At 41.7% G+C, this 144,179-nt stretch overlaps 2 protein-coding genes and 1 long non-coding RNA gene across 9 annotated transcripts; 2 read left to right on the top strand and 1 right to left on the bottom strand.

Moving 5' to 3' along the window:
* Positions 1–32,108: 32,108 nt before the first annotated feature.
* LCP2 (lymphocyte cytosolic protein 2) lies at positions 32,109–84,349 on the top strand. Of its 2 annotated transcripts, none has more exons than XM_077137622.1 (21): positions 32,109–32,456; positions 36,954–37,016; positions 41,986–42,032; positions 54,486–54,551; positions 55,047–55,078; positions 55,715–55,752; positions 58,391–58,580; positions 61,201–61,298; positions 62,912–62,978; positions 63,066–63,149; positions 66,182–66,207; positions 66,296–66,315; positions 66,422–66,529; positions 67,918–67,948; positions 70,022–70,034; positions 70,744–70,873; positions 72,322–72,371; positions 75,971–76,071; positions 76,669–76,746; positions 78,443–78,598; positions 81,323–84,349. In XM_077137622.1, the coding sequence occupies exons 1-21, from the start codon at positions 32,379–32,381 to the stop codon at positions 81,443–81,445; spliced, it is 1,599 nt and encodes a 532-aa protein (XP_076993737.1). In that variant the 5' UTR covers positions 32,109–32,378; the 3' UTR covers positions 81,446–84,349. The 2 variants fall into 2 exon arrangements, with proteins under 2 accessions (XP_076993737.1, XP_076993736.1); XM_077137621.1 differs by having other exon boundaries at positions 62,909–62,978.
* C20H5orf58 (chromosome 20 C5orf58 homolog) lies at positions 83,802–90,856 on the bottom strand. Of its 6 annotated transcripts, none has more exons than XM_077137625.1 (4): positions 90,742–90,856; positions 89,834–89,924; positions 88,385–88,478; positions 83,802–84,085 (listed from the first exon to the last, which is right to left on the bottom strand). In XM_077137625.1, exons 3-4 carry the CDS (start codon positions 88,476–88,478, stop codon positions 83,937–83,939), a joined length of 243 nt encoding a protein of 80 aa, XP_076993740.1. In that variant the 5' UTR covers positions 89,834–89,924; positions 90,742–90,856; the 3' UTR covers positions 83,802–83,936. The 6 variants fall into 6 exon arrangements, with proteins under 6 accessions (XP_076993740.1, XP_076993738.1, XP_076993739.1 ...); XM_077137623.1 differs by having other exon boundaries at positions 90,707–90,841; XM_077137624.1 differs by lacking the exon at positions 90,742–90,856 and adding an exon at positions 90,464–90,649.
* Positions 90,857–90,889: 33 nt separating this feature from the next.
* On the top strand, positions 90,890–96,798 carry LOC143664095 (uncharacterized). The gene is made up of 4 exons (XR_013166315.1): positions 90,890–91,004; positions 91,433–91,528; positions 94,625–94,710; positions 95,973–96,798. It is a non-coding gene; the product is annotated as an uncharacterized LOC143664095 (long non-coding RNA).
* The last annotated feature ends 47,381 nt before the right edge of the window (positions 96,799–144,179 follow it).

The raw sequence follows: 144,179 nt of genomic DNA, 5'->3' as shown, positions 1-144,179 counted from the left end.
GCTCTTCATCATCTTGGTTTTTAAAACCTTGAAGAGGAGCCAGAAATGCTTCAGCAGAGACTCTGCCTCTTGCTTTAAGACATGACTCTGGCTGGATCTGGAGGGGATGAGAAGTGAAGCTATTTCAGTTTGCAGTAAGCATTTTTTTTTATTGTCGCACAAGGGAAATATCAACTTGGATATATACAAAATGGGGAACTGAGATTCACTGCATTATTTTTGCCATTTTTTTTTCACTCTGGTGGCACAAAAGATTGAAGAACAAGTTGCTTTCTAATGGTCCAGCCTAACTTTTAGTCAACATGGTCATTGTTTCTTTAAAGCAAGAAAATAAAAAGAGGAAATAATGTTTGTTGGAGCCCATTATGTGCCAGTCATTAATCAAACTGCTTTATTTAATCCTCCCCCAAACCCAATGACGCAGTACTATTGACCCCAGTTCACAGAGGAGAAACAGGCTGAAAAAGGTTAAGTGACTTGTCCATGGTCGCACAGCAAGTCAATCCTAGAGAAAGGATTCACGATCTGGTCTATGACCAGATTTCCTGCATTTTCCAAGCTCTCACACTGTCCCCAGCTCTGCAGCCCTCACCCCCTTGCTGTGGCCTCACTCTTCACCCAGGAGCTCTGAGGAATTGCAAGAGAATCATCATTCTGAGAGAAGGAAGTAGGGAGTGCCCTGGGACTATTTCCTGCCAAAGCAGCACTCAGTCCCTCTGCTCTGATTCTGAGATGGAGGCTGGAGCCCCGGTGACCAACCTCAGCAGGTCTGGAACTCAGGACAATGTGTTCTCACCTAAAACTAGGCCGTCAGAGAACAGGACCAGGTAAAGCTGCTGACCGCGCTGAAAGCAGAGACACAGCACAGAAAACTTAAATTCAGAGAGAGTGTACATCCATAGTATTTACATAGTCACGCACTCATTCATTCAACATTTATTTGTGTCTTTCATCTCTCATTCACTTAAAATAAAATCCAAACTCCTTCCTATGATGCCTAAACCCTGCATGGTACCATCCCTGAGGATGTCACAAACCTTACCTCTGGCCCCTATCCTTTTGGTGTGTACTCAGCTCTTTAAATTCTTCCAACACACATAACTCAGTTTTATCTTGGGAATTTCCATCTTTCTTACTTAATTCCCTCCATTCTCACCATTGGATCTCATCATGAATGGCTATTCCTTCTAATGACATCCTCTACAATATTGCTGTTTAATGTACTTCATGGCACATCTCATTCACCTCTCACTTATTTGTTTTATTTCTATTGTCCATCCCTTCCCACACTACAAGGAAGGGTTATCGAGCTTAGGGGCCTCGTCTGCATTGTTCTCTCACAGCCTGGAGAAGCTGCAGGTACACTGTAGACATTCAGAAATATCTGTTGGATGAATGAATGGATTAATGGGTGACTGGTGTCTAAGATGTACCAGGTCTCACTGGATGTTTTAGCTTGAAGTTATTATGTACCCCAGAAAAGGCCATTTAAAAAAAAATTTTATTTCTTTTTTAATGAAATATATATACAAAAAAGCAGTAAATTTCAAAGAACATTATAATGAGTAGTTATAAAACAGATTTCAGAGTTTGAAGTGGGTTGCAGTTCCGTAATTTTAGGTTTTTACTTCTAACTGCTTCAATACACTGGAGACTAAAAGATATATCAATGTAATGATTCAGCAGTCATACTCATTTATTAATTCCTATCTTCTCTGTTATAACTACCCCTTCTCCTCTGATCTTTTTCCCAATCTTTAGGGGTATTTGGACTATGCCCATTCTAACTTTTTCATGTTGGAAAGGGCTGTCAATAATTTGGGATAGGGGGATGGAATTAGTTGCTGTTCTTGGAGAGGCTGGCCCCTCTGGGTTTCAGTACTTATCTGGCCTAGGAGCCCATCTGGAAGTTGTATGTTTCTGGAAAGTAATCATAGCACATTGAACTTTTGTAGAATCTCAGATAGAGCCCTAGCTGTTCTTTAGGGTTGACAGCCATGGTTTTGATTGGAGTGTGGCAAGCCATGATAAATAGCAATATCTAGCTGAAGTTGTATAAGAGTAACCTCCAGAATAGCCTCTCAATTCTATCTGAACTCTTTTAGCCGCTGATACCTTACTTTGTTATAATTCCTTTCCCCATTTTGTCAGGCAGGCATTGTCGATCCCACAGTGCCAGGGCTAGGCTCATCCCTGGAATTCACATCCTATGTTACCAGGAAGAATTTCACCCCTGGATCTCATGTCCCACGTTGGGGGTGGGTAATGATTTTACTTGCAGAGTTGGGCATAGATAGAAAGAGGCCACATCTGACCCTCTGGAAGTAACTCTTAGTCATACCTATAAGTAGGCTAAGTTTTTCCACTACCCACATAAGCCTCATGAGAGTAAACCTCAAGATTAAGGGCGTAAGGCCATGTTCTTTTAATCCATTACTGGTACACATCTATTGCAGGCAGGACCTTTTGATTAGGTTATTTCACTTGAGAAGTGACCCACTTCATTCAAGGGGGATCTTAATACTATCACTGGAGTCCTTTATGAAAGGATAAAATGCATACAGAAGCCAAGAGATAAAATTAAGAGAAGCTTACCAAGAAGAGCCCTGAAGAAGCTAAGAGAAGACCCACAGAAGTTCAGAAAGGAAGCCACTGAAGCCAGACGCTAAAAGCAATGGAACCAGGGAACATAGGACCAGCAGATGCCATGTGCCTTTCCATGTGCAGAGGAGTCCCGGATGCCAGCAGCCTGTCTTCGGAGTCCAAGTATCATCCTGTTGATGCCTTGAGTTGGACATTTTCATGCCTAAGAACTGTAAATTGTAGGTTAACAAATCCCCATTGTAGAAGCCAACCCATTTCTGGTATATTTCACTCTGGCAGCTTTAGCAAACAAAGATACTGGAGATGTAGAGATGACTAAAATACTATTTCTTTGCTCAAGATTTCACTGTGAAGTGGAGAAAAACTGCTCATAATCAGGTAGATGTGTTAAGGTATTGCAGATGCTCTGAGAGGAAAGCAGCGAAAGGGAGAAAGATCAGGAAATACTCCAAAGGGCAGATGCTGCTTGGAGCCATGAAGCGTAAATGGTGATTAGTCGGATAATCAATGAATTTAAGAGCCTTTCCTTCAGCCCGACAAAAGGCAGAGGCTGAACACAATCTTGCATAATCTGGAAACTGCAAGCTGTTTGGTGTGGCTGGGACCTGCAGTATAAAAGAGCTTGTCTTGTTTGCTGCTGCATCTCCAGTGTTTAGCATGTAGTTACTCTATTATTGGCACCAAAGATTGGGTTCTCAAGACTTGTTTGGCAAAGAAGGGAATAAAAGGAGAGCACAGTAAGTAGTAAAGCTGGTGAAGTTGACCTGAGACGTGTAACGCTAAGTTGAGGAATTTCAACTTTATCTAGGGAACAATGGGGAGTCAAAGAAGGGTTGGTAAAATATATATTTCAGATAGCTGCCCTGCTACACAGGGAGTGTATTGGGGAGTGTATTAGTTAGGGTTCTTTAGAGAAACAGAATCAATAGGAAATATCCATAAATACAAAATTTATAAAAGTGTCTCACATAACCATGGGAACGTAGAGTCCAAAATCCACAGAGCAGGCTGTGAAGCTGACGATTCTGACGGAGGGTCTGGACGAACTCCACAGGAGAGGCTCATCGGCCGAAGCAGAAAGAGAGAGACTGTCTCTTCTGAATCCTCCTTAAAAGGTTTCCAGTGATTAGATTAAATCTCACTCATTACAGAAGATGCTCCCCTTGGCTGATGCAGCCAACATGATCATGATTTAATTCTATGAAATGTTTTCATAACAACAGACAGGCCAGCACTTGCCCAACCAGACAAATGGGTACCACCACCTGGCCAAGTTGACACATGGACCTGACCATGACAAGGAAAGTCCAGGATGACGAGGGAAAGTAGCCAGCCTATGGCAACACTCCAAGCAATGATGAGAACCTGGACCATGACAGGATGGTTTATTCAAAGAAGTGGAGAGCAGTACCAGAGAGAAGATAGACATGACAGGATGGTATCCTTGATTCCATATGTAGTGGAAAGAGAGGAAGCTCCCAGGTCTCCAGCTAGAGTGATTAGATGCTAGTCACTGAAATACGGACTGTATAGAGGGGACTCACTGTGACGCTGCTGCATCAGAACTCCTCACTTTCATGAGTTTCTTTCAAGGCCCTGAACTGAATTTTGTATTCACTATTTTCTTCTCATTTTTATTTCTTAAGAAGAAATAAACCCTGCCAGTTACAGAAGCTTTAGGCCCCACCTGTCCTGGTTCCTCCCCTAGAAACTCAAAGGGAACAGTTTGGAGGAAAAGGATCATGAGTTCCATTTGGAATACGATGAGTTTGAGGCAGTTGAAGTCCCTCCAGGTGGAGGTGTTCTGCAAGCAGGATGAGCATGGTGGTTGGAGAACAGTTCTGGATGTGAATGCTGACTTCAAGTGGTACAAACACAGGCAAGTGTTCAGTAAAATGGGATAATAATAACAATAGTACCTCCCTCATAGGGTTGTTGCAAAGTTCTAATTTGACAATGTATGTAGAGTACTTAGAACACAGTAGTTCTCCCCAAGAAGTTGCATGTTAGTTCTTGGTATTATGTGGGGAGTGTAGATCTGGGAGTCATGACAGTAATGCAGGCCATGGGGTAGCTGCACTGTGCAGGAAGAGTATGTTAAAGGGTGATAAGAAAACCATGGACAGAGCTGCGATGTTTATCAGGGTGAGCAGAGGAAGAAGAACCAGCAAGCAAGGCTGACAAGGATCACTCAAAGGGGTGGGAGAAGAGTGGGGTCCTGGGAGGCAGGGGAGGGGAGAAGATCAAGCAGGCACTTGATTATGACTGTCACCAGCTTCTGAAAGTCTAGCAAAGAGGGGACCACAAACGGCTGCTAGCCTGGGCCTCTGGGGAGACAAATGTGATATTGTCAGAGTGTTTTTAGGGGAAAGTTGATCACTCAGGACTGGCTATACTATGCAGATGACAAGTGTAGATGGAAAGTGTAGACAGCAAGTGTAGACTGTGGTCTGGCGGACCTGATTCGGGGGAAAGAACATGAAGTAGGAGTTAGAGTAGAAGAAAAGTCAGAAAGACGTTTGTGATGGTGGGCTTGTTTTGTTCCGGAAGATGGTTCCTTGTTTTAAAGTGAGAGTCACAGGCTCTGTGGGCTGTGAAGGAGAATTAGTATGGTGGGTTTGATGATTTGGAAGAGAAATGGAATATTTGATGGGAAACTGGGACTGTCCCAGAAGTATTAGGAAGGAGAGATTCAAAAGACAGAACTCTCATCCTCTCTGAACCTGGAAGAGGGGGTGAGAGTGGGAAGATTATATGTTTTAAGGATGGAGGACAGGAGATATGGAGTTATGCCTGATGACCTCAGTTTTTTTCTGTGAAAGATAATAGGTCATCTTCAAAAGTATGTAAGTACATAACTTCTTCCCAACTGTGGGGCATTTATGAGAGATTGTGATTAAGAAACTTAAAATCTCAAGAGGGGAAACAGGGTTAGGGGAACCAAAGTTGATGGCAAAGCTGTTAATATCCTCATAAATTATTTTTACATTGGGCAATGCAAAGCAGTGAACACAGCATGCCAAATGAGGGCACCCTAGAAGGGGATTTGCACATCTTTATTAGTATTCTGCTGTTCATTTAATTTGTGATCCCTTGTTAGCTTGCTAGCTGGCTTAGGACATTTCAGGACCTTCCTACCTTTCCATTTAAACAAAACCCTCGCATATTTGTTTTTTAATTATAAGACTGTTCAAACATTCAACAAAGTTGAAAGAATTTTGTAGTACGCATTTTATATTCACCACATTGGTTCTACCACTAACTTTTTACTAAACTTTTTAAAATAAACTATTATTTTTAGAACATGTTTTAGAATATAGAAGAATGAGGAAAATAGTGTAAAGAGCTCCCATATACACCATAATTCAGGGTCCCCTGGTTTAACATCTTACATCGGTCTGGTACATTTGTCACATTTAAGGAACTGACATTGATAGATTGTTACTGACTATGCTTTATTCAGATTTCTGTAGTTTTTATCTAATATCCTTTTTCTGTTCCAGGACCCCATTTAGGATACCGCAATACATTTATTTAGCAGTCCTGTCTCTTTAGGCTCTTCTTGATTGTGCCAGTTTCTCAGAATTGTTTTCGATGACCTTGATACTTTTGAGAAGTGCTGGTCAGACCTATTGAAGAATGTTTCTTCTTTGGGTTTTTTCAGATTTTTTTTCATGATTAGTCTGAGTTATGGAAGGTAAAGAGGTAAAGAGCCATTTTCATCACATCACAGCAAGGCTACACGCTTTCCACATGTCTTATCATGGTTGATGTTGACCTTACCCCCCGGCTAAGGCAGTATTGGTCAGGTTTCTCCACTGTGGAGTTACTCTTTCTTCCCCCTTTGGAAGGAGGTCACTCTGCACAGCTCACATTTAAGGAATGGGGAATTAGGCTCTACCTCCTCTAGGCCCTAAATTTATTTTGATCGCATGTCAATCCTCTGTATTGCCATCCCACTATCCCTCTATCCCTCCTCAATCCATCTTATTTTTTGACATATTTCAAAATAAATTTGAAAATTTATTCTATTTCGTTGCCAGTGACACACATGCTAAGGAAAGTTTTTATACATTGTCTGGTTTTCACCCCAGATTGAGATTCCATTCAGCTGCTGTGAAACTCCTGGATTCTGACCGCACCGGATCCCAGAATCACACACACGTGCAAAAAAATACCTAGACAAAAACAAGGAAATAGCACGGAGTATTTAATCCATTTGTCTGCCCATCAAGTAAGCATTCCTAAGGACTCTTGGCCAGTCTCTAAAGTTACAGGCCTTGGCTATGCCATGATGACGTCCCAACCAATCTATAAGGCCAGCATCCCCACACCCGCAGCCTGAGGACCAGCTTCTCTCCCCCATTTCTCTATGTCTTCTGGGGCTTTAATGCAATAAGTAAAAATAAATAAGTAAAAACAAACAAACAAATAAAACCACCTTTATTCTCCTCTTCCTCTACTTCCCTCCCATTTCCATTTCCAGTTACCAGTTCCCTCCTTTGTTAATTGTCTGCATCAAGAGCGATGCTCGATTTACACATTGAAACTGAAATTCTCAGTTTCCCGATACATATGCATACACCAGAGTTGCAAGTATTTCACATAAAGTGAACTCAGAAGTGAACACATATCAGAGTCGTATGTTATAAGCTATATACAAAATAACAGAAATATTTCAAGCTTTGAAAAGATGCCAAATTAGATATTTTTTTGCCAATGTGCGAATAGTTGCATGGGTAAAGCCTAATGGGAAGAATAATTAGAGGCTGTTGAATTTTATAGAAGCCTGGAAAATTCTTCCCTAAGTAGAAATGCTCCAGAAATTTTTCGGTCTTTCAGGCATCAACATACTTTTTTTTTGTTGACGCTCATCACTCTTTAACATTTTTTCCATGTTTTTCTTCCACATCTTATTATGTGTTCTACGGAAATGTACTGGTTAGGGACAACCCATTATGAATGGCTGGTGGATGGATGCCTGGATGGAGGGATAAATGTAAGTTCTAGAGGTTTTATAAGAAATATCTATTCTTTGCTTTTATCATTTAGTCTTCTTTCTTCAATTTAGTGGTACTAGTAGTGATGGCTGACTACCTTCAAAGTACTTTGTCACTTCCAGGATTTTTTCAAATTTTTCTTATAAATTAACATACAGTAAAGTTGACTTTTTTGGTGTGTACAATTCTCTGAATTTTAATATACAGCCCCATGTAACGATTACCACATTAAAGATACAGAACAGTTTCTATCACCCCAGAAAGCTTCCTGGTGCTTTCATTTATTGAGCTATTCTGAATGGTATATTCATATCAGTTTCCTACTGTTCATTTCTAGAATATGGAAATACAATTGAGTTTTACATATTAACCTTGTATCCTGGGGCCTCTACTAAATTCATCTATCATTTCTAAAATGTTTTAATGGCATCCTTGAGATTCTCTATGTAGACAATCTTGTCTGTGAATAAGGAAAGCTTTATTTCTTCTTTTTCAGTCTAGATGTCTTTCTACTTCATTGTCCTACTGCACTGGCTAGGACTCCTAGTCTAATGTTGAATAGGAGTGGTATGTCAACATCCTTGCTTATTCCCAGTATTTGAAGGAAAGTGTTAAGTCTTTCACTAGTAAGTACGATATTCTTAGTTGACTGGGAATTTTTCAAATGCTTTTCATGCACCATGATAGTGTGGTTTTTCTTCTTTAGACTGTTAACATGGTGGATTTTCAAATATTGAACTAGCTTTGCATTCTCAGGATCAATTTTGCTTGGTTATTGTGTATCACTCTTTTAATATATTTCTGGGTTTGATATGCTAATATTTTGTTGAGAATTTTTGCATTAATTTTTATGTGTTGTTTTATGTGCTGTCTTTCCTTCCTTTTTTTTTTTTCTTCCTTTGGTTTTGGCATTAAGGTAATGCCATCCTCATACAAGGAATTGGGAAGTGTTCCCTTGTCTCCTATTTTCAGGAAATGATTGTGTAAAACTGGTGTTCTTTTTGTCTTTAAGTGATTAGTAGAATTCTCCAGTGCTACCTTCAAACCAAGTAGCAATGAAGTTGCACACCTGGCTCACGTTCCAATGATGAATACTTCGATTGATTTCCTGTCCTTTCCTTCACTGAGCTCTAAATTCTTGATAGCAGAGATTGTGTCCTGTTTGACTTTGTATTATCAGCACATGGTTATTCCTACCCTGAAATGAGACTGAAAATATCTCTTGCTCTGCAGTCACATACTCAAGAAGTGAAGAATGGATCAGTTGGCAGCAAAAAGCAAGTGAGTTCCCCTACTCAATTTTGGGTATTGTAATATACTCTCATCTTCTCCAAGGGCATCCACTCCTTTCTATCCTCCATCCCCAACAAGAAGGAGCAGAATTTAAGTCTATACTTTGCAAGAGTTTCAGGGTCTCCTGGTCTGTTACAAGTTCAGGGATTCCTTAATGTTTGCCAGGTTCTTGAGAGAAAGACCAGAATAAGTCGGTTCTTTTCCAATAAGCCTAGGGCACATGAGCAGCTACATGTAAGATGCCTGTGGCTGTCTGTGTACAAAATTCCAGAAGCTGCCTAAGTTCCCAACATATGTAATGGCCACAGAGGTCAGGATTTGGGAGTTAGTTTCAGGAAATAGGGCACCTATTCCCCAGTTTTAGGTTCAGAGGAAAATATTCACAAACCAAATAACCCAAGCCTTTCCCATGAAAATTATTTCAATTCCTTCCCTTTTGGTAGAGCAAATTCCTAGCCAAAATGGCTGCAGCCCTTGGGTATAAAGCAATCTCCTGTCCCATCTTGAGAGTAAGGCTGCAGAGAGCCTGAGAGAGGATGAACTGGACCAATGTGGGTATAAGCACTGGGCCAGTGTGTGACAGAGCCTAGGAACAGAGTGGGAGCAGGTTACAGAAGATTGCTTTAGGACAGTGGAGGTTGCACCATGTTAGTCAGGGTTCTCTAGAGCAACAGAGCCAACAGAAAAAGATCTGTAAATATGAGACTTATAAAGGTGCCTCATGCAACCGTGGGCATGGAAGACTCCAAAATCTGTAGGGCAGGATGTGAAGCTGGAGGAGCCAATGAAGGGTCTGGATGAACTCCACAGGAGAGGCTTGCTGGCTGAAGAAGCAGTGAGTCTCTCTTCTTCCTTAAAAACCTTTAATTGACTAGATTATCTCATTGTAAGAGATACTTCTTAGTTGATCACAGATGTAATCTGCCATAGATGCAGTCAACTGACTGATGACTTAATACACCAGCCTTCCGATTTATCAACCAGCCGTGAAATATCCTTGCAGCAATGGTCAGGCCAGTTCTTGTCTGACCAGACAGCTGGACATAATCATTTGGCTGATTTGACACCAGAACCTAACCATCACACCACCTCACATGGAAGGGCAGATTCCCATAGGGGGAGACTGTTCATGTCAAAGCTGCCCTTGAGGGATGTAGTGTTGGGTGCCACCCTCTGCTTCAGCAGGGTCTCCTTCTCTCACTCATGTTCTGGGAAACGGCTAGAGCTCTCAATGACTGCTCTTTGAATTCAGATCCAGCCACCTCCTAGCTGACCCTGAAGCTTTGGGATGGGGTTATTTATATAATTTGCCACCTCACAGACTGGGAACCAATGCTTTCTTTGCTTCCCTTTTCATGCAAAGAATAGGACAGTTTCTCTTAAAACTTTCAAATTACAAAAAAAAATCTTGCCTCTCCCCTCTCACTCAATCAAAGTAACTGTTCTCTACCTTCTTTTCCAAGGCAGCCTTATAGCCTTCTCTAATTCCCCTCCCTCGCCTTCACCTTCCCACAACCCCCACAACACACACAGAGGTCAGCAGCCTCCTCCTTTGCTCCTTCATCCTGTTTGCTAACCCATATCATTGCACTAACCTGAGTGAACCATAAGGAACTGGTTACCTGTCTGCTTTGCTCAGGGAGACATGACTGAGGAATATTCCGTTTTGGATTGCCAGGATTCAGCACACTGCCTGGCATCTGGTTGGTGGGCAATAGAAGAGTTTTCAAGAAATGTTTTAAAAAACAGTGAACAGATGGAACGTAACTCAGATCTGAACTTCCCCAACCCATGTAAGCATTGCATAGGTATATGTTATAAAAACACATATTGTTGGGTGGGCAATGGTGGTGCAGTGGCAGAGTTCTTGCCTGCCATGCCAGAGAGACTTGGGTTTGATTCCAGTGCCTGCCCATGCAAAAAAAAAAAAAAGAGGAAATATGTATTGTTCCTGGAAACACATTTTTGCCCTTGTTCCCTGGTTAACACCAGTCAGAACTCTTGATTTTACAATCAATAGGCTGCCCGGAATTTCTCTGTTCATAATCAGAAAAAAACGACAGCTTACCCTTATCACTTGCTCATTAGACACTGGGCAATGAAAGTCTATCTCTTTTGCCAGGTCATGTTTTATACTTACAGATAAAGGATAGTTGGCCAATGGCAAGCAGAAGCTTAGAGATCATCCATCTGTACTGAAGAGATGGACCAAGAAAATTGGTTCCTCATGTTAACACATCTGGGACCAAAATATGGTGTGAGACTCTCCCCACAATGCTTTTCCATTCTGCTGTAGTTTCTCAAATTTCAGACTTTCATGCACCATCATGAGCTGGTTTAGTTTCCTTGAGTGCTCAAACAAATATGATGCAATGAGTCGGCTTAAACAATGACAATGTATTGGCTCATGGTTTTGAGGTGAGGAGAAGTCCAAAATCAAGGTGTCATCAAGACGATGCTTTCTCCCAGAAGAGGGTGGTTTTCTGGGGCTGACTGCTGGTGATCCGTGGTCCTCAGCATTTCTATCAAATGGCAATGCACATGGCCTCTCCTGGCTTCTCCCTTCTCTTCCAGGTTCTGTTGACTTTTAGTTTCTGGCTTCTCCCTCTGAGGCTCTCTCTCTGTCTGAATTTCATCCTGATTATAAAAGACTCCAGTGATAAAATTAAGACCCCTGATCGAGTCGGTCCATACCTGAACTGAAATAACCTCATCAGAAGGTCCTACTTAACAATGGGTTCACACCCACAGCAATGGATTAAGTTTAAGAAATGTTATTCTTGGGTACAAACCTCCAAACTATCACATGGGTTTTGACTTTCATAAGTTTAAGAGCTACTTCTGTTTATTTAATATTTTATTTTAATTCATTTTACATTAACTTAAAAAAGTCTTTCCCCCTTTCTGAGCAGTAAATAACATGAAATAATGACTTAGATAAGCTAATTTCATTTTTCTAACATATAGCTATATATATATATGAATATATATATATGTATGAATATATACTCACATTTTTAAAAATATCCATATTTTTATGGATATTGATCAGTATTCTAGCTCAAATTTCTTCATATAGTACACCCAGTGGAACTCTGCATAACACCAAGCTGCCATTCAGTGTTGACCTGGATTTGTCCACATTTAATACAAAACTCAGAAAAGACACTGGTGTGTAGGTGGCAGTGAGGAAATCAAAGCAAAGGAGTTATTGTTTTGGATAGCAGAGTTCCAGATTGAGCCCTGCCCAATCTGGACTAAGTGCTCCTCAATATATGAATTCCCTAGAAGAGGAGATCTGTGCTCAAAAGCTTTAACCTGGAGCTCAACTTTCTGACCTGTAAACTGGGGTCAATAATCCCTAGACATCAGACCAGGTTCTTGATTACAGGCAGCTAGAAATGAAAGGTACTGGACAGCTTCAGGGGCTGGCAGCTCACAGAGTTGATGGGAATGCGAACAGGCTTGGAAAATGGGCAGGGCAGGAACCACCCAGCAGGTTCACACCTCAAGAGCCATGTGATAGGTACACAATGCTCCAGCAGAGCCCTTGAGTTTCTTTACATTTTCTAGGTGAAGCTCAAGGTTCTAGTGGGCAGGACGGTGGTAATGCTGGACTGACAAAAATGACAACCAACCCCTACACTGATCTTTTCAAGTTGTTTTGAGAATCTGAGCTAATTTGTATGAAGCAACTGATAAGAGTACTTGTCACGCACATAACGAATTCTATGATCCAGGCAGATCTGTGGTGACTTTTCAGGAGAGGGAAAGATAGTAGCTCTAACTCAAGATAAAGTAATAAAATAGCAACTATGTTCTTGATAAGCTAAAAAACTCTCTCATTTCCCAACCAAGCCACTGATTATGAATAAAGTGGTTTCTAACATGTGATTTCCTCAGACAAAGCCAGCCCAGTGGGCTGCTACTAGCAGTGACACTTTCATTGCCAAAGGACATTTTTTTTTCCTGCATGGGCAGGCACCAGGAATTGAACCCGGGTCTCAGGGATGGCAGATGAAAACTCTGCCACTGAGCCACTGTGGCCTGCCTTCCAAAGGGCATTTTAATAGAAAATAACAAACAGAAAACAGTTTATCCATGAGAATAACTGTGCTCTCAGGGAAGGAAGTAGAACTCTGGGGCTATCCTGCCCAGACAAACATGAGTGAACCAAAAGGTTGAGCTCAAGGTCCCTCAAAGGGTCAGTCTACTGTGAAAGAAAAAATAAAGTGATTGCAAAAGGTTTCAAACTAAGTGCTAACTCTGTTAAAGGATCCAAGACCATATCCCCTACTGGATATAGTAGAAACGATGCCTCAGGTAGCATTTGCAGCTGAATGAAACAAAAACGCCATCCTTCTTTCAAGACATTCACAAATATCCGAAGTACGTTTACACTCTAGCATCTCCAATGGACACCTTGAAGTCTGGGGCCCAGCCAGCTCTGTAACTGTGACCTAGGAGGTTTTCTAAAGCTACATATGCCTGGGAACTGCTCTAGAGATCTGATCCAGGGGGACTCAGTAAGGTCCAAGGATCTACTTCTCTACCAAGCTGTCTGGTCAGGAAGCCCCTGACCAGTGGTCACCCTTGAGTTTGCTTTTCCCTTGACATGAAAGAAAAGGCTTACTAGGTTAAGCATTAAGAAATAAAAGGGACTATAAGGAGGGCCACAGTGGCTCAGCAGGCAGAGTTCTCACCTGTCACACCGGAGACCCAGGTTTGATTCCCAGTGCCTGTCCATGCAAAAAAAAAAAAAAAAAGGGCCTGTAAAGCCCAATAAAACGTCACAGGCAATGCTGAGAAACATTGAGTTACTAAACTTACAATATAGCAAGTATTTAAGGAAATTCGCTCCTTTGGCATCTCTTCCCATAAGAGTAGTGGTTATAGTAGATGGAAATCATTTTTAGCTGCTTAAAGGGTCCCTGAAGGAATTATGTTGGCTGACATTATTGTTCCTATTTGATCAAAATGCTAGCTGCCACGCACCAAGGACCCACTCTGTACCTGGCCCCATGTTTTGTTTTGTTTTTTTAATATTTTTATTGATAAAATTTAATGTACAAACATTCATACATGGTTTACAGTCAATGGCTCACAATGTATCACATAGTTGTGTATTTATCACTAAGATCATTTTTTGAACATTTGCATCACTCGAAAAAAAGAAAGAAAAAAGAAAAAACTCATACATACCATACCTCTTCCCTTCCCCCTTATTGACAACTAGTATTTCCATCTACCCAATTTATTTTAACCTTTGTGCTCCCTATTATTTGCTTATTTTTTGCCGTCTTTTTTTTTTTATTTTTTACTCATCTGTCCATACCCTGGATAAAAGGGCATCAGACATAAGGTTTTCACAATCACACAGTCACATTGTAAAATCTATATCATTATACAATCATCTTCAAGAAACAAGACTACTGGAATACAGCTTTACAGTTTCAGGTACTTCCCTTTAACCACTCTAATACACCATAAACTAAAAAGGGATAGCTATATAATAAATAAGAATAACCTCCAGGGTAATCTTTTGACTGCTTGAAATCTCTTAGCCACTGACACTTTGTTTTTTCTCATTTCTCTCTTTCCACTTTTGAGCCAGAAGGTTTTCTCAAGCCCTTGATACTGGGTCCCGGCTCATCCCCGTACTTCTGTCCCATGTTGCCAGAGAAATTTACAACCCTAGGAGTCCCGTTCCATGTAGGGAGGATGGGCAGTGAGTTGACTTGCTATGTTAGCTTCAGGAGACCACATCTGAGCAACAAAAGAGGTTCTCTGGGGGTAACTCTTTGGCCTAATTTTAAGTAGACTTAGCCTATTCTTTCTCAGGAATAAGTTTCATAGGGGCAAACTCCAAGATCAAGGACTCGGCCTATTGATTTGGTTGTCCCCTCTGCTTGTGAAAATAACAGAAATTCTCCAAATGGGGAAGCTGAATATTACTCCCTTTCTCCCCACTCCCCCCTAAGGGGACTTTGCAAATATTTCTTTATTCACTGTCCAAAATACTTTGGGATTTATCGGAGCTTCACACTAACCTGGACAAACCAACAAAATCTCATGCCATATTCGAGATTCCATGTACTTATGATATTCAGCTAATCTGACCATAAAAGTTAAACTAGGAAACCATGCTTTGGGTTTTACATACCCGATTTCATTTAACTCCCAGCAAACCCCCTCAGAATGTGATGTGATGATTCTATTCCACACTGAAAAAACTGAGGCTCAGAGCGGTATTACCCAAATGCTTGCCAAGATTCAAATCAGGGTCTGTCAGAGGCCAGAGTCTGTACAATTAGTCTCTATGCTATGTTTGCTTTTCTTCAATTATTTATTGAAGTATTTAATTACTACATTAATTAATAAATAATTGTTTATTTATCATAGCATTCCTTTAATTATTTACTGCTCCACTTGACTGATCTGCACCTTGGACATTGTTTTTGTTTGCTAGGCTACTGAAAGAGATACCATAAAATGGTTGGCTTTACCAGTAGGAATTTGTTAGCCTACAAGTTTACAGTTTTGAGGCCATGAGAATGTCCAAATTAAGGCATCATCAAGGTGATGCTTTCTTCCTTAAGACTGGCTGCCAGCAATCCTTGGTTCCTCTGACACATAGTAAGGCACATGGCCGTGTCTGCCGGTCCCACTCTTCTCTTTGTTGCTTCCAGCTTCTTGCTTCTGTGGGTTCTCTTTCTTTGTCTACGTTGCATTCTCTTTTAAAGGACTCCAGTGAGAGGATTAAGACCCACACTAGGATACACCTTAACTGATGTAACCTCATGAAACCTACTTACAATAGGTTTACAGCCACCAGAATGGATTAGCTTTAAGAACATGATTTTCTGGGGTACACACAGCTTCAAACCACCATACACCTTTGGTAGAAGGCTTATTGAGGTTTCTGTGGAGCTTTTCCTAGGTGGGTACAGGAATCTACTGCATGGGCCACCATCCATCTGAAACCAGATTAAATGGACATCAAAATCACTCCTGACAAGAGAAAATGTCACAAAACAACACAACATAACTTCATGTCCTCCTGGCAGGAACCAAAACGAAGATACTTTTCTCTCTCTCTCTCTCTCTCTTTTTTGTAGAGAGCAGTGGAGCAAGACATAGCAAAATATTTTTTGCTCTAACAAGTCTACATCTAGCAATCTTCAAGAAATAATCATGATTGTGTGCAGCAGTTTAGCTAAAAAGGATACTCATTCCTGGATTGCTTGGTTTTTTTTTTTTTTTTTTTGTATGCTGTATGGAAGGGTCACATTTCATTATTTTTCCATGTGAGTAGCCTGTTATTGCAGCACCATTTGTTGAATTTTTGTTTGCTTGTTTTTTTATTGTTTGTTTTTTGGGGAAGCATGGCAGGCGATAATTCTACCACTGAATTACTTCTGCACCCTTTCCTGGATTGTTTTCAATACTGATATTTGGAAACAACCTAAATATCCAACTTTAGGGAATTATTTAAATAAATTGCAACACATGCATACATCAGGACTCTCTGCAGCCATATAACAAGTTGCTTGGGGTGACATTCAACCACTTGGAAAGCTGTTCACAATGTACTGTACAAAAAAGCAAAGAGTTTAAAGAACTGTTTGAAGAATGTGATCCCATTTTGACAGAGAAAAAGATTTAAAAAGAAGGAAACATTTCCAAAGAAGGAAATATACCAAAATAAAAAGAGGGTGGGTAGAAGAAGTATGCCAAGTGTTAACAGTGTTTAATTTTTATTATTCTTTTTTCTTGCCTATATTTTATTAGTGTTTCCATAATGACCATGTTTTACTTTTGTAGATAGTGAAAATCATAACTTTGTTCAAATTAAATAAAACATAAAGGAAACACAGAATATGAAGGGATCTGGGTGGAGCATAAATATGAAGGCATTTTTGTCCCTGCCCAGCCCCTTTGGCTGTCTTCCAGAACCTCTGCCTTTCTACCAGCTCATAGCCCCAGGCAGCGCAGGAGATTCACTACATTCTAAAATCTAAAAGCAGGTATCTCAGACTCTTTCTGGAAACACAGAACTCCCCATTGAAGGGTGGGCTACGTCATAGAAAGTCTGGTCTTTCTGCTTGCCACTAGAGCAGTTGGAACAGGGAACACTCAACACATGTGCTTCTTGCTGGGTCTATAGATCCCCAGATTACATTTCTATAAAGTGGCTTAAGAAAGCAACATTCAATTATTTCTCATGTTTGTATTGATTTATAGCTACATAGTTCTTCTGCTGGTCACACTTGTGGTCAGTCAGAGACTGGGGTCAATAGTGGCCAGGGCTAGAACATCCAAGATGGTGTCACTAGGGTTTCTAGCTCCTTGGCAGGGATGGCTGGACGGGTGAGATGACATAATGGATGGGTCAAGTCCTCACTTACCCTTTCTTCATGGCCTTTCCACACATTCTCTCTCCATAGTCTCTCTCCATCAGGTTAGCTGGATTTCCTACATGATGGCTCAAAATCTCCTCAGCGAGAAGAAGCTGCCAAGCCTTCTTAAAGTGTAGGCTCAAAACTGGAATGGTGTTACTCCTTCCACATTCTATTTACTGAAGTCAGTTGCAAACTCCCTTTTTAGGAGAAACCAAAGAAGAAGGTGATTCCCACATCCTAAAAGGGTTCTCATACCCCAGACAATCAGAAATAGAAATGAACATGTGCTCTCCAAGATTCCATAACTGTATGGTGGCAGCAGCCTCCTGCTTAGGCCAGTTAGGGCCAATTGGTCCAAGAACCCAGCTTGATAAAACCCAGGATCGCTCCTCAGATGGAAAGGAGGCACCTGGAGCCCAGAGGGGGCAGCCTGATTCATTCATTGGTGTGAGGCATAGAGACACTGTGTTGACAACCCAGACATGGGGCCTGCCCTCCAGGAGGCCACATTCCAGTGGGAAAGGAGAGTGGTCAGGTGACCATCTGTGGTTGGTGCTCCAGGAGGGGTGAAAACACCACATACCCTAGAAGCCCTGAGGAGGGATTTAAAGGTTCATGGAAGGTTTCCCAAAGGAGATATTCCACATTGAAGGGGGAAAACATTAGGTAGGGGGCCATTGGCATATTCTCATAAAAGGGACAGGATCATGCTAGAAGATGTCTTTGCCCATTCAACGGTCATCTGCGGTCACTCTGTAGCCACTTTTCAGATAAGTGAGTCCGGGTGCTCTAAGCACCCCACTTTCCTGATTAGGGGACCAGACAAGACTGAAGTGAACTGGGAGGGATACAGCAGTGTGGGAGAGGTGAGGAAACAAAATCAAAACCAGGCAGAGGGTCTGATCAAGATTTCAATTTGTAGGGGACTGGACAGAATGGGGAGCAGAGGAGAACCAGCAGCCCAGGCAGCAGGAGGTTGAGGGTGTCATCACGCAAAATTACCCCAACTGGAGCTGCTGCTCCTATGATTGCTGAGATGGTTATTTGAAGGCTCCATAGCCTTTGGTGTGGACAAGAAAGTAAAAAAAAAAAAATGAATCAACCCATTAGGAGATCCAACCAAACAGAGAGAGTAAAAAGGACACGGGTAGAGGCAAAGATAGAGGAAGAGCTGTTTGGTATTAAACATAGCAGAGGAATTGGTTGGTATATAATGACACAATAAAGAAAGGCTGAAAATGAAGAAATGGCTAGTGATTAACGAGATATGCACCCTCCCTGTGGTTTTTTCCAAGGTAAACTGCACAGCGCCCCACCCTCCTGATGGCCCGGCTCAGCCCAGGACTGCCTGCCTGACCTGGACCACCTGCCTCCATGTGAAGAGTTTCCTTCCAGCTGTACTTGGCAATCATCTGTACTTAGTGACTTTCCCCAACCACCCAACTGGAAGGCCCCACCCTCCACTGAGCTCATGCTCTCACATTAGCTTGTTTAAATTTGTTCACAGCATTATTTCTATCTGACGTAGTCTTGTTTGTAAGCTTATTTCTTGCTCATTGTTTTACCTTTTACTTGCTCGAATGGAATGTTAGCTCTTTGAGGGCAGGGACCTTGTCTGCCTTGTTCACCCAAAGCACAGCCTTAGAACAGTGCCTGTTACAGATAATGGCTTGATAAATAACTGCTGAATGAATGGATGGTTGAATGCTGGTAGAATGATGATTGCATGTAGGAGAAAGTAATCAAGGTTCAGAATCAGATAGACTATAGGACTGAACCCCAATTTGACCACTTACACATGGGGTAACCTTTGAGTCCAGTGTCCTGATTTGTAAAATGGGACATGCAGGATCGTGGATTTGCAAACTGTCTGGTATAAAGCATTGTTAAAGTTAGCTATTTGATTTTAGTATTATTATAAAGAATGGGGAGGAGAACTTTGCTGTTATCCCCCAGGTAAGATGGAGGAAGATTCCAGAATGGTCAGCAGGTAAGTTATAGAGGCCAAGCAGGGGGAGAGGGGTAAGAAAAGGCTGGAATGGTCAGCACTGATGACCTCATGGAGGGAAGGAGAGACTGTGCCATGGGTCTGTCTGCTCTCACTGAAAGTTAGTGAATTTTCTCAGTGCAGTCCCTGGGTGGGCAGCAGAATAAGCTGCATGGCCCACCACATTGTTAAGTAGCATCTATGCTTGATGGGAACGGGTTTGAATGATCATTTCAGCTCACCTCTGCTCTCTGCTTCCCCCACCGGCCCTTAGCCCCCAGTCCTGTGTCTTTGCATCTTACTGTGCATACTGCCCTGGTAAAGAAACCTGTTTGACGTCTTGGCTTCCTGTTCCTTTCCTTTCACGTGATGTAGATAACTATCCGAATATTGCAATTGGGCCAGGCCTAAAGTAAAAGGGAAAGTTCAGCCAAACAGAAGAATGCATTCTGGAGGAAATGGGGAAGAGAATCAAGACATAGCTGGCTCAAGGGAAAGGCAACAGCAGAGCATAAAGAAAAAATGTTCATTGAGGGCTTTGAGAATAAAGAAAAGCCTTACACCCATGGTGTGGAGCGGAGAAGCTACAGGAGCAGGGTTGGGAGGCCTGGGTTCTGCTATGTGGCTTTAGACCAGTGGCTTTCCCCTCTTCGAGCTTTGGTTTTCTCAATTATCATCTGTTCTCCTGCCTTCTCTATTTTCAATCATTCACTGAATCATTCACTGATTCCGAAGTATTTCTTGAGAACCTACTTTGTGCCAGGAACTGTTGTGGGTGCTGGGGATTCAGCAGTGAACAAGCCAACAAATTTATTCCTTACCATGCCATTACTGCCCACGGTAAACAAAACCAGTCTGATAAATTGTATTTCTGTGAGATGTTCCAACAAGAAAAAAAAGTAAAGCAGGAAAGTAGGATAGGGAAACTTCTCTGAAAGGATAAAGACTGAAAGAATACCTGAAGGAGGTGAGAGAGCCAGGAGGATATCTGGCGGGAAGAATGTTCCAGACAGAAGGAACAGCCAATGCGAAGCGCTGCTCCATGTATGAGCCCTTCTCGCCTCCATCTCCTGGTTTCTCCCTCTCTTCTGGTTCCCTTGGTCTCCAGTTTCTCGTGGCCTTCTTTCTCTGTCTCTGAATTTTACAAGGACTCCGGTAATAGGGTGAAGACCCACTCTGTTGAGGTAGACTATGCCTTATCTGAAGTAGCCTCATCAAAAGTTCCTACTTATAACAGCTTCACACTCACAGGAATGGATTAGGTTTAGAACGTGTTTCTGGGATACCTTACAACTTCAAACCACCATAGATGCAAAGGGTGTAGAATATAACCTGACACAGAGTGAACAGTGAATGCTTGTTAGTCATAAACATTATCACCATCAGGCTCCATGAGACCAAGGACTTCGTCTCTTGTTCACTGGTGAATTTCTACTGCCTAAAAGAGTTCTTGGCACAGAATACATGCTCAGTAAATATTTGTTAAATGATTAAAGAGATGAATTGAATATGAGAATTGGATGAGAATAAGTTGCTACAGAAGCAAACTCTTTCAGAGTTTTGACAGGGAATATAAATGAGTGAAGGAGGATTGTACATGATAATGGAGAAAGTTGAGGACTGTGACAGATTGAAGAGAACACATCCCAGCCAGAGAAAATTTCAAAATCATTTTCTGGGAGCATCATGTTCCCGGACAGAAGGTCCATAACTAAGTGAGGCCCTTGGACTGCCAGTTTGGATCTAAATCCCTTTGAGAGCTCTTAGCACTGTACGATCACAGGTGTCTGGTTCCATTTCCCAGAGGCTCAGCTCTCGACACGCCACAGGTGTGATAAGCATCCTTTGTAGTACAGCACTCGAAGACCCAGAGCTTGGAAAACCAGTGCACAGCTCGTGTGGCAGGGAGGCACACGTGTGCATTTTCCCACCTGGCGCAGACCTTCCCGAGGAAACTGAAGGACGCCTCAAAAATCACATGTGCCAATACAGTGTGTCTGGCTTGAGAAACAGAAACTTCCTATCTGGGAACTGGGAGGTAGGACAGTCGATAGCAGAGCTAGAAGTGAATCTAGAAGAGAGGCTTCTTGGGCAGCGTTTATGTTCTGAAGACAATGCCGAGGTTTGCTTTCTTGATCCAGACTGGGCATTCATGGAGCCTCTTGAATGCAACAGGAAGCAAAACGACCCACGCTGCTGCCGTTGCTGTTTCTTCTTCCTCTCTTACTCCCCGCCACGCCCAGGTGTGTTCGTGTAAGTTAGAAGCGTGGGTGATGGAACCGCCACATTGTCAGGGACTTAGCCAGGACTAGCTCACCTACATTTGCCACCTGCTGACGCCTGGATGTCAATGAGAATACTGTCTTAAGAGCCAGCAATCCTTGGTGCGGGGTCACAGCAGTGTGGCCTCTGGTACCTGCTTCCACTGGTCAGGTCATGGAGTAGAAGGAAGGGACCTTCAGATCCTTCCAACCTGACAACCGGAATCAGTCACTGATTCTCCACAAGTGGCTCATGGGCTCCACACGGGCAACAGTGACTGTTTTGTGGTGTGTGATGGGATGGGATTTGTTTGACACCTGCGTTGCTTTTGTTTTTAAATTAATGTATTCGTTTTCTGCCTTTTTCAAAAATTAGTTAGTGTATTCATTTTCTATCGCAGCTGTAAAAGCAAATGACAATAAACACGAATTTATGATCTTAGAGTTGTGGAGGTCAGAAATTCCCCATGGGTCTCATGGGGCTGAAATCAAGTATCAGCTGGGCTGCTTTCCTTTCTGGAGTTCTAGAGGAGAGTCCATTTTCTTGCTTTTTCCAGGTTCTGAAGGCCCCTATTCTCCATTTCAAAACCAGGGTAGGTTGCGATTGATCATCCCATTTAATTTTTGCTTTGCCTCCCAGGCCTTGTGCACTTATCATCTCCTGCTCTGGCCTTGTCAGCTTTGAGCAGCAAGCCTGTCCTTAATCTCTAGGAAAGCCCGACTCCACACATATGCTGTCTGTCTACATTAGATATATCGCAGAGCAGCGTGACCACTGGTCCCCACCCACACATGCCATGGGAAAAGGGACTTCCATGTTATATGCAATCCCGGGAACCCCTGGCAATGGAGGACAGACTGTTGCTCTGGGCTGATTACTGGGAGGTCTGAATGAGTCAGATGAAGTCACTTCAAGGAAAATGTCGGCACTGACCACCAGCCACCATGTGCCAGGCGCTCTGCCCTGGGCTTCCGTTTTATTCCACTGAAACCACACAACCACTCAGGGAAGTCACTGCTGTTATTTAGCTTTCCCCATCCCTCTGAGGGAAGTATAGCACAGAGAAGTTAAATAAGTTGCTCAAGGTCACACAGCCAGGAGTGTAACAGAACCCCCAACGCGTGTCGCTTTGCCTCCAGGGTCCACACTCTCACTCCTGTCAGTTCTGTCTGTAGAAAGAAGAGATTGGCTTCAATCTCTTGATTGTGGTTTCAACTGTTGGAAGAATTAGACTTGGAGAGCAAAGTGGAACCAGGTCTCCATAATGGACTCAAGTCCCTCTGAGATTCCAAGTTCACACAGGAAACCACCTAAATAGGAACTAAGTCCCTCTGTTGGAGGAAGCCACAGCTCCGGGAAACTCTAACCTTGAACCTGTCTCAGCAGGACTTCCTAAATCACAACTCTCCCAGCCGGGGAGCCCACGATGCTTGCGGGAGGGCTTGAGAGTCTACTGCAGACAACAAGAAGCACTGGGAGCAGGGGATGGGAAAGGGGGAACAGGAAGAAAGACCCGAAAGGGAAGCTTGTTTATGAGAACCTGGCAGTCCTGTTGGCCTTTCACACATTCAGTTTAGAGCTCTGTGCACCTGTGTAGTCTCCCTGGTTGAAAGGTAAACACATGTTCCAGTCCCAGTAAGGACAGGGTAAGGCAGAGCTCTGAGGGGGTCCCTTGTGGCAGCTGGGAAGTAACAGCCACTGGGGTTAGGTGGCATCAGCAGTTGCCACCTGCTTGAATAAGCTCCTGCCTGTCGCAAATAGGACCCTGTGTCCTTGCAAAATGCAAACAGAGTCGCTATTTGTCAGGACAAGTAAGGAATAGGGAATTCTACTTAATGGGACCACAGGAGACATTGCGGGAGAAGGGCTCACCAGGGCATCAGTATAAGCGGGTGACAATCCATGTGATTTGAGTGCCCATATAGCCCCATTTGCAAGGAATAGGCCTATAGCCTTGCTCATTATTATTTTTTAAATTTTTTACTGTGGAAAATAACATATATACAAAAAAGCAATAAATTCCAAAGCATACTGCAACAATTAGGTAGAGAACAGAATTTAGAGTCCAGTATGGGTTACAGTTCCACAATTTTAGAGTTTTCCTTTTAGCTACTCCAAAACACTGGAGACTAAAAGAAACAGCAGTATAATGATTCCACAGTCGTACTCAGTGGTTAAATCCTATCTTCTCGGTTATAACTCCTCCTTCTTCTTTGATCTTTCTCCCAAACTTTAGGGGTATTTGGGCTATGCCCATCCTAACTTTTTATGTTGGAAAGGGCTGTCGATAAGCTGGGATAGGAAGATGGAACTAGCTGATGTTCTTGGAGAGGCCGGCCTCTCTGGGCCTTAAGACTTCTGGCCTAGGAACCCATCTGGAGGTTGTAGGTTTCTAGAAAGTAATCGTAGGCATGGAATTTTTGTAGAATCTCAGATAGAGCCCTGGGGTTCTTTAGGGTTGGCAGGAATGGTTTTGATTTGGGTTTGGCAATATCTAGCTAATTAGCAATATCTAGCTGAAGATTGCATAAGAGCAACCTCCAGAGTAGCCTCTCAACTCCATTTGAACTCTCTCAGTCACTGATACCTAATTTGTTACAATTATTTTTCCCTTTTGCTCAGGAAGGCATTTGTCAATGCCCTGGTGACAGGGCCAGGCTCATCCCTGGGATGCATGTCCCACACATTGCCAGGGAGATGTTCACCCCTTGATGTCATGTCCCACATAGTGGGGAGGGTAATGATTTTACTTGCAGAGTTGGGCTTAGAGAGGGAGAGACCTTAGAGACCCGCCTGTTATTAATTGTACCCCTTCCATGCTCAAAACGTCCTGGGTTGGCTGATAAAGTATATTGTCATCTTCCCATGATACTCAGGGAAAGCTTTCCAGAATAAATCTTTGGCATCAGGCTGTCTGTGTCTCTTTTATTTCAGTCCCTAAAGATCTATGGCTGGCAGATTAATCAGCTACTGAGAGGACTACAGAAAGTTAGAGCTCAAGGGAAGCTCTACTAATTGTCTAAGTAGACACCTAAGATGTGAAAATTCATTTGTCACACAAGCTCCAAGAAAGATGTTCAGTATTATTAGACCCTTTTAAAGAACAGGAAACTTTAATGGGGACCTAAGGTCAGACATCAGTTGGTGGCCCTCCTAGGACTAGAACCCAAGCCTGGAACCCCCAGTCCACAGTTTTCTTCCATACTCCAGTCTACCTCCTTTTATTTTTCCCCTTGACATTTTTGGATGGATTTATAGGGAGATAGTCTCTGTCTTAAAATGTAACCTGTATAACCTAGAACATTCAGGAAATTTTGGGTGCAAACAACAGACTTTAACCCTGTCTAACCTGAGCAAAAATGTATCTTATAGGGAGGATATGAGGGCATTCACATATTCAAAAGGAAGGTTTTTAGAACCAGGCTCGGTTCTTAAACATGAAGAAACCAGGCAGCTCCTGCAGTCTCAGCAGCAGGACAATTCAGTCCTCACCAGGGCACTCAGGCTGGAATGAAGGAGGGCCCATCATCGTCCACCCTTGTTCTATTCGTCCCTCCATCCTCCCCCACCTCCCATCCTGGCCCAGACAAGCCCCATCACCCTAAGTGGCTCTCCCTAGCTGCACAAGACAGTCAAGGATCTAAGTGGACCCATGTAATGCAAAGTATTAGAATTACCAAGACTGTTTCTTTTTTTTTGACGTGGGTAGGCTCTGGGAAACCAACCCGGGTCTCTGGCATGGCAGGCAAGAACTCTGCCACTGAGTCACTGTTGCCCTCTTTCTTTTTAATTAGAGAAAAATATTTGCAACTGGGGATCATTGTAAGTATCCTGTCTTTCATAACCTAATAAACCTCCCTCGACCTGATCTGTTCTAGGTGAACATTTGTTATGTTGCTCTTCACACAACGAGAACAAAATTTCCATCCTTGGAAACTTTCCACTGAAACAATCTGTCTTAGAGTGAGCTAGATCTGGTTTCAAATTCTGCGTTCTGCCTCTTATCATCTGTGAGGGCTTGAACAAGCATTTGTTCCCCTCAAGCCTTTCTCTTCGATCTGTAAGACAGGTATCATTCCATCCCCCTTTCACTGAGAGCAATCATTAGGGTTCCTTGGCATAATACATGTAAGACCCTCACATCCTTTTCCTCTGAACACTCAAGTCTTCAAGAAAGGGTGGGTTCCAAAAAACTCATGCATTTTGATGCATCCTCTTCTCCCCAGATCTACCCTCCTCCCCACCCTCTCCTTCTAAGGGACCCACTATGTTAGTTCCCATTCCAAGCTGCCAAGAGCATGCTCTGACACATTCGTGCATTTTATGGTTAAGGTATTGATAAGACCTAGAAGGGTCCCCCTCTCTGGAGAGTGTATTGGGAGATGGCTCTGTTTGTGCCAAAAATCTGGAAAGTCAGATGTGAACTGGTGACCAGGGCAGGTGACACGGAGCTCCACAAACAGCAGTGAGGCCACAAGGGCCTCGGACCCAGGTGAGGGAGCAAAGTCCCGACCAAAATTCATCAGCTAAGGGACATGCCATGGCTGAAGGGACAAGTCATAAAAATAGAAGGGCATATGGAAAGCCACACATCCCTGATGAGTTTGCATCCCTGCACCATGATTTACCTGCTGCAGGTACCTGGACAAGTGAGTTGTCTTCTTTCAGCATCTGTAAAATGTGGACAGTATCTTCAACTCATGGGACAGTTGATAGCACAAAGCTTGATATTGACGAAGGGCTTTGCACAATGCTGGGCTGCTGTTCTTGTTTGGAACAAACCTTTGCTTTGTCGTAGGAGTATGCACACAATTCCTGTGCCCAGAGATGTTCCTTAGAGAGAAGCACCTGGAGTAGGTCACATTTGTCTTTGCCAGGCTGTGGGTAAAAAGGACTTTTGTTTTTCTTGCATCTACCTCTCCCTCAACTCTGCCCTCTCCAGCTTGGCCAAGGAGGAGAAGGTTCTTTCTCCTCTATCATTCTGAGAAGCCTGCCTTTCCCCTCTCCCATCCCGTGCCCACATCCTACCCACTCTTGCTAATGCTTGGGGAGTTTCCCTTTGCAACAGAGCGATCTGGGGACTGCCAAAGTCAAAAATAGGGCAGGAAAGGAAGGGATGTTTGATAGGAAGTCCAAATAAGCACTTCCTCCTACCCACCTTTTATCTTCTTAGGTACTGCGGCTAAAACAGCAGAGAGAGAGACAGAGCGAGAGAGAAGATGAAAAAATACATATGTATACGTTTTAAAAGAATGAAATTGTTGGCTATGAGGAAGTGGAAAATATTGCACCTCATGGCCTCTCACTCAGCAGCTGTTTCATGCTTTCCTCATGAAGATTCCTGGATGGGGGAGGTGAGAACCACGTCCTGGCGGTGGTGGGGAGGCGGTGGTGCTGTGGGAAAATGGAGGTGGCTGCTGGGACTGGTCAAGACAGAGCCTGGTCTGGAGATGGGCTTCTGTGGGTTTCATGTTACCCCACTTCTCACCACTTCCACCCCACTGCCTCTGCGAGCACTGCCAGCTATGACCCTCCACATGGGGTGGCCCGATGAAAGAAGGGATGCCTGCTGCCTTCCAGCACATTCGTTCTGATATAGGTCACTGAACTCTATGCCCCATGTAAGAGGGTCTGACCTGTCTAGAGGAGAGGCCAGGATACCTTCCTGTGTGGGTGGGGTATTTTACCACCCAGAAAGATCCTACACTGATGGTGCTTCCACTGCTGGCCTCTAAGAATGGAGGGGGAAATGATCCTTCTCCCTGTGAGGTTAGGCTTCAGCCCCTCTTCCTTATAGACCCTAAAGAATATTCCAGTGGCAGTTTACCTCAGCTTCAGATGATCGATCCAAGCCATCAAAATTTGTGGACAATATCAAAACTTATTACCAAGCTACGAAATAGTGTGGTACTGACACAAGAACAGACTTATCAAACAGGGGAATAGAATTGAATGTTCAAAAATAAACCATCACATTATAGCCACATGATTTTTTTGTGAGATTGCTAAGTCCACTCATAGGGAAAGAATAGTCTTCAGCAAATGGTGCTGGGAAAACTAAAAATCCATGTGGAAAAGAATGAAAGCAGACCCCTATTTCACAACATATACAAAAATTAACCAAAAATAGCTCAAAGACCTAAATATAAGAACCAAAACTCTAAAAATTCTAGAGAAAAGCATAGGACAAAATCTTCAGGACCCTGTGTTAGATAACAGATTCTTATACTTTACACTAGAAGCATACACAACAAAAGAAAAAAGTAGATAAATTGGAACTCATCAAAATTAAAAAGTTTTATGCATGAAAGGAAATTATCAAGAAAATAAAGACACAAACTACAGAATGGGAGAAAATATTTGGAAATCATTTATCTGATAAGGGTTTAATATCCAAAATATATAAAGAACTGCTACAACTCAATAACAAAAAGACAGACAACCCAATTAAAAATTGGGCCAAGAACTTGAATAGATACTTCTCCAAAGAAGAAATACAAATGGCTAATAAGTGTATGAAAAGATGCTCAACATCATTAGCCATTAGGGAAGTGCAAATCAAAATTCCAATGAGATACCACCTCACATTCACAAGAATGGCTACTCTCAAATAAGTAGAAAATAAAAAGTTTTGGCAAGGAATCAGAGAAATAGAAACCTTGGTACGTTGGTGGTGGGAATGTAAAATGGTGCAGCCACTGTGGAAAACAGTTTGGTGGTTCCTCAGAAACTTAAGTATAGAACTACTATATGACCCAGCAACTCCACTTTAGCTGCATACTCAAAAGAACTGAAAACAACTGAAACTACAGACTTGAACATATATTTGTACATCAGTGTTCATAGTATCATTATTCACAACAGCCAAAATATGGAAGCAACCTAAGTATTTATTAACAGATGAATGGATAATCAAAAATGTAGCATATACATAAGGGAATATTATTCTGCTGTAAAAAGGAATGAAGTGCTGATATCCTGCTACAACATAGATGAATCTTGAAGATATCACATTGAGCAAAATAAGCCAGACACAAAAGGACAAATATTGTATGACCTCGTTTATATGAAATAACTAGAATATGCAAATTTATAGAGACACAAAGTAGAATACAAGTTACTGGGGATGGTGTGAGGAATGAGTAGTTAATGCTGAATGGATTCAGAGCTTCCATTTGGGGTGATGGGAAAATTTTGGTAATGGATAGTGTTGAGGGTAACACAACGTTGAGAATGTAATGAACATTGCTGAACTATATACTTGAAAGTGGTAAAAGTGGGAAATTTTATGTCATAGATAACTTAGCACAATAAAAATTTGCAAAGAAATAAAAAGTCAATGGAGGAAAAACTGGACGAATACTCTCTCGATCAGCTGAGGGTCCCAATTGGGCACCCCTGGGTTCCATATGCCACCATATTTTCCTCTCTCCCCCAGCCACAGCCCTCTGAACTGTAAAGAAAGTCTACTCTATAAAGTTCCTGCTTTCCATTCTCCCCTGGTCCCCAAGTGACAACTCCCTGATTCCCCAACATGCACACAGAAGCTACAGTGTCTTAATAAATCTCTTCTGATGCATTGTATATGTTTCCCACCTCTAATCTTAGCTGGGAGGAAAGGCAGTTATCTCCCCCATCTTCAAGTCTGAAGGTCATGGGGTGGTGGGAGAAGACTCTCACCTCTGGGCTGTGCTTTGCTCCCACATACATGTGCCACCCCCTGCAGGGACTGCGTTCTTGCCCATAGCCTCCATTGGATGCATATTTGAGATTCCTCTCCCACAAGTCTCCATCTCTAGGTACCACCATAACATTGTTCTCATGCTCAGAGTTTGCCCCCCTCCTAGCATTGAGGTATAGATTGGTGAGCTTGAGAAAGTATCTCCTAACCTTTTAAATTGCTTCTTCACAAGTTCTGGGTTTCCCCCCTGGTTGGATGGGGAAAGAAATAGGAGAGGGTATTCCCACAACAAGCCATGACAGTAAAGTATTGTGTTTTATCTGCTCCCCAGCCCTGCTTCATGCTGGATGCCCACAGACCTCTGCTTCAACCCACACTGTGAGTTGGCCGAGGCGTGGCACCCCCGCTTTGGGGATTGGACCTATTGTGGCTATTATGACTAGCCCCCTTACCGGAGAGATACCTGAGGCCCTGCAAGGTGAACTGCCTTGCACAGGCTATCCCTGGCTTTCCTTCTGTCCTGAGCCTCTATGGGGGACAACATGGTATTGCCCTGGAGTTTCTGGAGCCCTCCAGCCAGATGCTGGAGATGTGAAACTCGAGAGCATTGGGAAATCACTGGGGACTGGGGAAGAGGAAAGGCTCCAGGCTTGAAGCAACAGGCTTCCCCTTCACCATCTGCTCATGCCTGCCAGCTGCCTTCCTGGGGAGTGGGTCTGTAATTCTATGGGGTGGGGGCACCAAATGCCCATAGAAAATGCTGCATCCTTTTTAGAATTTTTTGATACAGGGAACTTCACTTGCTCCTCAAGGTGTTGGGGAGCAGAGTGATCAGGAGGAAACCACGCAGGCTCTGGAGACAGACCCTCTCCACAGTGGGCAAGTTATTCAATGTCTTAGAGTGTCCAGCTGGCGAAGTAGTAAAGAACAGGAGCCCTGGACTTATATAAACTCTGGACGAGACCCAGCTGCACAAGTTGCTTGCTGAGTGCAAGAGGGCAAGTTCCTTCCTCTCTCTGAGCTTCAGTTTTCTCTTCCGTAAAGTAGAGGTAATACTAATGTCAAGAATTAAATAAGATCATTAGTACCAAATAATTAGCTCATTGCCTGGCACATATGAAGGGCTCGGTGCATTGGATCTGTTATGATTCTAATTGTCACCATTATTATTATCCAGGCTTCTTACCTGCAGTATCTAGGTCCTAAATGCCCACCTTGATCACATTCATTGGATAATTCTTCTAAAGGAGCCTGATATTAGGCTACATCTGAATTCCAAGTTCTTTTCTGCAGGTTTTTCTTCTCAGTGGTGGTGAACATTCGTTTTTTAAAAATTGCTTGCATTTTTAAGAATGATCTTGAAGGCTCCTTCCCATAAGAGTCGTGTGTTTTGTTTGCTCATCAGGCACAGATACGAGTACACATATGCACACACATACATACAAGCACACACACACGTCCAAAATGCCCTCTCCTATACTCCATTCTCCAAGGCGCTGCTTAATTACCGGAGCTAATATCTTAAAATCTTCTCTCATTGCCCTACACGGAAGTGATTGCTCTCTCTATCTTATAGATTTGAGAAAAGCTCCACCAGGAGAGGAGTTTTCAAATAGTAGGGTGGTGTTCTTTAGAGCATGATCACTGACTGAGCAGGTTCTAGGCGTTAAGCCCTGTGAGGGCCACTTGGCCTGAGTCACCTTGAATGATGCTTCCAAGGCCCTCCAAGGAGAGGATAACTCCAGCTCATGTTCATGAATCACTTCCTATGTGCTGGGCCTGAGACAAAACACTTATCCCATTCACTGCTCCTAACTAGCTAGTGAGGCAGGTGCAAATACAATGACATGGGTCACCTTAGACTCCTTAGGGCATAGGACAGGAACTGTGCATGACCAAATCTACTCTTCCAAAAGCCATGGGAAGTCACCATTTCAGGACAAATATAGCATCTCTCAGTAAGTGCAAGGGAGCATGTGTTTTTTTCCAAGTGGTGGAACAGATAGCTATTTGCTTGTGGTCATGGAACATCAGATGAAGTAGCTAACTTGGGTTTAGAGGCTGCCATGTTGCAAAAGTATGTTTGTCTTTGAATGCTGGATTCACATTCTGCTGACAAGGGGTCAGAGCCTGAGACTGACAAAGAAAGCATTCCCATTTCCTCTCTCAAGGTCACTCTAGGGAAAGTGCTCTTTGAGTAGGATATATGGTAGAATCGATGGAAAAGAGAATATATGTAAGAATCCATATGATTATTCTTTTTCTTTTTGTGTTTTGTTCCTTTAGTTTGACTGCTTAAATACATCCAACTTATGTGGGCATAGGAGACAATTCCTCTGTCTTCCTATTTTATGGTTATGGAAACTGAGATCCCCAGAGATCAAATCGTTGCCCAAAGTTGCCCGGCATGGAAGCAGTCACATCAGAAATCAAGCCTGAGTCTGTCCAGTGCAACAACTTGCATAATGCTGGGTGCACTGCTTCCACACCTAGGAGCCATTGGTGATAACTATAAAGAGGTGGCTAGAGGAACCCACTCCGCACCTGAGCAGTTACTGAAAATGAGAGGGGCAGGTGGTTGGAAGGCATTAGAAGACCATGTTCCTTCCCCCCAGGATTTCAAGAAAGTGGGAAATTGTCTATACTTCAGGTCAGCCATCAAAATAGATTTTCATCTGCAAAGACCCAGACAAGCAGGAATGTGGCACAGACAAATGGGTGCCAGGAGTTTTAGTAGAAAAGCACTAGGATGCCACACTGGAGCTTAAGTCCCCTTCATCGTCCCTCCCACTGCGCTGGGGTGGCTGGGGCCAATGGGGAATTACCAGCCCTGTTGCTCTCTCTGCATCTCAAGTCCCCAGGGCTGGGCTTCCTTGTTTACTTATTTAGAGCTTCAGCAGAGGAAGTGGTAAAGGAAACTAGCTGAGTCGTTTTCTGAGAAGAGACCATATTTGTTCGCAGAGGAAGCTGTTGCTTTCTGGGATCTGGCTAAGGCAGAAAAGACATTTGCTCCAACAAACGTGTTCCAGAGGTCCCCGCTGGAAGTTCAAAGAGCCAAGGACGTGTCAAAGTTCTAGACCTGGGGCTCACGGTCCATGGACGCAGCATCCACACTCGGCCTGTGAGCTTCTTTCCACGAGAGAGCAGCCATGGCCTTGAGAAACGTGCCTTTTCGCTCCGAGGTCCTGGCCTGGGACCCCAACAGTCTTGCAGATTATTTCAAGAAGGTGAGCCTTGCTCTTTGGCTGATGGTAGGGCTGGAAGTGCCCTTGGTGGGCTGAGTGGAGGCTTGAAGATGGAGTCTCGGCAGAACGTGGGAGGTGTAAAAGCTAGCAATGGAACTGCCAACTCCCCGGCAAGCATGTCCTTCCTTGTTGCTTGCGTGGTTGCCATGTAGATAGACCTGCACCACCTAGTTTCCTTGGGCGTGAGTTCTGGGGAAGATTTAAGGAAGGGAGGGCTAAAGTGAGCACGTACTTACTATTTGCCAGAGCCTGGCTTTGGTGCTCTGCTGGTATTGGCCCATTAATGCTCAACATACCGTGGAGGTCAATGTTGTCCCCTCAACTCAGCTGCAAAATAAGCTCAGGGAGGTGGCCCAAAGCCCCCGAGACTGCATGTGATAGAGGCAGGACCTGAGGCTCACTTGTCTGGTTGTGAAGTCTGCGCTCTGAGATGCAGGGAATTGCCGCAAATGCTAATGAGAGCAAGGCTGCTTACTAGAGAGGGGAGAAATGGGATTTGGCGGGTAGGAGAAAGAGAAGGTAGGCTGGGAGGAGGGAGGGCTCTGGTGCTCCATGCAAGACATGGTGCTTTCACATTCATTGCTCAGGACTGTGGGGGTTGTCATCAAGCTGTGACATGGCACAGTCTCATTGGAGTTTTGGAAGAGCTTTGTGAGACAGCAGAGAAAACCAGCATGAGTCACAGTTAACAGGTAGGGAAACTGAGGCCACAGAGGGGAAGAGACTTATCCAGGAAGAACCAGAGGTTATGCTTGAGGCAGAGCTGGGCCCAGAGTATTGCTGTCTTGCCTTCTGGTCTTGGAAGAGATGCTCGCTGATCCTGGTGCTTGGTCATCTTCAGGCAGGGATCACGTCTGCTTGGGCAGACCCCAGGCTGAATTAAGGACCCTCTGTCCCCATCCAAAGGAGAAGATATCTTGTGAGGGACATTTGAGCTTCTAACTCTCCTATGCTTGGAGAATGGTATTAAATTCAATCAATATTCCAGACAGTCATAAAGATCGGGCTTTTTCATCTAAAACTTAGAAGTCATGGAAATCAATACTCTGTTTTTCCTGGGAAAACTAAGACCTGAGGGTTAGAATAGTCTCCCCAGGATTGAGAACCTAACCTGGGGGCTACATAGTATCTAGAAATTTAGAGTCACAACCATTCTTCCCTAAACTACAAGAAGAAAGCTGAAAAAACTATGGAATTGGGTGCAATGGCTTTTGTGCATCTCTTTTATGCTATTTTCCTTCAAAAGGTCATGACACAGTTATCTTTCAGCATTGCAGGCAAAAAGAGGGCTGGGCATTTAACTTTTGAGGGAGGTTTTTAAATGCTTTGCCTAAAGGTAGACCAAATAAGTTAGGGCAGCAAGGTGCAATTTGTTCAAGATGGAGTAAAACTTTACTCCATCTCAATACCTCACTCATTACCTCAATAAAGAAAGGAGAAAAGAATTAGAGAGGGGACAGCTTTAGAGGTACAGATAGGTCCCATATTCAGCTATGAGAAGGGTAACTACATGGGCCAGTCTAACAATAGAAGAATCCACAGGTAAAGTTCTCCTTAGTTCAGGGAGATGGAATGTGGGTCAAGGATGATTCGGGAAGACGTCTCTCTGCCTGAGTTGGGGAAAGGAGAGTTCGGGTTCTTGGAAACCCCAGACTATATGTCAAATCTACAATATGGGAACAGGTTTCCCCTCCCAGCATAGGCGGACCAGTGGCCAGGATGATGAGATGGAGGGGAGTCTGAGATCTGGAAAGGCCCCACCTATCCCAGGCTCAGATAGAGAGCTTCAAACCCTGGGAACTTCAATCTCCCAGAGAGAGAACACCCAGTGAAACTGACCACTTAGTCATTTCGGCATGGATCATGGTGATCGGACTAGCCATTTAAATGATCATTGGGCAAGTGCAATTTCTAACAAAGCAGTGGGGTCGGCCCGCTTCAGAGACACCCCACCTAGCTCAGAGGTTCAGACACTCCTTGGGTTGAATCCCAGCTTTGCCACCTGCCACCTTCCCATAGTTACTTCACCTCTCTGTGCCTCAACTTCCTCTTCAGTAAAACAACTACTCACAGTAAGGAATCTCACAGAGCTGTGAGGAAATAATGGGTATGAGACATTAGCAGAAAGAAGGGGCCCCAGTTAATGCTGGACCCTTCCCTTCCCCCCATCCCATTATGCAGACTGGGGGCCTTTGCATCTTATTGTCCAAGATGAACATCTGTCACCCCATCTGAAATGTAAGACCCTCAGGGCAGAGACCAGGCTTTGGGTTTCTTTTCCCTCTTCAATGGCTTTTTTTTTTTAACACTTTTTTTATTGTGAAATATAACATATAAACAAAAAAGCAATACAATGTACATTGTATCAAGTAGTTATAGAACATATTTCAGAGTTTGGTGTGGGTTACAGTTCTGCAATCTTAGGTTTATCCTTCTAGCTACCCCAAATCTCTGAAACTAAAAGAAATATCAATATAATGATTTAGCAGTCATACTCATTTGTTAAATCCTATCTTCTCTGTTATAACTCATTCTCCTTTGACCGTCTCCTGATCTCTAGGGGTATTTGTGCTATGCCCATTCTAACTTCTTCATGTTGGTAAGGGCTGTCGATAATGTTCTCTAATGGCTTTTGACACTGCCAGTAAGCATCATACCCACAGTGAAGAGGCAGGAGCTAGGAGCCAGGTGTTCTAATCTCAGCTGTGCTCCCAATGAGCTTGGGAGCCTTAGGCAAGTTCCCTCCTTTCTCATGGTCTCGGTCATTCCATCTAAATGGCAGCCAACTGCCCTAGATGGGTGTCTACCAAAGCTGGGTGCTCAAAGAGTCATCCAGGGCGCTTGCTGAAAATACAGATTCCAGACCCAGAAATTCCAGGATTGGAATCAAACTTTGAGGCCCCAGCCTGCAGGACTTCTGTCTGTCAAGAGCCTTGCCCAGTACTGTACATAACCAGGGATTCGTCTGATAACAATGGCAGTCAAAATGATGACTTCTCGGCAGTAGAGAAGCCCAAGGACTGTCTATACACCACTGCCTGCAGATATAAAGGAAACCCATGGCTGCAGAGGTTGCTTGCCTTTAACACTGACCTCTAAATCAGCTTTCTGAGTGTGATACTCATCCTACCCTTTCAAGCCAAGAAGTTACAACTAGCGCATTTGCTTTTTTGGATTTGTTGGCCATTAGAAAAGAGCATGAGTTTAATCTTGCCTGCCACAAACTATGGGGCCCACACTTGTGGGGAGAACCTTGAATCTTGGAGAACAAATATTTGACCTTAAATATTCTGCCTAAAATATCAAATGTAGAGAGATTTAACAAGTGAGTGCTTTTAAACTGCTTCGGAGGACAACGCAAATTGGGTGTGGCATATGATCCTCAACTTGGTATGACCCTCTAGGAAGCCAACAAAGTTGCTCAAAATGCTCAAGCTTGTTCATCCCTTGACCTTATGCTGAGAATCTGACTTAAACTATCTTAAATACAGAAACAATCAAACAAGCAAAAAAAAAATCTATGTAAGAGAACATCTGTGCTGCTCTTAAATCTTGAATTGGATGGTATATTGAGCCAAACACTTAAATTTGTATACTTTATTTACTGTTTGCAAGTTATACCAATGTTTTTTAAAAAGAACATTCTGGACAGAGACCTTAAAGCCTTGTCCTGAAGCCGAATTGTCCCATCTCCCACTTACTTCCCATGGAACCTCATGCAAATTATGTAACTGTCTATGCCTCTGATTTCGTATCTGTAAAATGTGAAGAGTAAATGACTTAAGATTGATTTAAATACAACAGCGCCTGCTACATAGTAAGTGCTCAATAATTACTAGCAGCTTTTATTGCCATTATGGGAACAGCAGTTTGGGAAATAATCTAAATGCTCGGCAACAAAGGAGTATCTAAATAATGCTGTAGCCATTAAAATAATGTTTAAAATAAGTTTGTAATAATATGAAGCAATGCTTATATGATTGTTTTAAAGTAAATTTAAGAGGGAAAAGTCCAGATAACAAGATGAAACATAAATTATACCTCAATTATGTTTAGAAATACGCTTAGAAAAAGGATTGAAGGAAACACACTGCAAAGTTCACTAGAGGGTGATGAGACAATGGATGACATTCATTTTCTTCTTTCAGCCTCTATTTCCCTAGGGAGCATAGGGCCATTATATAACTAGAAAGGATCTCCTTAAGCAGCTCTCTGTGCACCTTGAAAGCTGCCTCTTTTTGTTGGGGTTGGCCCCAGCGCTTTAGAGTGAGACAATTTCTCCATTTCGGAGAGCCCCAAGGGGGTAGTGAAAGCAAGGCTGAGGTGGGGATAGGGCCTCTCTGTTAGACAGAGGAGGAAAGGGGGGAGTCTGGCTAGCCACAAGTACCACAAATTGCTAAGCTTCTGGGCAAACAAGGCAGGGGAACCAATGGCCTCAGCCTGCCAGCTACTCATAGTACCTTCCCCTCCTCTTTGCAGCTGAACTACAAGGACTGTGAAAAGGCAGTAAAGAAGCACCTCATTGATGGCCCACGGTTTTTGGTAAGCTCTGGCCAGAACACTTCCTGTAGCTGCAGAGCCCATTGGTCCTTCCTGTCTCTGGGGACTCATGGTCGATGCTTGTCTTTGGGTTTCCCACACAGCCCTTTGTCCTCCCTCATCACTGGGGAGGGTCATCTTATTCAGAACCCCTCTCATTTCCTTCGCTGACCCCGAGGTGTACTTTTATGTCAAAGTAGAAAGACGACCTAAGTATTGTTAAAGCAAAAATACCCTTGGAGATCTATTCAAATGCCACCCATGCTTTTAGAGAGCCAAGTGGGTGGGAAATAGAGTGAGTGGAGGAACAGAACTTCTCTCCTCCCCTCTCTCATCTTAGGCTACATACTCACAGAGCAGAATAAAAGGTGGAATCATCCCCAAGATTTCAATGACTTTCTTCTTTCTCTCTACTAAATTCACAGAGGTGATTTTGTGCCAATTAAACGCAAATGATATATGGCTTTTTCTGCTTTATTTTTACAAGTTTTGAATGTAAGGACAAGTTACAACTGTACACTAAGGGCCAAGCCACTAACGGGAAAGGGGCGTGGCTGGAATGGTGGGGACAAAGGTGTTGGATAGTAGTCAGGGAGGTGATGTGAACTCTTCCCTGAAATGATGCCTTTGTTTAGGGAAAGAGCCGTCCTGATTGCACAAATCCATTCCTTCTGGGTGTTTGCTTTACCCTTTGAAAAAGAAGTAGAAACAAAACTTCAAGGGTCCCATGGAGTAGACATTCCCAATTCGGATTCAGAAGGAGAGCTAGCTAAAGCTGTATCTCCCTACAATGCCGGGTCAGTAAGGAAACTCAGAAGGAGATTTCAGGATTAGAAGGACCAGAACTGTCAAACGTGCTCCAACTTGCTATTCAGCACACCAATCTATTACCTGGACTGCCATCAACCTCTACTTGAATTTCTTCAGTGTTGTTGAGCTCACTCTTACCCCTTATCACCTGCCCCTTGTTGGACAGTGCTGGAGGTTCACACTGAGACCAAATCTATGCTCTTCTTGGTCTTCCAAGTGTCAGCCATGTTTCCATTTAAGTCATTCATTCATTCATTCATTTTCCAACCATCCACTTGAAAAGCATTTATCTGAGCTCCCTTTATACAGTGGGTCACGCCACATGCTGGGGCTAGACAGGTGATCAAGATGTGGTTCCTGTCTCCCAGAAGCTTGTATGGCACAAAGGTATCTTCAGGAAGGCCTCCTACCACCTCACATGCAGCACAGGAAACTGAGGCACAGAGGTGTGAGGTGATTCGTTCTAAGCCCCATAACTCATAACTGGACTAAAGAGTATATTTAATATAGTCTAATACTGGAGGAGTCCTTAACAATGTCATTTATGCTCCTTGAGTTTTTGAGCCAATAGAATTCCTATATTACCGTGGTTCTCAAAAATTGCTGCTAAGCCAGATTTTGCTAACCCCGAACCCCCAACAACAGTGATGTAGCATGGAGAATAGAGTTTTATCATGATTGAGTGGAAAGGGAGTGAGACATCTTTAAGGCCTAACCTGGTTGCAGCCCTGGTGCTCTGACTCACATGGAAAGAGCACTCACCCGCCCCGAGTCTCCCCTTATTCCCTCCCTGGGCACTGGCATAGGCAGACCTTTCTGGCTCAGATTCCCCCATACACTCTCCTGTGTGAGTTTCAAGCCTGCTAAGGCAAAGCCATTTCTTTGGTTGAAAGATGGGATCTGAGCAGCTATGTCTCCTCTGCACCCATCTCAGGGACCTGTCAGCCCTTCAGAGAATGGGTACATTCTGCTCATTGCATATGGAGCAGGAAGATGGAAAGAGGGGCTGTAGGTGAAAAGAAAACAGGGAGTGGAACTAGTCCATGTCCCAGCTGCTGAGGTAGGTATCTAAAAGGCAGTATCTGCTGAGATGCCCTCCACCCAACCAAGTGTCTGGTCATAATTTGGGACTCCTGCTTTGAGCTCTAATTTCTCACCTGTCATTCCTTCCAATTCTATGGTACCTAGGTCCACCCTGCTATTGAAGGCAGAAGGGGACAACCCTAATCAGTTTTCTCTTCCTCCCTCCTCTTGTTCCCTCCCTCGTTCTCTTTTTCTCTCCTTCTTTCTCTATTTTCTTCACAGTAGGAGCTGGTAGGTCCCTTTTAAGAGGTAGGAATCTGTTTTGCTGCCATTTTTGTTTTCCAGCAAGCAGGCTGGGTGCTTGCCTTTGGGGGTTGAGGGTGCTATGCTTCCAGAGGGTGAAAGAAGGAGAGGATATATGTTTTGAACTTGTGTCATTTAGGAAGGCACATGGCTTCATATAGCAGAAACCAACTTCAACAGCTTAACCAAACAGGGGTTTATCTTCCTCAAACACTGAAAAATCCTTAGGCGGGAGCTCAGGGCTGTTGAGCTGCTAGAGGACAACCTCCATATCTCAGACTTTATCCAGCTTCCTGTTCCACTGAAAGGCCTGTGGCTTCTGTCCTTATGTTTGCAAGCTGGCTACTCCACCTCCAGGAAGGAAGAGGGCGTGGAGAGGAAGGTAAGGAGAAAAAGGTGCATGATGAGTCTCTCCCTGCTCTTTTTCATTGGAAAGTAGCAACTTTTCCAGAAGCTCCATCTAGTAGACTTCAGGTTATAGCTCATTACTCCCAACAAAGTCACATGACCTTTACCAGCTGCAAGGGAGTCTGGGGAGTCAGGGTTTTTTTGTTTTATTTTGTTTTGTTTTCAGTTCAGTTTTTAACCTGGGACCTTTACTGTCCCCAACAAAATCCAGATCCTGCTGGTAAGGAAGAAAAAGAGAGTGGATATTGAATAGGCAAGTGACCGTGTCTGGCAGGCTGCTTGTCTGGACTGAGCTCAATTTGCAGTTTTTTTCCTCTCTTTGTGCACCCGTTCAGGACACCTTTAACACATCAGTGTGACCATATCCTGGCCAAACTTCATATCTAACTCAAAATCATCATACTAGTTTGGAGTTTCCTGAAGGTTTTTCAAAGAGGGATAGGGGTTGCATCACACAGCAAAATTCTCAAAAAATGCTGTTTAAAAATTTCTCATGTTTCCTCCAAGTCCCTATTCTAATGGTGTTTCTCCTTCTTAACACCCAGCTGTTTGTTTCCCCAGTCTTGTTCACCTCCACTTTCTCTTTCACACTCTTTCCAAAATCCCCTCAGTTTCCATCTTTCATTCAGCAAAACAGAAGCCAGTGGCCAGCTGAAAATAGGAGGCTTGGCTATTGTTCCTCTGGTGTACCCAGTGAGCCCTCAGTGTACCCTGCCACATCCTGAGCATGAGTCTTAGCACTCTCCCCGAGATGTGGATAGTTCTGGAGCATGGAGATGCTGTTGCTTAGTGTTTTTAAAAAAGAATAGTTAAGAAGCTTGACCACCAAGCCTGATTCTCTCAGGACTTGGCAGACTCCCTTTACCCACCCCAATCCTGACTCGGTGGTCTGACAGGGACTGCACCAGAAAGCTCTCCTAAAGGCTGGAGGGATGAGTCCAATGGGCACATTGCTAAGATGCTCTGGCTCCAGCCCCCATGCCAGCTGACTGCCAAAGGGTGGAGTGCCCAGTTCTTCCCAGGGAGAACAAACAACCTGATGGGCTGCTCCCAGCCTAGAGAGGTAGAAGAATTAAGAACACCTGACCCCAGTGGACCACCATCCCTAACCAGCCAGACCTTCAGGGGTAGTAACTACTCACCAAAGTCCCCCATGTCTCAGTCATATAGTATACGTTCAGCCCTGTGCTAAACACGATAAATGTATCATCTCATTCAGACCTCACAACTTCTGAAAGCAGGTATTATTAGTAAAATGATTCCCATCTACAGATGAGGAAACTGAGGCTCAGAGTGTTTAAGTGTACACCCAAATCAGGATTTAAACCCAGTTTGTCCGATTCCAGAGCTCCTACCCTCATCCCCAGCCCTCTGGCCTTAAGTAGGATGTAAGTGGAGCCACGAGGCCAGCTCTTTCTTTGCCTGAGTCTTGGTCCCTTTTGGAGGCTCATCGTTGGTTCTATGGAGAGCATACCTGTCCTCTGCTCTGTCCCAATATCAGAGCCCCGCAATCTCCTCCTCCCTTCAATGTGCCTTTTCCTTTTACCCTGCATGCCCTCCTTGCCCTATAATGTAGACCATTAGGAACCGCCCCCCGTCCCCCTGAAGGGCTGCCACCTGGAAGGAGGGAGCCTTGTAGGAAGGAAAGAGACGTGGATGCCACAGAGTAAGGTTCCAGTCCAGGCTCCATCACCTACAAGCTGCAATTCCCTGACTATCCTTATATTTCAACTTTCTTACCTATGAAATGGAAATGCTGACAGTTCCTCTACCACAGGGTTTCTGGGAGGATTAAACAAGGTGCTATATATAAGGCAGAGGCACTGTATCAGTTTTTTACTAATGAGTTTCTTTTGCCTCCCCCTCTGGGTTGTCTCGGGAAAGCCTCTTTTATTGCTTCCCCCAACTGGAGAATTCTATCAATAAACCTGGTGATATTAGCTTTCAACGTGCGAGGAAAGGATAAGAGCCGTGGATTTCATCTCCAGGCTGGTCTCTCTCCAGCTGGCCCATTTAGAGACTGAAGGGGGCCTTGAAGTTTGGGGCAAGAGGCTAGGAAAGAGTTAACAACATGGCCAAAGTCATCTCACAAAAAATGATCTCTTTGGTCACCCATAGATTTGGCTTTCACAGTGCTTATTGAAATTGAAATTATTTGCCAGCATTTAGAACTCAGGAAATTCCACATAAAACTCAAGATTTCAGAACTCCCTTTGAAAAAGTAGATCCAGCAATGTTAGGCCTAGAGGCACATATGCCATAGCTAGAACCTGCCCTCTTGGGTGGGTGGGTGGGTGGGAAGGGTGTACACTTTCCAGTTTTCCGCAGCCCCTTCCTCACCATTCCCTATTGCATCATACTCTACTCATCTGGTCCCAAGTCCTTCCCGTGAGTTGTAACCTGATTGTTGCCTGTGTCTTGATTTCAGAATCTCACAGAAAATGACATCCAGAAGTTCCCTAAGCTCCGGGTGCCGTAAGTAGTCCCCTTTACCGCTTGGGTTGGTTTGAGAAACAGAGGCTAGAATGAGGCAAACAGTCTAAATGGTAGGGAAGGAGCTGAGTCAGTTATCTAGCACTGTTGATTTGAAATGAGACAGTGAATAGAAAGTGTGTATGCAAGGGAAAGCTATGGGAAAGGGACATTACATGGCCACTTAGAGAAAGGAAGTAACTGATCCATCCCAACTGAAGTGTTAGCTGCTCTTGCCAAAGACAAACCCAACTATTGACCAAGTTTTCATTTCCTCTCTTTCCAATGGAGTTGCTGAAGTCTGTGAAAATAGCGCCAAAGTCAAGAAACCTGAGGTTTCCTTATGGTGTCATTACTTATTCAGTGATTGCTTGAGTTATCTGGGTCTCAGTTTCTGGCTCAGTAAAATGGTAGTTGGACCAGATGAAGGATGAAAATTGCCATTATTTTATCTTGCAATACTGAATGTCTTGGGATGGCTGTCGGGAGTGCTGTGTTGACAAGAATCCTGAGGGAAGGGAGGCATTGATCAATCAGGAGCTGAAATGGGAAGTTACAGATGTACATTGTGCCACGTGGCTTTTCCTCCATCTAGTAAAGGTCCCACATACTCAAATGCAGGTGGTTTCATTGTGATATCAATGAACCAGGAAGGTGTTATCAATGTGTAAATTGGGCCAAGTTGAAAAGACAAAGCCCCTTTGATTTATCTTTCATTTTTGCACTTTTGAATAAAGCATGAGTATGGAGAAACAGTTTTCCACTGTAAGTAAAACAAAAGCACAAGTATGATGATAAAAAGGTAACCGACACAAAGCTGTGCTGTTGTTGAACAATATGGAATGGTGAGGATTGTGGGAAAACAGAAATTGCATGTTCATTGTTCTATCCAAAAAGAGTAGCGGCTACTCAGTTCCAGCAAATACGGTCCCAATGATGCCAGATCTTCAAATTTATAAAGAGTTAAAGAAAGTCCTTTAGGTAGAAGGAACATAATACCAGATGTCAATCTGGATCTATGCAAAGGAATAAAGGGCACCAGAAATGGTAACTATGTGCGTAAATATATTTATATCACATACCTGGCTCCTGAGTACATTGGAATTTTCCTCTCCTAGTCCCCAGACAAGATTCATTCAGAGAACTGCTATTGGGTACCTACAATGTGTCAGATCTTTAGTGGTTGCTCAGGATAGAGAAATAACGGACGTAACTTCCACCTTCAGGTCACTTCCTTTTTCATGGGATGGTCAGACATATAACAGAGTATTTATGCTAAAATTACAGCAGTGCAATGACACATGCATGCACAAGTTCAATGAGGGCAAAAAGCAGGAGAACCTAACTTTGCCCTAAGGAATTCAGAGGCAACTTCTGGGAGAAGGGAACCATAAGCTGAATTTTGTAATATATGAGGAGTGGTCAGATGAAAAATAGATTGAAGGGGATTCTATAAATGGAGCATATTGCAAAGGCACAGGGCATCTGTGTGTTTGGAGGACTAGAAGTGAATCAGAGTGGCAGGATCATATATGTGGGAGACTGGAAAGCAAAGAGACTAGAACATTTGATGGGTGGAGTCAATAAAGTTCCTTGTGTGCTGCTCTAAGGAGGCAGAGTGTAGGCAAAATGAGTCCAACAAGAAGACTATCAGAATAAAACTTCTTGGGTCTCTCCACTGCAGTGTAAAAGATGATTTAGCAGAAAGCCAAGTTAGAAGATGACGGAAATGATCTCATTAGCAGAAGATGGGAGCCTTATGAAGAGCCATGGTTGAGCGTATGATCACTAAGTGGAGGGGATTTAATCAGAGCAGTAGAATAATAGAAATAGGGAAGGTAATTTCAGCTTAAAAGGTCCTTTTTAATCTTAAGAGCTATGTTTGTGTGCCTGGAGAAGGAGGTGGGGTGAGAAGTGGCTTCCAGTTAAGATATAATAAATATTCACATTGTGGGTGGGGTAGAGCAATGTGATATTTCCTTAGTTCTTTGGAAGCTGAAGTGAACAAGTGACTGGTGGCACAAGTCCCCTCCAATATAGTTGAGCATGGACTCCAGATAAACCATGAGGCCTTCCCATGTAGCACAACAGATGAGTATGGGGAATGATGGAGGAGACATCCAAGGAAGTTCCAGTCTGCCCTGATAGGGGAACTCCAAGAGTTATCTTGTCTCTTGGTAGGAATGTGAAATAGATGCCAATTCCAGATCTAATAGGCGTGAGCTACATGACCGGGACAAGTCCCTAGACCACCCTGTTTTCTAATCTATAAAATAAAGGAATGGGTTATGTGGACTGTGTGTGCTTATCCAGTTTTAAAGACTATTAATATTTTCAATATGACCAGGCAGACATGAGAGCTTACCAAGAAGATGTTCTGCATCAGGCTGCTTGAAACCTAATTTTTCCATTGGCTAGCTGTGAGACTGTGGACAGGTGATTTCAGCTCTCTGAGCCTCAGTTTCCACCTCTGTGAAATGGGAACATCAATAAAACCCATCTCTTATGGTTAATGGAAGTATTAGAAGAAATAAAGGGGAAATAACAATATGCACCAAATCAGTGTTGGCTATCATTATTTTATACAAAATCCTGATCAGCACAATTTCAAATTGTTTCTAATTGTTCGATCCTGCTAAAGAAGGTTAAAGAATAGAAAAAACATGAGCTGTAGAGTCAGGGAAATCTGCACTCTAAAGCTGGGTCTGCCTCTTACCAGCTATAGGGCCTTGGGGAAGCCACTTCAACCATTTGAGCTCTAGTTTTTCCAACTATAGAAGGGAAAAGAATGAACTCCAAGGTTGTGCTGGGCATTAAATGAGCAGTGCACATCTATCATCTGGTGTAGCCCTCAATTTGTGAAGTTATCCAATATTCATTTGTGCCAGTCCCTTATTATACATAGGTATATTTGTCTTGATCATTATACTAAAGGGCTAATGAAAAGAAATTGTGTTTATGTACAGCAAACCAAGACAAGATTATACTTCTCTGAAAATCTTTGGTGTCTGCCCCAATTTTTTAAAAATCAGTATTAAATAGATTTTGTATGAAGCCAGATTCTGGAGAGGAAAGCTTTCTCTCTCTGCAGTTGCAATTGCTCTCTCAGTACACAATGTAACCCAGATACATCCCCAATACTGCAATGGGGGAGGATTTTTAAATTAAAAAGAAAAAAAAAGAAGGCTCCCTTGACAGGACCAAGCATCAGACTCATAATCTGGTTAAATTGGCAGAAGACATTCTAAAGTCAGTTGATGCCTATTTGGAGTTTATTAAAGAAGAACTTGTTAAATATCTTCCTCTGTTTAAATCCACAGTAACTTGGAAAAAATAAGAAGAGAATTTTGTAGGTGGTGGTAAAGCCACAGGTAGATATTGGTTTATTCTTTTTATGTTATTAATTCTCATTGCAACCATTACCAACAGTTAATTAGATTGGGAAAATCTAAGATCCAAATGTATAAGTAATGCACTAATAGCTCTTTTTTGTCTGCCTTCCTCATAAGGCTTTCAGTTTCCAATAGTGGAGACAGCCTCCAATTTCATCTACTTAGTACCTACTTCAATTCCTGAAACAGAGAATACAGGGAATGAAGGAGAGAGGGAGAAAAAGGGCAGGAGGGATCCAGAGGTGAGCAGAACAGCCATGGCCTTTTTAGTTTGTAAGCTGCCAGAATGCAATACACCAGAAATAGAATGGCTTTTTATAAGGGGATTTATTAAGTTGCAAGTTTATAGTTCTAAGGCCATGAAAATGTCCAAACTAAGGCATCCAAAGAAAGATACCTTGATTCAAGAAAAGCTGATGGGTCCAGAATACCACTGTCAGCTAGAAAGGCACATGGTGATGTCTACTAGCTTTCTCTCCTGGCTTCTCATCTCATAAGGATTCCCCAGGGGTGCTCTCCTTCTGCATCTTCAAAGGTCTCTGGTTGTGTGGGCTCTCTCAACTCTGTTGGTTCTCAGCTTTTTCCAAAATGGTTCCTTCTTAAAGGGCTCTAGTAAGTAATTCCACCTTGAATGGGTGGAGACACATCTCTATGGAAACCATCTAATCAAAATATACCACCCACAATTGGATGGGTCACATCTCCATGGAAACCATCTAATCAAAATATACCACCCACAATTGGATGGGTCACATCTCCATGGAAACAATAAAAAAAAAAAACCCACCCAGCAATATTGAATGAGGATCAAAGGACATGGCTTTTCTGGGACACATAACGGCTTCAAACTGGCACATTCCAGCTTTTGGACCCCAAAGAGACATGGTCTTTCTAAATGCAGCAAACATTCATTCCATCACAATATCACAAAGCCTTAAACCGTTTCAATAAAAATATAATGCAAAATCAGAAACGGTACAAAATCTCAACAAAGTTAGTTACAGGCATGGTCTGTCATAAGGGAAAATTCTCCTCTGGCTCTGGAGCTGAAAAACTCAGAAAAAAGTTATCTGCTGCCTACATACACAGGAGGAACAGTCATAGGATACATGTTTTCATTGCCTGCCATAGGGAGAAATTAGAAGGAATGCAGGGGTCACCAGATTCAAACAGTTCCGAAAACCTGCAAGGCAAACTCCATTCGATTTCAGTCTGAGAGTCATTTATTCTTAGGGCTTTAGAAAGTGGCAGTCCCACCCCTTCCAAGGGCTTACTCAGTGGCTGTTCTCTCTCCAAATGCCGGTGTGGAGTTTGCGACCTTGATGAACACTGGGGAGACCAATTTTTTCTCAGCTCCAACCTCTCTAAGCATCAGCCAGCACCCAGGCTCTCTGCCATCTCTGGGGCACAGGCTCAACCCCTCCACAACAATGAGGTGGCAGCCAGACTCCCCCCAGTACCCAAGGAATGTGCCTCACCCTCTCCAAGGCCCGGGGCACAACTCTTCCAGAACATGGAGATGGAAGGACCACCCTCTGCCTTCAGGGCAAGTGCTTTTGTGGGTCTGCTCTCCTGGCTTGAGGTTTCCTGGCTTCAGACCTTAGCTTCCATGGTTCTACTTTTGAAGTTATTGTTCCTTCAATTTGTCCCTTTTCTGTCCATTTTAGTCCAGCCTGGCAGTAGTTCTACTTGTACAGATCCCACAGCACTCTTGCTGGTCATTTATGCAGTATGCTGGGATCCTAACCATCAGATAACAGGACCTTCCACAAATCCTTCCTGATAACTCTATCTCCAATGCTGGTGTTTTCTGAAATGGCTGACTAGTTCCATATTTGGTTAAATCATCACGTAGGGCTCTATTCTCTGGGGTCTCCTTTGCTGGAAGCCCAGAATTTTCCAGACTATCAATTTTTGGTTTCTTTGTGCCCAAGAGTTCATTTGCAGCTTCTCTCTTTCACGTCACATTTCACTAGAAGCTGCAAGGAGAATCCAGGCCACACTTTCCACATTTAATTTGAAAATCTCTTCTGCTAAATATCTGAGTTTATGGCTTTTAAAATCTGCCTTCCACCTAAAACCAGTAGTCAATTTTGCTAAATTTTGTGCCACTTTAAAACAAGGATCAACTTCCTTCCAGTGTGCAATAATACACACATCATTTATGACTCTAAAGTCTTATCAGAGGTATTCTTAGAGTCCATCTTTCTACCAACAACCTCTTCAAAGCATTCTAGGCTTTCTCTGTCAAGATCCTCACAACTCTTCCAGAATCTTCCCCTTGTCCATTTAAAAAGCCATTACAACATGTTTGATATTTGCAAACAGCAGCACCTCACTCTCAGTACCAAAATCTGTTTTAGTTTGTAAGCTACCAGAATGTACTATGCCAGAAACAGAATGGCTTTTTAAAAGGGAAATTTATTAATAAAGCAAGCTTATAGTTGTAAGGCCATGAAAATGTCCAAACTAAGCCATCCAAGGAAAGATGGCTTGACTCAAGAAAGGCTGCTGAGTCCAGAATACCTCCGTCAGGTAGAAAGCCATATAGTGATTTCTTCTAGCTTTTTCTTCTGGCTTCTCATTTCATAAGGATTCCCTAGGGGTGTTCTCCTTCTGCATCTCCAAAGAGCTCTGGCTATGTGGTCTCTCTCGTCTCTGTTGGCGCTGAGCTTTTTCCAAAGTGGTTCCTTCTTAAAGGGCTCCAGTAAGTAACCCCACCTTGAATGTGTGGAGACATATCTCCATGGAAATCATCTAATCAAATCTACCTCCCACAATTGGGTAGGTCACATCTCCATAGAAACAATAAAATAGACCCCACCCAGCAATAATGAATAAGGATCAAAGGACATGGCTTTTCTGGGGTACATAATAGCTTCAAACTGGCACAACCCATTGAAGAATATGACCAACCCTTAGCAAAATGGAAATGGTAGCAGAGTCTGTCTCCCAACATCCTCCTTCCCTCTCCCATTCACTGGCTAATCTTTGTCCAGGTACCCAGTCCTTCCTCAACCTTCAATAGTATTTCCCACACAAAGAGGATCCTTCTCTCCCTATGCAAGCCATGAGAAACTTAACTTCCAGACTCAGCACTTCGTTAATCATGTCAGGTAGCTTTTGACAAGTACCTCTCTCAGGGCCTTACTTTCTTATTGGTACAAATGAGAATAAATGCAGTTGTATAAGCCACACAATGATTTGCAAAGCACACATGAAAGAATGCATGTAAAAAGAATAAATGTGGGGGAGAAGTAGCCTCTACTGTTCACCTTTCTTTTCTTTGACTTTTCCTCTCTAGCAGCACAGAATACTGAGTAAGAATTTGAGATTATGCTAATCAGGATTTGGCATAAAATAATAATAGCTGACGCTCATTCAGCATATATTGCTGCTTCCCCATTGTTTCCTCTAATTTTCACATTGACCCTAGGAGGTAGACTCTATTATTATCCCCATTTTACAGATGAGGTACTGAGGCTCAGAGAATTCTCAACTTTACCTAAAGTTACCTCATTGATTCTGTGAACCAGTTATGATGATCCCTCTTTTACAGGCTCTGCAGGGTTAGTTGCTCCTCCAAAGTCACATCATTAGCAAGTGACAGGAAAGATCTACACCAGGTTTACAAAACTCCTAAGGCTTCCCATGATAGCAAGTGAAGGAGTTTTATCGAAGGCCAGGTGTGACATGGGAGGCTGAGAAGGATTATAAGCGATCATTGACTGAGGCTGATAATAATGGATTCCTGGGTCACACCTCAAAGGGGTAGAGGCCCAAGACATAAAGTTTGATTTACTGGTGAAAAGTCAATGGGAGGGGGACACAGGGTAAGAAGTGGGGAGACCACACCTTGCCGTCAGTATATTTCTCACCTACACGTGGTTCTTTTCTGAGGTCTTAAGATGATGGTGAAAGGCTGCTTCCTACTTGCTAAGGCAATATTGTGGCTACTTCCTGGCTTCTTACTTGACAAGCACAGAACTCTGGAAGGTTTAGTTCTTGATTCATTGAGGTTGATCTTCAAAGGAAGAAAACTTGGTTCCTTTAAAGAATGATACAGAAAGAGAGAGAGAGAGAATGTGTGTGTGTGTGAGAGAATGTGTGTAGAGAGAAGGGCTTGAGGGAGGTGGTTTCAGAGGAGAGAGAGGCAGGGAGACAGGAGAGAGTCAATGTGAGAGCAGAGGGTTGAGGCAAAAGCGAACTTTTGCTTGGAAGCCTGGGGACAGTGCTATTTCTGGAGGGACCAGCCTTTGGTTTGAAGTCTGAGTCAAGGGAGGGAGAGGAGGCAAGCAAGTCTAAATCTACTACCATGCATGCCATGGTAAGAAATAGGTTTTATATTGCAAGCCAGTACACAGCTACATGTACAGATGTATAGACAATGGAAACAGAGTTTGCATGAAAACATGAAACACATGATATATGCTTGGATATTTTCTATGCTGTTCGGTTTCTATCTTTTCTTATTCTTTCCCTCTCCTCCCTTCCTCCCTCCCTCCCTCCATTCTTTCATTTTTTGCTTCTTATTACTTTTTTCCTTCTCAGTTCTAGAATTGACAGGCAAAGTTAATTTCAAGACCCACATGTGGGTTTCCACTTTGTTAAGCACAGGTCTAGAGGATGGATCACTAAGAGGGAGACCAAGCTTTCCTGGGAGAATGCTAGGGCATACATCAAAGATAGATTTAGACCCCTCACCCTGGTCACTCTCCTTGCTTCCTTTCATCACAGTAGAGTTACTCCAACTCCTCCCCTGCTATCTTTTCCTCCTCCTCCTCCAACTCTTCCTTCTCCTCCTTCATCTTCTCTTTCTCTTTGTCATCTTCTCATTCTTCTCCTTCTCCTTCTTAACAGTTTCCCCAGTGTCAGAGAGTGACAGAATTTATTTTACAAACTCTTCAGATCATAAGAATAACCCTGGGTACTGGTTGATGGTTCTTATTTTTAGGCTCCTCCCTTAACGATTCTTCTCAGTTAAATCTAGGGAGCACTTGGCCATCTGTGTCTATAAGAGGAGCACCTGTGTAATCCTAACAGTCAGGCCCACCCTCCCTTATTTTGCTGATGAGGAAGCTGGGGCCCAGGCCCATTTGTACAAGACCAATGCCTTGTTTGAGGCTTCACAGTGAGCACCATCCTTGGGGCAGATTTGGGACAAGGACTCACTCTCTGTAACTGCATGTCCCATGCCTTCTACATCACCAGGGTGTCTTAGACTGAGAAGTCGAAGACTGGCCCCAATCATGCAGCAAATTAGGTTGTTATTGAGCTGGAACCCAAGTCATCTTTGGATTCCACCTTCCTGCCAATGGCCTAACTTTGTTAGAGGAGTCACATTTCTGAAAGATGTCTTCTCCTTAAAAAGAAGGAAAGCCAAGAAACTACTATCTCCCTGCTACCCAGCCCCCTTCACTCTCCCCCTGGTCACAGTGAGGCCAGGGGGAGGGGGAGGGTCATGGGATGAGGGGAAATGAGTCATCTCCGGCCACTCACTGTCACTTGGTCCTCTGTGTGTGTTGGCGGGTAGGTAGATTTTGGATGGTTTGCACATAGACAGAGCAACCACCTCCCTGGATCAACCCAACAGTATCACCACCCTATCTCCTAAATCCAGCTGTGGCCCTGGCTAGCTTAGAAGGGTCTTTTTGAGGTCCACCAAAGCAGGAGGATCTTGGAAGCCCAAATTTTTGCTGCAAGTCACACCGCTGGGGCCCGCTTTGTTCTCTTTCAGCTCTTTGCTACTCCTGTGGTAGGACCTGCGGTTTTGCATTTCCTTCCTTGAATAGTTAGAGCCCCAGCAGCCTCCAGCCTGGCTGTTAAAGATATTGGCAAGAAAAGGCACCACACAGAAGGTGTGCTTCTGTGGAGCAGAAGGCCTTTTCAGGATTCAAAGCAACATTGCAAGCAAGTCAGAACACAACTCAGCATTGTAGAATTGGTGGATAAAGGTGAGGTGACTCTTTGAAGTCATTGCTGAAATGTCACTCTCTCGTTGAGCCCTACCCTGATCATCTTAAATTGCAACCACACCACACCCATGCATCCCCAACCCCTCTCACCCAGCTCCTCCCACTATTGCATGCATATAGAAGTACCTATAATTTTACTTCTTTCAGGGTTCATTGTTTATTGTCTGTCCTTCTTCACTAGCATGCAAGCTCTTCAAGGGCAGGGGTCTTTGCCTGTTGTTTGTTGATGGATCCCAAGAACCAGTAATTTCCTGAGACTTAGAAGGTCCATAATGCATATTTGTTGGATAAACAAGTGACAGGAGGCAGCTGTATTAACTAGACTCACGGAGCTCCCTGAGCAGCTATGCAGCAGACCCTCAATCTCATAAGTCTTAGGGAAGGAGAAGGTTTCTGTATCATCTTCTCAAAAACATGTGTTTAAAGGAAACCTTGTCCTGAGCAATAGGATGGTATGACCAGGAGGCTACTGGGAAACTGGCATGCCTGCTTCAAAGTATTTCCCCTCTGGTCAGTCACTGAAGATTGAACTCTCTACAGTGGAGTTATTATAGAGATTAAACATTGCCCTCTCCTTCTCTGTCTTCTTAAATCCCTAATATGCTTATCAGAATTCATTTATCTATCATTCTCGTGAAATAGGGGGCTTTTGAGCATGTTTCCTGGGAGCATGAAAAAATGGGGTTTGGGGGCTTGGGGGAGGAAAGAGGGAAGTGGAGGCTGCTAAGGACTCTTTTTGCTAACTTAGCAATTTGTTTTAGAACAAGCTTGTTACCTTGAGGTACTCACTTAAGATGAAGGAATGTAGATTGCGGTCATTCTCATAGAGGGCCAGGGCTCAACGCATCTGCTCCCTAGGAGTTTGCAGCATAAAGGGAATGAATACAAGGGTGTGCTGTGTTGAAAGTGTGCTGGCTTAGAAACTAGGGAGACTGGCTTCTGGGACTGGTATGTATTACAAGGAGTGGGGAGGACCTCTGTCACCTCATCACTAAAATGAGGTTGGACTAGATAATCTGTTAGGCTCCTTCCAGCTGCCCCAAATCTATGGGCACACTGAGCCTTCTTGTTAAGGAGGGTCTGTTTGGTCATAGCAATGGGTGTTAAGGGAGGCTGGAATCTTCTATCCTGGAGGTTTGAAAGACAAGAATGGATGCTGGTTGCACGGGCATGCTTGAGGTACAGTCCTGGTCTCGGGGCCCTGCAATGGTTCTGGGACAGGGGGTTTTGCTAGATAAGACCTGGCAGTGGCCAAAGGCCAAGAGAATCTCCAAAGTCTCCTGGCCAAGGTGGGTCTCAGGGGATGGATGGTCTCAGGGGATGGATGGTCCATGGAGTCTCCTACTCTGCAGACTCTATAGGGAACACTTCTTCAAGTTTTTATAAGAATCCACATCACTGAGTAGGAAGCAGGGAGGAGAGGATGGAAGGAGATAACAGTCCAAAGACAGTTATGCAACAAGGAGTGATTCATCCAGGTCTAAGAGATGGTGTAAAAGTTTCTAGAAGCAAGATACCGCCTCAAAGGTGTGAGACAAAGAGTCAGTGGACTTCATCCCTTGGGGGAATGGAGAGAAAGGGGAAAAATTCAACTTCCCCATTTGGAGAATTCTTGATATCTCACAAGCAGTGGGGACAACCAAATCAATAGGCCAAGCCCTCAATCTTGGGATTTGTTTCCATGAAACTTACCCCTGCAAAGGATAGGCTAAGCCTACTAAAATTAGGCCTGAGTCATCCCCAGAGAACCTCTTTTATTGCTTAGATGTGGCCTATCTCTCTGCGAGCCAACAGGTCAAGTAAACTTATTGCCCTCCCTCTTTCTACGAGGGACAGGACTCTCAGGCAACATGGTACAGAAATCCTAGAATGAGCTGGGACTCAGCATCAAGGGATTGAGAAAACCTTCTCTACTGAAAGGGGGAAGAAAGAAATGAGACAAAATGTCAGTCGCTGAGAGATTTCAAACAGAGTCAAGAGTTATCCTGGAGGTTATTCTTGTGCATTAGATAGATATCCCATTTTCAGTTTAAGGTGTATTTGAGAGGTTAGAGGAAAGTGCCTAAAACTAGAGCTGTGTTCCAGTAGCCATATTTCCTGAAGATGATTGTATAATGATATAGCTTTAGCAATGTGACTGTGTGATTGTGAAAACCTTGTGTCTGATGCTCCTTTTATCTGTGGTATGGACAGATGAGTAAAACATATGGATTAAAAATAAATAAATAACAGGGGAACAAATGTTAAAATAAATTGAGTAGATTAAAATACTAGTGATTAATGAAAGGGAGTGGTAAGGAGTAAAGAAAAAAATAGGGGGAACAAAGGTTAAAATATATTGGGTAGATGGAAATACTAGTGGTCAATGAGAGGGAGGGGTAAGGGATATGGTATGTATGAGTTTTTTCTTTTTTCTTTTTATTTCTTTTTCTGGAGTATCACAAAGGTTCTAAGAAATGATCATGGTGATGAATATACAACTAGGTGATGATATTGTGAGTCATTAATTATATACCAAGAATGGAATGTTCATATGTTAAGTCGTTCGTGTTTGTATGTCATTATGCTTTAATAAAATTATAAAAAAAATAACCAGGGAATTTCAGCCTTAGGAAGACCCCAATAGCACACAGAGCTGTAGCAGCCAGACCATAGGGTTGCAGGATTTCTGAGAACGGGGAAGCCAGGTGTGGAGTGACAAGGCTTCGTGGAAGAGATCTCAACTAGACTGTGAAGGCTGAGCCAGAGACTAACCAGCAAAGGGGAAAGAGGACTTCCATGGTAGGAACACGGGGTCTGGCAAGAGCAAGGAAAATATGGGTGACAAGTTATGGGAGGAAATGGGGAGCAGAGGGCATTCCCGGGAGGCGAAGGAGATAGGGCTGGCCTCAGGCTTCAGGAGGAGGTAGGCCAAGGTTTGCCTAGGTGCTAAACCAAACATCCTGCCATGCCTTAGGTTGTACAGATGAAGGAAACTCAGGGCTCAGAGGGAAGGCTGAGGTAGAAGAGGAGAGCATGGTTTTATCTCTTCATCTGGGGTGTCTTCTGGTCTTCCGGGTGCTTGATAAGCTTTTTTTTTTATCTTATAGGATTCTCAGTAAGTTGAGTCAAGAAATCAATAAGAATGAAGAGAGGAGAAGCATTTTCACACGCAAGTAAGTGAGGTGGCCCAGGGCCCAGGTGTGGCTGTAATGAAACTCAATTTTCAAACCCAAATGGAATCTTAAATGGGAGGCATAGGGCAGGTTTTGTCCTGATTTTGACCTGCAATGGTCCTCTCAGTTCCAGGAGGGGTAGGGGTCAGGGGGACGAAAAGGGGTATCTTTAACCTGGTGCTCAACAAGGTGTGTGCGTGGGAGTGGGGGGGCGTCCCTCTCCCTGCAAAGCCTCCTGCCCCAGGGTCCAGGACACTGTGGAACTTCCCCAGGAGTGCCAGGCAGTCATGAGCTCCCAGTCTCCACCAATGTGGTTTTTGTGGTTTCCAGGCTTCCTGGGCAGCCTGGGCCCTGTTGCACAGCAACAAGGACACAAGTCCTGGGCCATGAGACACACCCTCTACCAGAGGTCCTCTTGCAGGCCTAGATTGAGAAAGAAGAGATTCCCTCTTTAAATAAATAGGTCCATTAATGGTATGCTGTTTGCCTTCACAGACCCCAGGTCCAGAGGTTCCCTGAAGAGACAGGTAAAGGTCTCACATTTGAGAAGTGATTACTTTAGAAGGTGACAGCTCCTTCGATACTAGGGCTACTTGGGTATCATGCAAGTGGCCTTACTCATTTGTTATTAGCAATTCTAACCTAGGGAAAGGTCTGGACCCAGAGGGAGTAGAAGAGAGATGCCCCTTTGCAGGGCACCTGGCTTATAGCCCTGCTCAGCTAGGACCCCTGCAGAATCACCCTGAGGAGCTCTGGGAGCCCCTGAGCTGAGCCAGCCCCAATGCTTTAGAGTCTTTAAAACAGTTTTTCAACTGGTGAATAGCACATAGCGTTAAAAATGCATAATCCTGGGCCCCACCCAGTCCTGCTGAATCAGAAGCTCTAGGAACAGGGCCCGAGGTAGCTGCATAATTTAGATGCCTTCAGGTGTCTTTTATGCACGTGAAAGGTTGAGGACCACTGCCACCCTCTAGTAGAAAGAGCTCCTCAAGTAGAAATTCTAGAGCAGCTAGTGTATGACTGTGTAGAAGTTAGGATGGAGGGCTGGGATGGGGTGGGTGGGTGTGGGTGGGCATTAGATGGAGGTGTGATCATGGAACTGCTTTGACTTTCCTTCCACTGGCTTCCGCGGGTACTGATGATAGTGTGATCTCCTTCCACAGAAAGCCACGAAGAAGACAACGGGGGCTGGTCATCCTTTGTGAGTATGGCATGGGGTGGGGTTGCTCTTCTACCTTTATAGCAGTTTCCACTTTGACTTTTTTTATAAGGAACAAGCAATGTCAAAAAGTACAAGGCCTCTACCAAGATGCCAGCACCCCCAGCCAGGGGTGGGAAAATGTTTTCTATAAGGGGCCAGATAGTAAATATTTTCAACTACGTGAGCCATACAGTCCTTAGACAATGTGGAAAGGAAGAGGAGTGACCCCCTGCTGATAAAACTTCATTCCTAAAAGCACAGAGTGGGCTGGACTTAGCTGTGGGCTGTAGTTTGCTGACCCCACCCATGCCAGCCATTACCACACCTACTACTGGGCCTTTTTACAATCCTTACCTGTCTCCAAAAGAGGGGACCTCCCCTAGGAATCTACTGCAAAGATGTTTTTCTTGTGGACTTAAATCCTCATTGGAGGAACAGAAGGAAAGGGATTTCAGAATAGACAAGTACCCTGAAAAGACCACAGGAAAAGTCCATTCTGATTGATATTTTCATGTGAGGGGTCACAGTGACCCACTGGAGATTTTGATGAGTGCTATATATTTTGTTGCCAGAAAACATCTGCAGCCACTATGTGCGATGCTAGACACAGGCTAAGACTTATATGGATGAGAGTCCAATCTGTTCATTTTCCAGATGAAGCAGCCAGCCCACTGGAGAATGGGCCTTATGTAGAACCATACAACTAGGTAGAGGCAGGCTAGGAGCAAGGTCGACCTCAAACAAGTGCTCTTTTTTTTACAAAAGAAAGTCGTGCCTTTACAAAGCAGGTACAAGTCCTTCGTTTTTTGGATTCTGGTAAAAAGAAAGCATCAAATTTGCAAAAATGTTAGCAAAGTTTGTACTTTCTACATGGAAACAAAAGAATATGACAGATTTACTGAGCATACATGAGAAAAACAGACCAGAGTTCCCCCCAAATTGTTTGCATTTTTGCCCAGAAGCTGCCTCTTTGCCACCCAATGTGGCCCAGGGCAAGTCTCTTCAATCATGTCTATGAACCAAAGGGATCCATTAGTTTGTGGCTGTAAAACCCTGCAATTCCATCATGTGCCCAGCACTACGCCAGTGTTCAAGGAGGAGGGGGCAGAGATACAAAACCCGATCCTGTGAGCATTTTCTAGAAGAGATAACACATATCTATGAGAGAATATGATCAGGAACAAAAATTTAGGAGCCAAATGACTGAGAGAAATGAATTGTTCTAGCAGCAGAGAGGAAAATCTCCAGAGAGAAAGGCTTAATGGGGTAAAGACCTGGGGTAAAATCAGGAACAGTGGGTCCTGGGTGGGGTGGGCTGAGGCAGGGGACATCAGCATCCTAAGAGGAGATTTGGTGAGGCCATTGAAGGGCCACTTCTGGAGACCCCAAGCTCCATTCCTCAGAGGTTCATGCTTGCGATTCTCCCGTTCCAGAAACACTATTGGGCAGGAATAAGTCTTTTTTTCTTAGTTCAGGAAGATACTCAATTCTCACTTTGACTTCCAAGTTGTTTCTGTTTTTTTTTTTTTTGTATTTAATATTCTTCCAGTCAAAGATAAACTAAGAAAATCTTTCAGTTGAACAATGCAAAGGCAATTGTCCTTCAGCTACCCAACAGGACTTCTAGGATATCAGAACATGCCACTCCTCTCAAAGTGGCAACTTCCTCTTCCTGCTTCCAACGCTGCTCTTTGTTTTTACTTCAGAGAAATGCCCTGGGCTCATTTATTTACTCACTTAACTTTGGCATGAGGGCCCCGTGCAAGTCATCGGTGGGGGGCCAATGGTGTCACCCCTGCTTGAGAAAGCATTGCTGGGACAGTCCACTGTCACAAGACTGCTTTAAAGGCAGTCAGTCACCCAGCACCTAGGGCTTGCTTCCTCTGATATCCGCGGAGAAGCAAACATTAAATTAAAATTTAAAAATCTGAATGTAGAGCTAGACTCTCTTGCAACATGGGAGCTTCAATCTCAGCGTCAGATGCCCTGAATAATAGCTGTCATCTCTGTATATTCAACTCCTACCTAAAAAAAAATTGCATAAGGCCAGGGCATCTCCTCTCAAATCCAACTGACTCAGCCTAATTCATAGGCTTCCTTCTCTGATTTCTCCCACTAGCCTGGCCCTCAACGCCATTAGACTGAGAAGAAAAGTTCTAAGCGCAGTCACACTAAAGACAGAACTGTAAATTAACTAGAGTCATCACAAATGCCCCAGATCTTACATTCACTCTTGATGATGTCTACGATTAAAAAAATGTGTTGATTTAAGACAGAGCTGGTTCTCCCACACCTCCCACCCCCAACCCAGCCTTCTCCTCATTTCTTCTGCTATTCTCTGTTGTGCAACATGGTGTAAAGGACAAAGGTACCTGCCTAAGGGTCGGCATGCCTCGGTGGTGGAGTTGCTAGACTCACTGGCCCTGAGGGACTCTGGGCTCCCGGATCTCGGCTGCCCCGCCCTCAAAGTGGGAGGGGCCTGGATCTCGGCTGCCCCACCCTCAAAGTGGGAGGGACCTGCACCCGGGGCCTGCCTGGAGTACCCCGGAGGCCTTGAATAGACAGCGCGGAGGGACAGCGTGTCGAGGCCTGCGGAGCCTCCACGGGCTTCACTGTCCCTGATGCTCTATATTGGCAGGAAGATGACTACGAAAGCCCTATTGAAGATGAGGGGGGAGAAGATGACGGCGACTACGAGTCCCCAAACGAGGACGGAGAAGCGCCCCCCGAGGATGACCCTGATTATGAGCCGCCGCCCTCCAACGATGAGGAGGCCCTGCAGAACTCCATCCTACCTGCCAAGCCCTTCCCCAACTCCATATATGCCGGTAAGGGCCCCTCCCTGAGCCCCGCTTCCCACTGCTGCAAAGAGGTCCCACTTGCCCATGGCAGAAAACTCGGGGTCGCTGATGCCAGCTCAGCTTACAGGCTGCGTGGCTTTGGGCAAGGGATGCCACCTACCTGGGCCTCTATTTTCCCACCTGTGAAATGGGGACAGTAATCCTACAGACCAGCTAGATTTCTGCAGTCACCGTTGACAGTGCAAGTAATTCATGACCCATGGGGCTTTTGTCAGCATTAAACTGCCACGCCAGTGTTTTCAGCCCTTAGACTCGTTCTTTGGGTTACTCAGATACTCCAGAGTACTTTTCTGGTCCTCCCCCATCTGTGGCCAATTCCTAGTCATATGGCACTACTAGCCAAGAGCAGCCAGAATAAACAGAGGTATTGATGTGGGGTTTGACTACAACTTTTAAAAACTTTAGACTCCATCCAAAGATGTCTACCATTGATCTGTCCCTGTTCGCCCATTTCTCCCTCATTCGTTCATTCGACCAAACTTATCTAACTCCTACTAAGGGCCAAGCACTGTTCTAAATCTCGGGAGGTCATTGAGATAGAAGACCCAGCCGTGGCTTGTGGGACTCACATTGTAGTAGTAGTGATGACAGAAAATGAACACATACCTTCCTGCACAATATAATATCAGATCATGAGCTGGAAGGTTGATGACCGAGAGCACAAAACACAAATACCATCTAATCCTCTTTGATTGTATAATTTTAAAGTGCTTTCACACGCACTATCTCAGTATCTCATTTTGTATTTTTAAGCACCCTGTGTGAAAAGGGCAAAAAAATGTCAAGCCTTTTCCATATATAGGAAAACTAGGTCCAGAGAAGAATGGGTAACTAGTTGTTGAGCACCAGAAGGTTCTAGTCATAAGAATACAAATTGAACAAACAGTCCTCCCCTAAGGAATTCTGAATCCAGTGGGTGAGGCAGCATCAAACAACTGAATCACAAAATTATTTAAATGGTGATATGTACTCAAGAAGACAAGTGTAGGAGTTGAGGCTGGGGAATAGGCCTGGTCTAGGCTTGTTTCCTGAGGACAGGGTCTTTAAGTTGAAACATGCAGGATGAGTAGGAGTTGGCTAAGTGAGGGTGGATGTGGGAAGGGAGGAGCATTCAAGGTAGTGGAAAGAGCCATGCAAAGGCCCTGAGGCTCAAGGGAGCATGTCATGTTGGAACAGCTGAGATGACCAGTGTGGATAGAGTGGCCTCAATGAGATTAGGCCAAGTTTCCCTGAGTCCTGAAGCCCATTCTCTGGGGAAAAATGTTGCTTCTTTGGGGTCAGAACTTGGGTGGGACAAAGAAAGCTTCTAGGGTGTATAATGTAAGAAGCCACTCATTCACTTGCCTTTCTTGCCTCATTTTACTGTCCTGTCCTTTCCCTGTGAAATTGGTAGGAAACTGTCCTGTTGATCTGGCCTAGGAATGCTTTTCCAGTGATCAGAATAATGTGAGTCTCTGCCCAAGGCGAGTATGTGAACCAGTTAAGAGTCTGTGATTTGGTGATGGAGTTGGTGGCCAGATCCCCCGCCCAGTTCCTCCCTTTAAGGGGGGAATGACCAAACAGATAAAGTAGGAGTGGGGAGGACAATCCAGGGGATTTGTGATGGGAAAAAAGGAGACTCAGAATAGGATCCCCTTGAGCGGGAACAGCTGAATCCATCCTGTTCCAGCAGCTAGGTGTGTGTGTGTGTGTGTGTGTGTGTGTGCCAATGTGCCTGTGTTTGTGTGTGCATATGCATGTCTCAGTGTGCATGTGAGCGTGCCTGCATGTGCATGTGTGCACACATGTGTGCATGTGTAGGCATATGTGTGGGCTGTATGCACAGGTGTCTTTATGCATATGTGTGTGTGTGCATGCATGTAAAAATTTACTTCTTTACAACTTTGTCTGAAATCTCATCTTCCTGGTTCTGGCTGAGCTAATACAAAGGGGCCTTTCTTTCACACTCCAAGGAGAGTAAAAGGAACTGGGACAGAAACAAATACCATACAATGAGTTGGCTAAACAACAGAAATGTATTGGCTCATAGTTTCAGAGGCTAGAAGGTTCTCCCAGCCTTCTAGGTCAGTATCTTCTGCCTGTCCGGCAATCTTTGGGATTCCTTGACTTTTCCGTTACTTGGCAATGCACGTGATGTTCCCTTTTCCTTTCTCTTCCGGCCTCTATTGGCTTCCAACTTCTGGCAGCTCCCAGTGGCTGACTTTCCCGCTGCTTGTAAAGGATCCCAGTGATCAGATTAAAGTCCCACCTAATCCTATTCCGCTGCATCTTAACCGAAGTAGCATCTTGAAGTGGTCTTAGCTATAATGGTCCTGTACCCATAGGGGTGGAGTAAGATTAAGAACATGTTTTTTTCTGGGGTACATAACTCCAAGTCGCCACACCAGGTTTGGGGCAAATCTCTCCCATTGCTGGGGTTCCTGCTCGCCCTTGTAGGAGTCTGTGGGATGAAAGCCAGGTGCCCCAAGTTCCCCTGCCTGCGCAGAGCCAGGCACAGGACCTGTTCACGCAGAGCGCAGAAGCTGGGCTGACGTTCCCCTTGGTTTGCCATTTCTCCTTTCATCTTCACATCCTTGCATTTCCACAGACAGGTCCCCCTCTGGGAAGGGCCCCCAGCAGCCTCCAGCACCCCCGCAGAGACCGATGGCCGCCCTCCCTCCCCCACCAGCGTCCCGGAACCTCACGGTAGGCTTTCTCACCTTCTGTTACAACTTTTCATGTTTGCTTTCCTTATTCCCCTGCCTAGAGAAAGAAAACTATAAACATCTTTATCTAATTCTAATTCTGGAAGAAAAGATCATACAAGGTGGGGAAATGCATACTCAAGTACTCACATTGTTTTTTGGGTGAATTACTGGTGATTTTTAAAATTTACGTCGTAGTGCTTATCGTTATTTTTTTGTCATATAAATACATGTACCATGTAAATACAATATAAATACTACATATCTACTTGTATAATTAAAAGTCCCCTTATAGTATTCATTTTGCTATTCTATATAAGGGATAACTTTAAAATAAACTCTAAAAAAAAAAACCCAAATAAATGGCACCTACTGTCATCTCATGGAGATCGAGTCTTCCTCTCTCCTACAAAAAGACCTCTGCCACCTACTGGTCGGTGCCTGAAATTCCAGAGATAAATGCCTTCAGACCACTGGGCATATAATGAATCAATGAGCCCAGGGAGAAATACTCAGCAAATCCCCTTTCGTCTTTCCTCAAGCATACAGTACTGGTCTTGTGGGCCTAATTATGTACCCAGAGAAACCTGGAGAAGCTCAGGCTAAGGAGTTATTAGCCAGGAATGTGTATTATCTGAGCAATTGAACAGCTGAGGTTAATGCCAAGGCATCAGGCTAAAGGACGATGTTGAAGTATTTTCCTAAAGTTCAAAATCCAGATCACCCCACGTTGGAGACCTCCCATTTAAGAATAATGTAGAAAAGCAGTTAAGAACTGCCTTGGCAGTTCCATTGCCAAGGAGGCTGTTGGACTTTATCTACAAATGCGCTTTGTTTTTGAAATCTGAAGGCCTTCAGCTGCACTGTTGGGATGCTGAATTTACTCATCCTCATTCTCATTACCAAATATTGACAGGTATTTATCAGCACCTGCTGTGTGTCAAGTGATGATTTAGGTGCTGAGAATATAGTGTGAGCAAGACAAGTAAGGTTCCCCGCTATCATAAAGTTAAGATTTTGATTAAGGGGACGACAGATAATAAACAGATAGACAGATGTAAAAACAAGTAACTTGCTTAGGAGACCGGAGAGCAGGTAACATGATGTTGGGGAGGTAACATTGAGCTGGGACAGAAAGAACAGTGATAGGAAGAGCTGGGATAAGTGCATTCCAGTTAGAGGGAAAGGCATGTTACGAGATGCCAAGAGGACATGAGCTTAAGCTATTCCAGGACCTGCAAAAGACACCGATAGTGGGAGCCCAGTAAGCACTGGAGAGAGGACAAGAAGGGCTTGGCACAGGGGACAGGGACCAGCTCACGCAGGCCTCGCTGGCCACGGCAAGAGTTTATTCTGTTCTGAATGTGATAGAAGCCACTAGAAGGTTTAGCAAGGGAGTAGCCTGCTCACTCGGGCTGCCATGAAGAGAATACCTTGGATGAGAGCATGTAGAAACAGGGAGCTCACACAGGAGGCTGTCACCATAGTTCAGGTGAGAAACGAAGGAGAGGTCGAGAAAATTAAACAGATCCAGACACATTTTTGGGGATAAAGCCACCAGGAATTGCTGATATGCTGCAAATGTTTCCTAACATTTGGATCTTTTTTAAGCAGCCACTACTCCCACCTCAACCCAGCCATGAAGACCCTAGTAGAAGTAAAAACCACAAGACAGCAAAGCGTAAGTACAGGGGTTATCTTGCCTGCCAGCCCATCCTCAGTCAACTGCTTCCTTCTTTTAATTGACTTTGGTTCTTTTCCCTTCCAGTTCCTGCACCTTCCATAGACAGAAGCACAAAACCTCCGCTCGATCGTTCATTAGCTCCATTTGACAGAGAGCCCTTCCCACTAGGTTGGTATACTTCGTATTTGATAGATAATAATAGCACGTAGAGATTGCTTACTGCATGCTTTTCCCATGCAAATCTCTTTTAACCATTGTCACAATCCAATGAAGTGGAAACCTCATTTTACAGGAAAGGAAACTGAGGCATGCAAAGGTATTTCCCAAGATTACTCACCTATCAGGTAATAGAGTAGAGACCCAAGCCTCAGTGAGTCTGATTGCAGAGCTCATATTCCTAGCTCGTGGGCTGTGACAACTTCTCCATGGACGTGATCTGTGTACGCACATCTCATATTTTCACGACATCACAGGCAACAACAGGAAGCAGAAAGGACTGGGCTAAGAGACAAGAGAGCTGGATTGTCCATTATCTTGGCTGCTATCTAGTGCTCACTGACCTCCAGTGAAATCTGTGTTTTCAGTGCTCAGTCTCCTTATTTATAAAATGGGTTTTCTTATAAAAGAAAATGCTTCATAAAACTATAGAGTGCTATTTGAAAGATGAGGTTGGTTTGGATATGTGTGTGGAGCCAACAAAATAGTGGGTATACTACAGTCCTTTCCCCTCGGAATTTGCATAAAATATTCTTGGATTGCAGCTACTTCCACACTGAATTGAATTCACTTCTGAAACTTAGCAAGCAACCACTATGGAGTAGGTGCTTTAGCTACTGTACATAATTTACCTACAGCATCTGTAATCCTCACACCAATCTGACAAAGGGGGTATATTATTAGCCCCACTTTTCAGATGATGGAACTGAAATGTGGAGAGGTTGAATAATTTGCCCAAACCTGCATACCAAAATGCAGACCTAGGATCTGAGCCCATGTCTCTCTGACTTCCAAGTGAGTGTTCTTTTCCATCACTTCATGCTGCCACCGGGGACGCGGATTTTCACTTGCTGTGAAATAGGGGGATCTGGTGAAGGAGCCCCGAACCTGGCGAAATGAGAAGACCAGAATACCAGCCCCTCCCCAGCCCTTCACAGCATATTCTGAACAAGGCGTTTAGCCCTTTGTGGCCTCTGTCTCCTAGTCTGGCGGTAAAGTGTTGTTCCACCCTTGCTTTCTCCCCTGCACTGCATCACATCTCACCTGAATTGTACAGAGCTGGGTCGATTATTTTAGTTTAGGATTCACTGCACAGAGCTGTACATGAAAATGAAAGTAGATAGATTAGACTTCAGACTTCATCCTGCTTATTACCGTGAGCCAAGACATCAAAAAAGTGAAATACTGATGCCAAATCCATCAGAATCATCTCCCTGCACAAAAAGTTACCCTTTTAAAAGATTCTTTTTCTTTTTCTTTTTTTTTAAGCTTTTTAAAGACACCCTTTCCTGGCAATAGTGGCTCCTTTCTTGAATTGCTCCTTGTCTATGATGTTTTGGGAGTACTAACCTCTCTTTAGAAAGCCTAGACTCTTAAAATGAGAGGATATAAGGATATAAATCTAAGTTGCCTGAATACTCCTGGGAAGTAGGGGTTCCACTCAAAATAAAATTTGACAGTCATCATCTTTTATATCTTCAAAACATGCTCCCAATAGTGGATTCTTTAAGAAGGGGACAATACTCCTAGCATATATTCAAACCTTAAGGAAGAAATCATGCTGTGAAAATGCAACTCTAGTCAGAACATATCCACTCACCTTAGGCCACCAAACGTGCCTAGGGGTGGGAGGAAGAGAAAATAGCTAAATTTAATAACTGTTCAATACCCACCCATGATGTACATATGAGTTATCATGTATGCTTGTAGCCAACCTATCCAATCTTAACCCATAATTCCCATTTTACAGATGAGGAAACTGAGACTCAAAAACCTTAAATAAATTGTTGAAGGTCATATAGGATTTGCTTCTAGACCTGATTGAACAGTTAGTAACATTTATCACATTGAAAACAAAGGGCATAGCTATTCTAGAGAACGTCAGACAGAATAAAAATTCAATTGCTTTGAGTAACTTTGCAACATAGAGCTCTCAGTCTTCCCAGCATCTCTTTAGGGAACCTGCATGTCATCTTTTCCAAGAGAAAAGTAAAAGAAACAAAACCCAACAGAAAACACCAGGAAAATCTCCGGACATCCTCTGCCCCAAGTTAAAAGCTTTTCTGGTAATACTTGAATAAGAACTAAGGAGACTACTTTATTTAATGTCAAGTGTACCATGGGATTGGAGGAAAATTAATTCCTCCATGTCAATCGGGTTTATTTCAGATGTGGGAATAAGCTTAGGCTGTACAAAGAACACTTTGGCCAATAAAAGAGGCATAAAAGCCCAAGAAGACATTAATCCTTTTTATTATCACTTATATAAAATAAAATATTGCAAAGAAGCACAGAACCAACTGTCTTAGTTCTGTCTTAGTTTCCTAGGGCTGCTGAAACAAATTACCACAATCTGGGTGACTTAAAACAAGAGAAATTTATTGTCTCAGTTCTGCTAGCAGTCCGAATTCAAGATGTTGGCAGGGCCACGCTCCATCTGTAAACTGTAGGAGAGACTCCTTCCTTGCCTCTACTAGTTTCTGGTGTTTGCTCACAATCCTTGGCATTCCTTGGTGTTAGATTTAATAATCTGCCTCCTCCATCTTCATGTGGCCTTCTCCCTGTATCTGTGTCCAAAATTCTTCCTTTTATAAGGACATCAGTCACATTGGATTAGGGCCAACCCTAATCCAACTTGACCTCATTTGAACTAATCACATCTCCTAAGACCCTATTCCAAACAAGATCATTTCCACAAGGCCAAGGATAGGACTTGAACATGTCTTTTGGGGACACACAATTCAAACCACATCACCCACTGTACAGTTTGTGTATACACCAAGCTGAGTGACCTTAGGCAATTCACTTAATTTCTCTGAGCCTGTAAAACGAGGTACTCCAGGTTTAAAGTCTACAATTCTTCAATGCCCAAACCCAATCAGCTTCCTAAAGCCTTCAGAAACTCATGATTTCATCAAACTATGTTTTTAAACCTCATGCTCATAAAGTCCTGAGTTCAAGCACCACCTGTGTTTTATTTGCAGGAAAGAAACCAGCATTTTCTGACAAGGTAAGCTGTTTCTCTGTTCTTTTGCATCTTGTTGTTATTCTTTGAAAAGGATGAGGGATACTCACATTCCTGCCTTACTGTTTTGCAGCCCTCCACTCCAGCAGGAAGGTAAGAGGCTCTGTTGCACCAGCTAGAAGCTTCACAGTGTATGCTGTAGAACTCTGCCGGAGCAGTTACGTTGGTTTCTTACACATCCTTTCTCTGAACTGTGCAGGCCTCTTGGGGAGCATTTGCCCAAGACATCAAAGCCGCCATTACCACCAACCACTGAAAAACATGAAAGAAGTAGTCCCCTGCCAGGGAAGAAGCCGCCTGTGCCAAAGTAATTGTCTTCTCTTGCTTGAGTCTGTCATTCAAACAGATGGCATGTAGTGTTAGCTGTACCTTGAGGACCTAAAAGGATGGGCTATCTGGTGAGAGTTAACCCTCTCAGCCGCCGTGGCTTGAGGGATGCCTGGGCTTCTCAAGTTGGATGTAAGTACCAGGGTCTGTCTGGAGAAAATGGGAATCAAGTAGAGAAGTGAAAAGAGAGATGCTTACTAGGAAGTATGAGAATTAGTGCTGTTTGTAGAAACGTGGTTCTCAGATGGCCAAATTTTGGGTAGTTTTCTTATCTGCTTATGGCAAAGCTTACACAGTGCAAAGAAACTTTGCCCACCAAGGGAAAAGTTTTTAAATTTTTCTATTTTTTGTTTTATTTTTCTATTGAGGTAGCAGAAGGGGAAGGCTCTTAGGTCATATAAATATCTTCCTTATTGCTGAAACACATTTTATAATTGCAGAATCTTGAGGTCTGCTCTTATTATTTCTAACCTTACTGTAAAGTCATTCAGAGCCTCTTTGCCAAACGACATGAATATATTTGGGCTTAGGCCCACCTGCACTACTTACAAAGCCTATAACCAAGGCTCCCATTCATTTCATCTGTGAAATCAAAATTCATACTTATCACCTTTGCTTGGTTCTCATGAAGATTGAATTAGAGCCAGGGCTAGGGTATGCTAACAACCTCAGCAATCAAATTAAATATATTTCAATGCAATATTTTTAAAAATTCAAAAAATTTCACAATAAACAAAATATCCACATTTTAAATAAAGACAAGATGAGATGATGACATGTGAAGCATCTGATGCATAAAAGGTGTTCAGCAAGTTTTACTACTCTTAACCCTCTCCCAAAAGAGAACAAGAAGGTCCAGGCATTACAGGTGCCTGCCATAGCCCTAAGACTGGCCTGTTCATCTGAGTCAGTTGCACAAAGCCCATTTTGGAAAAGTCCCAAAGCAGCAACATTTTGCAACTCTTTTCTCTTCCCATGGAGAGTGAAGCCCTGAGATGGTTGCTTTAAAAAGGGCCAGCAAAGGAGAACATTGCCTAAAATGTTTTCATTTGCTTTGAGAAACATCTACTCAGTGAAATTTAATAGCTACTAAAGAATTAGTTTGCTGACTAAACCTTTTCTTATACAGTGTATATAATTATTTGCTGTAGTAGCTAAAGGGAATAAAAGTTTGCCTAGCTCAGCTCCCTATGGTGACAGAACATGAGTAACCAAACCTCCCTGGGAGGGATTTCTGCTTCCTGCCTTACCATGGCTCAGTGGGATTGATTTCTCATTATTAGATTAAATGAAACTATCGATATCGTGAGACAAGCCCTTGCAAACTCCTTATGCTCAGTTCTTTTTCTCTGCCCTCATTCATATCAGGCACAGCTGGGCACCAGACCGAAGAGAGAATGTAAGTACAGAACGCTATTTCGTAAATGCTTTGCACTGGGAAAATCAGTTTAGGCTCCATGGAAGTTGCCTCTCTCTTAGCCCTTACTGAATTCCAGCACCTGGAGCCAAGCCAGCACACATTAGACTCTTGGATTTCCCTCATGTCCTGTGCTGCGTAGCTCCTGTCCCTCTGGGAGCTCCTGGGATGGCTGAGTTAACTACAGCCCATTGCCACTTGGTAAATAGCAAGGTGAGGGAGCAGGTGTGTCAGGGAGGATCTAGTGAGTTATACCTGAGTCTGGGCCTCCTGCTAAAGTTTCCAAGTACCTCCACAACCTGAAAAAGAAGATAAATGATCATTTGCTGAATACCTTATTATGTGTATGTTGTCATGCTAGCAACGTTAGAACTTACTGTCTTGGTTTGCCTCTGAAAGTCCCTCATCCCAGGCAAGCCAAGAAGGTTGGTCACCCTAGCTTTGCACATGTTTTGCATAACATCCCTATGTGAAATCATCCTTTCTCTGTTACCGAGAGGAAACTGAGGCTCAGAAGGGCTGAGCTACTCACCCCAAGTTGCACAGCTTGTAAATCTGAATCCAGGTTTGTCAGATTCTCTCTATACTTAGCACTCTGAAGGCCATCAACCCCCAATTCCAGTTCCAGCGCTCAGCCCCACATGCCTGCTATGCCCGTAGCTCTGTTTAGATGGTGTACTTGTTTAGATGAAGTGCTAAGATATGATGGAGATAAGCAATCCCCCGGCAAAAATACAAGATAGCAAACATGGAAAATATGGCACAGAATGATCTGCGGAGGTTGGGGGAGAAAATGACTCATGCAGGTTAAGGAACCAGAAATAACTACTTAGATGAGATTTATGATGGTCATTGAATGATGGCGAGAACACAAAACAGAATCCCCTTAAGAGATAAGGCAAGTGCATCCTAGCCCAGAAACATTGTGAGCAAAGGCGGGTGGGTGACAATGCCTATATAGCCTGCAGGAGTAGCAAGGACAGCAGCTTGGCTCCAGAGTCATCTGGACAAAGAGAAGGTGAGGTGGGACAGCAAAGGTGATCCCAATTTCTTGCGGTCCCCAATCCCTACAAAGATTGACATTGGCAGTTATAAGGAGCAGAGAGTCATATATTCCGAATCAGAGAGGGTATGTTTGCAGCCATGTTGAAGAGTGGGGAGTTTGAGAGCCCGTGAGCCTTTATGCAGCCCTTTGCTGGAACTCACAGTTGGCCCATTGGGATTAGTGATCTTGGCCATGGCCTCAATACATGGTACGATGAATGATAACTCACTTTTACTGAGCATACATCATGTGCCAGACGCATGTATTAACTAATCTTCACAACAGCCTTTGAAGAAGGTGCTCTTTTATCACCGCTGAGCTGGCTGAACGTACAACCCCAGATTTGCATTTTGGGTCTGCTAGTGAATGGCAGAATCGTTCAGCCTCACTGAACCACATTTTTTGTTTGAGGACATGGAAAATAACCCTTCCGCTGCCAATTTCACTAGATTGCTGTGAAGATAAATAAGCTGAGTGGTGTGGATGTGCCTAGCAGGCCACTCTGTAAACATGTGAGGTTGTATTGCTTTTAAGAAGGGTGGCCATTACAGAGCAGAGACAAAAAGAAGGCTGAGCTTGGCGTCAGAACTGTTTGAAGTGGAATCCATTTTTTTGCAACCATTGGTCAGTTAAGAACCCTTCCATGATGATGCCTCCATCTGTAAAATGGGGACGTTTATCCTTGAAGGATAAGTAGGAGAATTGAATGAAAAATTGTGACTCTTTTGGGCACATAGTAGATTTTGCCGTTATTAGTTGAGCTGCCATTTTTTAGGGTCTTCAGTTTAAGAGGAGATTCTCAGATCAGAGTGTCCTTAGATGATCATTTGCATCATGGAAATTTAAGCCAGTTAGCAAGTCTACTATTCATTATAATATATTTATTAGGGAGAAGAATAACTACTAAAGAAAGAAACAGAGACACTTATATTATTGAGGAATGTAGTTCTTTTAGGAATTGTGTTTTGACACTAAATTAATATCTTGTTTTTTTTTCTCCCCTTCACAAGGATGAAGATGATGGTATGTTCAGGAAAACCTTCTGATTATTTGTGGTTCATTCCTTTACTTTTTGTCTCAGGCATTCAGATTGAATTATTTAGTACAGGAGCTCCATAAAATCAATTAAAATTGTTCAATTAATATTAAGTTTATATATGTCAGTTGGTATTCTGTATAGCTATAATTAAATTGAATTATTTGGCTGAATAACTGAAAAGAACTGTTAAAACTTTTTGTGTAATAACACAGATTACTTCATTGACAACAAAATTAAAAATTGCATGCATGGTTTGATAGAAAAATGTCTAACATTTATGTTCTCTAACACAGTGAGTAAATAATCACTAACTGAAGATCAATGAGATAGCATAGACTTTGGCTTTCATGAAACAAAACAACACAAAGCTTGTGAATTATTTCAGAAATTCACAAGGTTTCCAGGTGACAATTTTCTGCCTAGTTGGCCTCTCAAAACTTAAAAAATAAGATAGATGTGCAGTATAAAGAACGATACAGAATGGCAGTATTTTTAAATAAATTGTAAGGTGATAAGTCATCTAGAAAAACCTTGGGTGTGGGGTTCCAGCCAACCACTTCATAATTACATCTGATCTTTTGCATTTTTATATCTCCCTTTAGGTTAGCCTTTCCTTGGGGGGAAGTTCTGGAATATTCTTTGGAGATACTTGAGGTAGTGGACCCTGAAATCCCCTTTTTCTCTTCTCCACAGTGCATCAGAGATCTTTACCCCAGCCAGGGCTGCCCTCCATGAGTTCCAATACTTTCCCTTCAAGATCTGCCAAGCCAAATCCCAAGCATTCCCTTCCATCACCTCACATGCTGGGAGCATTCTCAGAAAGGTTTGTGTCAATCTTAAATTCTAACTTAATGGCCTGTCGGTGGTTGGGTCTACCCTACACTAAGCTAATGACAGATCATTTGAGGAAGAAGGAAATGAGCCAGTGGGTGGCAGGTCAGAACCTTTGGGGCTTTAAGAAACAAAACCATGCTGACCATTGAGAATGTCTTGTGTTAATCCACAGCTGTCCTCCATGTTTCTGTGCTCAGGGTAGGGGGGTTGCAGAATTGATTGCCGCTATCACCCCCATACAAATTGGATCCTTTGGAAAGAAACGGAGACTATTTTTACTTTATGAGTTAATAATTTAAAAGAAAAAAAAGCAAATGAGCAGATCACCCCTTAAAAAACCCAGTTAATGAAAGTACTTGGCATACATCCTGCAATTTGGATCTGAAGACAGAGAAAATGTGCCTAGGCTCTTAGCAGATGTTAGGAATTCATTGCATGGGGCTGTCTCTAGCGGGTCTATGTTCTCAGTGTCTCCTGGTAAGGCTGTCCAGAGGCAGAGACACAAACAGAAGACTCAGAGCATTCCTCCTAAAAGCAAGCCAGCAGATTGCCTTCTGATCTCCCGAAGGCCTCCAACCCTCTGGGCTCACCTTCTCCTTTAATACTGAAAGGGAGGGGCCGAAGTCCCCACTGTACGTATTGCAGAAAACTCGACTTTCAGCAATCCATCCTCCACTCTTGCTGAATATCCAGGAGGATTCTCAGCATCTTGCATTTCCTCTTAATCATACTAAGGTGCCCTCATCCTTAAATTGCTTCTCATCCTTCCATCCCTGGGCTGTTTTTCTGCTTCCACCGTGTTTGCCATTTTCTCATGCAGCTTCTTCCCAGCCTTCCCTGTTGTTCTCGCAAAATACCAATCACTCGAGGTTGCTGTGCAGACTTTTACTGAAGGTTTTAGTTAGTATATGAGGGAGTTATTCTCAGCCCTCAGCAGGCAGAGTTTCTGGGTTCCCCACAGGCCCTCCCTCCTGCACGCCAGTCCCTGAAAATGCTGTTACTCTCGAAGTTTATCCCCCATCCTACCGTGTCCTACCGTCCTTAGCAGCCGGTCAGACCCTGGAGGATTCGCTGCTCACAAGCAGCACGCCCATGAATACCCTTTTTGAATCCTCTCTCCAGAGTACTTCTACCATTCCCCAAACTCAAAGATCTCAAACTGCAGCCAGCATTCTAAAATAATTTTTCTAAATGTTCTTTACACATTTTTCTTTCTTCTTCTTTTGTAATCTCATCAGACTTAGGGGTCGTCCATCTTTGTGCAGTAGAGAAGTTCATCTGCCACGTTCCTTCCCACCTTTACTTGGCTCTCTAGATTTCAGGAAGAAGAAATAACAAAGGAGGCAGCATTTGCAGCCTGATATCCCTAACCCAGCTTCCCTGTCTGGCCCTTCACCATACCCCAATTTAAAATCCATTCTCTTTCTGTCTCTGCAGTAACAGCAATTTTCCACAGAGCGCCTCCCTGCCGCCATACTTCTCCCAAGGTTTGTACATGGATTCTCGTTACCTCTTCTGGCCAGTTAGCCTTTATAACTGGGTTCCCAGCCTGTCCTAAAGCCTCCGGCAAAGACTTTGTTGTTTCTCAGCATCTGACTTCCTCATTGAACACATAATCCAGTGTCCATAATGTGCCAAAGACTATTAGTTGGAAATACTGCTACATAACACCACACACGCATACACGTCACCAGGAAGCCAACTCTAATCTTCCCACACAGAGCTTTCCCTCCTCACTGTTTCTGTACAGAACTCAGGATCGTGCTGGGCTTTCTCAATCGTTTTAGGTTTCTAAGATGAGGCTGCCCTTGGGTTGTGAGTTGTACAATGTGGTTTCTAAACCTTAACCTGTAAAATAATGCCCCCTGGATCATGTTTGAAATACAGATTAAGTGACCCCAACCCCACAGTTTCTCATTCAACAGGACTAGAGTGCCTGCATGTTTAATCGGTACCTCTTCTGTGGGTCCATGATCACCATTTTTTAGAGCAGTGTTCTTGAACCTCAGTGTGCATATAAATCGCCTGTGGATTACATGAAACGATGATTCCAGCTCAGTATGTCCGAGGTGCTATCTCAGGTTCACAGGTGATACTGCCCGTGCTGCTCCATGGACCACTTTGAGTGGGAGCAAAGTCATACAAGGCAGGACCAGATTATGTTTATTTTTCATTCCCACAGTCTTTCAACTAACTAGTACATGGTAAGAACTTTGAAAATGCTTGTTGCATGACCAAGTGTTGAGTGACGGCGGAGGAGTTACAACTCTTTTGGATTTCTACCAACCGGTTTGGTGTTGCCAGAGTTTCTGATTATTTTTTTTTAACAGAGCCCATAAATATAGCTTTTAATGTGAATTCACTCCAATTTTAGATGTTGACTCAAAGTTCTTTTAAAAATGCTCAGAGGAACAAGAAAAACACATTTTTTTTTTCATTCTTGGTCTGCCAGCAGACACACCAGTGTGAACTTGACATAAACTACATTTGTAAATTTGAGTGATAGCTCGAGAGTGAACACTTATTCAGGATCACATCTCTTGCATTGAGTTGGATACATCGCACCATATATTTGAAATCACGAAGTTCTCAGTATTTCCTAAGCATGGGAGGGTATGGTGTCCTAATTACCATGACATCCATGCCCTCTCTACACCCCCACCCCCACCCCCAGTTTTTCACAGTCCCACAATTCTCTGAGCTTTGGGCACCCACATTTGTGTTACCTGCTTGGCCTGCCATAGATATCTGAGTTCCAGACACCTTGCTTACAGAAACCTTTTCAAAAGCAAGTTCCACAGACACCTAGTTCTATGGGTTGGTGATAGGGATTAGTAGTACAAATAATGGGTTAATTATTATTGGAATAATACATTAATTGAAATCACCTCTTTTCCCCAAAGACTGCCAGCACACCTGGCCCTCAGTCTTCTCCAATATGCAGAGGGTAAATGTTGTGCTGTAAAATGTCCAAAAACCTATCACAACTCCATTTGAGGATCTAAAAATTAAGGGTGGTAGGTGGGTGCAATAACAAGTATGTGTGCTTGAATGCTGCCGGTGTCTTGTGAATTGTGATTTTATGCTCCTGGCCTGCAGATGCAGAAGCAGAAGGAGACTAATTCCTTAACGCTTATATGGCAATACCATATGGACCTTGGATCTATTACTGTCCTATATTGTTAGATTTCACTCAGTCACTCAGCAAGCCCTCGAAACGTGTCTGCCGTGTGGGACTGAGAAATGGGGCTGGAGAAGGAAGGCACTGGCAGGGCAAAACTAGCCTTATCTGCTTAAATAATCTCAGGGACAGGGCTCCAGAGACTTCAGGCCTTCCCAGGTAACTCCCCTCAGTGGCACATGACAGCCACAATTTACCATTTGTGGTTGATTGTAGATGCAGAAATAACCTGGTGAGAACCATCTGGGGCACCTGTTAACATGTTTGGGCCCAGGACATTCAAAGTGTCCTGGTGATTCCTAGTCAGGCATAACGATGTTTGGGAAACACAAGGTCAAGTCTTGGGCCTGCCACTGAATAGCACAATTTGTTTAGACTCTCTGGACCTCAGTCTTCTCACTTGCAAAGTGAAGATAATACCCACATGCAGAGTTGCTGTGAGGATGTAAGATAATGTACACAAAGTTCCTTCCATGAAACATTGTAAAGTGTTGAGGAAATATTTGCTGAATAAACCAATGAATGGCATATGAATGATTAAAAGAACATCCAGTTAATAGCATTCTTTTGATTTTTTTAAAAGAGTTGTTCTGGCACATAGAAAACAGCCTTGGCACTTAGAAGTCAGCAGTGTCAAGCCATATCTGCGATTAGAAAATACATGCTCAGAAAGTCTCAGGGAACTCTAAACAAGAAAGAGAAGTTTTAGAGATGGGAAGACACCAGTGCTAGCTGTGTAATAAGTACACAGCAAGAAATTCCTGAGTGATCAGATAACCTGCACTGCCTTCCACGTGAACTTAACAGTTTTACCTCTGTAGAATTTTTAGTAAACAGCAGCAGGTAGCAAATCTTGTTTCTAAAAGCTAACAATATCCTCACGATGATTTCACCTCATCTTAGGTAGCTTAGATAGCTTACATTTCTTTTTGTGGAAACGATGAGGAAATAATGATCTTTATGACTGTGTCGCCACTATATCAATGGCTGAGAATCTATTCCAGGTACACTGGATATTGCAGAAGTCTCTGAACGATCTGTCTCTTGAGTATTTTTTTTTTTTTCACAATCACACAGTCACATTGTAAAAGCTGCATCATTATGCAATTATCTTCAAGAAACATGGCTACTGGAACACAGCTCCACAGTTTCTGGTACTTCCCTCTAGCCATTCCAATACACCATAAACTAAAAAGGGGATATCTATATAATGTATAAGAATAACCTCCAGGATAACCTCTTGACTCTGTTTGAAATCTCTTAGCCACTGACACTTTATTTTTTCTCAGTCCCTTAGTGCTGAGTCCCAGCTCATCCCAGGATTTCTGTCTCACGCTGCCAGGGAGGTTTATACCCCTGGGAGTCATGTACCATGTAGAGGGGGGAGGACAATGAGTTTGCTTGTCATGTTGGCTTAGAGAGATAGGCCACAACTGAGCAACAAAAGAGATTCTATGGGGTGACTTAGGCCTAAATTTTTTTAACTGTTTTTTTTATCATATAATATAACATATATACAAAGCAAAGCAAGAAAAAAGCAATAGTTTTCAAAGCGCTCTTCAGCAAGTAGTCACAGGGCAGACCCCAGAGTCTGTCATGGGCTTGAGTATTTTTTTTGATGCTCACCCTAGCATGACTCGGTGACTCCTTTGTAAATGGCTTTAGGCACTTTACACACCTTTAAGGGATCACTCAAATTTGAGGTGCTGCTCTCAAAATTTTACTGGCAGTGTTATATAACGATGCTTGAGCTGTCCGTGTGGTTTTTGACAAGGGGAAATTAATTTTGATGTCACGGTTTCTTGAAATGTTATCTGAAGAATTACAAGGATGTTTGGGAGTGTTATAACAGAAGTGAAAAATAGCTTGCCATAAATTAACTTTCAAAATTCTATACCTTTGAAGGTCTTAGCAACAGACCACCTCCCAGAGTTCCAGCTGAAGGGAGAGGCTTTCCCTTGCCTGTTCCCAGCAAACCTTGGCCACCATCCCCTGGTGAAGATGAGGTAATAAAGCATATGTTTTTATTGTTGTTTTTCTTTTCCCCTGGCAAAGGAAATATTAGTAGTGCATGTTGAACTCTCTTGCACTTTTATCTTCCATTAACATTAGTTTTTTTAGAGGGGGAAAAAAATCAAAGGAAAGGATCCAGATGAAAATACTATGTTCTTTTACCTTGGTATTTCTTTCGTTGTAGTAAAGCTAATGAGAAAAACAAACCTATTTTTAAAATCTGTTTCCTAATTTCTGACCTTGAATAAGTCATTTTACTGCTCATTAACCTAGTTTTCACATTTAGTTTATTACTATACTAACCTGCAGAAATTGGTATATCTATATCTTTTCTAGTTAGGATTCTATTATATAAGGAATGCTTATTCATAGTCACCTTTACAACAAATATCATGATAAAAAGCAGTTCGCACAAAATATCTTCTGGTTAGCCTTACCAAAATGATTCCATAGTCAAATTAAGGAAACAAATGTTCAGACTTCATGGAATTGAGGTGGTGATTTATATAAATTATGGCTTGGAGGCTTTTCTTTTCACTTATATGTGTAACTGCAAAATTCATTCAGTTTTTAAAAATTTACATTTTCAGAATTCACTAAATGAAGAATGGTACGTTTCTTATATTACCCGACCAGAAGCGGAAGCAGCTCTTAGAAAGATAAACCAGGTACTTTGCCAAAATTTATTTTTAAGTGGTTATATGTATTAATAGAGGGAAAAGAAGGGAACTAACTTTTTTTTTGAGCTCCAGTTATGAGCTCGGAATTCTGCTAGGTGCTGTTCATACTGTTATACCTATGAGACCCATTAGTGCCAGTTTTATACCTTCCAGAATCCATAGCAATGATTTGTAGGACCTCAGTAAAAATCTAAATTCAGGCAGTCATTTGGCTGGCAGACTTTCCGGAGGTTTTATTAATGAAAAGCGCCCATCTTTTCATAGGAATCATACAGTATCAAAAGAAGGCTATCTTTCCCTCAAAGTTCTAACATCTTACCAGTTCCATCTTCCTCTTATGCGCTTTTTTCTTCCACATCAATGGGAAGGGACCCATATCTAGAGACAACAGCAAAGATTTCCTCCTGGAAATTTCTAGCTTCTCCTTTAATATCATGAGGTCTTAACCAGATTTTCTGTGGGCCTGTGATGAACCTTAACCTTAAATCTATTTATCAGAGAAGGGAAAGCAACGATCCTTCATCTTTCTCACTGAGAGCATATTCAAGTACTGTAACTGCACCTAAAGTACAAAGCATTACTTCTTTGTGTGTGTGCGAGTGGAGGATACATGGTCCAGGAATCAAACCCAGGTGTCCTGCATGGCAGGGGAGAATTCTACCAGTGAACTACCCATGTGCCCTCTTCCTTTCTTTTCTTTTTCTTTCTCTCTTCTTCTTCTTCTTTTTTAAGCACTGCTTTTTTTTATCTTAGCTGCACATTTAAATAACTTGGGGAGCTTTAAAAAATCCGAATGCCTGGGACTCACTCCCATTTAATTAGTCTGTGGGTTCTGGGAATCTCAAAGCTCCCCAGGTAATTCTAATAGGAAGCCAAGGTTGAGAATCGCTGGTCCAGAAGCTTGCTTGTTTAGCAGAGATATACTGACTGACTCAGTTAACTGGGAATAAAAAGAACAAAGGAATGCTCTTATTGCAAACTGATGGCTAATTTAAAACTATCCTGATTAAATATAGGGAGAAGGGAATAGTTTAAATGAGTTCTTTTACTAATTAATTCTATTTTAATATTAGATCTTTACAGTATTACTATTATGCAGCAATAATTTGATAGGATGAAATTTTAAAGTACAGGGCAAATCATAACATTATTTTAGTAAATATCAGGAAAAAAGTGACAAGAACAAAGATAGTTCACGTTTAGTGTTGGTTCCGGTGTGTGGGAGATGAAACATATCTAGACATCATGAGGTTTTAAAAAGGATGAGATTCATAGGCATTTGGGTATTTTCTGACTTTGCATGCGGAAAGAAAGGTTTAGAGAATTACCTCACCAGAATAGGAAGATATATCTTTAGCTTAACGATGAAGTCCTTATTTCTCCTGGCCCTTTATCCATTCAACCACAGCTCTATGATTGATTGCTGAAAAGGGGATTTCTTTTTCATCAAGAGACTTCTAAGAGGTTGACTTGGAAATTTCTCTGATACAATCTCTGTTGCCTCTTTCTTCACAACTAGAAAATTTATAACACTTGGGACCTGTAGCCGTTTGGGGAACTGAATGTCGGCTGACTTGTGGACTGACAGGATTTGCAGATCCCTAGAGGCTTGTCTACTGCTACTAAAGGCAATAGAAGTATTGACTTTTACTGCTCCCATATTAACAAGAATTTATCCTTTTAGGACGGTACCTTTCTGGTTAGAGACAGCTCTAGAAAAACAGTAACCAATCCGTATGTCCTCATGGTGTTATACAGAGATAAAGTTTACAACATTCAGATCCGGTATCAAGAGGAAAGTCAAGTTTATTTGTTGGGAACTGGACTCCGAGGGAAAGAGGTAAGGACTTCCAGTTTCAAAATTTCCCCCAATTCTCTTTTTATGCCTCTCTGCTTCCTACCTGTATACAGCCTCAAAGCAACATTCTTTAGAAATCCAGAATGTATGGCAACTTTAGAGTTAAATTACATCAGTGAAACTCTCTATTTACCTGAAGGAAATAATGCAGAATGTAGTACTGCTCTCATAGGAGTCTTTCTTTATATTTTTATTCAAAATAATCAAAAATCACGTGTAACTTTAAAAACCAGAGAAAGAATATATTATGAGGTAAATTAAAAAATATATATCGAATTAAACGGTGTCAAAGACAAGTCCTTTCTATTATTCACTTCTATGACGTAATCTTAATGTAAGATTGCGGTGTACTTATAAGGCTGTATTTTAAATTGACCCCACCTGGGGGGGAAAGGAAGAAAATAGGAGAATATTTGATTTGGTGATTATTTAGTTACTTGGATCATAGTAAAAATGGGAATTTGGTCTCTAAAATGGCCAGATTAGAAATTTGTCTCTGTTCCTTGGAGATTAGATTCTCAGGCAGCTCACATCGTGGGTGGTAATCAGAACTGGTGTGAAGGAAACCCCTCAGGGCTGCTTCTTGAAAAAAAGGGAACTAAACTAAACTTAATCCGCCAAACGTGCTCATTAAGTTCAAAGTTCCAAAAAAAGGAGGTGCTGAATCAAACGTTTCCAAAATGAGACGCAGCAAGTCATAAATTCCACTTCACTCCAAATATTTTTAAGTTATGATAATGTTATGGAGAGTAGAAAAAATACATGACTTCAGTAAAACATTTGCATCACAAGTTTGGTGAGGATAGTGTTGCTCAGGCTCTATATAAGCGTAAGTGACTGTCCTCCAAGGTCACTTCTCTTGGTCTGATATGGAAGGATACAAGTAGAACCACTTATTGCGGCTGTCCTGGAGGGAGGTACTTAGTAGGAAAAGCATAATCTTGTGTTGGGTGCTTTAGGTGACTTCTCACCCATGTCTAGAGCAATGAATGAGGTTTTCCCTGATCTGATCACCAGGGATAGAGTGATCTGGGCAATGAAAGTGAAGTGTTGGCTGTGGAACCCTTCTGAGTGTGGTGGCGGCAGTGGGGACACAGCAAAGAGATGACGAAAGCACTGTTGTGCAGGGTCTGATCTCACTTTCAGACCCTGGGGATTTTGCCTGATCTTCTAACTCCTCTATATGCTATTTGCAATGGGGTGGGGTAGGGGTGCAAAAACCAAAACCAAAAACACAAACAAGAGCAATCCCAGGTAAAGGCATCATAATTATAATGCACAGGGCAAATGACACCCAATAGGTAGTTTAAAAACACATATTTTGTCTTTTGTTATTTGTTGGATGTAGATGAGAAAATTTTTTTGAAGTTCTATAGCAGAGTATTTTAAAGATTCCTAGAGTATAAGATCTTAGAGCAGTCATATCTATTCCAGAGTTCTGTTATTTCTAAATTCTGAGATGCTGAGCTATTTGTGTATAACTGGTTGTTCTCTGGAACTTTGGGTATTTGTGTGACACCCGAGACTCAGAGTTAGAGCTCTGAAGCTATGAAAGTCAGCATTATCCCTTACAGCAACTGCTTAAAAAGTTGAAAAAGTGATCAGACTTCGACTGGAGATGAATGAAGCTGATCTGGATATGACCGTGGTCAATCATAATACAGAGTAAAGGATGAAATTGAGTATTTTAAAACTTTAACTTCTGTGTGAGAACAAAGTAAGGATGTTATTTGGTGCAAAATTTTTATTTCTGGTAGCGCATTATCTAATTTAACTTGTATGGTCAGTTTATTTGAACACAGTAATTACATGGAATCTTAAATAGGGAGTGAGATCTTGTTGGTGTGTACAGCCTAGTGTGATGTCGTGATACACCCCAGAGTAATTTAGGCAGAGACTGAAAAAGTATTTGCAAAGTCCTCTTGGGGGACTGGGGAGAAAGGAGGCAATTTTAAACTTCCTCATCTGGGGAATTCCTGATATTCTCAGAAGCAGTGGGGCAACCAATTCAATAGGCTGAGCCCTTGATCTTGGGGCTTGCCCCTAGGAAACTTATTCCTGCAAAGGGGAGGTTAAGCCTACTTAAAATTATGCCTAAGAGTCACCCCCAGAGAACCTCTTTTGTTGCTCAGATGTGGCCTCTCTTTCTAAGCCAACTAGGCAGGTTGAACTCAACTGCCCTCCCCCTATGTGAGGCATGGCTTCCAGGGGTGTAAATCTCCCTGGCAATGTGGGACATGATTCCCAGGGATGAGCCAGGACCCAGCATCATGGGATTGAGGAAGCCTTCTAGACCAAAAGGGGAAGGAGAAAAATGAAATAAAATAAAGTTTCAGTGGCTGAGAGATTTCAGAGTTGAGAGGTTATGCTGGAGGTTATTCTTCTGTATTAGATAGATATCCCTTTCTAGTTTATGGTGTACTAGAGTGGCTAGAGGGAAGTACCTCGAACTGTTGAACTGTATTCTAGTAGCCTTGATTCTTGAAGATGATTGTATAACTATATAGCTTTTACAATGTGACCATGTGATTGTGAAAACCTTTTGTCTGATGCTCCTCTTATGCAGTGTATGACAGATGAGTAAAAAGTAAGGAAAAATAGGTAAATATTAGGGGGTAAGGGGTAAAAGGGGGTAAAAAAATCTGAGGGTGAAATTTATGCTCCCCATACTGATGTTGCTTCATCTCCCTATTTTTAATCTTTCAGGACTTTTTGTCTGTGGCAGATATTATTGACTACTTCAGGAAGATGCCACTTCTGCTCATTGACGGGAAAAACCGAGGTTCCAGATACCAGTGCACCTTAACGCATGCTGCCGGGTATCCATAGCAAGTCAGCTATGCAAAAGAGCCTTCCTCATGCCTCTGTTGCCTGCACCGGAAGATCAATCGCCTTCAGCAAACAAACACTTTGGACTGAATAGAATTCCTCAACGTGGAATACAAGGGTTTTGTTCTTTCCTTAAAAAAAAATGTTAGAAATGAAGACTGTCAGTACCCCATAATTTATTTAATATGCTTCAGTGTTTGTAAAGTGCATGAGTAATAATGTCCACACTTAAAAGTCTAGGAGTGCACTGTAATAATTCATTTGAGCAAAATAGATGTGTTTTTTAATACTCATTTCAAAGTATAGTCATTTACATAGCCACAGAAATAATTTGGGGCAACTTTAAAAGCCTTGAGACTATCTGGTTTGTGGTTTCACATAAAATTTTTTTAAATGGACAAACCTTTGTCAGTCAGAGGCAACCATCAGTTTTATTCAAATAATTAAAAAATTACTAGAATACACTTTCTCAGCAGCAATAATTTAAGAGGCTTAAAAATATAACTTCATTCATTCTTAGTCGGTGATTTTTTTCTGGGGGATTCTTGTGTACTTTTTAATGAAAAGGTAAATTGCATGTTGAGATAACTTCCTGGAATTAAAATTAATTTGCCTTTTTGCTTTACTTTTGGGTTCCTAAAACAAGTCATTGTTTAATCCATATATTTGATGTTTTAAAGAAAATTTAAGCTACAAATACCTACAGAAAAGCACTTTAGACGTAAGGCAGATTTGGCATTAATGCAACTGGATTTCAGTTGACACTTCACCACATCCCCACACCCATATCCCATCCACTCCATTCTACATCCAACTCCAAAAACATTGTCAAGTGGTATAGATTTTACTATAAACATCCTGGGAAGCTGAAACAGTAATGCACATATATGCAGAAAAATTTACTCAGACTTTCCTATTAGATACCTTTACTCTCTCTCTCCATCTCTCTCTCACACACACACAGCGTCATAAAGCCCTTTCTCTTCATCCTTCAAAAAAAGGCTCTATAAATCTTCCAAAGCAATTCAGTTCTTTCCTTTATCTTACCTATCTCACAACACAAAATGTTAGATGTTTAGCACAGCAAAAACCTGGTAATCAGCGAAACAATGACATTTAATTGTTTAAGTTTTACCCTTTGAGTCCTTGGTTATGTCACAAGTTTTTTCAACAATTTTTACTTTGATTTTCTGGGGGGTAAAAATTATCTTATTTCTTCAATTTCATGAGCTGAGAGCATGGGAAGGGATCTAGAAGTCATGATTCAAACTGAGTTATTCCTAAAATAACAAGTATGTGGAAACTTAACTAATGATGATAAAAATGGTTTTTCACAAAATTTCTTTACAAACCAGAAGTTTTCAATTTAAGATCCAGAATTTGAGTGTTCTTAGTGAAAAATTTGCATTCATTTACATATTTATTCAACAAGCATTTATTTAGTTCCTATATTGTGTCAAACACTGAGCTAGGTTTGGGTAGTGGAGATAGTAGATAACTACAGGTTCTGTGATGGAGTTGAACTTGCATCTTACTTCATGGTATTCCATCCTTAATGTTCAAAAATATCTAGAATGAAGTACATGGTAGATTTCAAAGCAACAATTTGATAGCAAATCTCGTTTAAAAGGTAAACCAAAGCTTGTTATTTTATCTCTAGTCTTTTGGTGGAAGGAGACAGAAATTATGAAGTTTTAGGATAAAGGTAACCTATTCTAAAATCAGTGGTGGATATGTTTTTCTATCACTAGCATTCTTTATCCTCTTCTTCAGGCACCAGCAACTCCATCTTTCTGCAGGTTGTTGCCTCCTTTGGCCATAGACCCTGTATATGACTCCAACCTTGCCAATCACAGTTGTGCTGGACCCTGTTCAGGGATAAACATCTAACTGAAGCTGAGCCATTCAGGCTCCATCTCTGGAATGTTAAGCACATAAGCTGGGCCAAAGGATCTTTCTTTTCTCTGGGGTCCTGAAAAGGGATTGCCATACATGCCTCTACTTGCTTCTAGCCACCATGGAGGAAATTAGTCTATAATAGGAACGGATTAGGCCATCACACAGAAAGAGAACCAGAGACAGCCATCTGATGAATCAGAGGAGTCCCTGAAATCTACTCCAACCATGGCCTCCAAGTCACATGCCCCAATTAATGTTTCAGCTAGCTTGAGCTTTTTGGGGGCTTATACCAGGAGAGTATCTTCAACCTGAGCCAAATTCAGACATAAGATAAAGGATAAGTAATGTAACTAATTTCTTTTGTCATACTCTTGTCATTAGTGAAATCAATCAACCATTCTTTGAAACAAAACAACAATGAAACAGCCTTCAAGAATATGAAATGATTATAACTCTACACAGTTTTATTTTTTTAGATCACATTAAATATAAACTCAATTCTCTGATTTTTTTTATTTCTACAATTAATACAGTCAAAAATTTTTAAAAAAGAATAAATACAGTTAGCCATTCATAGCAAACAAATAAGAAATCAGATAGAAAAACTATTAGAAGCAAGGGATACATCTGACATTTTAGACTCTTCCAAGAGGAAACTGTTTTCTGTTTCCTGTAAATCCTCTGTCTTCAGAGGACGATTAAAATGTAGAATAAGATCGCACAGCAGTAACTCGGAGAGTTCTGTGTAAAACAAAACAATGGAAGATATTAATCTTATTGTAGTACGTATGTGAGATAGACAACTATTATTGCTGTAAGTAACAACTAATTCCTAATTTAGTTTCTTTCAAATTATTGATCAAACCACAACTTAGGTGTGACCCACTCTGACTTAATTCAGATTTATGTAGAATAAAGCATGACGTAAAATTTTACTAGAGCATTCTTTAGCCAAACTCTTCTTACTAAATTCCAATTTGATTTATGCCAATTTGATTTATATATATTTTTAACTTATTATTTTTACCTAAGTTATACAACAAGCATGTAGTGTAAAGATGCAAACAGGTTTATAAGGCTTGTTACAGAAAATAGCAGTTCTTACCCTTCAGAGGCAAGCACTTTAAAATTATTTTGGTTTTGTTGCTTTTATTGTTATTTATTTCTGGTAGTCACTTCCATATCACTAAATGACAGGTGCTTTATGTGGGGTGGGGGTTGAGGGGGTGAGTATTATCTGCTTCTGACTATAGAAATTAAAATTTAGCTCTCTTTACTTACCCCCACCCCACGCCCAATAAACTATAGTACAATTTTTGCTAGCTCAATATTTAATGTTTATTTTTTGATTATGTAAATATCCTTTACAGCTGAATCTTTTAGTATGATAGTTCCCTTCCTTTAAGCTTCCCCCACCTCCAGCCCCAAGTTAATTTTGTTCTTTTCATTATTTAATTTTCACAAATATATCCCAAATATTCCCAGTTGGTTAAATCTCCTTTGGTAAATTCAAGCACCTTAGCTCTTCTGTTTTTGAAAACTCTCCCCTTTCCTGAAGTCTTCTGACCAGCTCTGGTCTGGAGTGACTGCTCTCCAGCATCGCTATTGAGAGCCTATCTTGGGAATTCCCTTCACTACTATTCTAGGGGCTCCTTCGAACCAGCATCTTTTGTCCTTCTCATTTGTTTTTTTCGGTTTGTGCTCTTTGGCAGATTACAGACTCAATAACTACCTGAGGGGAAACTTATATGTCTGAAAATTTGTCTCTCTGTATTCATTTTAGATTGACTGGGTATAGAAATCTGTGTTAGAAATAACGTTTCTTCAGATTTCCAAAGGCTGCATTCTCCTCTAGCTTCTAGTGTTGTTACTAAGAATTTCCATGATTCTCACCTTGTCTTTTTTCTTCTGGAAAGCTTTAAGGATCTTTTTGTTTTTTAGTGTTTTGAGATTTCACAATATTGTGCCTTAATATGGGTCTATTTCCTTCAGTTCTGGAAACTTCTTAGATTAGTTCTTTGATGAATTCCTCCCTTCTATTGTCTATGTTCTCTCCTTCTAATACTTCTGTTTATTGGATGTTGGCTCTCCTTAACTGATCTTCTAATTTTTTCCCCTAACACTTTCCATCTCCATCTATTTGTTCTACACTCTATATTTTCTTCATTTTATTTTCAACCCCTTCTAAACTATATAGTTTTTTTTATTTCTGCTGTCCCATATTTCATCTCCAATGTTCTTTTAATTTTAAAATATTAAATATTACTTTTCCTGCCAGTGTTCTGGTAGCCAGGTAGGTGAACAAAGCTGAGGATCTAATTCAGAATATAAACTTGGTCTTATTCCCCTGTTTTCTGTACAGTACTCCCTCCATCAACTGCGGCTAATGTCTTCAGGCCAGAGATTCCTTGTTTTATCAGTTCAAGAATAAACCTAGACTCTTCTGTCACAGAGAAAGATCAGTTGCCCAGTTAGGCAGCGGGGGGAAGAGACCTGAGAGATCTATACCTTTTTAAACAGACATTAAACTAGTCCTCCTGTTCTTAGCCCCACCTTTATCCCCACTTCTAGAGATCCTCATGCCACCGCTTATCAAGTCTTTGAAGATGTTTCTTGGTTTTACCCAGTCTGCATAGGGTTCAGATTTCTGGGGTGAATTAAATGTAACTACTTGCCCATTTGCTTTCCACTTTATCTCATCTTAAGATCTCCTTATCTTGTGGGTTTCTGTCTTTTTAAAATCACTTCAGATTTAAATGTGTTATATGCCAGTTACTAGTTACGTAAACCTGGGAAAGTTAGTTAATCTCTCTATGCCTGTTTCCGCATCTAAAATGATGATACCAGTTCCTATCTCATTGGGTTCTTACAAAAATTAAGTGAGTTCATTTATGTAAAGCTCTTGGAAAAATGCCTACAGACGGTAAATGCTATAAATGTTACCGGTATTATTATTTGAGGGAGGAAGTAAGAGCAAATGGAGTATTCATTCAATTTGCCATGTTTGCCAGAAATCTACCCCTTTTACTTCAGCTCTACAGGTAGGTGCCAGACCTCTCCACACAATTTTTCAGGAACACTTTACCATATATATATCATTTCTATTTTGTATCATGAAGGAATGATCCCCAAACTGGAAGAATTAGAGTAATGAAGTTTGGGAGGAATCTAAAGCTTCCTAATGGTTTTAAAGACATCTAGAACCATTTACTCATTTAATAAACATTTTCCAAGAACCTATTCTATTGAACTATGTTAAATGCTAGAATACCCTTAAGGAGCTTACAGTTGAGTGCTGACAGTAAGAGCAAATAAACACGCAATGTGGTAGGTGATCTGAAAGAGTAAATCGTGCATAATTCCGGCTCAAAAATTTTTCCAGTTAAGGTAACCTCACTAATAAGTAGCAGTTAACCTGGTATGGTGGTGCTGTTGGTGCTGCAGCAGTGGGCATTCCAGACGAAGACATATGTGTTAAAGCACAGTCACAGAAGAGAGCACGTATGGATATGCAAATAGTTCAGTATGGCTGGAGAACAGAATGCACAGGGAGAAAAGAATAGGGACTGGAGAGGTAGGTAGGAGTCTGATCACTGAAGGTCTTATAGTCCATTCTAGGAGTTTGGGACTTTAAGATGCCCATTAAGATTCGTATTTTAGAAAAATAAACCTAGCTATAAAAATGTTAACCATTAGATTCCTCAGAGCCTCTGCTAGTATGTACAGTGAACTTGTGAGAAGAAATATATAGCATAAAGCACTTCCCAAACTTGTTTGACCATAACAACACCACATTTTTTTTTCCAGACGATCTATTAGCATCTCTTGAGACAGGAATCACAGATTAAAGTCTGGGAAATGCTTCTTTAGGGAGAACACTTAGGAAAAAACTTAACAGGCACTCACTATTTGGTGCCTAACTAATAGCCATCCCCCTGCTCTTTTTGGTGGCAGAACCTGATTCCATTTGAAATGATCCTCTCCCCAATTCCAGAAGTAAATCCTGACTGGTCCAAGCTGGTCTTGGCAGTCTGTGCTTTTGATGCAAATCTGGTCAATGAAAGGAAAGGGGAAATGTGCTGGAGGGATCTGGGGAAAGGCTTATATTAAGAGTTACAGGCAGAAATAGCTTCTCTTCTTCCGCTAGGCAGGTCACTTCTGCAGATAATGACCATGAAGAGTGATAAACAGAGGGGAAAGATGCAAAGAATCGGGTCCCTAATGAAGTCTTGAAAGCTGTAAATTAACTTTAGGCCTGCCCCACCTTGGAACTTCTTGTTTAAGCCAGGTTAATTTGGTATTTTGTTACTTGCATCTGATGGCCTCGAAATGACAAGAAACTATCTTCAAATATCCAAGAGTAGTCATAAGGAGAATAACTACATATCCAGTGTAGTTTAGATATACAATCAATAGATGAAAGGAACAGGGGACAAATTTCAGCCAGTCCATAAGAAGAAATTGTCCAAAATAGAATAGGTTGACTAGTGAAGAGGGAGTTACCTGACTTAGGAAATGTTTAGTCAGGGATGGATTATCCCTAGAAATGTTCAGTGAGGGGAATTTTACATGCCATGGATAAAAGCTCATCTATGTGAAGTGAGTGATCTAGACCTATAAAGTCTAATCCTACTTTACTATACTCTGTTTAAAATGAACACCTCTAACTCACAGAATCAAACAAACATTTTTTATTTGGAAAGAACTTTAGGGGGTGAGTAAGGATTAATGGATACAGACAATGAATATTTCAGAATGTGACATCATCATGCAACAGGTGTCTGAAGTAAATTTAGAGAAGTTAGACAACATCATAAACTTGTCAGTGTGAGGATGAGAGTTCAGGTCCCCTTGCTCCCAGGTCAATGCTCAAACATAATTCTTTAGAGATCTATTCAATATTATATTGTGAACACTTCTTAAGAAATAGAGAAGTTCTCATTAGAGAGCAACATTTAGTCATGCTCCAACAGAACAACTGGCTGTACTATTTATTTTATAACAAGGGCATGCAAACATTTTCAGTGATTCTGTACCTACCTTTCATCTTCTTCAATTCCAAAGAAATTGTGCTAATGTTTTTAATTATGGCTTCCACATTAAGCTTGTGGTCACGTACATTATTCTTAAACATCTGATTTTCAAAGAGAAAAAAATAGAATATATATTCCAGAAATATTTATGGGTATATCTTTAAAACACTTAAATTTTCAGTATTTCTAAAAGGAAAATGTTATTCGAGGGTTGAAACACTGTGAATAGTCTTTGTAAATGATTAGATTTATAACAAAGAAAGGCATCAACTTGTTACTGTAAAAAGGGATTTTATAAAGCTTAACAGTAGCTAATTTTTCCTGCTTAATTTCGCTATTTACATATATCTTAGCTTCTGAAATATCCAGCAAAAGCATTTGTGTCATTTTGTATTCATGGCTATGCATTTGGTGTGAGTTAAGAATTATAAAGAAAAGAATTATGGGCCCCATCAGGTTGAAAATAAACAATCCGAGACTTTCCCAGGGCGGTTATCTGTTTCTCGCCCTTCCCCCCCCTGACTCCTTGCGCCTAAATCACTTGTTGTAAAACTGTGGCTATCTGCAATAGCCACTCCCATGACTCATGCTCAAGAAATGCTCGCTGTGAAACTGTTAAAAGTGCTTGTTGTAAAGCTGCTCTTATCTGCTTTTTGCAAAACAGCACCTGTGACCCATGCTCGACTCCCACCCCCCTCATCTTACCCCTTTTAAAAAACTTTTACAAGCTCAGGCGGGGGGCTCTCTGTTCCTGCGTGTTCAGCGAGCCCCACACATGTGTGGAAAATAAACCCCTTGCGTGTTGCATGAGAGAACGTCTCTTGGAGTCCTCCTTTGCGTGGCAAAATTCTCAAATTCTTACAGTTACGTAATATTTTCCCAACTGAAAACCCCTCCAACTAGAATTCTTAGAATGAGGTTTCTTCTTTAACCAAACTACATCCAAGCTATATATGGGGGCCTTATAGTGGAGATGGGGATGTCCCCTTCTCAGAAATTCTCAGTCTTATAAATTTCCTTACAATGTAGCAATTGTGTAAGATTTTCTCTAATTTTGTTTAGTCACTGTTTTTTTCCAACTAAACTCTAGGCTTATTCTTAAATGACAGAGCCCACTACAATTTCTTCAAGTATGTAGTAAAATTGAAAATGTGATTCAGTTAGAATTCATTGACTCAGTGATGGCAAAATGACCATTTTAATTTTACCTTTGGAAATTAGGGCAACACATTTTAACTATGGCTAACTGGAATATGTAAATCAATGTGTTACTATCTTATATATATAGTTCGTGTATTTAAGCAATTGCGTCAATAGAGAGAGAGAAGTGGTTCACCATTCAAACCTCTCAAAATGACTTGAAAAATAAAGTACAATTAGCACACAACTCCAGCAATGTGAAAGATGGGCAGTTATGGGTCAGGCTACTTGTTTAAAATAATGAAAACAAACTAACCTTTAAGTCACTTCCTTGCCTCTCCCTTTTCCTGAGCGGGGGAAATTGATTCTATTTCCCTTACTTTAGCACGTGCACTGCCTAAGGGCCTCTGTAAAGGAAATAACTTTGTTTTCCAGACATCAACAAACACAGGGCACTTTGCATCCACCTACAGGTGCCACACGCTAAAACGGGTATGGCAGCTGTCTTACTTGGGTATGCCAGACCAAAAGATTGGGGGCTGAGGGAAGGGGTAAGATGTTAAGAAATAAAGGGACCCCGGTGAAGGGGAATTGAAGAGCTTGAAAAATGAGCAACATGTAACAGGAATACATGTTTAAAAAAAAAAAAAAGGTGCAGAGCAGCAATAAAGGGACAGAGAAACGCCCACGATCGCCTCCGTCCCCACTCGGGGGTCGGCTGTTCCGAGCCTTCCAGCGCCAAGCGGATGCGTGGGCAGCGACACGGGGGAAGGGAGAGGGGTCAGGGCTGTGTCAATCAAGCCTTCCCAGGGAGCTCCGACAGGTCAAGTCTCCAGAGAAAGGAGAGGCAGGTCAAAGCGCACTTCCCCAGGGGGGGAGGTGTGGACACCACGCTCTGGTGTCGCTGGGGGCAGGTGAAGCGTAGACGGGACAGAGGTCAACATACTGTAGACAGGAGGCGCTTCTACTACCACCGTGGCCGGGGGCAGCGCAAACCCTTCACCCCGAGAAGCAATTATCATCGCCGCAGTTCAGACTCTAAAGGCAACCGAGACTTCTCGGCCATCGGACGCCCCGAGACGCCCGCGTCCACAGGGGCCGCGAGGTGGGAGGCCTGGAAGCCACCCAGCCCGCCCGCCCAGGGATGAAAGAGCCAAAAGCAGCCCGGAAGTTTCCGAACAGTCCTCACCAACCCAAACCGGACTCAGAGAAAGTAAAGCGCGCCTGGAGTGAGCCTGGCCTGAGGACAACCCGGTTCCTGACAGGACCCACCCACAGAAGCGTCCGCGAAGGCCGTTCCCCGGATGCGTCGAGCGGGCGGTGAAAGCGAGGCCGGGCTTTCTGATTGGTCGGCTTCGCGGCCCGAGGCATCCTGGGAGTTGTAGTCCCAGGCCCGGGCCCGGAAGTGGAAATTATGAATGCCTGGACGAATTCTCCCTCGTGACACGCCCCGGCTTCTTGAGCTATCCCCTTCCTAACAAGCCACTGCGAGTAGTCTGCTTATTTTCTATCTGATTATCTTTGGTTTAACACTGAATCTGTTGTTCACGGGTAGATGAGGAGAGACATGGGAGAAATGAGCCTCAGACTTAGCAGTACCTAATTGTAATTTTGGAAAAATATGTCTTCTTTCATTTTCCTCATGTTCCAGCATGAGAGGAAGGAACTAGGTCGTTGTTTCCTAGATTTCACCCGTTCTTGGACCCCTGTGATGGTTGTTTGCTATAGCTGTGTACTTCCTGTATTATTTACTTAATAACTTTAAATTTACTGCCTTTTAAAATTTAAATTTGCTTTAAAAATCGTTACATCGCCAATGTGGATGGAATAAACATAACCAGAAGGAAATAGGAAAAATAAGGACAATGAAAATAAAACTGTTCTTAAATCATCTAGATACTCTTGTCTTCTGCAGGTTATGACCCTGAAGCCTGTTTTCTGTTTGTTAAAATGAGTGATTATTGATTGTTGGAGAAGCGTTAACGGCAGTTTCGCACAGAGACTTTCTTTTGTAGGTAATCCAGGGGTTTGAAAGAGAGTTGGAAGGGGGATGACTTTCCCTGTGTGCTTGCACGTTGTTTAATGCCTTTGTACCACATAAAAACTCTCATCGCCCTAGTGGGAATTGTCCCAACCTTTGTGGAGCCCAGGATGCCCTCCCATATCCCTTCCCCTTGTAAGACTCACCCTGCTTCTGGAAGGAGCCTTTCTGAATTAACCCCCTACAACTCTGCAGTTCCCTACCAGTGTCTCTACCAATTGCCCCCTCACTTAACATTTTAATTCTGAACACTTGCTCACGTCTGAGTCTAGCATTTTCTTAATTCTGTACGTGCACTGAACAGTTGTCATATAACTCTCCAAGTGAGTGGTGAGTGGGGCAAAAAAGAGGAGTAGAAAATCAGTGAACAAACATGCTTGAGCACTTACTGTGTATCACACATTACATTTAAGAGCAGCTCTCTGAGGCAGGTGTCATCACCTTAAATGAAGCTTGAATTCAGAGAGCTCAGTCTTCTGCTCAGCAGCCCAAAGCCAAGAAAGGGCAGATCCCAGGTTTGGCTCCTGTCTGTGAGTCTCCAGGGCCTTCTATTCCTCCTTCTACACCACATTGTCTCCCAGAGTAGAAGACCATTTCATGAAACAATGAGCAAGCACATTATGGTCCCCAGACATTTCAGGTTCCTTGGATCTTTGAATCTAAATACACATGTACCAGTGCACATACATGCATGCATACACACATATGCATACATACACACACAAGGAATGACTAACATAGAGTAAGCCACGCTTATTTTAGAAGTCAAGGACATTAACAAAATCAAACGAAAATAGCTATCATCAAGAGCTTTATAAAAGCAAGGATAATTTAAGATCAAAAAGGAAAGGGGAACAGAGACCTGGGTTTGATTCCCAGTGCCTGCCCATGTAAAAAAAAAAAAAAAAGAAGAAAGACTATAATTTCAAGCCTAGCTTAAAAGAAAGTTTACAGGATATGCCCTCCACCCCCAACCCCCTCGCCCCCCACTCCTGCACCATACTTTGATGCAGACTAGTGACCCATATGATTCCAGACATGTGTTTGAAAAACTCCTAATAGATAATAGCAGGAAATAAGGTGTTTAGGCCCAGTAGGGTGAGAAAGCAGGTAGGTTGAATAGAGTTAAGTTGGAGAATCTTGGAAATCAAGTGATGCTAGGGGCAGAGTTTGAATCCTCCCAAACCTACTGAACCAGCTCACAGGACCCATCAAGTGTTGGCAGCATCTGACTCTGCCTCAGTTACCTGCCTGTTAGGATCCTCTCACAGGACTCCCAACAGTCAGGACTTCAGATGGAATCGCAGGACCCTGCACCTTTCCAGAGTGCTGATCACATCTTATGAATAGATTCAAATTACTGTAATTTGGAAAAGATTATCATTAAGCCTTTTTTTTAATTAAAAGAATAATCAACTTTGTGTTTATTTTAAATGAGTAAGAGGGAAAAAGAGATCTGAATTCAGAAAAAGATCATAATAATGTCTTTCCCTCCCTCAAAATGTCTTGGAGCACTACCTATTATAGTGTTTTTTCCTGCTTAAAAAACCTGTAGATTCTTTTTATTTTCCCCTAAAGAAGATAAAACTTTACAAGCATGATTTGCTGCTTAAGGCTTGGGACTGTTAAAGATGAGGCTCTAAAAAAAATCTATTCTTCCTTAATTAGTTTGCGAATGCAACACTTTACTGGTGGCCAACATAGGCTGCAGTTTTTGGTTCTAGAGTTAATTAAATCAAGGAGATTAAAAAGCTGGTAAAATTTTCCCATAAAGAGGAAAGCTGTTATCGAACAAGGTGTTGAAGCCTCAGTGATGAAGCCTCAGCCAGTGTGTGCACCACAGTTAATTTTATTACAAATTCTTGACACAAAATCTTCACTTCCAGGAAAACAAATTGAGTAAATGGTCTCCCGTTCTCATCCTCCTCACCGATTCTCAATTAAAAATACTGGCCTCTCCACACCCAGAATTGACTTCCTGCTGGATCAAAAATTCCCTTCTGAACATTGCTTTGTACAACCCCTGTGCACACAAATTCGGGAGGTAACAACTCAAACACATGTTAGGATCATTACCTGAGGGGCATAGCTGGTGTCCGAAAGAGCTAACATTAAGAAAACCAATGTTTTGCCCAAAGAAAATCACATAAAGGGAGCAAGAAGGCAAGTGTTTTCTGCCCCAGCGGTCTGAAGTAAAAGTTGAATTCCCTGCTTGCTGTCTTCTCCAGGCAGCTGCCGTTACTTTGTCTAAGTCATTTTTTTTTTCTTCAGAATAAATGCTTCTGAAATATAGAAAGATGTTAATAACAAAAATCTACATGGCTTGCTATGTTAACTGAAATGTTTTCACTTCTAATTAAAAAATTACAGTACGTGTTTCCTTTTGAAACAGGAAGCTATTCATCAAATAGAGTTTCCAGAAAGAATATAGTATTTCCAGTTAAATTTGAATTTCAGATAAATAGCAGATAACTATTTTAGTGTAAGTATATCCCGGATGTTGCTTGGTACATACTTACACTAAAAATTTATTCCTTATTTATAAGAAACTCAAATTTAACTGGGCATCCTGTACTTACATTTGCTAAATCTGGCAACTCTGGACCCAAAACACTTCAACTATGAGAAAGAAAAGCAGATTGTGTAGGCTTGTGCATTCAGTAGGTATAGAAGCCAATGTTGAGGTTTTACAACTTTATGTTCCAAATAGCAAAATAGATGTACTTACTGTGTCAGAATTTGGCTCCTTTCTTCCTTCAACATCCTTGTAATGCAAGAAAGAAGCTGTTCAGTCTTTGAGAAAGCAGATGGGTAGAGGATGACAATATTCAACATGGCACCGTGTTTTGACAGTTGCTTTCTATCCCTTTTTGTCTGAAAAGTCTTTGTGCTTGGCTTTTTAGAAAATGCCTCCATCTAGTAAGCTGTATTCAAGACATGATGCTCTGTTTGTTTTCAGAGATCCACCAATCAGAGAATGCCCTTCTCTGTACCGAAATAAAATATGTTTCTAATCCTATCATGTCATCCTGCAACTCTCAACAGTATTTCTTCTGTTTATTAAAGACATAGATCCTGATCAGATGTCATCTCCCTCTGGGCAGTATCCTGACCCTCCACCCCCACTTCATTAGCCAGCCATGCAATGAAAAGTGAGCATCTTTATAAAAAGACGTATTATGTTCACAAAGTCAATTACAATGGCATATAAGTGTGTACTTACTTTTTTGATATTAAAAAATATATATGTGCAGAAAAACAAGTTTGGAAAAATATACACCAAAATATTAATAATGATGATCTCTGGGCAGTGAAAGTTATGAGTGATTTTATTTTGTTGTATGTACTTCTTTTGCCTACCTGTAACTTTACCCCCAGCCCTCTTCTCTATATCTTAAACTCTCCAGGGCATTTCTCAGCACCACCCATCACTTTCAGTGCAACACCAATTGCTTCAAAGCAGAGATTTGCAAACTTTACAGTGTAAAACAGATACTTAGGGTGCTTGGGAAAATGCAGATTCCAAGGCCCACTCCAAAAACTCTGATTTAGTAAATGGAGTGAGGGGGAGTGTTCCTGACTCTGCAATTGTTAATTCCCCCTCCTACCATTTTAATGTAGGTGTTGGTCTGTGGACTTTACTTTGCAGAACACTGGCTTACAGCTTGAGTGGGTATTTTCTACAGTTCACAAAAGAGTGATCCACAGCTGAAATGTATTTGGACTATTGATGCCAGAATCGGATGGTATATAGTGGGGTGGGGGTGGGTTGAGATAAGGGGTAAAAAAAATTTTAAGCAGACTGTAATACTAGTGGTCAATGAGAGGGAGAGGTAAGGGGTATGGGATGTATGGGTTTTTTCTTTTTTCTTTTTATTTCTTATTCTGAAGTGATGCAAATGTTCTAAAAATGATCATGGTGATAAATACGCAACTATGTAATGATATTGTGAACCACTGATTTTATACTTTGGATGGACTTAATGGTGCATGAAGATATCTCAATAGAAATATTTAAAAAAAAAAAAAAAAACAGCGTGATGCCAAATATAAAGAGAAGAGCAGTGGAGGGGAGCCCAAGGAGAAGACTGAAAGTGATCAGAGAGGCAAAAAGAATGTGTTAACAGAAACCAGGAGAAGAGTTTCAAAAAAGAGGGAGCCAGCAATGTTAAACACCACAGAAAGGTCAAGTACAAGTACACAGGAGAGTAGAAGACATTGGATCTAGCAATTAAGGAGGTCCTTGGTGACCTTCTAAGAGCAGTTTCAATGAGGTCATGTGGGAGACACTTTTGATTACCTACCCAAAAGTCATTTTCCCATCCTTCTTCCTTACTGGCAGGAACTATCTCCCATATAGTAGCTCAGATATGCCAGATTCTGTCTCAAACACCTCTCCTTTCTTTAAATCTAGGGGTGAACAGGGTCCCAGTTCTGGACAATGACCCTTGAGAGGAAGTCTTCTGGAAGCTTCCAGAGAAGATTTTCCTCCCTAAACAAGAGATATATTCAGGGAAAAATCTTCAACTCCTTCCCTTCCTGCCTTGAAGTTGTCATGAATGTTTGTGCTGTTCAGAGCTGTGGTAGCCCTCTTGGAACTATGAAGGGACAAGACCAAGAATGAAGCAAATCACCCTGAGGATCGTAAAGAGGCAAATGAGATAAGCCTGGATCCTTGATGACATTACTGAGTAGCTGAATTACTAAACCTGGAGATACCCACTTCTGGATTTTGTTATCTGAGATAAATAAATGTTCTTATTGCTTAAAAAAGAAAAATAGAATTGGGTGGTATTACTTTTTTTCTTTGTGTATAACTGGCAGCCACAATCAGGTTCATTTAATTAGACAGGGACATGTTTGGGGGTGGATGGCCTTCCCTGGCACAGCAGAGAACACCCAGTCTGGTGTTTCCCAGACTCCTGAAGTCTGCTACCTTCCCTCAGGTGGGGAGGAAGGAGATGGCAGTCTAGTTTCAAGTTCTTTCTAATTTAGCTCTTTACTTCTTCTGTTTCCTAGCCTTAACTTTTTCTGTTTGGTTTTACTTGTCAAAAGAGAAGTTCAGTGCTTAGGTCTGACATTTTATGTGTGTGTGTGTGTGTTTTAATTTACTTTTTATAGGTCACATTTTCTGGTAATACTTCTATCTCCGCTTCCCTTCGTTCTCCTAGTCCAGAGCACGACCACTTCTGTCTGTGCTGCTGGCAACAGCATCTTTACTGATTTCCCACTGCCACTCTTGCCTCTTGTGATCTACTCTACATGCTACAGCTGGGTGAGCTTTTGCTAAATGTCAGTTTGGCCATGTCATTCTCAGGCTTAAAATCCTCCAGTGGTTTCCTGTAGTGCTTGGAATAAACACTTAACTCCTGACCCTGGTCTCTATCGCCCTACCTGCTCCAGTGCTTTTTCCTTTTGCTCTTCTCTCAGCCCCAGCACATGCCAATTGTTCTGCAGTGAAAGGCAGGCTCAGGGCTGTTCTAAAAGGCAACCACGGGCCTGAGAGTTTCACAACAGCCTCAAGTGGGAAGGATTGCGAATCTGGTCTTTGATAAAAGAACTATCCTGGCTGTGGATCATCATTTGAATAAAAATCAAATGACATAGGATCTGTCCAAAATGAAGGATGTTTTAATACTTTGCGTGTAAAAACATGGATATTTTGCTTCTTTTTTATTAAACAGATTTTATTATTTTTCAGAATCTTGTCAGCATAATCATTTTATGGGTGGATGAAATATTCAGCACTGTTGCTGCATGAGTTCTTTCCCAGCAATTACCTTGTGGCACTTTTGCTGTAATTAGGTTTTCGCCTAGGATTTTTCCCCAGGTCTGTGTAGTAAATGAAATATGACCAGAATTTAAATTTTTCAATTGCAAGCAAGCATAGCGCATAAACACACAACAGAGCCATGAATTCCAAACCATGAGCTGTTGCTGGGGGGCAGCCGCTCTGAAAATTAAAGTGGAAATAAAGCTACTGACTGGTAAGCGAAAAGTGGCCCCCAAAGGGAGCAGATCTCCCCAGCCATGCATGTTTCTATCCAGCAGTGCGAGCTCTTGATTACAAATTCTTCAGTGTGAAACTGACAATTTAAGGAACAGGCAGTGGGTTTGTGTTAAAATAATCTATGGAGGTTTGAATGGATTCTGTATGGATTCCTATGAATTCTTGAGCCCAGATCAAAAGGTATTTATTTGGCCACTGCAGTCCAGAGCCCTCTGGATTATGCAGCCTGGACGTGGTGTTCTCTATGAGCTACTCAAGGATCTGTCTAGAGATTTGGGCACAGGATCTGCTCTCTCCCAGCAGCTGCAGCTTCTGCTGACCTGTCTATAATTGCTCCTGTGAGGTCCTCTACCGACCACCTCTTGCAAAAGAAGAAATTTTAGGAGTCCACGCTGTTGGAGACTTTGACAAATCGTCTGTCTCCATGAGCCGATACACTTTTTTTGAACATTTATCTACAAGAAGCCTGAGGCTGGGTAAAAGAAGCTCACATATTTTAAACTTATGGAGTACCACACATTTATTCATGTGACAAATCTTTCTTGAATAATTTCATTTGTGTCATACACTGCATTAAGTTCTAGGCATAGAGCAATGAGCCAAAATCAACAGGTCTCTCGCTCTCAGGGAACTTTCAGTCTGGAGGAGAAGACAGACCCAAGTCAACAAGTCAGACAAATACGTATTAAGTGACAATTTAATTAGGCACTGTCAAGGTAGGAGACCTGCAGTTGTCGGGGGGTGAGATGGCTGGAACAGCTGTCAGGAAAGGCTTCCCTTAAGAAGTGACATTGGGGCTCAGATGAGAAGGAAAGAAGACCCTTGCAGACAGAGGGAACAGCATGTTCAAAAGCCCTGCAGCAGGAGGCAGCCTGGTAAATGGGAGGACCTGAAAGAATAGTGGCCAGGCTGGAGTGCAAGAAGCGAGGGGGAGCCCAGGGTAAGATGAGGCTAGAGCGGGGGTCAGGGGCCAAACCATACCTGGCCATTTGGGCTGTCAGAAAGGATTATGGTCTCTATCCTGATACCTGTAGGAAGCAATAATGGAGGATTTAAGCTGGTGGGGCAAGGGAATGGTAGTGGTTGATAAGATCATATTTGTGGTTTGGAAAGATGATCCTTTACTTCATGATGGAGAACAAATTGGAAGGGGAAAAGAGTGCAAGAAATCCAGTTAGGAGCCCACTGAAGTATTCCGTGCAAAAGTGCCTTGTTTAAAGTGGTGGCAGAATAGATGGAAATGAGGAGATTAGAGAACTGCAGAGGAGGTAGAATCAACCCAGACTTGGTGAAGGGGATTTGTGGTGATGGAAGGATGAAGATGTTAAGCACAGTCTACACTATCTCGTTTAATTCTTACAGCTGTGCAAAATGTCCCCATTTTACACATGATAAATTTGATCTCAGGATCTTTTGGCTGGCAAGCAGCTGAGTCATATGCCTTCTGTTCCACCATATTGTCAATAAGATTGTATGGAATACTTACCTAAGAATTCATCTCACTCCAAAGCCTCTCAAATATATCCCCTACATTCTTGAGACTACTCCAAAATGTTTGTTATATTTGTCTTCTTGTCTGTCTGTCCCACTAGACTATGAGTTTATGGAAGCCTTGGATCAGGCCTTATTTGCTTCTGCATTTCCAGTATTTAGTCCAGTACCAGTACCTGGCTCAGAGTGGGAATCAGAGAGTGTTGAGTGAATAATAAACATTCCCCAGTCTCTTATAGGAGGGAACCAGTGTTTTAAAACACTTTCTAACTGCCCTAATTCTCACTGGTATCAGACTACAGTCTTGGAATTTTTGCTGGAAGGACTCAGAAAGGACTTTCAGGATTTTCAAAGGAGGAACTGGAGGCTTCTAGCAGCATAATGTGGTTAAAAAAATAACACAGGCTTTGAACTCACTTGGATCTGAATTTAAATCACAGTTTCCCAATCCATAAACTGTGCATCCTAGAGTCCTTATTTTCGCTGAGCCTTCAGTGTCTTTGTGTGTAAAATGAGGATAGTTCAAGTATTTACTTAATATTTGTGGTTTGGAAAGATGATCCTTTACTTCATGATGGAGAACAAATTGGAAGGGGAAAAGAGTGCAAGAAATCCAGTTAGGAGCCCACTGAAGTATTCTGTGCAAAAGTGCCTTGTTTAAAGTGGTGGCAGAATAGATGGAAATGAGGAGATTAGAGAACTGCAGAGGAGGTAGAACCAACCCAGACTTGGTGAAGGGGATTTGTGGTGATGGAAGGATGGGGATGTTAAGCACAGTCTACACTATCTCGTTTAATGTGGTTAAAAAAATAACACAGTCTTTGAACTCACATGGATCTGAATTTAAATCACAGTTTCTGTGAAGATTACATTTGATCCTCTCTGTAAAGGGTATGACACATTAATGAAGCAATTCCATTTTCTATAGAAAAAGAGGGTAAGACAGTCCATGGCTAACCAAGAGAGTGGATAGGGATGAGAATTTCTCTGCACTTGGCCTTAAAGTTCCTGTCATTTACTGACTCCTCTTCCTGTGGTTTATCCTGCAAGGAGGAAGGAGGAAGTTAGCTCTCTAGACTCCCAGATAAGCCGACAAACAGATAGAAGTACCCTAAGGTAGCTTTCAGCAGAGAGCTCTTTTATTATTATTATTATTATTATTATTCATACTGATTTACAGTGTGTGTCTGCAAGCCTCTGGGCACAATCATGGAGCAGGAAAGGAATTAATAAATTGGATCTGTTCCCTGCTTAATTCATGGCTATGACAAAATTAAAAATGGAGATGGTAGGAAAGCCTCAGCAAACAGAGTGTCCCAACGCCTGGGTTTTCAGGCTGCGGGCAGAACACAGCACAGCCAACACTGCAGCTGGAGTGAGACAGATATCCAGATGGAGCAGAGGAGCCTGAGGACACCTCAGAAAGCAACAAATCCTTCCAGTCCAAGCTGATTTCATTTTAGGAACCCAGGACTCTAAGCATCTATGCATGGATTCAAATCCCAATTGTGCTGCTTCTTCCTCTCAGCATGGCCAAGTAGCTGAAGGTCACATACCTGGCTATTTGCAGAACTGGATTCAAATGCAAATCTGAACCCAAGTCTGATTTTTAACCAATATATCATATTGTTTGTGAGCATAGTATGGCACACTTTGGTCACTTACACAACTACACTCTTCTTAAAATGCATACCTAAAAACAGAAAGCAAAACAAACAAAAAAGGCATCCCGAGGACACAGAAGGAGCCCAATAAATGCACGTTGAAAGTTTTGCTGTCTTAGATCCCTCCCCCCCCCAAATTTCCCTGCTCCCTCCATTCCCTACCCCTATCCCCACGAAACTGTTGCATTGATCCCTGGGAAAATCATCTTAGGGAAATACATCCTAAGACCTGCATGAATCATCCAATTCTCAAATATCTGAATAAATATTTGCGCAGGATGCTGTCTGTCTCTTAAAACTCTTTTCCTCCCAAAGACACCAGTTCCCTGCATAAACCCTCATATTACACATTAACCATTGGCATTTTCCCCTATTTCCTGATGGCTTTTCACAAACACGGTTTTCATCTCCTGAAAAGTGCCCCACATGTGTTGCAGAAGCAGAGGATACAGAGTGGTGGCGAGCTCCCTTCCTCCATACCGATGGCAGCAGGACTCAAATTCTCCTTTCTACTAGAGGTCTGCTGGCCATGTGTCACCCTGACCTTTGAGATGTCTTGCTTACAGTCAAAGCCAGCTAAACCGGGAGGCTGTTGTGTCCTAAAGCCCCTTCACCAAAGTCGGGCCCTTCTCAGCCACAAACTCCCTCTCCTGTTTTACTCCTGAGTTTTCAAACACTTCCAGGCTCATAGTCAACTTATCCTTTTTAAAGTAATTTTTTCCTAGTTGCAAAACCAAAATCATTATGGAAAACTTGGAAAACTGCCCAAAAGGAAAAGGAAAAAAATATCACCTGTAGTCCCCAATGAGGGAATATAACTGCCAACTTTTAGTGCAAAACCGTCCAGTCTTCCCGACACAACCCCCACTGCTCGGCCTTTGAAAACAGATTATTTCTTGCAATGTCCTTATGTTTAAGAAAAAGAGGAAGAGTAGTCCTTATGTTATCCCTTTCAGAAAGAATCCAAGTAAACCCTATTATGTAAACTCTTTCAAAGAAACCGTCTGCTACTGGGGCTGTCATTGGTTGCTATAGCAATGTTAGGCCCCAGAGCACAATAAACAACCATCCAGCCTCCAAACACAAGGCACCATTATCTCCCTTGGAGCTCTTCAGGGGGTCTCATTTTGCCAAAGCCACTGATTTAAATTAGCAGCTCTCTCCTTAGTCACTGGAGTTTCTTTTGCTTCACACCAAGTCACAAAAGCATTTAGGGCTATAGATTGAGATGCTGAGGGTTGGGTTCAGTACTGCTTTGGTTAGCAGTCTTTTGGGGATCTTATATCGTGCTCTCTCTTTGCTGGGTGCAAAATCTGCCATCTTGGATGCATGTCATCCAGAGCAAAGCAAGGTTAGATTTCAGGCTCACAGGTACAATCCCTTTATGGTGAAAATTCAGAAAACAGATGGAAACAACCCCAGGTAACTTTGTTAAACTAAAAATACTGAGAAAATCATATTGCAAACATTCTGGAACGTTCTTTGTAATGTTATATACAGCTGCAGCATATCATAGCTAAAGGGATGAGAGTTGGGGAAATGTTCTATGTGGTTAATATGTATTCTTTCATTTCATTCTAATGACAACTCTGGCAGCGTTTTCCCTGTTTTACAGTTGAGGAAGCAGAAGCTTACAGAGACTTTCCCAAGGTAGAAAGTGGTGGAGCTGATTTCAAATCCCTGTTGTTGACCTCAAGAGTTTACTCCCTTGACCCTTATTCTAGCCTACTACCTTGAGGGAAAGGTATAAACGTGTATGGAGCTCCTTCCCTATGCACCAGGTAAAATGCTAGGGATTTTTTTTCAATTAGAGAGTTGTACGTTTACAGGAAATTTATGCAGAAAATATAGTTCCGGTATACCCACCTCATACACAGTTCTCTTTATTATTAACACGTTGCATTTGTGTGGTAACTTTCTTACAACCAGTGAGATAATATAATTATACTATTAACTATAGTCTATAATTTACTTTAGAGTTCACTGTGTTGTGCATTCCTATGGGTTTTTTTTTTTTTAAGTTCATTCTGGTAACAACTTAAAATTTCTCCTTTTAACCGCATTTTAATATGTGGTTGAGTGTTGTTAATTGCACTTACAATGTTGCATTAGCATCACCACCATCATTATCAACACTGTTCTATCACCCCAAAGATAAATTCTATACCATTTTAAGCATTAACTCTCCATCCCCTACCTCCATCTTGATACCTGGTAACCTATATTCTAGTTTCTGACTCTATGAATTTACTTACTCTAATTATTTTGTATCAGTGAGATGACACAATATTTGTCCTTTTGCGTCTGGCATATTTCACACAATGTGATACCCTCAAAGTTCATCCATGTTGTGGCGTATATCAACATTTTGTTCCTTTTTATGACTGAATTTATATTCCATTGTTATGTATATACCACATTTTATCAATTCATCTGTTGATGGACACTTGAGCTTCTTCCATCTTTCCGCAATTGCACATAATGCCTTTAGGAACATAGGTGTGCAAATACTGTTCAAGTCCCTACTTTGAATTTTGAGGGGTGGGGTATTTACCTAGAAGCGGGAATGCCTGGTCATATGGTAATTCTATACTTCACTTTCTGAGGAACTGCCAAATTGTTTTACACAGTGCCTGCATCATTTTACATTCCCACCAACAGTGAACAAGTGTTATTATTTCTCTACATCCAGTCCTGGTCTTGCTAATTTGCTTTTTTAAAATATCAGCCATTGTAGTGGGTGTGAAAAAGTATCTCATGGTTTTAATTTGCATTTCTGTAATGGCTAATGATGTTGAACATCTTTTCATGTGCTTGTTAGCCATTTGTATATCTTCTTTGGAGAAATGTCCATTCAAGTCTTTTGTCCATTTTTACATTGGATTACTGTCTTTTTGTTGCTGACTTGTAGCATTTCTTTATATATTTTTATTGGATAAAAATATTAGTGGATATGTGGCTTCCAAATATTTTCTCCCATTCTGTAGGATGTATTTTTTTACTTTCATGATGAAGTCCTTTGATGCACAAACATTTAAAAAATTTTTATTATACAATTCTCTATCACATATATGATTTGCAAATATTTTCTCCCATTCAGTGGATCATTTTTTTCACTTTCTTGATGATATTATTTGCATCACAAAAACTTTCAATTTTGATGTAGTTCAGTTTATCTACTCTTTATTCCTTGAGATTTAGATGTCACATCTAAGAAACTATTGCTTAAACCAAGATAACAAAGGTTTACTCTTATATTTTCTTCTAAAGATTTTATAGTTTTATCTCTTACCATTTAGGGCTATGATCCATTCTGAGTTAGGTTCTAGTAAAGTGTGAAATAAGTCTTTAGTTTCTTTCTTTTGCATATGATTGTCCAGTTATCTCAGCACCATTTTGAAGAGACTGTCTTTTCCCCTTTGAATGGTCTTGGCAGCCTTGTTGAAATTCAGTTGATTACAAATGTATAGGATATTTCTGGATTTTCAATTCTATTCCATTGATCTATAAGCTGGTCCTTATGTCAACACTACATTGTCTTTTTTTTTTTTATTGGAGCAATTGTGCATTTATGGAACAATATGCATAAAATACAGGATTCCCAGACACTACCTATGCTGGTTTAAAGCTGTTTTGTACCCTAGAAAGCCCGTGTTCTTTAATTCTACACCAGTCTTGCGGGGGCAGACCTGTTGTAGGGTGGGATCTTTTGATTAGGTTGTTTCCATAGTGATATGACCTCCCCATTGTGGATGTGACATTTGACTAGTTGGAAATGTGAACCCATCCATTCAAGGTGGGTCTTAATTACCTTACTGGTGTCCTTTAAGAGGGGAATATTTTGGAGATAGCTCAGAAACAAATGTCTGGAGAAGCAGGAAGGGCCAAGAGAACTGTTTGAACCCAAAAGCCAGGAGAGAAAGATAGGAGACATTGCCATGTGCCTTTCTATGTGATAGAGAAACCCCAGAATCAGGCTTTCTTGAGAGAAGGTATCCTCTTGTTGGTGCCTTTATTTGAACATTTTTCATGAGCTTATAATTACAGCTTATAACTTAATAAATTCCCTTTGTAAAATCCAATTCATTTCTTGTATATTGCATTCTGGCAGTTTAGCACACCAAAATACCACCCTATTATTAATACTTTGCATTGGTGTGGTAAGTTTGTTACAAATTGATAAAAGCACATTTTTATAATTGTGCTATTAATCACAGTCCATGGTTTCACTTAGGGTTCACTGTGTTGTGCAGCTCCATGGATTTTTTTCTTTTTTTAATTTATTCCAGTACTGGGTTAGTTTACAAGCTGCTGGAAGGCATTATACCTGAAATGGAATGGCATTTGAAAAGGGGAATTTATTAAGTTGCAAGTTTACAGTTCTAAGGTCATGAAAATGCCCAAATTAAGGCAAAACTGTAAAAATGCACAAATTAAGGCATCCAGGGAAATTTACCTTAGTTCAAGAGGGCCAATGATGTTTGGGGTTTCTCTTTCATCTGGAAAGGCACATGGCAACATCTGCTAGCTTTCTCTGCAGGCTTTTTCAATGACTTCCCCAGGGCTCTGTCCACTCCATTGGCTCTGTGAGTTCTGGTGACTCTAAAGTTTTTTCCAAAATAGTTCTTTATTGAAGTACTCTAATAAGTGATCCCCACCTTGAATGGGTGAAGACATATTTCCATGGAAACCATCTACTCAAAAGATACCACCCACAATTGGGTGGGTCATATCTGCATGGAAACAATAAAAAAGATGCCACCCAACAATACTGAATGAGGATTAAAGGACATGCCTTTTCTGGGGTGCATAGTAGCTTCAAACCAGCACAAGTACCATATACATAATCTAGCATTTCCCCTTTTAACCAGATTGAGATATAAAAAGTTTTTAATTTTGTTGAAATTCCACTTATGTATTTTTTCTTTTGCTGCTCATGCCTTTGGTTTAAAGTCTAAGAAACCATTGCCTAACACAAGGTCCTAAAGATATTTCCTATATTTTCTTCTAAGAGTTTCATAGTTTTGGTTCTTATATTTAGGTCCTTGATCCATTTTGAGTTTTTGACTATGATGGTGAAGTAGGGGTTCACCCACATTCTTTTGCATTTGAATATACAGTTTTCTTAGCACCATTTGTTGAAAAGACTATTCTTTCCCCATTGCATGGACTTAGTATCATTATTAAAAATCAATTGGCCATAGAAATGAAGGTTTATTTCTGAATCCTCAAATCTATCCATTGATCTGTATGTCTCTCCTTGTGCAAGTAGCATACTGTTTTATTTAGGGTAGCATTGTAATAAGATTTAAAATCAGGAAGCATGAATCTTCATTCTTTTTAAGATTGTTTTGGCTATTAGGGATCATTTAGACCTCCCATACAAATTTGATGATTGGCTTTTCCATTTCTGTAAAGAAGTATATTGGAATCTTGATTGAGGTTGTGTTGAAATCTGTGTACCCCTTTGAGTAGAATTGACATCTTAATGCTATTTAATCTTCCAATTCTGCAGCAAAGAATTTCCTTCCATTTATTTAGGTTTTCCTGGATTTCTTTTAGTAACATTTGGTAAATTTCCATGTATGAGTCCTTTACATTTTTGGCTAAATTTATTCCAAAGTATTTGATTGTTTTGGTTTGTTAAGGCTACCGGAATGCAATATAAAAGAAATGGAATGGCTCTTATAAAGGGAATTTATTAAACTGTGAGTTTACAGTTCTAAGGCTGGAAAAGTGTCCAGATGAAGGCATCCAGAAAAGATACCTTGACTCAAGAAAGGCTGATATCTGTCACATGGGAAGGCACATGGCTGGCATCTACTGCCCCTTGTTCCCAGTTCCATTGCTTCCAGTTTCTGATGCCAGTGGTTTCCTCTCTAAGCATCTGCGGGCCTTCACTTAGCTCCTCCAGGACAGAACTCTGGATTCTGGCTTGCTTAGCATCTCATGGGAAGGTAAAGGGTGATGTCTGCCTATGTCTAGGCATCTTCTCTCTCAGTATTCCAAGCATCTCTAAATATGAGCCTTTCAGCACTGAAGCCACTGTTCTCCAGGCATCTGCATTTGAGGTTTCTCCAGAACATTTCCCCTTGTAAAGAACTCTAAGGGTGCATAGGCGGTTCAGTGGTAGAATGCTTGCCTTCCATGCAGGAGACCTGGGTTCGATTCTTGGACCATGCAACTAAAAAAAAAAAAGGTTATAAAGAACTCTAGTAAACTAACCAAGACCCACCTTGAATGAGTAGAGTCACATCTCCATCTAACAAAAAAGCCACACCCACAACTGGGCATGTCACTTCTCCATGGAAGCAATCTAATCAAAAGATTATACCCATAACTGAGTGTTCACATCTCCATGAAAGCAGTCCAATCAAAGTTTCCACCCCACTATATTAAATCAGGATTAAAAGAAACATGGCTGTCCCCAAAAGATTGGATCAGGAAAAAGGACATGGCTTTTCTGGGGTATATAATAGCCTCACACTGGCACATTGATTGTTTCAGCTTTTCTTGTAAATGGATTTCTTTTTCTTGATTTCCTCTTCAGATTGTTCAATACTAATGTGTAGAAACACTACTGATTTCTGCATGTTGATCTTGTATGCCACCACTTGCATCCCACCTCTTTGCTGAGTTCATTTATTAGCCCTAGTAGCCTTGCTAGGGTTTTCTCTATATAGACTATTGTGATCTATAAATAGGGAATGTTTACCTCTTCCTTTGCAATTTGGATGCATTTTATTTATTTTGCTTGCCTAATTGCTTTGATTGGAATTTCCAGTACAATGTTGAATAACAGTGGTGAAAGTGGACATACTTGTCTTCTTCCTGATTTTACAGGGAAAACTTTCAGACTTTCAGCATCAAGTATAATGTTAGCTGTGGGTTTTTCATAATGCTTTTTATCTTGATGAGGAAGTTTTCTTCTATTCCTAGTTTTCTAATTGTTTTTATCAAAAAAAGATGCTGGATTTCATCAAATGTCTTTTCTGAATAAAGTGAAATGATCATGTATTTTTTCCCTTCATTCTATTAATTTGGTGTATTGCATTAGTTGGTTTTCTTATGGTGTATATCTAGGATAAATCCCACCTGATCATTGTGTATACTTTTTTAATGTGCTGTTAGATTTGGTTTGCTAGTATCTTGTTGAGGATTTTTGCATTTGTATTTATGTGGGATATTAGCCTGTATTTTTCTTTTCTTGTGTTATCTTTATCTGGCTTTGATACTAGGGTGATGTTGGCCTGATAGAATCAATAAGAAAGTTTTCCTTCCTCTTCCATTTTTTGGAAGATTATGAGGAGGACTGGTGTTAATTCTTGAAATGTTTGGTAAAATTCATCAATGAAGCTTTCCTTGGTTGGGAAGTTTTTGATTACTGATTAAATCTCTTTACTTGCTATTGGTCTGTTGAGATATATTTCTTCTTGAATTATTGTATGTAGTCTGCGTGTTTCTAGGAATTCATGCATTTCATCTAGGTTATCTAATTTATTGACATACAGCTGCTCATAATGTCCTCTTATATTCCACTTTGTTTCTGTGGGAAATAATGTCATGCCCCAGGAATAAAGAAGTACTTGCAAGCTCCAGTTAGGACGCTGGGGAGAAAGGAAGAAATATCCAACTTCTTCATTTGGAGAATTTCTGATATTTTTGCAAGCAGTGGATACAACCAAATCAATAGGCCGAGCCCTCGATCTTGGGGTTTTCCTCTGTGAAACTTATCCCTACAAAGGATAGGCTAAGCCTACTTAAAAATTAAGCCTAAGATTTACCCCTAGAGAACCCCTTCTGTTGCTCGGATGTGGCTTGCTCTCTCTAAGCTTACACAGCAGGTGAACTCACAGCCCTCTGCCCTCTATGTGGTACATGACTTCCAGGGGTGTAAATCTCCCTGGCAACATGGGACAGAAATCCCCAGATGAACCAGGACCCAGCATCAAGGGATTGAGAAAACCTTCTCAACCAAAAGGGGAAAAAAGAGAAATGAGACAAAATAAAGTGTCAGCAGCTGAGAGATTTCAAATAGAGTCGAGAGGTTAACCTGGAGGTTATTCTTACACTTTATATAGATAACCCCTTTTTAGTTTATGGTGTATTGGAGTGGCTAGAGGGAAGTACCTGAAACTGTTGAGCTGTATTCCAGTAGCCTTGTTTCTTGAAGATGATTGTATAATGATACAGCTTTTACAGTGTGACTGTGTGATTGTGAAAACTTTCTGCCTGGTGCTCCTTTTATCTAGGGTATGGACAGAGGAGTAAAAAATATGGATAAAAATAAACAAATACTAGGGGGAACAAAGACTAAAATAAATTGAGTAGATTGAAATACTAGTGGTCAATGAGAGGGAGGGGTAAGAGCTATGGTATGTATGAGTTTTTTCTTTTTTTTTTAATTTCTTTTGCTGGAGTGATGCAAATGTTCAAAAAAAAAGGATCGTGGTGATGAATATACAACTATGTGATGATATGGTGAGCCATTGATTGTACACCATGCATGGAATGTTTTTATGTTAAGAATGTTTGTATGTTAAATTTTTACAATAAAAGTATGTTAAGTTTTTACAATAAAAATATTCAAAAATTAGTCAAGCCCCCTCCCTTTCATTTCTGATTTTTGTTATTTGCATCTTTTCTTTTTTTCTTTGTCAGTTGTTTTAGTTTCCTAGGCTATTGAAAGCAGATTCCGTAAGATGGTTTGGTTTAAACAATGGAGATTTATTAGCTTACAGTTGGAGGCCAAGAAAATGTCCAAATCAAGGCATCATCAAGATGATGCTTTTTTCCGGTAGACTCAGTGTTGTGGTCTTGGGCTCCTCTGTCACCTAGGAAGGCAAATGGTGGTGTCTGCTGGTCTCTCTCTTCTCTTCCAGATTGCATTGATTTCGACTTCTTGCCTCCGTGGCTGTCTCTCTCTCTTTGTATTCATTCATTTCATAAAGTACTATAGTAAAGTAATGAAGACCCACCCTGAATGAGGTGGTTCACACCTTAACTGAAGGTCCTATTTACAATGGGTTAACACCCACAAGAATGGATTAACTTTAAGAACATGCTTTTCAGGGGTGCATACAGTTTCAAACCACATCAATCTAGTCAGAAGTTTGTTGATTTTATTGATCTTTTCAAAGAACCAACTTTTTTTTGTTGACTCTCTCTTTTTTTTTAATCTGTATTGATTTATCTTCACTCTGATATTTGTTATTTCCTTCCTTCTTGCTTTGGGTTTAATTTAATTTTATTGTTCTAGGTCCTCTAGTTGTGAGGTTAGGTCTCTGATGTGAGCTCTTCTTTTCAAAAGAAGAATTGAGCCTTTAGAGTTACATATTTTCTTCTCATTGCCTTTATTGCACTCCATGAGTTTTTGTCTGTTGCATTTTTGTTTTCATTCACCTCATGATATTTCCTAATTTCCTTGTGATGTCTTCTTTGAGCCATTAGTTTTTTAAGAGTGTGCTATTTAATTTCTTCGTGTTTGTGAATTTTCCAGTTGTCTTTCAGTTACTTATTTCTAGCTTTAATCCACTGAGTCAGAGAAGATGCATTGCATGATTTCAATACTTGTACTTTATTGAGAATTATTTTGTGACTTAATGTATGGTCTCTTCTGGGGAATGACTCATGTGCTCTAAAAGAGTGTGTATTCTGGTACAGTTGGGCAAAGTGTTCTATTTGTGTCTGTTAGGTCTAGTTGGTTTATACTATTGTTCAAGTATTCCATTTCCTTATTGATCTCCTTTTTAACATTCTACTATTGGAAGTGGTATATTAAAGTCTGCTACTATTAATGTAGAACTATCTGTTTGCCCTATCAAATTAATTCGTACTTGCTACCTATATTTTTGGGTTCTGCCATAGATGCTATGCTGCTTTGAAATTATTGTGGACCCCAGATAAGTCATATTCTAGTCCTGATCCAATAGGGAGGACCAGACCTATTGTTTGGGATTTAAACTTTTATTGGATTATTTCCATGAAGATGCGACATGCCTAATTGAGGGTGTCCTTTTAGTTAGATGAGATGTGACTCCACTATTCCAGGTGGGTCTTGATTAGTTTACTGGATTCCTTTAAAGGAGGAAACATTTTGGAGAAACCTCAGAAATGACAAAGCCTACAAAGCCAGAGACCTTTTGAGATGCAGGAGGAAAATGCCCCCAGGGAAACCTTGTGGAACAAGAAGCCAGGAGAGAAAGCTAATAGATGTCACCGTATGTATTCCCAGCTCACAGAAACGTCCAGAATTCAAAAAACCCAGCAGACACCAGCCACAGGCCTTCCTAGCTAATAGAGGTGTTCTGGCCAGCATTAACCTTTCTTGAGTGAAGGTAGCCTCTTATTGGTGCCTTAGTTTGGACATTCTCACAGCCTTAGAACTGTAAATGGGCAACTTATTAAACCCCTTTTTAAAAATGGTTCCATTTCTGGTATATTGCATTCTGGCATCTTAACAAACTACTACAGATTTTGGTGCCAAAAGTTGTGTGCTGCTGTGGTATGCAAATACCAAGTGTGTTGGATTGGCTTTTTAAATGGATAAGGAGAAGATTGTGGAAGAGTTGTGAAGAGCTTGATAGAGAAGGCCTAGAATACTTTGAAAAGACTTTGGTAGAAATGTGGACTCTAAGGATACTTCTGATAAGGCCTTAGACAGAAATGATGAACATGTTGTTGCAAACTAGAAGGAAGGCATTCTTTGTGGATGGAAGGCAGAATTTAAGAGTGATAAAGTTTATTATTTAGCGGAAGAAATTTCCAAACTAAATGTGGAAAATGCAGTCTGGCTGCTCCTTGCTGTTTATAGTAAAATGCAAAAAGAAAGAGATAAGTTGAGAACTGAATTCTTGGGTACAAAGACAACAGAAACTGACAGTCTGGAAAATTATGGACTTCCAGAAAGTGAGACCCAGAGAAAAATGTCCTACATGAGGATTTATGAAAACATGGAGACAATCATCCATTATGAAATAAGCAAGGATTTGAGATGAAATTATCCAGAAAGGATCTGTGGAGAGTCCTGTTGTCTGATGGGTTTGACTCCATATGCTACCAAGAAAACTGACAATAGTGTTGAGGGAGCTGTATAAACAGAACCACTGCCAGTCTGGACAAAAAAGGAACAGAAAAGGGAAAGATTGAAGGAAAAATGACTTCAAAGGTAGAACCATGGATGCTACAGTCTGGAGCCAGGAAAACTTGGGCCAGGAGAGTGGACCCACCCATAGATACGGAAAGGGTGAGTTTGCCCCAGAGCAGAGGGAGGGAGTTTCAGTGCCCCAGGCCTCCAAGAGGGTAGAGCACATTCTTTAGGGTTTGGGGAGAGCCTTGCTGCCACCACATTGTTCTGAGGGGGTTGCGCATGTGCCCCAGAGATGGCAGGAAGCCTGGGTGTTGCCAAATGCTTGGAGAGGATGGAGTCGATACAAACGTGCTCTCCATAATGTCCTTCATGCCCCGGCATTGGAGAGAGCCAGGCAACTGCATATGTGCTTGGAAAGGGTGGGACTTCCACTTTCTAAAGCACCCAGGATGAATGACTCTCAGACTTTAAAATCCAATGGAGTTTGCCTACAGGTTTTAGGAAATATTTGGGTCTGTTGACCCTCTTTACCTATGGCAAAGAACACATGTATCCTATGACTGCTCCTCTTTTGTATACTGGAAGCAGATAACTTGTTCTGAGTGCTACAAGTCCAGAGCCAGAGGAGAATTTTTGCCTTACAGCAGACTATTCCTGTAGCTGACTTTGATGACATTTTTGTACTGTTTTTCTCTGTATGGTACTTGTATTGTTAGTGAAGTGGTTTAAAGCTTTTATGATATTGTGATGGGGTGAACATATGGAAGGAACACGTCTTGTTTTGGAGTCCAAAGGATGGAATGTGCTGCTTTGAAATTATTATGTACCCCAGAAAAGCAATGTTTTAACCCTGATCCAATCTTGTGGGGGCAGCAGTTTCTTTAAATCTTGATAAAATACTGTAGGGTGGAAACTTGTGATTAGATAATCTCCACAGAAATGTGACATGTCTAATTGTGGGTGTGACCTTTTGATTACACAGAGCTGTGACCTTGCCCATTCAAGATGGGCCTTGATTAGCTTACTAGGGTCCTTTAAAAGGAGAAACATTTTGAAGAAATCTGAGAGCTGATGTGGACATTTGGAGATTGAGGCAGAAATAGCACAGGTGCTAAGCAAGGACTCACAGAAATAGCCAGAAGCTGAGAAGAAGCTATCTCCAGCCCTGGCAGATGCTAAGCTTAGAGATGAAATCCAGCAATGAATTAAATGCCCACAGACACTTAAAGAGGAAACCTCTCTATGGTCCTCACAATTCTTCCAGAATCTTCTCCTTGCCCATTTAAAAAAAAATTGCTCCAACATGTTTGGTATTTGCAAACCATAGCAGCACCCCACTCCTCTGGTACCAAAATCTGTTCTGGTTTTCTAGCTGCCAGAATGCAATATACCAGAAATGGAATGACTTTTAAAAAGGTGAATTTAATGAGTTGCTAGTTTATAGTTCTAAGGCTGTGAAATTGTCCAAATTAAAATAAGTCTATAGGAATGTCCAATCTAAGGCATTCAGGAAAAGATACTGTTCTGGTTTGCTAGCTGCCAGAATGCAATATACCAGAAACAGAATGGCTTTTAAAAAGGGGAATTTAATAAGTTTCTAATTTACAGTTCTAAGGCCAAGAAAATGTCCCAATTAAAACAAGTCTATAGATATGTCCAATCAAAGGTATCCATCCAGGGAAAGATACCTTGGTTCAAGATGGCCAATGAAGTTCCGGATTTCTCTCTCAAGTGAGAAGGCACGTGGCGAACACAGTCAGGTCTTCTCTGTCAACTGGTAGGGCACATGGTGAACATGGCGTCATCTGCTAGCTTTCTCTCCTGGCTTCCAGTTTCATGAAGCTCCCCAGGAGGCGTTTTCCTTCTTCATCTCCAAAGGTAGCTGGCTCGTGGACTCTTTGCTTCCCGGTGCTGCAGCATTCTCTGCTCTCTCTGAATCTCTTATTCCCCAAAATGTTTCCTCTTTATAGAACTCCAGAGACTTATGAAGACCCACCCAAATGGGTGGAGACATGTCGTCACCTAATCCAGTTTAACAACCACTCCTGAGTAAATCACATCTCCAGGGAGATGATCTGATTACAGTTTCAAACATACGGTATTCTGCCTTTATGAAATGGGATTTTGATTAAAACATGGCTTTTCTAGGGTCCATATATCCTTTTAAGCCAGCACATTCCACCCTCTGGACCCTAAAAAAGACATGTTTTCCCCATATACAAAATACATTCATTCCATAACAATATCAGAGAACCTTAAACCATTCCAGTAGCAATACGAATGAATGAAATACAAAGTTAGAAACAGTACAAACTCCTATCAAAGTAATCTTTTGTTGTACACTGCATATTTTACAATTTTAGCGTGTTATCTTTGGGATTTAGTCCTCAAGCTATTTGTTCCTTAGCTTTCTATCCAGATAGTGGCATGACAGAGATGTCTTTGAGTGCCAGAAGCTAATTAAAACAAACGGATGAAAGAAAAAAAAAACCCCACTTTTTGCAGTTTTTGCAAATTGGTTCTGCATTGGTGGCTATTCTCCTTCAGATTTTAGCCCTGTTATCAAGAAAATGAGCCCAAGATGAAATTGAAGTTCATCCTGTTTTCTGAGGATTGTTCTTATCTTGGCCTTAGAGATTTCTTCATTTAGAGGAATCTGAATGTCCCCTCTTCTCCTTATGAAATAGACTGCCAGTCCCCTTCCAGGGTGCTCTGTTGTACGACTTAAGGCAAGTAAACCTTTGCCCTAGACCAAATTAACTTACTGGTTTCCTACACTTCTTTAATTGTCTAAAGCTGCTTCTGCCTGCAGTATAAATTCTGGGAGGGTAAACCTGAGCATATTTCCATGTTCAGTCTCTCTGGCTACCACCTGATAGATTGGCACTGACACACAGGCGCCTCAGTATGCCCATGAGGGTTACTCTACGTCCTCCAGAACAGGGCCAGGGACCTATAATTAGAGTCCAGCCTGCTCCATACTGTGCTAGGGAGGGGATAAGTGGAGATGGAGCTAGCAAGGGAACCATGAGCTTTGCCTACCATTTTTGAAGTTCTTAATTTGGAACTTGCCCAGTTACTGCAACCTTTCAATTGTATTCCAGAGTTTTGAGGAAGATGGCTCTGCCCATTTTCACTAGTTGTTCAAAGATTCTGTGGGGGAATATCACTCTGGGGCAAAGTCACACTTGATCAATGCTAGGGATTTTACATACCTTCTGTAAATGTCATGATTCAGCTGGGTAGACATTATTATCCCCATTTGGCTGTTAGGGTAACTGAGACCCAAAGACATGGTATAACTATGGTCAGTCAGCCAGCTATAGCATAAAGGGCTTTGAACTCTTATCTGCCTGGCCCCAAAGCCCATTCTCCTTCCTCTACCCAGCATTGCTTGGTCTCAAGAAATTATTAATCCTAACTCCCATCTTTTACAAATGAGAAAACTGACGCCTGAAAATACTAAACAGATTGTTCAAGGTCATCTTTCAAGATCTGGAGAATACCTCATTTTGACTTGAGTTAAATTGCTCTGACCTGGCCTGGTATGCAATTAGCCCATTTTCATTCAGCCATATCTCAGGAGGTTCTGCTAAAGCTGCTGCACGTAGGGAGTGTGTTTAAAGTGTGACTACAATGGAGATTTGAGTCATACCCTTTATAGGCCTAGCCATCTCTTTTTTGTAATCTGATTTTATCATGCTTCACATCCAATGAAATTCATCCTGGCAGTGGAACATTTGAGGACTGGGCACAGGAGAGGAGCGGCATTTCTAATGTTTGGTTCTATTTGTTATTCCTGCTTCCTTCCTGATGGGCTTCCAGGTTCTGGTAACTGCTTTCTCCCCTTTTTCCCTCAGACCCCAGGATAGAAATGATATCTCACTGTTTTTAGCTCTGGCGGTGATGTACCTTAACTTTCCATTTTATCCAGAATCTTACTCACATCTTTGTTCACTATCTCTTTCATAAGGACTCCTCAAATTACCCTATTTGTGTGTGCCCTCTGCTTCCTACTGGGACCCTGACTGAGTCACTCTCCCAGTTATTCTCTGACTCATCACTCGATTTATTTCCTTTCGAATATTTACCACAACCAGTAATTGTTTTTGTTATTTATTCACTTTCTTATTGTCTTTTTCCCCACTAGGATGTGAGCTCCGAGAGGGCCAAGACTTTCTTGATTTAGTATCAGCAGTTTCCCCTAAAGTCAGGGAGGCCATCTCCACAGCTCAGATGTAAGAAAGCATCATAATGATTTGCAGGAAGGCTTGTGGAATGATTGGTTCAACTGAATGTAATGTTGGTGGCTTACTCAACTGAAAGTCCCTTCTAAGACTCTTCTTCAGATGAGTGTATTTGGGTCTGATTGTTATTTGCTTTTTGGATTTGTCCTGGATAATTCTTACTCTAATGATGCTGTTAGGATTCTCATCTTGCCTGGGTCAAATTTATTTCAACCAATACTTCGTGTCCACCTAGTAAGTGTTCAGATAGTGCTGTGGTGCTGTGGTCCGAATCTGCTGGAGAAGGAAATCCACTCCAGTGGAATATGACTTGTCTCCAGATGCTGACCTGTGGTTGATATTCCTGTCCACTGAGTACTTTTTTGAGGAATTGGGTAGCATATCCACTAAAGAAATGAAAACCCCACACATGGGTCCCTCCAGATAATTTAATGAAGGCCATTCTGTAGGAACTGTGGTGGAGAGGGGAGCTCTGTTTGATGTTTGCAGGAGGACTCAGAAATTTCAGATGAATCAAGGACCAGCACCCTGAACATGAGAGATCTCAGAGAACACTGGCTACCTTCTAAGAACATTCTCACATCCACTTCACTGACCAAAACATTGCCTCTCCCATCAGTTTGAAAGACAGTCAGCATTAGGATTGAGAATTCAGGCTCCAGAGTCTGATAAATTTAGGGTCAAATTCTTGCTTCTCCACTTACTACTTCCAGGACTTTTGGCAACTTACTTCACTGTCCTGAACCTCAGTTTTTAAATTTGTAAACTAGAAATACTCAAACGTACTTCCAGGGTTGTTGTGAAGATTGAATTGAATGCAATAATGCAGGTGGGGCACTGAGTGTGTGCTGGGCATGGGAAGGGTACTCAATGAATGATAATTCCAGTGACTTTAAGGATACATTATATTTCCCCCTTGCCTTGTCTGTTTGAGTAATTTTAGAGATCCAGTTTCCAAGCTGCTTACCGTCATGCCCTTCTTTATCATCCTTCCTTTGTGCCTCAGTATTCTCCTGAAGCAGTGAGTTAGGTTGTTTTTAATTTCTATTTAATTTTTTTATTCCACTAATTGCCTACCGAATGCAAATGCTTCAGTGATATTAAATATCTTCTTGCCGGTTTTCATTAGTCCTGTCCTGATGTGTTTTAATCAACTTTGCTCAACCACCAGGTCCATATGGTCTCCATTTTCCCAGCATCGCAATGTGGTTGGATCCCAGGAGTGTGTGAATTAATGAAGGAAAGCACAGGCTTTAGGGCCAAACAGATGTGGATTGGAATCCTACTCCCACTCTTTACATAGTTGTGTGAATTTGCATGTCCTATATCAATGTCCTGGGCCTCAGTTTCCTCATTTGTGCAGTGGGCATGAAAATAAACACCCTGGAGGCTTACTTGGAGATTTCAGTGTGAAAACACTTAAGCATGGGGCATGGAAATAGAAGCTATTTACATTTATCTTAGAGTTTTATTTTTTTTTACCCTCAAGGAACTCATAATATACTTGGAATGACAAAATTAACATTTCTAAAATACCAGTGATGGGGTCTAATGGTTACTATCTATATGGGGCTCCCACACTGATTAAAGTTCCTCGGCAATTGCATTTCTGAGCTTGCTAATCAAATTTTAGATGGGCTGCCTTTGACTTAAATCGTGATCTAATCAGATTCCTTTTTCTTTCTTTTTCTTTTTGGGAGCAAGGGTTGGCGTGCTGGGGTTGGAGGTGAGGTTGGTTATACAGGGCAATGTATACAGGTGAAAGTTCTTTTGGCTGGTTTATAACAGTTGGAAACGAATAATGACTCTGGCAGGCACTTTTAAGATTTAAGGTCTGCTCAGTACAATTTATCTTTTTGTTCAACTTTTCATCATCACTGAGAAGGCCCTCTAAAACCTTCCCACCAATCTCACGGCTCATCTCTCCAGCCCACCCATTCAACAATCCGCCATCCCTTAAACCTACTAAGGCATGCCATGCATCACATGGCATTGCCTTCATCCTCGGTGCCCTCCTCTCCTGTTCTTTTCTCCTTGCCCCCCATGATTAAATGTTACTTATTCTTTAAGACATGAATGTAATGGGCTGTTATTTTGTATATATGTGTTTTCATTTATTTTTTTCCAACTAATTCATTTTTATTGCATTTAACAAAAGAATTTGTGTGTGAGGAAAGGAAGAAAAACAAAAACAGAACTTGTGCTTCCCCAAAGCTAGTGTGAGAAGCACTGCTCCAGAGCTGAAGTTCCAAATCCATAACCCTCACCTGAGCACCCTCCTGGCCTTATCTCCCTCCCCATTTCTCTTCTCACAACACTGACTCCAACCTTCATGGATGCTCTTTCCTCTGCTTGGCAGCTCTTCCATCCTCTCTCCATTTAGTCCGCTGCTCCCCAGCCTTTGAGGGCAGTTCAAATGTGATTTCCTCAGCCAGGCCTTCCCAACACATCCTCCGTTTCACTTAGAACCCACCTTGTGCTCTTGTGACACCCTGTTCTATCTCTCCTTTCTCCCAGCACTCGATCCCAATTCGGTTGCTCACTAGGAGTTTCAGTGCTGAATACCAGCTCCCTCTTCCCTGCAACCATAAGCTCGTTGGAGGCAGGCATCCACCAGCTCCCTGCTGTCCAACAAAGTACCCGGCACATAGTAGGTGCTTTTTTTTTTTTGGCTCATTGAAGGACTGAGGCAATGAATGAACAACAAGACTCAAAGATCATCGACTCTTGCAACACATTACCTGTCTGCCCCTAGACAGAGTTGCTCATTCCATCTTCCTGGCCCTCTCCACACCCAGCTCCTCTGCCAACCTGCTGTATGACCCTGGGCAAGTCATTTGAACTCTCAGAGCCTCAGTTTTTCTGTCCTGTGAAGTGGATTTGTAAACAACTCATAGGATTATTGGAGGATTAGATACCCACTGTAAAGGGGTATGGTATGTATGAGTTTTTTCTTTTTTCTTTTGTATTTCTGTTGCTGGAATCGTACAAATGTTCAAAAAAATGATCGTGGTGATGAGTATAAAACTATGTGATGATATTGTGAGCCAGTGACTGTACACCATGTGTGAAATGTTTGTATGTCAGGAACGTTTCTATGTTTGTATGTTAAGTTTTTACAATAAAAATGTTAAAATGAAAAAATGCTGAGCAGAGTGGCACAGATTAGGCTCACAATCAACTTTAGTTCTTGTCTCTTGTTGCCCCACCATACTCTGTTATGATTTTGTAAGGGAAAAGAAGTGCCCTATTTATCCTTGGGCCCCTAGAGTCTGAGATATAACAGGTGCTCAATATAAGCATGTTGAGTGAATAAATAATTATTTCATTGTTATGAAGTGGTTAAATAAATAAATATTCCCAAAGACCAAATTCTCCGTTTCCTGACCCATAAAATAAGGATAATAATCTTTATTGTTGAGATAATTAAACGAATGCAAAAGAATGCATATAAGTACTTAGCATAATGTCTGTCTCATAGTAAGTATTTTATAATTGGTAGTTGTTGTTCTTCTTATTACTATTAATAAAATATTAGAAGATATCCCCAAATCCTCAGCACCAAGTTCATTTGAAATAATACAAATAAATAAAAAGCAATCAACAGAGGAACAGCTAAATTTCTTTCTGGAGTTGCAGTGAGAGAATATAAATAAAATCACCGCAGGCTCTGGGTTTATCTGAGGTGGTAAGTTATAAAAAAAAAAGCTGGATACAGTCAGAAGTGACAGGAGGGGGTGCTGTTTCCTTGATAAAGAGAAAGTCAAGAATCAAAAGAGCTCACAGCAGCACTGATGCAGTGCTCAAAAACTGAGTCAAGTTGGAGGTGTGAAGAGCAAAAATTTCCTTGTGACAGGGACTCTGTAGGTTCTGAAGAGAAATCTTTTGATGACACTCCCAAGTTCTGAGCCTCTTTCTGTTTGGGGCTGACTTTGGACTGGGAACTAGTCACCGCCCTCTCTTGCGTTATCCATGCAAAGGGAGGGTCTCAGTCTTTATGGATGAAAAGAGGAAAGAAGCAAAAAAAAAAAAAAGAATCCTAGCATCTCACGGTCCTTTCCCACTGTGCTAGGATTATACGTCTCTCACCATACGGTGCTGGGACGTGGTGAAGGTGAGAAGGAGCACAGAGGCTGCTTGAGGGCTGCCTTTTTAACTCCTCTATCTTGAAACACATGTTTTTCTGACAGTACAAAGACCCCTCATAAGCCAGCAGCCGCCCTTTACAGTACATTAAAGGTGACTCCCTTTCTCAGGTGGGGTCAGTTCCTGGTTAGCTACAAGCCTTAGCCTCAGTCCTGCCTCATATTTATTAACAACTTGGAAGAAGACATAGAAGCTTGGTTTATCAGATCCAGTGATGCGCAAGGTGTGCTCATCCTTCAGATCTTAATGCCCATGTCCCTTCCTCTCTCCCTGGGCCTCTGGTATGGTTTATGTGCCTTCTCTATGAGCCCAGTACTACTAGTCCCCTCTCCCCATCATACTCAGCCCACTGAGTTACATCTGTTGCTACCTGCCAGTCTCCTCCATTGAACCAGACCACTGATCCTTGAAGGCAAAGACCAGGCTGTTCAATTCTGTGCCCTCAGGGTTTGGTTCAGAACAGGTGCTCAGGGGGCATGCAATGAATGAATGAATGAATGAATAAAAACAAAACTTGGGGAAAGAGCTAATGTGTTGAATAATAGAGCAGGATCTAAAAAAATGGAATTTAGTTGCAAGAATTGCTAAAAAAAAAAAACCAAGATGATGTTTATTCAGATTAAATTTAAAGTCTTGTTCATAAGTCTCAAGAATTCAACTGCACAAGGACAGGTGGGGTTGAAGGGTGTTTGGGTTTGCTAAAGCTGGCAGAATGCAATATACCAGTAATGGGCTTTACCACAGGGATTAATTAACTTACAGTTTACAGTTCTTAGGCTATGAGACTGTCCAACTCAAGGCATCAACAGGATGATACCAAGATTCAAGACAGGCTACTGGCATCCAGGACACCTTTGTCACATGGGAAGGCACATGGCCAGTGTCTGCTGGTCCTTCTCTCCTAGGTTTCATTACTTTCAGGTTTGGCTTCAGTGGCTTCTTCTCTGAGCTTCTGTGAGTCCTCCCTGAGTTTCTGTGAGTCCTCTCTTAGCTTCTTTAAAGCTTTTCTTTATATACTCTCTCAATTTCATATTTCAGCCTCTCTTGGGCTTCTCTGCGCTCTCTGGGATTTTTCTGTGTGTCCTTTATCCTCTTATAAAGGACTCCAGTTAAGGGAATTAAGACCGACCTTGAATGGTGTGGATCACATCTCCGCTGATATAACCTAAAGAGTCCCGCCCACAATTGGTCTGCACAAGAATGGATTGAAGTAACATGGCCTTTTCTGGGGTACATAACAGCTTCAAACCAGCAGAGGGGTAGAGATCTAGGGAGATGTCAATAAACTAGAAGGGGAATCTTAGATTAATAGGCATGTATGTTCAGAGCTTTAAGGTGACTGCATTTTTTATAGTCTGTTCCTGTTTTTCTACATCTGGAGTCCAGGAACATGAAAAAAAAAAAAAAAAAAAAAAAAAGAAGTGCTTTACTGGGAAGGGACGACTTGGGTGAGGCAAGAGAGGCATCCAGAGCACAGCATTTAAGGAGGAGCTATCTCAGGATTGTGTTAGTGCAGAATCAGCATCTGAGTGTGAAGGGATCCTTAAATTTTGCACTCTGGGTGCCTCTCTTGCCTCACCCTAGTCCTGGCCCTGGATGCCTTTGAGTTATCTCTGAGAACTGAGGAATGTTGAACATGCAAAGGATGATTACCCTGGAAAAGAGAAAATCCTAAGGAAACATGATAACAATTAGCTAATTAATTACTTAAACAAGTATTTATTGGATACCTGCTACATAATAAGAACCATGATAGATATTGGGGAGGGGTCTTCAGTATAGGCATGAGTAAAGATTGTGTCACTGCCTTCAATGAAGGCAAAGAACTGGGCTCACTCCAGAGTTAGTGGGCAATGCAACTTTGAAGGCATTCAAATAAAACTGAATGTCTGCCTGTAAGGGAGGTTTTATAGAGAGTTCCTGCCTGGTGTAGACATTTGTACCACATGGTCTCTCTGCCCTGGCTGCTCCTTGGTCCTCCCACTGTAACCCCTTCTACTTATACCTTTTCCATGCTCAAAACCCTTGAAGATTCAGGGCAGGAGAGCACAGTCAGATGTCATGCATGCAGTGGGGGCAGAGGTAGAGAGAGTAACTCCTAATTCACATTCAGAAACAAATCTCATTGAAATAGCAGTCCTAAACTTTCTTCCTGCTGCCTCGCATGCTGGCTTGGAGCTCTGGAGTCTGACTAGCCTTGAATCATAACCTCCATAAAAACTTCCTGTGCTCACCTAGTTGTAAGATGATCTTGGACCAGTCTCCTCCTTTGAAAAGTAGGGATAGAGGGTATTTATTAGGAGGAAAGGAGGCAGTATCTGAAAAGACCTCCAAGTGTGTCTCGAGCATGTGGGAGCTCAGCAAATACTAGTTGGTGTTTGTGTTATTGTGGTCACTGCTTTGGCATCCTGAGTTCTGTATGGAGGACACTGCTACAGTCTTCATATTAAAGCCATCAGAGTAGAGTCTCATTCTTCCCTGCCACAATGAAATGGGTCACTAAAATGTCTTATTGAGATGTGCAGATCAGTGTGTCTACATTTCATCTTCTCACTTTCGATGATGACAAAGGATAATAACAGAGAAATTTCACCCTATCAGGATAGAAAAACTCCATCTAAACTGTGGTGACTAATGGCCTTGCCACTAGACATCCTGGTGGGGAATGAGTTACAGGACGGGAAAGCTCAAGGTGGACTAAAGAGAGCAAGATCTGCCTAACAGGGGCAGCCACTTTTCAGCTTGTCAGTAGTCACATGAGAGAATGTAAGCCCTAGGTTGGTAGATGTCCCCGTTTTTCAAGAATTCAGAAGTCTAGATTTTTTGGTGAAGGGTCCTGAATATTTTTTGATGCAGTTAAAACACACACACAGACACACACATATGCATACGCTAATAGGCTAAAGACTCTGGCTTGCTTGGAAGTCCATCTTTTGCATGATATTAAAAGAACCATCGTGAATGGTAATGCAGCACTGTGAATATGATTAATGCCATATTGGAAGTAGTTGGAAGTAGTTGAGATGGGGAATTTCATGATGTAGAGAAGTTACCTCAATTTTAAAATGAGATAGAGACTAAAGAGAGAAAGATAATTAAATACATGTTCCTGAACTGGATCTCATATTGGAGGAGAACATGGCCAAAAGGACATCATCAGGACAGTTGATAAACTTGGAATATAGACTGTATGTTTTATATCAATGTTAAGTTTCTTGAACTGGATAATTGTCTTTAATACGGTCACATAAGTGACCTTGTACTTAGGAAATATACATGGAAGTATTACGTTGGTGAAGAAATATGATGTATGCAGTCTACTTAAAATGTTTAGACAATAAATGAACGGATAGATAGATAGACAGATAGATAGAAAGAAAGAAAGGAAAGCAAGCAATAAATGTGACAAAATGATAAAAGTTGGTAAAACTGGGTATCTAAGTAGAGGTTATACTGGAGTTCTCAGTATTATTTCTGATTTATTTTTTGCAACTTTTCTGTAAGTTTGAAATTATTTAAAAATAAATAGTTAAAAAGACTATTACTAGTTGTCCACTGCCTAATCCTCTCAAATATTCCAACCTTTTTCTCTCTCCAAGGCCTCTACCTAGATAATTCTTCCTGCTCCTTTCTGCTTAAGAAACTTATGCTTATCCTTGAAGGCCAGTGAAATGTCACCCACTATATTCCTTTCATTCAGTTCTAACATTTGCTGACTTTTAAGAATAATGAACATCACTACCAGTGCGATTCTGTAGCCTGCCTCTGGTCTTCATTTCAGAAGATTCTCACTATGACCAAGAAAAATATTAGGCAAAGAATTATGAACCCTGTTTTAAAAGATTTATTATGGAAGAACTTTCAAATACATTCAAAAGTAAGAAGAACAGTATGATGAACCCACATGTATCATCACACAGCTTCAATAAATATAAACTCTAGTTTTTACACATGGGCAGGCATCAGGAATTGAACCCAGGTCTCCGGCATGGCAAGCAAGAATTCTACCTGCTGAGCCACCGTCGCACCACCCCAATAACTGCAAACTCTTGACCAATTTGGTTTCATTCCCATCCTTCCCCACTCCTTCACAAAAATTATTTTGAAGCAAATTCCAGACATCAGATATTTTTATCTTCAAAATTTCTATAGATCTCTTCAAAAGATAAGGCCCTTACTAAAATTTTATTTTGGAAAATTGTTAGCATGTGCAGAAATAGACAGACTAGTATTTTGGAAATTCTATATACCCATCATTCAACTTCAACTATGAAGAGCTCATGTCCAATCTTATTTAATGTATGTGCTCCATTCTCTACTTCCATAGATAATTTTGAAGCAGATTCCAAATATCATATCAATTCATAAGTAAATATTTTGTTATGTATCTCTAAAAGATAAAGACTCTTCTAAAAGAATAAAATGTCTAGGAATAAATTTAACCAAGGAGGTCAGACAATTGTACACTGAAAACTATAAAACATAGCTTAGAGAAATTAAAGAAGACATAAATAAATGGAAAGAATACAATCCCTATCAATATCCCTGCAGCCATTTTTTTTTACAGAAGTGGAAGACCTAATCCACAAATTCATAAGGAATTATAAGGGGGTCCAAATAGCCTAAACAATTTTGAAAAAGAAAAGCAAAGTTGGAGGACTAATACACCCCAGTTTCAAAATTTACTACAGAGGGAGGGAAGACAGCAGAATAGGAAAGGCAGGGTTCACCCCTGATCCGTGGGACAAGAGAAGGGACAGAAAAATGACTGGAATGACAGTCCCAGGGTGTGAATAGGCAGAGAGGGTCTTCCACAGTGTATAGGGAGAGCCTGGACTAAAAAGAGGAGACATTGAGATAGAACTGGGTGAGTGTGCTCAGTCATGACCCCACTGGTAGTAAGCTGCAGCACACAGGAAAGTACAGTTCCCAGAGGAACAGAGCACCCCTGCACTCCAGCCTACTCTCACAGCTAGCTTGGGAGATCTTCTTTTACAGCTCCATAACCAGGAGCTTCTGTGGGGAACCCAGAAACCTGCAGACATGCTTTCCCTCCCCACAGAGATCATCCAACCAGTGTAAAGTGCCTGCCTCTGACTCCTGAGATAGGCCACAGTGGTGCCTGGTTTGGTGACAGAGATGGGGGCCCTCCCCCTAGGAGGAGGAAGAGATGCAGAGTGCAGCCAGTCTGACAACTGGCCAGTGAAAGAGACTCATTGGATCTCCATACTGCTCCCCTTTCACCATGGAGGCCCGGAGACCTCAGGCATGCACGGATGGAGAGGCGGGGATGAGGAAGTGAGCTGAGTTGCAATGAGCCAAGCCACCAGGCGTTGCCAGGTTGGCTGTGAGCAAAGGCAGTTGAAATATTCAGTCCCACAACTCTAGGTCATTCTAAGTAGGAGGCTAGGGGCTGCCAGACCCATTGGGTCCACAAGTGGGGTCTCTGCTGAGGTTCACACTGCCCATCCCCCAGCTCCAGGGTTGGCTAAGACCAGCAACCATGGCTAGAATTGCATCAGGTCTTCATCAGCTCAGCTAGCTGCTGCACTTGGGGGAAGGTGGGCCTGAAGGGAAGAGCTGGCCCAAGAGCACCATCTGCTGGGAAGAAGTGGAAAGTGTAGTCTGTCAAACTGTCTATCGGCCTAGCTTTTAACAGGTCCTCGTGTGGAGTAGCATCCCCTGCACAAAGTATGAGCCTTTGGTTTGGCAGGGAATTACTGACAAGCCAAGTGCAAAAAGAAACTTCAGTGCAAACCAAGCAAATACAAAACCTTAGACAAGTGAAGGAAATCAATTTTCAAAATAACCTTAGCAAGATACCCAAATGCCTCTAAGGCAACAGAAAATCACAAAGCACGGGAAAATGCAGGCAGATATGGCCAAGTAAAATGACCAAATTAAAACACTAGAGGGGACACAGAATTTGGAATAACTAATCAAAGATATTCATATAAATCTCCCAAATAAATTCAATAGGTTGGCTAATGACATAAAGGACATCAAGAAGACACAAGAAGAGCATAAAGAATTCGAAAGAATAAATAGAAAAATAGCAGCTCTCACAGAGATGAAAGATACTATAGACCAAATTAAAAATATGCTAGAGACATAAAAGCAGATTTTGAGAAGCAGAAGAAAGAATAAGCAATCTAGAAGACAAGACAATTGAAGGAGGTGGCTGGAGGATCCATTGACTGAGAAGCAAAAAGACGAACTCTGGCGTATACATATGATGGATTATTGTGCAGCTACAGAAGGCCATGAGGTCGTGAAGCATGCAACAAGCTGAATGAAACTTGGGGACATTATGTGGGGCAAAATTAACTAGAAACAAAACAAAAATATTGTATGGCCTCTTTTAGGGAATGCTAATGAGACTATTGGGGCCTAGAGTGTAAGCAATTTTGGCAGTCACATTTAGTCTGGAGTTGTAAGTGTTAATTCTAGATTCTGAGATGCTGTGCTGTATGTGTATATATTTCCCTGGAACTCTGGTTACGTAGTGTGACACTTAAGACTCAGAGTTGGAATTCTTCAGATCTGAAAGTCAGCATTGTTTCATACAACAACTGTTAAAGAAACCTGAAAAGAGATCAGGCTTCAGTCAGAGATACAAAGGAAGCGGATCTGACTGGGAGTAATGTAAATCAGAGTATAGGACAAACGATAGATCTTCATATACTGTATGAAACCAAAGGAAGAGAGGCTTATTTGTCCAAAACCTAAATTTTCTGTAGCACACAATCTAACTGAACCTGCCTGGATAGCTCATTTGAACAACCCAAGCACATGGAGCCCAGAATAGAAACAAGGACTTCTTATCTAGATTAATGTAATATCAGAGTATGTTGGGTAGATAATTAAAAAGTATTGGTAAAGTCCTTAAGAGTTTTGTTCAGAAAACCTCTTTTGTTGCTCATATGTGGCCTCTCTCTCTCTAGGCCCAATGCTGCAAGGAAGATCATTACCCTCCCCCCTACATGGGACAAGACATCAGGGGTGAATGTCCCTGTCAATATGGGACATGACTCCCAAGGATGAACCTGGCCCTGACACTGTGGAATCAACAATACCTTCCTGACCAAAAGAAGGAAAAGAAATGTAACAAAATAAGGTATCAGTGGCTAAGAGGATTCAAATAGAGTTGAGATGCTATTCTGGAGGCTACTCTTATGCAAGCTTCAGCTAAATAAGGCTAATTGCCACAGTTTGCCAACCCCCCACAAGCAACATCATTCCTGTTAACTCTAAAGAACACGTAGGACTCTCGCTGAGATTCTCCAAAAGTTTCACACTCTAAGTTTACTTTTCCAAAACCTGTAACCTCCAGATGTATCCTAGGCCAGATAAATCCTGAAACCTAGAAGGGCCAACCTCTCCAAGAACATCAACTTGTTCCATCCCCCATCCAATACTTTCAACACCCCTTTTCAAAATGGAAAAGTTAGAATGGGAATAGGCCAACTATCCCTAAAAATTGGGAGAAGGATCAAAGAAGAAGGAGGAGTTATAACCGAGAAGTTAGGATTTAACAAATGAGTATGACTGCTGAATTATTATCTTGATATTTAGTTTACTTTCAGTGTCTTGGTGCAGCTAGAAGGAAAAACCTGAAACTGGGACTGTAACCCATACCAGACTCTGAAATCTGTTCTATAACTATTTGTTAACATGTACTTTGAAATTTATTCTTTTTGCACGTATGTTGTATTTCACGATTAAAAATGTTAAAAAAAAAAAACTCACCACAAAGGTACAGCAATCAAAACATTGTAGTACTGGCTTAACTATTGACACGTAGACAAGTAGAATAGAATTGAGAGTCCCAAAATAAACCTATATATCTATGGTCAACTGATTTTTAACAAGGATGCCAAGTCCACTCAATGGAGAAAGAATAGATTTTTCAACAAATGGTGCTAGAAAAACTGGATCTCCACATGTAAGACAACGAAGATGGACCCGAAGATGGACCTCACACTATATAGAAAAACTAACTGAAAATGTATCAGGGCCCTATATATATAAGCACAAATCGTCAAACTTTTAGAAGAAAACATGAACAATCTTCATAAGCTTGACTTTAGTGATGAATTCTTAAAATTTTTTTGTGTCAAAACACATTATCAAGAAAAGTGAAGAGACAACCTACAGAAAGGATAAAAATAGTTGCAAATTGTATATCTGATAAGGATTTAATATCCAGAATATAAAAAGAACTCCTACAACTCAGCAACAAAAAGACAAACCACCCAATTTAAAAGTGGGCCAAGGACTTGAATAGATATTTCTCTAAAGAAGTATACAAATGATCAACAAGCACATGAAAAGGTGTTCAACATTATTAGCCACTAAAGAAATGCAAATCATAAACCACACTGAGAAACTACTTCCTATCCCCGAGGATGACAACTAGAAAAATGGAAAATACCAAGTGCTGATGAGGCTGAGGAGAAATTGGAGCCCTCATGCATTGCTGGTGGGAATGTGAAATGGCGCAGTTACTGTGGAAAGCAGTTTTGTATTTCATTGAGAAGTTAAACTGAATTACCATGTGACCTGGAAATTCCACTTCTAGGTACATACTCAAAAGAACTGAAAACAGACACTCAGCTATTTGTACACCAACGTTCATAGAAGCATTATTCACAATTGCCAAAAGGTAGAAACAACTCAAGAACCTACCAAAAGATGAAAAGATAAACAGAATGTGGTGTATATATACAATAGACTATTATTCAGCCATAAAAAGGGAAGAAGTTCTAATACATGGTACAATTGGACGAACTTATACAACATTATACTGAGTGAAACAATCCAGACAGGAAAGAACAAATATTGTATAATTCCACTTATATGGACTACCTAGAATAGGAAAATTTGTAGAGACAGAAAGTGGATTTGGGGTTTCCAGGGTCAGGGGGAAGGGGATAGTGGGGAATTATTGCTTAATTGGTATAGAGTTTCCATTTGGAGCAATGAAAATGTCTTGATAATGGATGATGTTGATGTAACACAACATTGTAAATGTAATTAATGCCACTAAATTTATACTTAAAATGGTTAAAATGGCAAGTTTTGTTAAATATATGCTACCAAATATAATAAAATAGAGATATGAACCTTTAAGAAATAACTCAAATACCATTATTACTCTTAATAATTAATAATAATTCCTTGAATATATTGGTATTCAAATTTCCCTGATGTTCTGTAATTTTAAACCATTCATTTGTTTAAATCTGTATCCAAATAAGGTTCATACATTCTGAATGGTTGCTATGTTGCTTTTAATAAACAAGTTCCTCCCTTCCCAAAGTTTTCCAATTTTTTTAATTGAAGAAATTTGGCCATTGGCCTCATAAAGTCTGAGTTTTGCTGACTGTATCTCTGTGGTGGTGTTTAATATATTCCTTTGCTTCGTGCATTTTCTGTAATTTGGTAACTAATCTAGAAGCTTGATCAGATTCTGTGTTCTTTTTGTTTTGTTTTTTATTCTTTTGAGGGGACATGACTATTTCATGGGCACATAATATCTGGTTGTCTCTCTTTGGTGACCCGAGCAAACACTGGTGATCATTGACTAGAACCGTTCATTCATTGGGGTTTGCAAAATGCTGATATTCTACCATTCCTTCTGCATTTATTAGCTGGAATTCTTCTATACAAAGAAACTTCCCGCATTTAATTTTTTGGTTTCTTTCCCTTTATTAAGAGTTCTAAAAGAAATGAGTTGGTTCCCTAGTATCTTCCAACTGTGACTATTTTTTTAATATCATTTATGAACTCATAGATGTTAACAATTGATGTTTTTTAATACTTTGAAATTATTAGCATTACTGATGCTCAAATTGCCCCATTTTTGGCCAGCAGGAACCTCTTCAAGTCGTGTCCTGAGTCCTTTTGTCACAATCTTGGTGGTCTTTGATAGTTTCCTTGTTGCCAGGTATGACAAGATATCTCAGGCTCATTGCAGCCATTTCCTGCCCTAGACTTGCAATCAGTCTTTTGGCTTGCAATCAGTCTTGCATTCCCCAGGAAATCTTGGTTCTTTTAAGTGGTTAGTGGCATTTAGAGACTACCATCTGAACATCCCCTCCCCCTTTTAAAACAAACCTATTAACAGCATCCTACCTAAAAATTAAAAATCATTCCTTAATATATGAAACCCATTTTAAAAAATTTTTTTTATTTTTTATTTTACATGGGCAGGCACCAGGAAACGAACCCGGGTCCTCTGGCATGGCAGGCGAGCATTCTTGCCTGCTGAGCCACCGTGGCCTGCCCATGAAACCCATTTTAAGTACCCTTTGTGTGAAATTTTCAAAACGCTTTCATTTAACTTGGCTTTCATACTCTAATCTCATGATCTAATCTTCAAAATCTAACATGTGAACCAAAAATATTAACAATATGTCCCAATAACCATGAAAGAGGCTTTACATACTTTATATCACTCACTTAATAGTGCAATTACTAAAAGGTCAAGAATATTATCCCTATTTCATGGACAGAGAAACTGAGGCACAGAAACATGAATTTACTTAGAATAGAAGTTCATACAGGGTACTCAAGACACCTAATACTGGCCATATCCTCTTTATCCATCAGAACTTGACGAGTAGGGTACTTATAGAAAGGCATATAAGAAATGCAAATATGTTTTAAGAAGCTTGAAGTGTCATATAAATGTATGGTATGGTATTTGTTGCTGGTTATTGGAGTAAGTATCATGAATATTGCTACCTTATTCTATATTTGAATAAACTGCCCTTGGCTGGGGTATAACTGATCTTTTTTTTTTTTCACAATAAAATTTGGTATTTTTAATTTGCTGAAGTGAAAAAACTAAGGGGATACTAATAAAAATGTGAAATAGCAATGCATTACAAATTTCACAATTTGGAATTAGGAGCTGAAGGTGAATTTAAAAGCCAAAAAAAAAAAAACAAATTTAAAATTTCGTTCTTGGTCATTTTTGAGGCTGGTTTCAATAATTTTTAATTATACCTGACAATATGACAGTTAATCCTTTTTCAAAATCAGCACTTATTTGCCTTGATGTTCTGTGACATAGAGTTTCATGGTTGGATGATCTACCATTAAAAAAATTATTATTATTATTACTGAAAATAGTGGGATTTCATCTCTTAGCTTAAATAAAAGTACATCTTATTTTTTGCCTTCTTTATAGAGCCCCTGAAAGTCAAATATCTTAGTGGAATTGATTTTGGGCATCTGCCAGAGAAGGCTGCAAACTGTTTGTCAAATTCTCATTGATTTCTCCCTCGTAGGAATTATCAACTACACAGGCAGAACAAAAAAGATTTTCTTTCTGCATCTTTCCTTCCCTTCCCTCCTGAACAGATACCTTTGAAATGAAAATGCAAAAATAAATACACACATCCAATGTCCCAAGGCTCTGAGGTTACAATCTATAATTTTCTCTCTTGTTTAACTTGGACTCAAAGTCATTTACTTTATTTAACAAACACTGAGTGTGAGGCACTGCTTTAAGCACCTTACATATGCTAACTTATTTAATTCTTCCTGAAACTCTCTGAGGTAGGTCCCATCACTCAGCCACCTTTTACAGGTAAACAAACTGAGGCACAGAGAGGTAACATGAAGTGTCCAAGGTGGTACAGCCACTGACCTGTGGGGTCTGTATGCTTAGCCACTATGCATCACTGCCTCTCCAGGTGTGGACCACGTGTGGGCCTCCCTAACTAAAACATTCACACCTGCAACTGTTGGGTAAACACATCTGAGAGAAAGTACTTCCTTTAAAAAAACAAAGAATTAAGAAAAAAAAAAAAAAAAAGAAACAAACCAAAGAATTGCCTTGCCTGACTCAAGGTTCCAGACTGGATTTAGCAGAACATGCCTCTCTTTGTTCTGGACGCCAGGGGACCAGGAGTTTGAACTGATGTGCTTTATTTTTTTTTCCTAATCAGGTTTAAATTCAACAAAGGAAACAGAGGTAGATTCTGCTTGAGGCAGGGGGGCCCAGATGCTGCGATATACCCAACATCTGGAGGAAGTGTCAGTTGTACGTTCAGGGTTTTGTTTTGTTTTTCCAGCTTTCCATGGCAGTAGCCCCCTGTTCTCACTAAGGTCAGGAATGGTGCCAAGAGTTCCAAGTACCTAATGTTGTTGGGTCTTCACAATAACACTATGAGGCAGAGATAATGATTATCTCCAATTTATAGAGCAGGAAACTGAGGCACAGAGAGGTTCAGCAACTTGCTAAAAGTCATAGAAGTTTGTAGAGCTGAAGTTTGCAACCAGATCTGTTTGGCCAGGGCATGAGTTGGTTTTCTAAACTGCCTCTCACATTACAGAATCATGGAGTTGACTCAAAGTCCTCAGTTATCAATGCACATGGAAATTCAGTTTAAGACAAATCTGTAGTGCTCCTTCCTTTATTCATTCATGTACCAAATATTTCTTGAGCCATTTCTCTGGCCTTAGCTATGGATATTAAATGGCAGAACAAGACACATTCTTAGATTATTCAAGAGCTTATGCACTTGATACTATCTGAATTGGGGTGGGGTGGGGGGTAGAATGTGGGGTGGCGGTAGCCAGAGGTGAGGCTAGAGGATCTAGAGGGGCTGTATTATTCAGGGGGTTATACACTCTGCAAGGAGTTTGCACTTGACCCCTGGGGCGCTGGGGAAACTTCCAAGGGTATTTCTATTTTAGGATTCTCACCAGTTATGAGCCACCTTTTCCAGCCCCCTTATGAGGAACTGTGGTCTGACACTGGGTAGGCCATTGGAAAAGGAAGTCACCTGGGACAGCCAGAATCCCTGGGGCTGGTAATGTCAGCACCTGGTAAGCCTCCAGTGATGACCAAATTCCTCGTGGTTCCCCAGAAGTCAACTGATGTCCCAGGGAAAGAAGGAGCAGTAATGATGCCTTTCTAAAGGTGCTTCTCCAGAGAATTGACTTCCAGTTTATTCTTCTGCCATGAAAGCAAATTGTTCATTTGTTTGAAAAATTGTACTTTTACAGAAGTGAAGAGTTTGGTCTTCAGACTCAGACAAGTCCCAGTTCAGACCCAGGCATTGTTGCCTATTAGTTGAGGAGCTTGGAACTGCCCTCTTTATGTCCAGGTTTCTGAACCTGTAAAATGAAAAGCATAATAGTACCTACCTCTTAAGGTATTTGGGAGATTAGGTGAGACAATAGGTAAAGGACTTTGCAGTGTACCTTGTGTATAGCACTCAACAGATGGTGAGTTTTCTTACTTTTGTCAATATTAGAACATGCAGTGCCCCTGACAATCATATTGTGGAAAGAGCATTGGATTTCAAGTCAGGAAACCTGAATTTCCATTTCCTACTATTGTGAACGTACCAGAAATACAATTTTGTGTACATCTTTCTTTTTCATTTAACATGTAATCAAAAGCATATTCTTCATACTGTCATTTTAACATTACACCAATTATTCATGCCATAATTTACTTTTTTTAAATTTATTTTAGGGTATTTAAGTTATTTACCAGGTTTTAAATAAATAATATAAATAATAGTAAAGTGCACGTCATCATGGATTTAGCTATTTTGTTTCTTTCGGATTAATCATTTAGGATGGATTCTCAGGAATATTACTATCATGCTAAAGAATATGAGTGTTTTTATAGTTTCTGAAACATATGACCCCGTTGCTTTCCCAGAGGTCTTATTTATTTACTTGTCATCAGCACTGTAAGAATGTACCTCCACAACATTAAAGATTATCCTTATCTTTAAATTGTGTTAACTCACTTTTATAAAGTCATTACTCTCTTTATTCCATTTGATTTTCATTCTTTCTATTTATATGTATGAACATCTTTATCAATACTAGATATTATCCTTATTTTCATTTTTAATATATAGGTATAAGCTTATTCCTCATTTTATGCTTATTTCTAGTTTTATGACTTGCAAAATTAATACCAAAAAACAAGTATAGAGTAATGATGGGTTTAGTAATCAAATAATCTGAGCAACAGTTACTATTCATTTTTTAAGGCTGTGTGTTTATATACCTCGTACCACAAATACTTTTTCTCTCCTCCTTCATATCAAGCTCATTCCTTCAGTAAAAGGATCTCAGCTAGAAATTAATAAAAATATTTCAAGTTAAATCTCCTTAAAATGTGAATAAGGAATAACTCTCAAGGGTACATGCTTTTGAAAACTGGGCATATTAAGCTGGAAGAATGAATTAGTAATGATGGAATTTCAGACAGAGTGGAAGAAATGCAACATAGGGAAGCTTTGAACAATCCTTGGAATAGAAGTCAGGAGATGTCTATAGGTTCATTATATGACATCTGACAATCCTTTCCCTCTCCTTTCTCTCTCTTTAAACTTTTTACTTGAAAATAATTTCAAACTTACAGAAAAATTAAGTATACCCAATACTAAGATTTACCTATGGTCTCATTTGCCCAGTTTGCCTCATTTGTCCTCTATTTCTCTTTACGTATATAAACACTCACATACACACATGTGCACGTGAACACACACACTTTTTTTCTGTACAATTTGAGGACATTGCATATATCATGGACTTTTAACCCTAAATATTTCAGCAGGTATTCCCCAAGAATGAGGGCATTCTCTGTCATAGTCATAGTAGAATTACCACACAAATAAATTCAAGATTGATATAACGCTTTGATCTAATCTACCATCCACTTGTCCAAGTTTGTCAACTGACAACCAAATGTCCCTTTTAGCATTTTTCTCTTCAGTGCAGGATCCAATTTAGGCTCAAACATTGCATTCATTTGCATGTCTCTTTAGTCTCCCTTACCATGGAAAATATCCATCTTTCCTTTTCTTGACATTAGATATATCTGGTTTTGAATCCTGGGTTTACTGCTTAGCCGCTGAGCAACCTCAGGCAAGCTCCTTTACCTCCCCTAGTCTCAATCTTCTCACCTGCTTAGATAGGAATGCTAATAATATAGGGGGAGAATTCACTGCAACCCTGCATGACCCTAGGTCATCTAACCCAGGGGTGCCTGGAACCTAGTAAGGGATCCATACATTTGGCTGGGTTTAATGAAGTTTATTCTAGGGCTGACTCTTACTTGCTGTGTGACATTCAGGAAGTTGCTTTGCTGTTCAGAGCTGTAAAAATGGGGCCTCCTTTCTGGAATTATCATCCCATTGTCATCATCCCATCATCATCTGGAATTAGCATCCAGTTCAAGGCTGGCACATGATAGTTTAGTCCATGCCAGCCCCTTTCCCTTTGCAAATGGCAGTATAGCCTCCTGCTTCCATTTCCTCTGTCAGCAGCCCCCTTCCATGCAGAGTTCTCAAGAGGAAAAATACAGTCTTTGTGGAAATTAACTCCAGGGGACAAAGCCCTTACAGCAGTTGCTGTCTTGTGAGCTGTACGGAACACCCAAAGATTATCGCTGAAAGAAACTGAAAGCTTCACCCTCCCCATGGGTGTTTTTCACCAAGCATGTTTTGGAATAATCTTTTCTCTGTTGGTCAAACAAACTGTACCATCTGGTCCCATGGCCATTGTGGGTAGAGGTGGGTGTGGTGGGGTTTCTGGTGGTACTCACAGGGTGAGTGTGATTCACTGTTGATTGAAATTAGAGTATGGGATCAGCGTCCTTCATAACATCACAAGAAGTCCGATGTGGCTAACTGCCTGGAACAGAACTTTCCAGGGCTCAACACCTGCCGTCTTAATGCCTCCCCACCCCCCCCACCCCCCATCTTCCCTGGCCTGGCTCCTTCTGCTTCTTGTTTTCTCAGCTCAATGTCACCTCCTCAGGGAAGCAAGCTTTTGACCTCTGCATCTAGTACTGATGGCCTCCTTTCAACATCAACCCTCTGTTTTATTGCCTTCTTAGCACTTAGCACCATCTGGCAGTTGATGCGGTTCATCCCTTCACCTGATTTTTGTCTGCCTGCCATGCCCCACTTTGATGTGTGCTTCCAGAAATCAGAGAACATGCCTGTGTTACTCTCCACGGAATCCCCAGCCAAGGGCATTGTATTGGTCACACATGTTGCTGCCTGACCCCTCTGTGATAGAGGACTCTGTGAGGCAAACTGAGTTTGCCTTGTGGGCACACAGTGGGAGTGCAAAAGGATGTGTGCCCATGAGATTGTGAAAACCTTATGTCTGCTACTCCTACTATTCAGGGTATGGACAAATGAGTAAAAAAAAAAAAATAAGGATGAAGAATAAATAAATAATGGGGGGATAAGAGGTAAAGAAAAATTGGGTAGAATGAAATACTATCCATCAATGAGAGGGAGGGGTGAAGAGTTTGGGGTGTGTGAGTTTTTTCTTTTTTCTTTTTATTTCTTTTTCTGGAGGGATGCAGATATTCTAAAAATGATCATGGTGATGACTACACAACTATTGATGATCTCATTGATTGTATACCATGGGTGCACTGTATGTGGGTGAAGATTTCCCAATACAAACATTTAAAAAAAGAGTGTCTGTGATGGGTGGATTAGTACTGGGTTGGGTGTATCATGGCATTTGACTCCTGGGAACAGGGAAACAAGCTCCTCTCTGGGATGCTTTTCTTCTTTGATCAAAAACATTGTCATCACCTCTCTATCCTACCTTAGATGCTGAAACCCTGGGGATTTCTAAAGTTCCTTTCTGAATGATTTTCTTAAACATGAGGATGAATTAGGGATGTAAAAGGAGGGTACTGATTTAGTTGCAGAATTTCATGACGCTTACCCAGTGCGTAGGGTGACTATGGATGGGGTGTGGTGGTCTATAAAGGGTATAACTTCTATACCTTCATGCTCTCATTTTAGGCTCCATGAGACTTGGAATCAGGGTTTGGGGTTTGGATCCCAGTTAAACTACATGATCACTGTGCGACTTGGGCAAATGCTTTCCATCTCTTGAACATCAGTTCCTCATCTGTAAAACAGAACAGATAAAACAGATGCACCCACAGGACTGTGTAAAGATTGGGAGATACAATCCAAGTCAGAGCTGCTAGCACAGGCCCCTTTAGCATTGGGCAGGGGTAGAGGGGACTCATGTTGGCAGGATACATCCCCAAGAAAAGCATCTGGTCGACTCCAAATCACTACCCCTCATCTTCGTGGTGCTGCATCTTCCCTTTACTCCCTCCCTTTACCGAGAATAGCATGCACCATCCATTCACTCAGACTCTATCCTTTAGTTTCTTAGGAAGCCAAATCATCAACTTCTCAGACTCTTGCCCCGAGACACGCGAAGTGTGTCCTGCCTTAGAGGGCCTCTCCTTCCAAATAAATCTATGTGTTTGGTTTGTTTGTGGACAAAGGTGGCAGTCTGTGGCTCAGAAAGGCAGGCTGGAAGTGACCTTCCATGACTTGACTCTGCGGATTTGTTTGAGCGAACACACACACCGAAAGTGGCCACTGACGATATGTGTTCCGACATCATATATGGGGCATATTTTGCTCAGAAACATGCCCTGTTAGTTGTTGAAACCTTTTTTGCATTCCCTGAAACAAATGACAGTATGCTGTATTTTCTATTGGGGGGCAGTAAATAAATGCCTTTTATGTTGATAATGATAATATTTTATTCTACAATCTATTTGCATTTCTCTATTCTGTGGATCTTATTGCTCAGTATAAATCCCCAGGTTGAGGCACATTAAGCTTCACTCAGGGAGAAACAGTGCATTTTGTCATAGGACTGGACAGCCACATGTACGAGATACTACCTGCAAGGATTGTTTTTTGCCCAGGTGGGCAGGGAGAAGCAGAGAGAGAAAGAAAGTATGCATATGTGTGTGTGGGTTTTGCCATGTGCACATGAAGGCTAGAAGGATTCTCTTTGGATCCACAGTATGAATGGATCTCTATTCTGCTGAGCACATATCTCCTCCACGAGCTACACATGGCTGCATTCTTGCCAGACAAAGTCTTCAGGAAAGCTTGTCAGCGCCTACTTCAGCTCTGGCCCCAACTTCTTCATCTGTGTGCTTGTCTGAAAACTGGGATGAGGACAGAGAAGCATCTTAGAGGCTGGCAGTGGGGTCAGTCTTCTCACCACCTTCCTGTGGGTTTTCTGGATACTTCCAAGCATACGAGCATCTGATCCCACCAGGCATTTCAGGAGCTGCTGCGATAAACCTGAGCACAAAGCTTGAACCAGAGTTAACATTACCCTCAACTGAGCACTGGCCATGTGTCCTGCACCATGCTAAGCACTATCTCATTTAATCCTCACAACAATCCTATGAGGTAGGTGCTATTGTTAACCCCGTTTTACAAACAGGGAAAATGAGGCTTAAAGTTCCACCACTGGTAACTTAAAGAGTAGGAATTCAACCCTTGGGTAGTTGGATTCCAGCTGTAGTTATGATTGACAGAAGAAAGTACACTGTCTAAGTGGACCTTTAGAAACCATCAGTGATAAAAACAACTCCCACCCCCAACTTAGAGGAATACTCTGTTTTCTGGTGTAGGTTAATTTCCATAACATCTTTCTGTTTCTAGCATGTCCTTCTTTTCTTCCTCTACCGTAAAGTTTCCTTGGTGCAGAGAGGGAAAGTTGGACAGGAACACTCAAGGGTTTTTGGTTCTCTTAAAGGGTTTAGCGGAATCTTTACCCCCAAATCCCTGAGAAAAGAGCAGAGTCCTGCTTCAGCTTTGCTCAGGAGAATACTCAGATGTGGCGGTTACTGGGGAGACTGGTTTAGGGTAAGCAAATGAGTCTTATAATTATTCAACTTTTAATGGAAAAGTTTTTCAGCTTCGATGATCATAAAATGCTTATTCCATTGTGTTTCAAGCCCATTTAGCTTTTTTCAATCGGAAGAAGATTCACTCATTCAGAAGGCGGAAGGACATTAAATAAATGATTTCTTTTTTTCCCCCTTGCCTTTTTACCTTGGCCTGGGACTTATTAGAATTCTTGTTTTCAAACTGAGCTTTTAAATAGGACATTTGTAAATGAGATTGCCCCTTTTATTTTCAAGGTAACTGATCCCATTTTTCACTTTCCATTTCTCTTTAGAAAAATCAAAATGTTCTTTGAGCTTAGCCTTCTCAGCAGGAGATTTTATAAGGTGGGAACTTGAGTGTCATAAAATAGATCACGGTGGCCATGGCATTTAGGACAAGCCACGGTCAGGCCCATTCTCTGCTGATGAACCAGCCCCGCCAGCCGGTCTTGAGAGTATATTGGTTGCACTGTGTTTTCACTTGAAACACCCAAGGAATGTCCGTATTTTGTCCTTGGGCTGGACGTTGGGGTGGACAGGAAGAGCTGGATTTCTGGCCAGAATTTTGTCATCCACAGAGAGCCAAGGGGCCATGTTACTCAGAGACAAAGCCCAAAACCTTATCTCCACTTTGCTTACACCCATGGTTCTCAAGCATTGGACACAAGCATTGACTTTACATGATGCTCAGATGGGTCTTTTATTTTTTTTAACATGACAACATACAAACACAGACATTATTAACATATGAGCATTCCATTCTTGGTATATAATCAAAAACTCACAATATCATCACATAGTTGTATATTCATCACCATGATCATTTCTTAGAACATTTGCATCAATTCAGAAAAAGAAATAAAAAGAATAAAAGCTCATACATACCATACCCCTTACCCTTCCCGCTCATTGCCACTAGTATTTCTATCTACCCAATATATTTTAGCCTTTGTTTCCCCTATTTTTTTCTATACCCCTTACCACTCCCTTTCATTGATCACTAGCATTTCAACCTACTAAATTTATTTTAAGATTCGTTCCCCCTATTATTTATTTATTTTTAATCCATATGTTTTACTCATCTGTCCATACCATAGATAAAAGGAGCATCAGACACAAGACTTTCACAATCACACAATCACATTGCGAAAGCTATATCAGATGGGTCTTAAATAACAGTGAATCATATAGTGACGTAATGACTAGCTTTTCAGCTCTCTTTCAATTCTTCTGATTACATCAAGGACAAAGTTTCAGTTTGGTGCTGTTTTGCTTTACCATTTTTCTCATTTCTAATTTTTAAGTAAAGAAAGACCAGACCTTCTGTCTTGGGTCCTTTAGAAGGTAACCATTCCTGGTTTGGTATTAATGACATTGTTTTATTTTCATTGTTCTGTTTTCACGATAATGTTTGTTAATTTATGGCAGTTTTTAAGGTTGGCTATGAATTTTCATTTTAAGACAATTGGGCTCAAAATCTTTTTCACTGTTAAGTAAACAATAATGTTTGTGGACATGGATACGGCAAAGCTTACCCGCTTGGCATACGGACCAGTAAAGTGTGGGATGCACTGACTTGGGTGATCAGGCAGGTAACACAAGGAGGTTAGGTTCTCCCAAATCCACAGATGTTTGTCATTTTCTGGAAGGCTGCTTTCTAATGGAGGGGACCCAGCACTGGGGTCAGGGCAGATTCTGAATCTTCCCTCTATCCTCACCAGTTGCATGACTTCGACTCCTTGAGCTTCAGTTTTTTCAGCTGTAGTGGGTATTCTGAACAGTTGGAGAAAAGCAGATGAGCTTCATTTCCTAAGAGATGGTGGCTAATGTGGCTGATATTCACCCAAGAGATACAGCAACTGAGATGCTGACGGCGAGGCTGGGCCTCTGGTCATTGGTCTTCTGGGTTCTTATTTCTAAGGCACGGACTGTGCCGCAGGGTGAGAGGGGAAGGTAGAACACAGCTCACAGTCCCTGCAGCCTGAGAAGCTTTACTCCTGAGGCCAGAAATTCAGCAAACATGTGTCCCTGAGATGGTTCAATAGTGTGAAGATCAAAGTCACATGTGAGCTTTGGGCGAGGGCAGTCTCTCCTCTTCTCCGGCAGATCCTTGGCAATAGGAGGCAGGCTCTGAATTAAGCTTAATTAAAATTCACTCTTAACTAGGGCCGTTACTTAGAATCAACTCTACATAATGAAGCTGTGTAATCATAATGAAGCCCCAGAAGTAGAATTAGAAAATACAGAATGTGAAAGCCAAACATGGACGAGTCCAGTGCCATGGGGGCAGTGATGGAGAATTCTAGAATAAACAGGAGTTTTGGGTCATCAAGGGCATCTGGGTGCATGCATGAAGACCTCGGTGGCCATCAGGACAGGGAAATAATCAGGAAGAGGATTTCAGGTAAAGGTAAGCCAGAAAGGTAAAGCTTTGGCGACATTTTTGGCCAGAGGAGGGGACTGCATCAGGCAGAGTCGGCCAAAGTTTGTTGGGGGGGAACAGGGACTCCCAGCGGGGAGGTCTGAAGCTCTGCCCTGCCTTGCAGTGGTGGAGAGAAGTCTTCTGCCCAGACCCTGTTCCCCTGCTGTGAAATCAGGTACAAGGGGCAGCTGTTTCCCAAACGGGAACATCTCTCATTGACCCATCAGACTGAGGACCCCTGACTTGGGGCTCTTTTCATGTGATTCTCAGGAACAACATCAAGATTAATGCTGTTCCATTTGCAGCACTTGAGAAATATCTGTGGGGCTTAGTTGTGTAGTTATTGTCGTTGTTGTTGTGGCTGCTGTTTATTGTTTAACTAAAGCAGAGAGTGTAATGAAGTGAAGTGGCATCTGACAATCTTCTGCTTCTACAGTGATTCACATGTTAAGATTAGGAAAGAGGGTCTTCGAGTGAGACCACCTGAATTTAAACCCAACAGACCAATAGACCAGTCAGAGAGACAGACAATTGTTATTTATAATGGTAATTAGCACTTGCACAAATCTTCCTTACCATACTGTCTGTCTGTCCATATGTTTCTCTCTGTCCATATGTGTCTTGGGGCACATGCCTCAGCCGCAACATAGGAGCCCTAAAGGAGGCCATTCACCCATGCTTGTCCCTCAGGCCATGAATTCATGTCTCTAGCTGTGCAGGAGTAAGGCCAGGCATTTTGAGTTCTGAGTGGAAGGGTTTGTTGAGTGGTGAATCCCCCCTTGAGCCCACAGATGTTCAGGGGATACCTCCCACCTCTTTAGCTGCATATATGGGTTGCCTACTGTGTGCCTGGCAGCTCACTGACCCCTACACACTCTATTATCTTATTTAGTTTCCATGACAACCTTGTGAGTCAGGAATCATCACATCCATATTGCAGGTGGGAAAACTGAGGCTCAGAAGAGCCAAGCTGTTGGCCCACAAGCCAATGTAAACTACGTCTTTGACCCCAAATTGAGTCTTCAATTCACTGTATCAAACACCATGCTGTCACTGAGGGCAGGGATGTTGTCCAGGTGCCACCTGAATCTGCCCCTGCCCAATGAGTCAGGCCCAGCAAGAAGGGTCTCTCTACACCCAGATTTAGAACCAAACTGCCTCTGGTGCTGGAAAGGTCTGCAGCTCACATTTCCTAAGTAGTCACAGACCCATGCAGTGATGCCCTCAGTGGCATTCACTCTGCTTGCATGACTCTGGTGATGGGGACATCACTACTTATAGAGTGAAATCCTTCACTTTTGCATGATTCAGCAAGGCCATCACAGTGTAGAGCAAGGGGGAAATGTGTCCTGGGCCCGATATTCATGAAAGATTTCCAGTTCAGACTGGTATCATCTCCATATGAGTTGCACATACTGCTGGAGTGTTTGGGTGGGTACACGTTAAAAGTGTTCATCTGTGAAATGCAAATGTTTAAATGATATCACAATATTTGCAACTCTATGCTAGCATTTCCTCATTGTTTGTTATACCAGGAATTTTAGTTGGAGAATGAAACAGGCTGTCCATACCGAAGTGTATCAGAGGGTCGTGAAGGACTTGGCTGGTTGAGTTCTAATCTGTACATTTGTAGTATTTCTGCTCCCTTGGTAAAGTACAGAGAACACTGGTTCAGTTAGGGCCTCTTGGGCCACTGCATCTCTGTCACCAAGGTGTGGGAGCTGGAGGGAGACCTTGCTGGTAAGGAGCAGTATAAGTTCACAGCTCAATACCAACATTGCACAGCCAAGGACCCTGCTATTTTTGAGAAGAGGGTGGATGGCTGAGGTGGTGGGTGGAGTGGTGTTGCCAATGCAGGTTTCCCAAAACCACAGAGGCCCTGCTCTGCAGGCTAATGGTAGCAACTTTTCAGAGTTTACAACAGGTTGTCCCACCACACACCTCCATGGGGCACCATTAACATGGCACAGACATACAGTGTATATTATGCCCTATCAGGTTGTATCACCTGAAGGCCCTGTTACAAACCCCAGTGTCTGAGAACGTCCTCCAGATAGAGCTAATGCCGCATCAGGGGCTGAACCCCAAATTGCAAGTAGTGGCTTCCAGCCCACTCATGGACACTGACTCACCAGAAGGCCATCGTCCCTCTCCCAGCTGTGACCTTTATGTCCTTCACGCCAAGAGCATTTGCCTCTATTTACACTAAATAGAGCCACCCCTCTTGCTGTTCCTGTATTTTGGGCAGGCTGAGCCGGAGGCCCCCACAGCCAGTCCGAGCAGGCAGCCATCCCGGCGGTGGTCAGGCAAGAGGCCTGCCCGAGCCCCCTCCGATTACAAAGTTTAGCAAACACGATATCTCTCTCAAAACATCTGAGGTAATGTTTATGAAAGATCACTCTGTCCCCATCCACCAGGCTATGGAGGTGCAAAAGTGACCACGGACTGCCCTCACCCCCTTGCTTACCGTGTTCTTTTCCCTTGCTCCCTTCATTCAGGCAGAAAACCACACTGATGTCCTTCCTCCACAGAAGGGAGAGCAAGACTCTGTCAATCGTTCCATCAGCTGCCATGTCTCCAACTTTCGAGACATGTTCACAGCACATTGGGAGGAGTTATGGATCTTATTTTACATATGAGGAAACTGAGCAGAGTGCAGTAGGTCCTCTTGGTCAGAGTTTCAAAGCACATTGATGACTAAACTGGACATCCAGCTCTATTTCCAAGATTTTCCTCTAAACTATTCTTTCTGTGGTAACCATTCATTTAAAGATTCTTGATGTTTGATACAGGTGGATGGATGAATGGGGGATGGAAGGGAG

Source organism: Tamandua tetradactyla, chromosome 20, assembly GCF_023851605.1.
Source record: "Tamandua tetradactyla isolate mTamTet1 chromosome 20, mTamTet1.pri, whole genome shotgun sequence".
Lineage (NCBI taxonomy): Eukaryota > Metazoa > Chordata > Mammalia > Pilosa > Myrmecophagidae > Tamandua > Tamandua tetradactyla.
This window is presented reverse-complemented; position numbering and strand designations above follow the sequence as displayed.

Bases quoted from the DNA above. Each gene is read 5' to 3' on its own strand.
- LCP2 (XM_077137621.1), top strand. From the start codon at position 32,379: ATGGCCTTGAGAAACGTGCCTTTTCGCTCCGAGGTCCTGGCCTGGGAC. The intron at 54,552-55,046 runs GTAAGTGAGGTG...TTGCCTTCACAG, and splicing joins AGAAGCATTTTCACACGCAA to ACCCCAGGTCCAGAGGTTCC. The intron at 70,874-72,321 runs GTTTGTGTCAAT...CTGTCTCTGCAG, and splicing joins CTGGGAGCATTCTCAGAAAG to TAACAGCAATTTTCCACAGA.
- C20H5orf58 (XM_077137625.1), bottom strand. From the start codon at position 88,478: ATGTTTAAGAATAATGTACGTGACCACAAGCTTAATGTGGAAGCCATA. The intron at 84,086-88,384 runs GTAGGTACAGAA...TGTTTTACACAG, and splicing joins GGAATTGAAGAAGATGAAAG to AACTCTCCGAGTTACTGCTG.